The sequence below is a fragment of the Periophthalmus magnuspinnatus genome, chromosome 23 (genome assembly GCF_009829125.3).
Source record: "Periophthalmus magnuspinnatus isolate fPerMag1 chromosome 23, fPerMag1.2.pri, whole genome shotgun sequence".
NCBI lineage: Eukaryota > Metazoa > Chordata > Actinopteri > Gobiiformes > Gobiidae > Periophthalmus > Periophthalmus magnuspinnatus.
This window is the reverse complement of record NC_047148.1, coordinates 12,999,709-13,143,887: the sequence shown is the minus strand read 5'-3', so window position 1 is coordinate 13,143,887 and position 144,179 is coordinate 12,999,709. Positions and strand designations below refer to the sequence as shown.

General features: G+C 39.0%; 2 protein-coding genes across 6 annotated transcripts; both read right to left on the bottom strand.

Annotated features, from left to right (window-relative positions):
• Positions 1-74,154: 74,154 nt before the first annotated feature.
• On the bottom strand, positions 74,155-106,015 carry pawr (PRKC, apoptosis, WT1, regulator). The gene is made up of 7 exons (XM_033989963.2): positions 105,909-106,015; positions 104,983-105,655; positions 86,476-86,598; positions 81,126-81,160; positions 78,029-78,149; positions 76,705-76,809; positions 74,155-75,274 (listed from the first exon to the last, which is right to left on the bottom strand). The coding sequence occupies exons 2-7, from the start codon at positions 105,520-105,522 to the stop codon at positions 75,188-75,190; spliced, it is 1,011 nt and encodes a 336-aa protein (XP_033845854.1). The 5' UTR covers positions 105,523-105,655; positions 105,909-106,015; the 3' UTR covers positions 74,155-75,187.
• Positions 106,016-110,599: 4,584 nt separating this feature from the next.
• Positions 110,600-143,848, bottom strand: ppp1r12a (protein phosphatase 1, regulatory subunit 12A). 5 transcript variants are annotated; one of them, XM_033989964.2, is made up of 27 exons: positions 143,428-143,777; positions 126,507-126,637; positions 125,854-125,972; positions 123,867-124,026; positions 123,613-123,757; positions 123,465-123,539; positions 123,295-123,386; positions 122,711-122,868; positions 122,483-122,604; positions 119,979-120,203; positions 119,813-119,904; positions 119,474-119,590; positions 118,931-119,083; positions 118,035-118,199; positions 117,786-117,956; positions 117,092-117,182; positions 116,710-116,892; positions 116,473-116,623; positions 115,923-116,044; positions 115,735-115,800; positions 115,295-115,311; positions 115,112-115,217; positions 114,916-115,020; positions 114,772-114,819; positions 113,842-113,892; positions 113,193-113,425; positions 112,028-112,116 (listed from the first exon to the last, which is right to left on the bottom strand). In XM_033989964.2, exons 1-26 carry the CDS (start codon positions 143,662-143,664, stop codon positions 113,288-113,290), a joined length of 3,240 nt encoding a protein of 1,079 aa, XP_033845855.1. In that variant the 5' UTR covers positions 143,665-143,777; the 3' UTR covers positions 112,028-112,116; positions 113,193-113,287. The 5 variants fall into 5 exon arrangements, with proteins under 5 accessions (XP_055087841.1, XP_055087840.1, XP_055087842.1 ...); XM_055231866.1 differs by lacking the exon at positions 113,193-113,425 and having other exon boundaries at positions 110,600-112,116; positions 143,428-143,848; XM_055231865.1 differs by lacking the exon at positions 113,193-113,425 and having other exon boundaries at positions 110,600-112,116; positions 122,711-122,873; positions 123,303-123,386.
• Positions 143,849-144,179: the final 331 nt, after the last annotated feature.

Below are 144,179 nucleotides of genomic sequence, written 5' to 3'. Positions count from 1 at the left end.
TGAGAATATACCATTGCTGACTCCAATAAAATATCTGTTGATAATGTATGAATACTAGGTTCTGAGAGGGAGCTTTCTGACCTCCAGAACTTTGCCGGATTTCTGTGACTCTCAGCGCAGACATGAAGTAAGAAGGCTTTACCTTTCTAGCTGTTGATAAAGATCAATTTATTATTATTATTTTTTTTAAATGAAAACAATACCAGATCTGATGTAGTTGTGTGTACAGTTTTTGAGGCTTTTCTCTAGTTAAACTTGCAATTTCTGTGTTGAACCAAGGATTGTGTTTTTCATTAAAATGGATAGATGGGCATTAGTAAACATAAGTAAAGTAAAAATAAGTAAAAATAAGGCCATATCAAGGTCAGGGAATGCTGATATTAACTCAATATCACTCTAATTCAAGACAGAGATGACTTTACATACATATCTGTCTTTTTAACATTTGAAATACACCCAATCTGACAGTGGTTGCTAAAATCCAGTGGGAAAACACCTTTTGCCTTATGATTATGAGAATTTTTTTTTTTTTTTTCTTCAATTTCTAGGGTCAATTTTAGCCGATGTAGAAACTAGTTGTGTGAGATTTAGGTCATTGCATGGGTCTTTCAAAGTTTCAGATGTTTTCTCCAGCCAGTTAATATTTCACCCATTATTAGGACCTTGTAATTTTCCAGTTTAAAATGCATCATGAATAGATCATTAAGAGAATTTTTAGTGCTGAAGGTACATGATCAATACCAGCAAAAGTCAATATTTTACATAGGCAACAGGATATTTAAAACATTTAGGCTTTTAGCAGGAGAGCAGAAGGTCTACAGACATGTCATCTTTAACATAAATAGCAACACCACCTATTTTAGATTGCCTGTCACCATGAAAAACTTTTCCATATTGATTTCTTTATCACAGATTCAAATAATTGTCATGATGTCCTGTGTTTTTTCCGATATCTTGAGCCTGGAGCGAGCCAGGTCAAATAGATTTTTACTCTTCCAGAGTCCACAAAAATTATCCACAAAAGGAATTCCTAGAGCACTGCAATAACCCTTCAGCCAGACGTGAAGTTGGCAGACTAAATTTCATGTCACTGAAACCGGGAGATGGAACTGGACCAGACATTGTGCATTGTTTTCCCGACTTTAGCACCGTGTCTAGAAGCAATTTGAAGCCACTTTCCAGCACTTCAGACTGTTGTAGTTTAATGTCGTTGGAGCTGATGTGCACTATCACAGTGGATATGTCCACACAATTGTCTAGTGTGTCTGTGAGCCCAGTGTTTATGTGTGATACCTGAGCTCCAGGGTGGCACTTGTGGGATGGCTACATGGCGTATCTTAGACAAACCTATGAGGAGCCGGGGGCAGGTCTTATTCAGTGAAGGACTGACCGAGGCTGAGCTGATTGATTATTAATCACATGTTGTGGTGGAGACTTCTTGCTCTCTTTTCCACATTAGTATCTTTAAAGACATGGGAATAATTTTGTTGTTCTAATGCAGTGGGTGCTGCTGCAATGTCCCACTAGGATCTAAAAAGTGATGGTAACTCAAGGTCAAGAATGTATGGCAGCTCCAGTTTCTGTATCTGATTATGACTTGCATGATGATGTGAGCACTTTTGTTTGTCCCTTTTGTTTGCTATTTGTAATGAGGGACCAGTTGTGTGAAGAAGTAGACCCTTTGGTTTAGCTCATGCATGCCCAAACTGTGGCCCGGGGGCCAAATGCGGCCCTCAAACCAATTTTTTCTTGGTTCTCAAGCTTCTGGGTGAGTTGGCCCATACCTTAAACTAGGGGTGTCCAAACTCAGACCAATTTTTATTGGCCCTCGGGCCTTCAGTTGAACTGGCCCAATTGATCATTATCAGTACTTTTTATGCCAAATTTGAGTAATTCTACCAATATAACCTAAATCACATCACATTGCAGTGTCATACAGACCTAATATTAATCTTTCAAGCCTTATTTAAAGTATGAAGACAAAACTATATTAAATGCATCATCTGAATTATTGACTGTATTCACCACTTAAATACTTTTAGTTGAGTATCTTTTGGATTTTTAATTTTACTTCAGAATTCACCCAATATTCTTCATAATAGTGACAACATGTAAGTCAGGTTTGGACTGTAAAACAATAAAACACAAATAACAGATATTTAAAATAGTTTAAGTTTTATTTTGTTTTAATGCAGGGTTCAAAGGTCATGTTTGGAGCTGCCTTAGCGCTGGTAACGCCCGGGTCGCCTCCTCTGCTCCTCCACTCATCTTTTCAGTTGAGCGGGTTACTGTGCCCTTTGTTGAAGCACACCTCCTTCTTGGACGACTGCAGCTTTGAAAGTAGCGCCTTTCTGGAAATCTCATCCTTAGCAGTATCTCCGCTAGTCTTGATGCTTGTTTTGTTGTCCATCGTTGGCTTTGTTTTATCGTCCCTCTGCTTGTTCGCCCTGGTTTTGCCGCTGGTGCTCTGGACTGTCCCTTCACGGCTGCAGGCCTCTGGATCAGACCAGTCTTGGTGTTTCAGGGCAGCGATTGCAGTGTCCTGTTCTTTAAGTGTCCTGCTCATTGCTTCCATGTTCCTTTTGGCAAAGGTCCGTTCTTGTGTGAGCTGTATTTTGTCCCTCAGTGCACTGTGAAAATCCTGTCTGACATTGTTATGTACACTGGTGAAACTATCCAGCTCTTTCTCTTTCTTCTGGAGCTTGTCCTTGACGTTTTGCAACTCCAACTCCATTTTTGCAGTAACGTTGCGAAGCTCCTGTTTCAGCCACATGTTCTCATGTCCTACGCTGATGTACAGGTTTCTCAGCTGTTTATGGCCACTGATGTGGGACACCATCTCCTCCTCTTTCTCTTGGAGCAAAGCAGTGACTTTTTTGCAACTCCAAGTCTGCCACGTTTGTTTTTGCTGTGACCTTTTTGATCTTGTGAAGCTCCTTTTTCACCCCCATCATCTCCTGCAATGACTTGAGATGCAGGATTCTTCTCTGGCGATGGGCCTCAGTCTCATGTTGCAGTTGTTCGTCCTTCTTTTGGAGGGCATCAGTGAGATTTTGGATTTCAAAGTCTTTCTCTTGGTCAATCGTCTCCTGAGTTTTGAGCCTGAAGTCCAGTGATTGGCTCATTTGGACCTGATTTGCAAGTTCGGCCCTCGTTCGCTCCAACTCTTGGCTCTCTCCTGACCTGAGCACTCTCGTCCAGGGGTACCTCATCCCCAAAATCTTGCAATACATGGCCCCGGTCATTCTCTCCTTAATACACTGCAGTCGTCTTGTCCAGAAAAACACCCCCAAAGCAAGATGCTACCACCCCCATGCTTCACAGTAGGGATGGTGTTCTTTGGATGGTACTCATCATTCTTCTTCCTCCAAACACAGCAAGTGGAATTAAGACCAAAAAGTTCTATTTTGGTCTCATCTGACCACATGACTTCGTCCTATGACTCCTCTAGATCATCCAAATGGTCGTTGGCAAACTTAAGATGGGCCTGGACATGTGCTGGTTTAAGCAGGGGAACCTTCCGTGCCATGCATGATTTTAAACCATGACGTCTTAGTGTATTATTATTATTATTAATAGCAACCTTGGAAACGGTGGTCCCAGCTCTTTTCAGGTCATTGACCAGCTCCTCCCGTGTAGTTCTTGGTTGATTCCTCATCTTTCTTAGGATCATTGAGACCCCACGAGGTGAGATCTTGCATGGAGCCTCAGTCTGAGGGAGATTGAGAGTCATGTTTAGCTTCTTCCATTTTCTAATAATTGTTCCAACAGTGGATCTTTTTTCACCAAGCTGCTTGGCAATTGCCCCGTAGCCCTTTCCAGCCTTGTGGAGGTCTATAATTTTGTCTCTTGTGCATTTTGACAGTTCTTTGGTCTTGGCCATGTTAGTAGTTGGAGTCTTACTGATTGTATGGGGTGGACAGGCATCTTTATGCAGCTAACGACCTCAAACAGGTGCTTCTAATTTAGGATAATAAGTGGAGTGGAGATGGACTTTTTAAAGGTGGACTAACAGGTCTTTGAGGGCCATGATTCTAGCTGATAGACAGATGTTCAAATACTTATTTGCAGCAGTAACATACAAATAAATTATTAAACAAATATAAACATATATATATCCTGGCCCTGGCCCCTCTGTCAAATTTTTGAACCCATTGTGGCCTGTGTGTCAAAAAGTTTGCCCACCCCTGGTTTAGCTGGACACTGACAGCCTCATACTGAACATAAGCAGAAGCTGACAGTATCTTGAAGGACAGGAATTTACACTGGGAACAGCATCCAATTTATTCAACATGGACATGATGGACATGAACTTAGATTTTTCCACTGTCACCACGGAGGCAAGGAGCTGTTCATGAGACTGGCTCTAGGTTTGAGTCACTTCCAAGAGTAGACAGATGTCAAGCCAGCGAGTGATGCCATACTGTAAAGGAAGTTAAACTTCACTGGTAAAAAGATCAGATGTAAAGAACTATTTTATGAACTTTAAACAGATGTGATCACATCTATTTTAACTTTAACATCAAAACTTACACAGACAGAAACAGATCAACTGTCATGAGGCATGCATCTCTGTTCCTGTTGTGCCTCCCTGTGTGCTCTCCCCCCTCCCTCACCTGCCTGAACCTGGAGCTGGGCGGAACTCTCGGCTCCTCCCGCGCGCACCTGTGTCCCATCAGGGTAATCATCACCACCTGCCGTGGATAAGAGGAGCGGGGAGAAAACACTCGGTGCCAGATCGTCCACGTGTCAACGTGATGCTCCAGCTTAGTTTTTGCAATTTTGTTACCTGTCTGCCTGCTACTCATTCAATTTTTGCCACCTTCCAGATTCCTGCTCTCGCTAGTTCCTGCTCCTGCCTCGGCGCTCCAGCTCCGGTACAGTCCACGCCTCTGCCTTGCCTCCTGTCCCGTCTTGGTCTCCGGCTTGCTTCCCGTCTCCTGCCCTGTCTCCCGCTCTCTGGATTACTCCTACTGGGTCTTCCCTGGCCCTGTCCCTGGTCCCATCATGCTCCGGCCCTGGCTGTCTCTGTGCCCGCTCTGGACATCCCTGCTTGGCTTGCCCTGGTCTCGTCCTGATCCTGTCCTCGTTCCGGTCCTGGTTTCCCGTCCCTGCTCTGCACTACTGCCGCCTGGTCTGCCTCCCGCTACTTGCTCCCCGTGTGTGAAAAATGAACTATTAAAGACTGAATTTCACCATTTTGTAAATAAACACTGTAAATCTGCCCCGAAACTGCACGTCTTTGGTCCTCCCAACCCCACCCGTTACGACATCAACACACTGTTTGACACATAATGTGGAAATCCTCACTTAACATTGCAGTAGCATCAAAGTATAAGAATATTTATATCTATGCTATATTTCTCAACCTTGTAACTTTGATTTACTGTCAGGGATGAAGGGATTTTTGAGCAAAAATGCCTTATAGTGCTAAAAAATTTTTGTCAACATGCTTGGAACAGGAGAGTGGAAGTTTGTTGAAGAGTTAACTTAACATATATTTTCCCAAAAATACTGCACATATATTTTGAAGGAAATCCAGTAGGTGTGATGGCGCCTTTTTCAGAAATATAAATATGTATCTTTTCAAAGCAATAAACTAAGATGAATTCATATTGCATCTGTACTGTAGCATAGTGACGGTGCATTACCTTGCAATAGCATGTCCTATAGTCAGGGTATTGTCAAGGTCCAGTGAAAATCTAATGAAAAAGATGTATCCATAAAGAGCGCAATCGACGTTTGATTGCCTTGAGGTGCAGAGAATCTAAATGGCAAATCAAAAATACCTCATTTTTAGCTCATTGAACAAATAGCACTGGACTGTCCCTATAAGTGCTTCCGTCTCTTCTCCACAAAAGATGAGCAGATGGATAAGATGTATGAGAGGCCAAGGATTATTTAAGACCAAATGCTGTCTTTGAAGTATTATCTATGAATAAAGAGTTTGAACTGATATAAATTGATTCGATATGACAAAAGTGGATCCAGTTGGGCGGGGCCATGTGCAATCAGTAACCATTGTGGTAAGAGAGCTCGCCTCTTATGCCTGATCATTAGGGAAATGGAGTTGTAGCGTTAGACTGCATGCAGTGTTATTTACAGTGATTTCCTTTTGTTCCACACATCTTTGTGCAAGTGCCACACTGGCTTAACCATGCTCATGTATAATTGTTATGGCGTTGCTGTCACGACAGGATTTGCATCTAAAGAGACAGCTGCAACTGTCATGGAATGAACTCAAAAAGACTCTAAAGAATCAGGCAACAAGTGGGACACAATCCTATGTAAGTAGACATTGAAAAGTGTTTTTAATCAATCCACTGTTTAAACTGATGAGTGAAAAAAAGAGAAGAATAACAAGGTCTTCATGACACTTTTTGGAAGATATTTTATTTTATGGACTGTAATGACATGTACTACATGATTTATGAACATACTCAAATAAAATTCAAAATTCACTGCTGCGGTGAATGTATCTGTTTTAATTTACCTATTAATTTATTTACACAGCACCTCTTAACTGTGCTTTATAATGCACTATTCATTTAATCCATACTCGATGGTAAGCCACTACTGTAGCCACCACAGCTATCCTCAGGTAGACAGATGGAAGTGAGTCTGCCAGTCTAGCTAGAATCTCCACTGCTAACCAGGCCCCCTTTGACTACAGCAACCGAGATCGGACATTTTCAAGGTGGAATGACTTTATGTATGCATTCTATTCTCTGTGCTTTTATATTTATTACTTTATTTATTAGATTATGTTATATATAAAGTATATCACTTACTGACTCACAAAATGTGAAAGTTTTTTGAATGAAGCGGAAAGTTGTGCAGTAGTGTATAAGCTAAGATTGAGGTCAACCTCATGATTCTCAGAAATCGTCTGCAGAAGTTATTGAGGCCATTTGCGTGTAATGACTGCACTGAGGTAAACAAAATTAATCAAGATTACTGGATGGAATAGCTTGAAGGAGGTCCAGGCAGAGGCAGGAAATCAGTTGCGAATCAGCATTAGAAGTAAGCTTAGATAAATGGGTGATTTATAAAAGCCATTATATGGGGGACCACATAGAGCATTGCCATTTCATCACACACAGTTAGTAAAGTTGTTGTATGATCAAGTATATAATGTTTTGTCAGTAAATGCAAATGTACATGTCAAAAAGAAATAAAATAAAAAAAACATTATTTTTGATATGACAGAATTAATTGGGATTTTATTATTTGAGGTGCCGATTCTGGTTGTGGCTAGTTCCTCCTTAAAGGGCAGTTTAGTTTAGGAAGGACAGTAGTGTAGAAATTTGGGACTTAAACAGTGGTTCAAATAATACTGAAGTCCGCTAAAGGTTTGTGGCATGTCTTAGGTTAAAAATATGGCCTTAGAATGCCCTCCTCTATGTTTGATCATGTTTATTGTCTCCAACCATCTGCAGTCAATAACCTTTGACTCAACAAGCTGTTATTTATGCCACCAGAAAGTGACGACAAATATCTGTGTGTTCTCAAAAAAGAAAAGATTTATTCTGTTTCAATCACTGAGCAGCATAAGACAGAGAACACAATTGTCAATATGCAAGAGTAAGCCTATGTGAAAAGAATGAACTTGAACAGGAATAAATCATTGTCTGGCTCCATTTTTCTCAGACTTGCAAAGTAGAGGTTTCAATCCAAGACAACAAAGTAACACCATACTGAGCATTTGAAGCAGTGAGCGGAAGGTATGTATAACACAAAAAAGCCAGGGATCAGCAATGCGATCGATTTCTGAAAGGGAAAACCCCGGAGAGAGTCTCAGTACGAGGTTGACGAAAACACTTTTGTCAAGAACAAACTCCAGTGTTCCTGTGACATTTTGAAGAATTAGACCGTTAGGGGGGAAATGACAACCACTTTGTCAGCTTTAAACAGCTTAAGTGGAGACAGAAGCTGTTACACTTGCAACTTATTGTTAAAAAATGAAATTTGTTAACTCCATTTAATTAATATTTCTTAATTTTCAATACATTATCACAACTTCACAGCAAGAATTTCATTTATTAGATTATGAGGGCCATTTAGCTAAAACATAATTATGCTGTTTATATTTGTGTTTATATATGTTGTGCCAGAAAGATAAAACAAAATGAAATGACTTTGTTCTCAGTCTCACCCCACAGCCTCAGAGCACAACATCACACTTTAGACTTTTGGATAAACTGCACTGAATCTTCTTCTGTTTGGTTGATTGTTCGTTAGCCATAGCTGGCAATTTACCAATCACAAACCTATTATGCTGCTGTACCTGCCTGTCTGTCACCGCTACTTCTGTAACTGCTTCATTTTTGCAGAGCCTGAATTGGAGGTGCAACATCTAATCAAATAATTGCGCTCTAAAATACAAGCCGGTTCTAGATGATTGACAGTTATATAAGAGGTCTATTAGTCTATCAGTCTTGCTAGATTTCCCATTATAAATCAAAGTGAGTGTTTTCTGATTGGACAGTAATGCGCGTTGGCCTATTAATACGTCAGCTCTCAGCGCATCCCCAGATCTACAGCCTGTGACCTCCAGTGCAGCAAGGTCAATGTCCACTTTAATTACAAGTGAATGATCGTTACAGAGAGCATATTTACCAAGCACCTTTTAAAAGCACCAGCTGCAAACATAAATAATTAAATCCGTGAGTGCTACAAATATAATGTAGACAGACCCAGCTCCGTGGCTAAAGATGGAAAAATGTAATTCTCACCTGTAATTACATGAACATTTTCCCCAGAACATGATCCTCAGACCATCCCATTTCTTATTGTGTGTGTCCCAAATGGTTGAGGTGTCAAAATTAGCTTTAATGAAGGATTTTAAGGAACTATGTTATGACAGTGTGACACGAATGCATTGTTACTGATTAAAAAGGCGCTATTTCAATTGGTGGCTATTGATAACACAGTATATTGACAATTTGTAATTTTAACTTGGTAACCTGGCCCTGTTTCAATAAAATTTTACAGAACGTTGTGATTTCATCTGAAGCAATATTCCTTTGCCAATCTAGTATATTCACAATCTGATCCTGTTGTGGCTGTAGAAGCTCAGCAATGTGCAAAAACCCAACTAACCAGAACAATGAGCAATTTATTGTTCCAGTCCATATATAACAACATGGTATCTGTTTTGTCTCAGAGAAATTTTACTATGCCCGACTTGTTCCTTTTCTCTGGTAACAAGGTCATTTGTCTTGTGCATAGGAGACAGGATATAATTGTCAAAGTCAGATAAATGTGAAATAAAGTGGAAAAATATTCTGCCGAGATTTGTCTGCATCCTCTTTAGCCAGTCGAGATTCAAAATCCACTGGTGCACACTATTATTCCCACTTTTAACACGGACGGGTGGTTGCTAACAGTTCTCACTTGAAATACATGAGCAATCTTCCTTGTGACATTTACCGTACAAACAAACCATTACCAGATAACCACAAGACAGCAAACAGGAAGGACTTCGAAAGCAAACAGAACTATAAGACCCAAGATGCACTACCAACATGTTCAAATCTCCAGTGTGTAAATGAAGCCAGTCAATAACACAGCTGTACTCTTATGCTATTTCTTTTAAGGCGTAAGTGTAAAGAACAAGTGAAGTCTTAAGCCGTGTTAATAAATGTCTTTCCCTCCCCACTTCCCACTGCTGCCTACTATAGGTTTTATCTATGTAATGAATAGACTCACCAAATAGCGATCCTCAAGGCTGCCACAACACATTTGTTCACTGTGCCATTTGTTGTCACGCGCACAATCCTTCACTACAGTTTCATGTTGGATTTCTTTTCTGTCGTGGTTGTGGCAGGAATGAGTGTTTTCACAGCTATAGTAGGAATGTGATTATCATACAGGGATCACAGTCGTCATGGAAACTAAGGTTGGTGCGTGGTGCTAAGCCATTTCCTTACACATCCTAGAACATTTGAAATTAGTGTGAAAAATCAGCTCCCTTAAAATAAAGGTATGACAAATTGCATCTTTTAATTTTGTGACCATGTGCACTGCAATCAATGTGAAACATGAACATACTTGTATGGTCCGTTTGGTTGAATGGGGTCAACTTTTACACACTCACCTTATGCACTGCACTAAACCACACATACAAACATCCTCACTTCGCATATATTCTTTGTGTTAAACGTAAACCCTAATTTAACTTCAGTTCTATATAGATACTTATTTTTGAGCACATTAAGTCCACCTCATCTCTCATCTTTGTTGTGCTTCTGAGCCACTCATTGCAGCCAGAGTTACAACAACATGGATCGACTCCTAAAACATTTTCTAAACTGATTTTACTTTTAGTCTGTCGCACCAAACCGTAATTTACAATAACTGAGATCAGAATTCAACTTCAAACCACCAACTGGAGCGATTTAAGAAGACTTCGTGCCACAATATTTCGAGATACAATTACCCCAAGACTGCGCAAACATGAGGAAAAACATTTTGTGAGATTGGACAGAAAAGAGGGTTAATCGCTGGTGAGTTAGATCTCTTCAGTAGTTTCTTCGCCTGGCACATTTGAGATACTATCTTTCTGAGTTTTTTATACAGAGGGAGATCAGTCTGGTCCCTCCCTCCATCACGTCTCGAGTCTTAACATGACCATGCAATCAGATTTGTTTTTCAGTGATGCATGAAACTAAAGAGTTCATTGGTCACCTGTCATTTTGAATAAACTGACATTTCTCTCACCAGTTTTGGGTTTTGCTCTGAGATTTTTTTTTTCATTTTCTTTTCCTTTTCCTTTCTCTATTTTCCAGCCATATTTGTTTTGATATGGAAGGACAATATGTGTCTCTGATTGGCAAATCCATTTCACGTCAATCACGGCCATCTGAACTCATGGAGATTCAACAGTGAACAGATATAATTTATGTCAAAATATGGTCTTGTGGCTCATAGACCCAGGAATTCTGTCTCCCATCCTTTGTGGCTGCACCTCTCTTTTAAACAGTTAATCCTACCTATCATAGTACAAGTAACAAGTTAAAAGGAGCATTAGCCACTGCTCCACTGTTGTGATTGTCCATTCATAAGGAGCTGTCTGTATTTCACTGCTCACTTTTGTCAGTCCAGTAGAATTTATTACATTGGCATGAGCGTATGGAGACCTGGCCTACTTGACACAAGTATAAAAGAAGAGAGCGGAATCAATCGAGATGAAAGTTTGAAGGGACTTTCTCATTTTCCCTCAAGGAGCAGGAGAAAGTAGGCCTGCCCATTTTGGTGTAGACAAGAGAAGGTGGATGAGAGAGCTATCAAGAAAGACAGAAACAATGCAGTGAAGCCTCAGAGTCTAAGGCGCACTGGGATAGGAGAGCCATCTGTGGGCCTTCACAGTAAAAAAAACTTATCTTATTAGCACCTCTCTTGAGTGCAAAGTTTGTTTTCCCACCTCTGCTTTGTGCCAGGCCTGTCTCCTCTCACATCTGCCTGTCCTTCACTCACTTGCCTCCTGCACAGTCTTCACTAAACAGAGAAATATTCAAGTGAGATTTAATTAGAGCCTGTCACGCTCCTATGAATGAAGAAGAATTCCTGTTCATTATCCACTCAAGACATTCCCTGGACATAAACTGAAATTACCACAGATAAAAAAATGTACCTTAGACTTCAACAATACATTTCTCCAATATGACCTCAGGGAAAAAATGGAAGATGGATTGTTTGGATATATTTTGCATTGTTTTATATATGATCTAAATTGAGTTGTTACATTTTAGCTCTGCATAAATAAGATGATCATGATTTTTCATCACATTGATCAATGACAATTTCGATATTGCTTTATCCCATTACTGACCTAATCTTGAGCTTGATTAAAATTTGATTAATTGCACAACTTTATTGCTAGCATACACTACACAACCGTAAGTGACAAAATGTCGTAATAGGGCTGTGCAATAAATCAACCAGTGATCATCTTTGGTGTTTTTAATCCAGATATCTAAAGACAAAACTTTTGAGCAAGCACTTGTAATATTTTTTGCATTTAAACTTACTTGGGTCATTTTCTTAGTGTTGACTGGCGTAAATAGATTAAAACCTGAACCTCCGACCCCACCCATGGCCACAAACAGCTCCCAACTCACAGTGGTAAACAGTGACGCACAATATGCCAGAGTGCACAACAAAAGCCATGAGTCTGAGCCCTGTCACCACTCATCATGCTGACACAAAGCTGCACGCTGACACCACAGAGGATATTTCACTGTAGGCTGGTGCTGCAAAGACACACAGCCAGTTACATGGGATCAATGCCACGATCAATACTGAGGTGCCTGGTGAGCGTCCAATGCATAAAAGCAACACGCATTTTAAGAGTCGTACTGATGAGACATAAATGGCCATGAGAAAGAGGTGGAGTGCTTAAAATCGAAGGCATGATAATGTTCATCATGAAATATGAAAATCCCTATGGTGAAACAAAAACTATATCAGATCTGTGTCGGCCATCTTGTACGTTCCCGATGTGCTTGCGTTCAGATACTATACTCCCATACGGTGGGTCACAAACTCTACCTGAATTTACAAAATGTACTAAATTAAGATGATTGTGACAGGAAAGGCATCTGGCATAAAAGTGATGCCAAATCAATTGCTGCATTTCATATAAATAATAAAGTTAAAATGCAATTAAAAGAAATTAAGAGGTTTTATATCAATGAATTTACCTTTTAGATTAGATTTAGGTTTAAATAAAGTATAAGCATCATACAATAGAATATAATGGATGGTTACCAAAAACCTTCATGGGGTAACTTCCATAGAAAATGTATATATTTCTGAGAATATCATGTTATCAAAAGTGGCTCCTGCTCTCGATATGGGAGTATTAGCGTCATATTCTATCATCTGAAAACCATAAATACCAAAAGCAAACATACTGTAGTGATACCAGATAGAAAACGCTAAGACTTTTATAGATAAATCAACAGACTCAGCGAGGCAGTGTGGTTATTTTGTGCCAGTCAGACTTTACTGGAGCCTGGCACGATCAGCAGTTGATTGATGGAATAAAGGGATGATACAGCAAAGGAAGATGACGTGCACATCGGAGAGCTCAGGGTCACACACTGTTACAGATCTGACTGTGTATTCGGGAACATGGTGCCTGGGGTAAGTCAAAGAAAAAAAAAAAAGAAGAAAAACATGCTTCCGAGACAGGAACAACGGTGACAAGAACAAGAATGTGACTGACATCATATTCTGTTTTCAATTACAAGTACAGTGTAATGCTGACCTCTATCCCATGTTCTTGTCAACGGTATTGAATTTGAGCAATGTATGATTTGTACAATCTCAAATGCAAACATGCACTATTTAATGAATATACACTGGCCCAGCAAAGACGTGATTGTTTGCCACTACAACCAAAAAATCTAATAAATGGTAGAGACTGACCGATGTGGATTTTTTTAGAATACAATACAATCGGGTATTCTATTCTTGTGATGTGGTCTGAAAAGGTCACTGTTTGGGTCATCTAAGTATTAATTCATTGCTTGGTCTGTGTATAAACTGCCCGTCCATCTTTCTTTCTCTGGGGCCTTTTCCATAGCAGTCGTGCTCTTATTTAAACTGACACTGTAAGTGAGGGAAGTGGGATGTCCTGGGGAGAGTGCACATTTTCCCATCTAATAAGAACAGAAAAACCTTTATTGCAAATATGATTCCAGTTTTTTCTATTTGGGAATTGGTGAATATAATCTGAATTCTGTTTATTTGGCACCAAATTTTCCTCCCCCCAAATCTCAGTCACGACAGTGTGACATGGCATGAATATGGATGAGCTTGTTGTAGTGCCGTGGTAATCACTGTAATCTCACACATTGCTGCAACTACACACACCTCCTCTACTCTTCATCTGAGTACAAGGAATGTAAAGTCATCTAACCATGTGGGACAGCAGCATATGCAGCAATGATCACCGAATCAACTCTGATTTGGTTTGAGTCCTGAACTCTGAAAAATCCATCACTGCAGGGTTGTATTTTGGTGCTGTTTCTTCTGCAAAGGCACTGATTGCCTTTTAACAGGCTTTTCAAATATGACCTTTTTCCAACAAGAGAAATAATATTTTAAAGTCAATTGCCTTTCTCAAGAAGAAAATGGTGGAAAGCACTGTTGTGTAATCGGGGGATACAAACTACGCTTTTGTGAATGTGTTTTTTTGTGTGTGTTTTTTTTTTAAATCACTGACTGTGCTATAAGATGACATGACAAGCACCATGTCTATAGGCAGGTGATAATAATCTCCAGAGTAGGCATGTAAAATCAGAGATTACCTTCATTCTGCAGCTGCCTCTCCTTCAGACTATGTCAATGTACCACAGGACACAGCTGATTCTGAGATAACCTCTGTCTTTAAGCCTTTAAGAATGCACTGATGTAGATTGGAGTACAGGTCTTCAAAAACATAACAAACAACTGATGTCCATCATCAAGAAGTTTTAGCTGGAACTGAGCTTTTTTATGTAGAGCATTTATTTGTCCTTTTAATTTCTGTTAGAACAGTAACGCAGCTCTTGTTGGTCTTTATCTATTGATAAAGGTTGTTGCTATGCAACAGTTAAAACATTTGAGTACCTCTGAGTTTCCTTGTACCTTTCTGTGGGCTGCATCATGAACGGAGGCTACACAGCAGCAGTACCCTCTTAGCTCTCTGAAAGGTTTTCCTGGTGAATATGCAGCCTTGTGGAGATGTTCAGATAAAAAGAAGCATCTTTTTTTTCTCACAGCACTGTCTTAAACAGAGCTGTGACAAGGACAGTCAAAGAAGCGCAACAAGATAGAAAATGTATTCTTGGCCTACAATGACTATACTTTCTCCCAATTTGAAACAAAGACCAACCACAGCTCCACCTGCTGTTATCAATGTTTGAACAAGGCAATTACAGCAGTGCCAGAATAACATTTATTGATGGCAAGGCAGTTGAGGAACACTAGCTCTGTGGTCATAGGGTGATGGCACATGTGAACTCTCTCTCGCCTCTTCTGTTTGACACCACAAAATTAACTCCCCCGACCTGTGGTGTGGACGCTGTCTAACACACGTCAGGTCACCAGACTATTGCCTCTGCACAAGAGCTGGCCCTATTTCCTTAGTCTGGGGACAGTGCAAACAAGCCTGCAGGGGAGACAGTCAAGAGTAAATCAACTATTACACCGACCATCAAAAGCAACAGTAATTTATATTAATAGCACAAGTGAAAAGAGTCATACCTACTCCATTACGCATACATATCCAAATGAATATAGACCATAACTAGCTCTCTCCATTTATGAGAGTGTATGAGAGAAGCTGAGAACGGTGATAATGCAGGCCTTATGCTTTCACTGCTCCACACAGGATAGTAGAACAATAGGGAGCTGAGAATGTTACACTTGCAATACTGCATGTCTGTGATGGCGATGGAGTGTGTACATAACAAAAATCTTCTATATTTCAGTTGTTATTGTATGTAAATGCGTCATAAAAAAATATACCAAATAAGATAGCAGCCGTTTTATTGAAATAGATAAGGTCCATTAATGAGGGATTTTATACTATTACACTTAAAATATACTCCTGCGGTAACGAACGGGAGAAAGTGGAGCTTTACTAACCAGCTGTGTGATATTAACAGTAATCTGAACCACATAATGGAATAATTACTTTTGATTTAATTAATAAAAAGTAGCATTTTGCAATACTATATGTGAGGTTGTTATTGACTAATCATCAGTCAATTGAGTTTGGATGCTTTTGCGCTCCAATAAATGTACATCTCATTACTGATTAGAGAAATTAGTTTAAAAATCAATAAAATTATCAACAAATGACATATGCATAATTATTATTACTCAAAGAGATTAATTATTGCAGTTTAAGTGTGCAGTGAGGGGGTACTTGTATGCATAAAGAGGAGATATAAATGTTTATTAAAAGGCGCTGTCCATGGTGCTGGAACAGTGCTGCACAGCTGGAACACAGAACCCTTCATGACTTCATTGGTGAAAAAACGTGTTGAGTAATGGATCTGAACAGACTAAGTGCTTTAAAGGGGGAGCAGAACCACTCTGAGATTTAAAATGACTTGGGGGATACTTAAAGAGAGAAAAAAAAGTGTTTTTATTAAATGTGATTTGATCTTCTTTTCTAATCAAAAGCACTTCCTTCCTACTAGCTCCTCATGAAACATTTTGTATTCAGACCAGCACATGTCAATGAGCATCCAGTGGCCTGTTGTATGAAAGAAATGTCAGATCCCTGCTCTGAGGAGGCCAGCCCCTCTCTATCCTTGTTTCCCTGGAGTGGAAAAGCCAGCCAATCAGGATTGAGCAGTCACTGAGTCATGGAGTGAGCAGACTGAAGCCAGTGGACCGGAAGGAGCTCACGCTTTGGGCAGGAAATCTGCACCACCCTAATGTATGGTTCATTTTTACAAATATTAACAAAATAGCATACTTAGGAATAGATCATAACAAATAGAACATTTAGTTATCTGTAAAACTCAAAATAAGTTTTAAACGTACCTGTCCTGTACCTACACTTTTAATAGAGCACACGATTGATTCTCCTTGGTCATTAATTACACTGACATGTTGCAGTCCTCTAATAACTGAACAAATGGTCTTTGTATCACCACAAGGTTATGTGAAGGTCACCACTTCATCTTGTTCTAAATGTGTCAGAGCCTAGAGCAGTTTCAAACCTACTGCAGTTTAGTGGAGTCTGCGTCACTCAGGGCGAACAACAGTTAGACAAACAAACACACTGTGAATGGGGATGTGAGCCAGTGCCAGAGATGCTCATTAACTATTGATGCAATGGGAGATCTCACAGCTGGATACACTTCACACACCCTGGACACACATATGTATTAAGCAGTTTGTGAATCATATCAGCAGTGCCCATGCAGACAAAACCTAAGAAAGAACCTGGTTGTCCTCACTTTAAGTAGGTTTTATTAATTACATTTCACCCAATAATGTAACTGTGGCAACTACAGAGAAGAGACAAGTCTTTTTCAAGGAAGTGTAAAAGACAATGGCTGAATGATGATGTACGGACATAAAATATGATAAAACACAAGTTAAATCAGGTGAATAGATTTTAGATTTGAAAAGACTCGAGCGTTCTGGCTTTCAAGGCTTGTTCAGGCAAAGGACAATGGACTCACATAGACGGGTTTATTTGAAGCTCCACATTGTAACAACCTACACCTCTGTTATGTGACTAAATGAGAGGAGACAAAAAATGAAAGTCCAAATGTTAATAAGAAGGTGGGCTCTTTGTTCAGACCCTGGCTTTCCTACAGTGTTTTTTTAATTAATTTATTTTTTTCACTAAGAGAGGGAAACCTACTGTACATCAGCATGGATAAAGGGACAGGGACAAGCAAGAAAAAACATTGACTTGTTCATTTCAGTTGAATCAGGCATAATGAGGAAAGAAGGGGAGCGGAGAGATAAGGAACAGCAAAGGGGAAATGACAAACAGCAGGGAGGACAGAGCATTGATTCGATTACAGTACAACTTCTTAGAACAGAGTGAGGCTGAGCAAGCCAAAGAACAACAGCATAATACAAAGTGTTCTCAAATTTGAAATAGAACAAATGCTGCAGAGATTTTTATTGGACAATCCACATGTCTACTTTCTTCTATGTCCGCACATATCCAGGGATAGCAGATGGAAATTTGGTTTTAAAGCTAGAAACTGGTACCAGCATCATCATCAGGTAAACTGTACACTGTCCTGATACATAAATACACGAAATTTAATACAAATCAGAACATAACTTAAAATACAGTCATTCCCTGTACGTTAGTTTGTTTGTCCCATTAAAATCTATGCAAAAAGGTGATTACAGAAGTATAGTAAATGGAAGCATTGTAAAAGAGAAATAAAAATCAAATGTAGACATATTGAAAAAAAGGGTCTGTTGTCTTAATGCTTTGTGTCATGTGTGACATTGTGAATGTGACATCCCTTGACATCTGTCATCTTGCATGAGCTACTCCCCAAAAACACCCCCCTGTCCTCTCTTTGCTTAGAAACTGACTTTAAATCACAACTGCATTACTGTCTATAAAACAGTAGTCTCACACATTCATGTACATGAACTGGTATTATTTTTACCACAGCAGCAGAGGTACAACATCACATGCTGTCAGCGTAGATGCTCAGATGAGAATAGACAGGATTCTTACCTGGCAGCTCACAGTTCTCCCTGGGTCCTCCTTACAATCCCAGGAAGGGGTTAAGAGGCAACTTCTGCTTTGATGAAGGGACCTTGATGTGGCACTTGAAGAAGAAAAGAAAACACAAAACAACGTTTCAGAAAGCAGAAATGTTCCTTTTTTCACACAACAGCTCGAGGAGCGCTCCGGCGACCACACACTCAGTCAACAGCTCTGTAACAAGCAGCTCTCTTCCTCCTCCCCCTCCCTCTCTCCCTCTCTCCCTCTCTCTCTGTCCGTGACACTCTTTTCCCGCCCACCTACTCCAGCCCCTCCCCCCATCTCCATCGCTTTTGAGCTGACAGACAAAATGCACACGGATCCCCTGTATCCCTGCATCCACTTTTGTTCACGCAAATTTGCCCCCACCCACTAACACTTCACCAAAATAAATAAGAATCAAACAGGATATGTTGAATCACATATGTCACTGCAAATTGTGATTCCAGAAGTATTACGACAAATGAATATTGAAATCTTAAAAGACGCAGATGGGAGACATTAATAAGGCTAATTAAACAAGAATAGCTTTATATTTTCACTGATGTTTCAAAGCTTGCTTACACCACGGACATAATTTATCTGTTTTACGATAGTGCTCATTGTCCCATTTCTCTATCAAGTGCTGTTGGGGTGTTCAATTCGGCTCACGTCCCACACTTGAGACAGATAGTCAAGGGTATTCCCAGAGTAAGTGTATGCTAATGCCCGGCCTCAAGGAGCTGCCTGGTTGTCCCCTCTCTTTGTCACTCTGACCAGATGTGGCTCTCAGCTCTCTCAGGGAGGGGGCAGTACACACAAAGGCAACTGGAGAAAGTGCCTGAACAAGAACAGTTCATTTGGAGCTATTAGGTGGGATTTCCTTTCATGGATGTGCTGTGGAACTTACATCAGTTAAACAGATTATATCTTCATAGCGTCTGTCAGTGGTTGGGATATACTATAACATATTTTCTCAAAGTTGATGTGTCAGGAGCTGAAAAGTATGGTTGTGCAATTAATCGAGATTCAGTCACTTTTTCATTTGTGATATGCTTGGCTCTTTTTAATGGAGAGGTCTGCAGTCAATATGTGTCTACATCAGTATGTGACTTAAAGCAGGGTTCAGACTTTACCATTTTTTTCACACAGTATTGATTTTTTAAAAAGAATATTCAATGAATCTTTTTGTAGGTAATGGTATAAGATAAAAAAGCTAGGTACTAATGATACTTTTATAGAGTGTAACATAACCACCATTAAGAACACAGCATAGGCGCCCTGTACCTCAGATATAAATGTCTTGGGCACACGTCACTTCCTGTGCTGACAAAAGGTTCATGCCCTATTTTGGGTGAAAACAGAAGCCGCGTACATTTAAATAAATAGGGATGTGGTTTTCAACTTGAAATGATCATCCAAAAGAATACATTTAATCATTTCTATCATGTGGTCAATGACAGAAGGGACGCAAAGAACCAATGGCTTCAGACAGTTCACACAGAGGACAGTAAATGTTTTTTTAAATGACCAATCGAATCCCAATTCTAATTATATAGGATGCATGGATTTTCATATCAAACACCTGTTAATCCTCATGTTTTAGGATAAATTACCTAATAATCAAAATATAAATCAATAAAATATTAATCCACTGTGTGATTTGTGTGTTCTTAAGTGTACTATGTGCTGGGTTTCATTGGTATTTCTCATAGAATAAACAAGCAGCCTATTTCTACCGACAACATTTCGTTTGTATTTATTTGTTATTTTTGGATGTAACTTATGGTTAACTCCAGTATTTACTTTTGTTGGATTTCATACAGTACTTAGTGGTTTAAACAACATTGCATGTATTTCTGGGGGTTCTGGGGGTTCATTAAATAAGTTACAGTTAAGGTGGGCTAGATCCAATAATCAAACACACAGTCAAATATTGACATTATTTATTAGACATTAAGAAACTAGCGATTAAACGGATGAATGAGCTTGTTTTTCATAAGACGTCCATTGTGTGGAGCCGTTCACCCGGGGCACAGGGAAGCTAGCGCTAATCAGCTGTTATTTTCTCTGAAACAGCCCTTTATCATCTGTTGGCAGTGATTTCATACATCTGTGAGAAAGAGCGGCTGTTTTCCTGTGGTTCTGGTGGCTGGTTCTCAATATTTTATGCCAAAAAAGAGAGATAATCCGACAATTTGTATCTATCATTGAATGAAACGGGACGTATTCATCCAAAAATGGGTGGGGACTCTGCACAACAGCAACACTGCCTGTACATTTAAGACATCTATTCTTTAAAAGTACTGATACCAAAGAAAGCCCTACCTAACCCTTAAAACTGCACATTATGAGCTTCCCCTAATTAGCGAGGTCTATCTATTGTGGTAAGAGCAGTGGTGTATCCCCAACATATATGATTGAGAAAATGAGCTATTGTCATTTAAATTACTGACAAATCATAATTCAAAAGTGCCAGACTATACAGGGCATTCAAGCTCTAAATTGACCAGTGTAAATCAATAGTGGCAGGTGGTCACGTTGTTATGTTTAATCAGTGTGACACATACAGACAAATGAACTTGTATCTCCAGCCTCACTTATTATTCATCTGAGATGAAAGTAGATATTTGTCACATTGTTTGGGATCATACTGTCCATCTGTAAACTAATACAACTCCTACCACCCATTAAATCCAATCACAACAGAGTCACACCCACACTAATTGTAATGACATTTGGACAGTTGAACGTAATAATTTTAGTTGCTTATTGTATTTAACTAATTACATTGCTTTATGCCTCAGTGCAACTAATTACTTTTTTATATTTTAGTGTAGTCTGATGAATGGTACAAAGCCCAGTTGTTTATTCTATTTGTGATAATGTTTGGAAATTGGTTTGAATTTGGTGTGAGGAAGCAATTGGTTAAACAAGAGCGCCAAATGTCAGGCATGACTTAGGTAAATTTAGATTTTAGCTTGGCTCCGACTGGCTGTCAACACTGCTGCTCACCCCCTCATTCACTGTCACTGTGTGTTCTAATGAGAATACAGGCTCCTATAGCAGTCACCATGTTATCCCCGAACCCTCATCACCATGTGGGCTGTGAAAGATGACAGACAGAGGGTTTTTTTAATTTTTTGATTGGAAGAGAATTAATAATCACCTAAAAGAAAACAAGAATAATTTGAATACAAAATTAAAAAAAAACCCATATTGCTTAAAGTTTAAGCAAGTAAGCAAATAGTTAAGGTTGGTGTCACAACCAAATTTTATGTAATAAAATCTAATGTTCAATCAATTATTGTATATCATTATTTTAATATAAGTATTACAGTTACAAATGGTTTTATGTTCTAGTGGCACAGCATGAGTAAGACTATATGTCTGTAACAAGCCCTGACATGTAAATAAAGTGCAAAGGGCCATAAAGCGCACTGGGAGACGCGACACCATTGACAATCCAAACACATAAAAGCTAACCGACATGGGCAAGACCCCGGCAGAACAAACAGGAGCCAGTGTTAATGATTAGCAGCTAACTCCCTGCTGGACTCAGCATGGCTTGCTCCCTGTACATCAGCTCTGGTTCAGTGGTCTCAGTATGTCGGGCTGCTGCAGAGAAAGCATCACTTTATGAGGAAAAGGAAGAGTAGTCCTTAGTTCAACTCATAATGGGCAGGCTATGGGCATAAGAGTGATGAATGCAATCCTCTATGGACAGAGCAAAGTTGTAGTAACACCCACAGCTGAGGCTGGCTAGGATGAAAATTACACATATCCACCACTCCAAGCTTATTTCCATGGCGAATGTAAAAGGTCCCCCTGAAGATGATCATTTAGGACAAACAAGCATTACTGTGCACTACTCTGTACTACACTACACTTCAATCCTACACTTCATCTAGACTAGCCTTCTTCAACTGTGGAAGAATGACTTCAGATTTTGTCGTACTCGTTCTCATTCCAATTTTGTTACTGAGATACCTGAGACAATAAAGGAATGCAGATTAATTTAATAATAAACAGTATATTTCAGCAATCTCATTCCTACAATGCTGCAGTGGAAAAACTTGGAGACCTGTCATTTAGAAACATAAAATCAACCATGAATTTGAGAATGCAAGGTAACTTAAGAACATTCAAGTGCAAAAATATTTGCCATTGCTTGCAGCAGTTGTCAGCCAATAGCACGTTGAAGTAAAAAAAAGTGACAAATAGAGAGGAAAGGGCTTTCAAATCAAAAGCTGTCAGTCATGTCAGCCCAGATGGAACAAACAAGAAGGAAGAAAAAGGAATCAACAAGGCGAAAGAGAAATGAAAGGAGCAAAATGGCATTTAGAAGAAAGAGAAGTTGGAATAAAAAGAGGACAGACCAAAAGGACACTTTTCAAAATGTCAGACACATTTGAATAGTCACCTCTGGACGTAGCAAATCACTGGTCTGATTCATGCACTAAAAGAGAGGAAGAGCTTTCAAAAAGCAACTAAATTACATAGACATTAATGGCTTCTAAGTACTTGACCCCACTTACAGACAGTTTATGGGTATGTGTCTCAAGAAATAACCACACAGATAAATTTTAATAAATTTAACTTTCATTGTGTAAAACATTAAGACATTCTTATTAATATCTTTTTACACAGACAAAGTCTGTCTGGCTCTAAATCACAACATACATGAAAAGCCAAGGTGACACACACAAGCTACCATCAAGGCTCCTGCCCTTGGGCATTGATTTAGACTTTGTCTACATTTTGTCAAAGAAAACACACCATAATTTACATATAGTGTTGCTTTTAATGAGACAGCTCAGACCCTGCATATATTAAGCACATGACATGCACTAATACATAACTGGAGGCAGGTTTAGACATGGAGCGTTTACATACTACATACAGCCTAAAGAAAGAGGTCACATGACAAATATACATATATATATATATATATAACATAAATATATATATATATATATATATATATATCTGTATATATATATATATGTGTATATATATATGTGTATATATATATATATATATATATATATATATATATATATATATATATATATATATATATATATATATATATATATATATATATATATATATATATATATATATATATATATATATATATATATATATATATATATATATATATATATATATATATATATATATATATATATATATATATATATATATATATATATATATATATATATATATATATATATATATATATATACACCTTAGGTCTGTACTGTGTAATTTCCAGCATGTGTGAAAAATTACATCCACAATTTGCTCCCAGTGGTTAGTGAAATCCAGGTTCGTGTATATGTGCTTCATTTTTGGGAGCTTGACACATTCCAGTTTTATGAAGACAGACATGCTCTTCCACATGGAGGAAACTAGTTGTAGTTGCAGATGCTCTAATGTGTACACTTCTCTCTCTCTCTGGCCTCTCTCCCTGTTCACTGCACAGGAAACTGCCACCAATCACTTACAGCTTCATTGGTGGATAAGTGGATGTTCAAATATGAAGCTATTCATGGGAATTCTTTTGAGTACACACAGGTGCAGCTTTCAGCAGCCAACAGCCCCTGCTCATGGCCCAGTATCAGTGCACATCCTCCATACTTACTCCAATAATTATGGAAAATAATACGTTTCAATATAGTTATTATTTTACATATTTGCCTCAAGTCACTTCCTGGTTAATAATTATTCAGTATTTCACTTTGTAACAATTTGCCTGTAGTCTACCAGCGAGGGAACATTAAAGTGGACAATCTTCATCATAACTGTCTGGAGATTCTTAACCCCTTGGATATAGTAGCCTCGTGTTTGAATAACTCCAGTCCCATGGCGCTGCAGCACAGAGGTCACCTTCCCTCCTCCCCAGCACTGATAATTATGACACTTATATAGAGAGATGATAGGCCCTTTTGACCGGAGAGTCCTCTTGACACGTATGAGATTGAGATAGAGAGATGAATTCATTTGGATCAATGACAGAAGCATATATACGCAGGTATCACTATGTAGGGATGAGTCCTTCATTGAATAAAAAAAAATAAATCTAAATGCTTTTTGATTTTTGAGTGGGGAAAAGACGGAAGAGTCAGCACTACAGTGGACTGGCTCTGCTTGGAGCACTCAGAGGGGGGATTAGAGGGGATTTTGCGAGCAGTAATTACCCCTGGTCGAGGAGGGATGGTAATTAAATTACCTTAGCAACCCAGTAGATGCCCAAACACACAGAGGCTTCAAGGTCAGGCACTGTCACCTACAGAACACATACTTTCATGTCATTCATTGTAAACAAAGTGCAGGACAAAATATTGGCCAGTGTTGTAGCTTTAAGGCACACAACTGATTTTGATGTGCATTACATTGTTTAAGAAATTATAGACTATATAATCTTGACTACTTATTTATGCCAATGACACAATAACCCTAAAGCAGAATTATCCCAGTATATTCTCGTTATAACTTGAGCTTCAATAAATAGCAGAAATGAAACTACTAACTATTGCATCTATAACAAGACAAAGCTATTCATTCAACCCTCTACAGCTCAACTCTCATGATAGAACAGAAAAATAATGTTCCAGTTCTCATGTATTGAACAGCAAGTCAATATAGTAATTATTGTGACAGGTCTACTGCCAACCAATACCGTTAGAAAGAGAGGTTCATCTGATTGTTGTGAGAAGTTAATAAACGCTAGCTAAAGAGAAATGACATATCTCTGCCCCAAAGCATTTACTTTGACATTGACATTGTTTGCATGAGAAAAGTGTGGAGAATAAATACCAGTGTTTGTAGAGAAAAGAATAGTGTGACAGAGCTGAAGGATGCGGGGGCGTAACAGCAGCTCCCACACAAACAACAAAGTCACGATGGAGTAGCTCTCCTGCTCCGCTGTTGTGACTGTTTGAAACATGCACACAGGTCGCACTGACAAATAATGCACTGTAGCATTTCTCAATATCTGTACCATACGTATTAATGCACAACTTTGTTCTATGTTTCAGTAATATATTTTCATTGTAGTGTTTGAAACACTAAGGCAAGTTCCTTGGATCCAGGAGCTGCAGCAGACTGATAACACCATATTGATTTGGAAGCATTTCAGTAAATGTTAATACTTGAAATGAAGTCACTCTTAACTCTCATTTGGACCTAAGTTTATTATAAAATAATATAGAACATTACTGTAAGACTCTTTTTTACTTATTCGCTGATATATTTGCCAGATACATTTTTATTTCCAGACTTGTATTTATTTGTTTGTTTGATGATGGCAAAACCAATATACTCAAGAGTACATGTATGTTCATAAAACAAACCCTAACCCTAGTCCTATTCATTTAAATAGTCATTTTCAACACTATCACAATATGGAATGACTTCTTCAGAATTGATCAAATGAGTATCTAGTTTTTATACTAGTTTTAGTATTTATAGGTATTTAGGCATTGATTTGTTGACAACTCTAGAGGAAAATGGCAATGGCCCTGGAGGAATAAAGTTGTAAACTATATAAATCAGGTATTACACCCAACCCATTCACACTTTCTTCCTGTGTTGAGTAGCCACAAATGAAGAAGTGGTATTGGCAACTCTCCAGGATCCAGTCGATGGACTGACATGTATCACATAACAGTGTCATTGCCTTCCACTGCAGCTCACTGGAACACAGGACTGAGCAGCTGGTGCCACAAACCCTCTGGAGCACCTGGCGGGCTGATGCTATCGTCGTGGCAGAATCAGGCCGCCTCACTGAGCAGTAATTATAACAAGAGATCCTAATCTCAACCACCAAACCAAAAGCTGACGCAAACAGTTACAAATGAGGGATGAATGATCCCTACACAGGACCTCTCAGCCTCATGACCGTCTCATCTCACCAGTCACCTTCACAGTGCCCTTCAGCGCTTCAGTGTAACAGAGAACACACCCAGCCCTATGCCATAGCAGCTGTTTCACTCATTCTGAATGGAAATAGCAAATATCACAAATCTTGCTTAAATTACTACACACATCTGGTGTAAACAATTTTTGAATTGGACAAAATGTATTCACTTAATTACATGCATCAGGCCAGGTTCATACTGAACTGGCAGATGCTTACAATAAACATGACAAATGCCAGGAGATACTAGGTAGATAGATGGTTGTATCTTTAATGTCCGGTGCTTGATTTTTATTCCCAAAACTATTTGTTTCTTTTAACTGTCTAGACATTATGTATTTATTTATTTTTACTTCCCCCACATGGCATAGTCCAGAATACCCCTAAAAGTTATGGACATGGACAACTAAAAAAGTAAAGCAGATCGCTGGACAGAAGAGATTGGGCAGAGAGACCGAGACTATGAAGACATTGATTAAATAGACCCAAGCCAAGAATAGAATCTCAGGTCTAAAACAAATCTCATCCTGCTCATCCTCATGGCGGTGCTAAATTGTATTGTTTTAGCCAAGAAAATTAAAACATGGTCAGTACTTCATCCACTTCTTCTTCATAAAAGGAGTGAGTTGACGTAGAGTCCAGTTCAGCCAAGCAGCACGCCTCTCTATTTCTTCTCCCATCTCAGTGTAGACGCCTCTCTGCCACTTTGGATATGTCAGGGCCAATAAGGATGAAAAATTGGACTGCTCCCTGAATCCCCAGTCTGCACACTGACTCTGTCCTCTAGCTTCACATGCCTAGAGGTGGCCCGGCGCTTCGGACACAAACAAAATGGAATTTAACAAGGCCACAATCACTCACAATAGCATGGAAATAAGCCACTGAACTATGTCGGAAACAGCTAGAGCAACAGCTTGTACAGTATTAAAGGTGCACTATGTAACTTTTCTGGTGATACGTCCTTTGCTTGCTTGTCTCGATGTTGCTTTGCCAAGAATTTTTACCATTACGGCTTTAAACTTACCTATTTCCATGTAGACAAGCAGTTCAATTCAGTTCAATGTATTTTTATTTTTTTTACAATGGTCAACATTATATAAGGCACATACATACACACACATGTAACATACACACATGCACATTTACACCCTCAAGCTTCATACATATTACATACACAAGTGTATATTGTGCACATGCATTTCTGTTTACACATGTATGCCAGTGACACTGTGAAAACCATGGACACTCTAAGAAGTTATGTAAGCTCATAGAATGGACAACATCACCACCACCAGCAGGTGACACCAACAAGCAGAGTTACAGATCAGATCTGTTGAGCGGCAGCCCCGCTAATAGTAATAATGGATGGTTTTCAAAGTATTTTTGATCAATAGTAACACCCAAAATAAACCAGACGCTATCAGTTACATGCCTTACTTTGGGATATTCTAGGTAAAGCGGTCTCCCTGGAGATAAGCCGGTGGTAAACACATTATCAGAAAAGGTATGATGTGACTCTAAGGAATGTTTGGCCCATACATCATTATTAATTAGTGACAACATCGTCAATTTATCAAATGTATCAACATAAAAAGGAGTATTGCAAACAAACCAAATATGTTATTATTACAAAAAAAAAAAAAAAAATGGGTATCAGTGTTTTACACTTTGGGAAAAGTAATCCATTGGTTATTTTGCATAAACAACAGCTCACAGGGTTTGGGTAGAGCATTCAAACAGGATGTGCATATATAAATCAGTTTTTGGAGCAGGGAGTCAACACAAGGGTCAGGGATGAGTGCTACTTTCCTATTTATACATTCCCACCATGAGTCTGTGTTCTGTTTACTTTGTTGTTTAGTCTGGTATAATGCTGTAAATCAGTAAAACATGTATGTGCCGCTTTTTTGGTTCACAGAAACAAAATTGAAGCACAACACACACATAAATAGTTTGTCCAATATCTTTCATTTTCATAAACCTTTACTTATTTATGGTCACAAAAGTGTTAGACCTGGCAAATACAAACAAGGCTGTGCTCATTTAAACTCCAAAGTCAAAAACATGAAAGCTCACAACAGCCTCACAGGACTGTATCCAGGAGCAGGACATGGAGAGGTGAGTCCTTTAGCCCCATTATTGTTCTGGGGCTTGGTAAACAGTCCATGTCACTACTGCTGGGATGGCACATGTCCATTATCAATGCTCTGTTGTCTCACACAGTTAGCAGTATCCTGTGATGGGCTGACCCTGGAAGAGTTCTTCACACAGATGTTCCCAGTTTGAATGGTGTAGAAAACATACACTAAATTGCAAAAGCACATAAGTCATGATATATTACACAATAAATTCATCAGATAAGCCTATCTTAAATTTGGTAAATTTGGTTAAGTCCAGGGAAATCTGCAACTAAAGTATCAAGGTTTTTCATCTTTAGAGGAGTTTAAAATGATATACTGTAAAATTCCCACATCTCAATCTGTTCAGTATTTGAATCTTTTTGTTGCCCTCATCTTCATTTTAGACACTGAATATTTAAACATCAAAGAAGACATATTGTGCTTTTTGGGGGTATTTAATATTAAACTGTAAACTACATCATCATTATGTTTCAACGTGTATGAACCAATCTGAATACAGCCATAAGTAAGATGAGGGAATGAGGGAACACATGGTTAAAAGCTCATAAAATTTGATTTTACATAATATATCCCCTCCAAGAAATCTTAAAACACCATACATGTACACCTAATGCAAAATGTTAAATGTTAACATGGAGCTTGTTTTGTGTCCATAAAAAATATGGTTATAATCATGCAGGTTATCAGTTTCTAAAGACTGATAAAATATTAGAATTGGCCAAAAAAAAAAAAAAAAAAAAAAAAAAAAGCTGAAACCCCAACAATAGGGTAAAACATATTGGACTGTGACCAACAACACTGGCAGACTGTGGTGACTGCGTGTGATTTCACATCCACTCTCCTTTTATACTGTGAAAGCTGTATTTACTGACCAAATGATGCACAGATTACAAGCCTTTATCTCAACTTGGCAGGTGCATAAAATAGGTAGGCATCACATAAACTAACTAAACTGTACAAAAATATTTATCATGACTTTTTTTTACATTACAATTATCAAGCATCAAAACAAAATGTATTATGAAATATGAAAAACATCAATATTTCTTTCATTTACATTTTGTTTCATTAATTTACACTTTGATCTGATCTCACATAAAAATGTAAATGAAGTGCAGTCTGTGATGACAGAAAGTCACTGAGCGATTTTGTCACCATTTGAGATGCGGTGCTAAATATGCATGCATAACAAATAGTATGATCGGAACACAATGAGCATGTCACCGGAATATTAGTCGAGTATTTGCTTTTGTGGCTTTCAGTCACCATCTGCACTCTTTCTTTCTCAGGCTACATAGAGCACACTCACTGTTTCCTGCTGTGTTTTCACATTTTCTCCTCCAGTCCTTCTGTTCATGAGCTTCTACCAAGCATCAAACTACAGGGACTCACTACTGAGATGTTTCTTGAGCACAGTCACTGCAGAACCAATAAAGCCACACATGTTTCCTTAAACTGTTCTCAGTCTGCAATAGAGATGTCTTCTTTCCAAGGCCACCATCAGCATCCAAAGATTCAAAATATCATGACTTATTTCAGATGCCCTTCCTGACACATCCCTTTCACATTGTCTGGGTTGGGGACCTGCACACAGGGCTTGTAGCGCCCTGTTTTGAATGTTCAAACCTACATTGAATTATGTCTGGACAAAATGGCAAACAACTAATACAATAATACTGTTATTACTACTACTACTACTACTACTACTACTACTACTAATAATAATAATAATGATAATAATAATGATAATAATGCTGGTTATGCTTGTATTAAAAAAAAGACAATTAATGGATGCCAATGTGTGACAAGATGACATCTATAGCAGGTAACAAAGAATGGTAACAGAGCAGTTACTGTGATGGCAGTGTCTTACTTACACAATAAAACAGCAAAGCAAAGGGAGAGTAAATTTTCAAGGACAAAATACATATTTTCTTGCCTGGGATCCAGAATGCACACTTCTCCAATGCTTTAGAAGATGTGAGTCTGGTCACTGGTGAATCTCCCCATTTTCAGATAGGTGTAATTGACGGGTGGTTTGGCCAATCGGGGACACACATGGTCCATTCAAATAAAAAAAAGAATATCACAGAGGGTTGAATCAGTGTCCCCTCAGATTAGATGTTAAGGGACATCAATTTCACTTTATGTATAAATCATAAGTGGCCAATGAGCTCCTTCATTTCACATGTCCCCGAAAAAAACAAATCTGAATGCACAATCATGCTTAGCCAGGCTGGTATCAGATTGTATAAAACATACAGAGAGCTACCATGGATTTGCCAGACGATATATTTTCCAGAACATCTATCGTTTCTTTTTAAATGTCCATGCATTTTTCATTTCTGGAAAACAAGACAATTATTTCCCAGTTTTTCCAGGACAGGTGGGAACCCTGAGTGTGCCAGCTTTGGCCTGATAGAAGAAGACCAGAAAGACAACGAGTGAGCCATAACAAAGGCCAGGTGAGGGGAGACGGGGAACAGGTTTCACATCTGCAATCTACTAGTCAAAAAAATCTAATAAAGCTAAAGATGGTAGCTTTAAGTTGTCTCAATATTTTATTATACTTCCAAATGAAATGTGTCCTTTTGACTTGGAAGAGTTAAGGTTTATGAACATATAGTAGATAGATAACTGCCACAGTATTGGCTGATAGACAATGTTGATTAAAATGAATAGCTGATCATCACAAAAACACAAAACACATCTAAACACAGTTAGACATTGATTTGATTAATTGCACAACTCATTAATTTATTGAGTTCAAACAAGTTATGCATTTGCAATATGGCAGCCTCAGCCATCTTGCAACTGAAAAATGATTAATTTATCTTCAAGACTGAAATGCACGTTCCACAGAACAGTTATGAAGGTAGCAACCAGTTTTTCAGGCATGAAGGAGGCAATCTTTAGATCAGAGAGCAGATGAACTGAGAGGAGGAGAGACATGCAGGAGTAGAAGTATTAGCACAGTAATGGAACAGGCTGGTTGTAGAGGAGGAGACTGACCTTGAAGAGTTTAACCTGCCAATCAAGTGTGTCTTTTTTCTGACAAGCAGTCAGGCAGAAACCCAGATATGTCAGCTGATTTCAGATCCATAGATCATAAGCACACACATGAAGCAAATGCACAACATATATTTATCTCTGTCTCTAACAGTTTACATCAAAATCATGCCTAATAAAAAGTTGGAAGATTTTTAGCAACTATTAGGCTATGCATATGTGTGCATGAGTGCATACTGTAAGGCATATACATAAGGCAAAGCTCTATGTTCATGACTCCATGAGGCTTGCCATCTGCTCCAAGGAAGCTGCTCTCAATAGAACAGTACACCAATGGTCTTTTTTACTGCCAGTTTGCCGTACAAATTTTTAGTTTAAATATACCTTTAAAGGTTCAACATGGTTTTTCCTATGTATTTCATCAAAACCTGTATTTAAATGTTTACTGTTTTCCTAAATGTTGTCATTTAACAGTTGTAAAAGTCTACTAAAGTGTGTTTAATTTCAAAAGTACATTGTTCAGAACGTTGGAGGGACTATGTCTCTCAGCTGGCCTGGGAACACCTTGGGATTGGAGGAGCTGGAGGACGTGTCTGGGGTGAGGGAAGTTTGGGAGTCCCTGCTTAGACTGCTGCCCCCGTGACCCGGCCCCGGATAAGCAGAAGAAAATGGATGGATGGATGCATTGTTCAGAACTTTGCTAATGCCGTGTCAATGCACCGGTCCTCTCTCTGTCATAGAGCTGTTTGAAGCACTGCAGGAACGCTGGCCGTCCACCAGCTTCAACTGAGTATGTGTGTGAGAGAATTAGCCAATCAGATCAGTGGATATGCAAGAAGCTGATTAGATACATGCGAAGAAAAGAACGAAAAAAGAGCCCGCCCAGACGTCAAAGCTCCATGTAGTGTGTATGTGGCAGGGCGGGTCGGACACTCCCAGGACGGCTGCTGATTGGCATCGCTCATCGAAACTTTTGACTGACAGCTAAAGCAGCTCCAGCGCTGATTGGCTGTCTGTTATGAATGCTTTTTTTTTTTTTTTTGCTGCCGTCTGTGTGAAGCTGCAAGTGGAAGCCAGGGATAGACTTAATTATAGATCGGATAATTAGTTTTATAGGAGCGTTCATGAGATACTACCTTTGCATGTCTCTGGTGAGTGTTTATATACTATCAGTGCTGACTTAATATTGGCTTTAGATTTTGTCCCATTAGACTTGGTTCAGTTCTGATTTTGTACCAGTCTAAACCATGTTTAGTGTATTCTCATTGGGCCTGGTTCAATAGTTTTACATTTTTATTTTTGACCTTTTTCCTTTTATTTTTAAGGCATCAGAATGGGTCCTGTAATGGTTTCATCCTATATCAATCAATATTTCAATATCAATATGAATAAAAAATATTATGAGCTTCCCTTATTTGAACGACCACCAGCCGCCACTGAGCAGCACCTGGGTGAGGCATGGGCTAAGCAGCAGCTGGTATTGGTGTCTACCTCATTCTGTTGTGACACAATTGTTTCCTTGTGCTTTGGATGGCTGCTGACTGTGAGAGTAATTATAAATCCAGGAGATCAGTATGAATGCTAAATTCCCCACATGCTGAGAGCTCCTCCAACTACAAGCACAGGTGAGTATAGGACAGAAAATCATAAGGTAGATTATAATATTATGTATTAAAAAAAATACCAATGAAGGCAGGTGTAGAATTATTGTCAAAGGAACATTCACTTTGGACTCACATGCTTGTTATGAATCATAAGAAATGGACATGTAGTTAAGCAATTACCCCTGTGTGCTATCTTCCATTGTGATAATCCTGATGAAAAGGATTGGATTTAAACTACTCTACATATTCCTCTTGAGTAAGAGAATGTTCAACGGTGGGTTTTTAATTGCAGCGCTTATTGAGATCATACTTGATGTATTGCTGTTGTTTTCTGTTAAAGGTACATCATCCAGTTGTACACAGTGGAAAAAAATACAAAAATACAATATAAAAATTGTATTTGTCAAACCAGTGAACAAAGCAATGCTGTTTCACAAGTCAATGCCTGGTCAACCATAGTTTTCTGTACCGTTCATTTGATAAGAGCATTGTTCATAAAACAAAGCAGTTCTGGTCACACATGATCATGATGGATGTGGACATGTGTCGGCTCTGTGCAGTGGCAGCAATGGGAGACTCGTGCTCCTGGTTGGCAGACCGCCATTTGAGAGCGGAGTCTATCTTGAATAGGGATAGATAATCTCTCATTTAGAGACTTTCTCCAAGATGAATTTACATGCAGATTATAGTCATACAGCAGCCTTTGATGACATTATCATGTACAGCTTTTGCCTATAGCATTGGACAGGACTGAGCTGAGTTGGTATCGGTAAAGCTATATAACACACTGATTTGAACTCTGCTGTTTTTTCCGTCATGGATGTTTGAATAACCTTGGAACGTGTGTTGTTGGCAGTTATTATGCACAAGTGTTACCTGCTCCACTGTGGTGGTTAACCTCTTTAGATTTAGTGGAGCAGAGTACAGTGTAAATTATAATGTGTGCTGGTGTCCTTGTTCTCAGTCAAGTACAGTCCACACTGATATAATGTGTGCAGGCCAAACCAAACTAGGTCACAGTGAGGGGAAGGGATGTCATCTCCATAGTGACAGAATCAAAGCATCTGCGTAACAAATATTAAAAACTATTTTACTCACTAATTTTACTATGAATTGTGAAATGGGATGAGATTTGGGTACCTTTTGTCCCTTAAAAAGTCTGAGACATCAAAGGATCCATGAAATAAAAAACAACATTAAACATCAAATTTCTGCATAGCAATAATTTATCAGTGTTCCTTCCTTCTTTCATCTGCAAGCTGCAGATTTTCCAAGAAAATTACTGCATTTGACATACTACAAAAAATGTAATATATAAAACTGTAGAAATAATCCTGCCATTAAGTAAAATCTTCAAGATGATGAATATCACCTATAGAGCAAGACACCCAAAACTTCTCCAGTTGAGGTAGTCTTGACCAAGCCAAGATCTGGAGATGGGTCCCTGGGCGCCGTTGCATTTGTCAAGTCAGAGATGTCAGAGATGCTGAAGGATGGGTCAAATGCAGAGAGCAAATTTACGGGGACAATAGAGTGTACCTTAACCCCACCATGACCTTCTATCAGAAAAATAAAGGTCTAGTGGGAGAAAGCCTTTTGTTACACAGCGTCTCTTGTTTGACCACATTCATGACTCTTTACGATCCCGACGTCTAAGTGTCCACAATGAACGTAATGCATTTGCATCAAAAAATATTCTTCAAATGACTGACCACAGAGCAGATAATAGTCACTCTCCTCTTTGCTTTCTGCTGGTTCAGAGAACGGACAGGATGTGCCAGAAAAATGTTGGAACATGTAAAAAACACCATTTTGACTACCGGTAATTTAATTATGGCTTTTATGAGAGGGACTTAGTGATTGCACATCCTGTAACTCCAGTGGTGGAAAGAATACTTATATAATACCCAAGTAAAAGTACAGTTATATAGAATTATACTCAATTAGAAGTACAAGCATAAAAATACTACTCAAAAAAATAGTTAGTTACTTTTTATGCAATTTTAGCAGCATTTTAGATTAATCTTTAATAGAAAACATGATTAAATAAACATTTTAATCTGAAATAATTTGTTTTACACCTTTGTACAAAGCCCTGGAGCCAAAATGCCATTAAGTGAATGAGGCTGGAATTCCACTGGATCTGGTTAATTAGATTGGAGAAAGAATTCATTTAACTTTGATTTTGGCAAACATTTTCACACACAACTTGTGAGCTCAACATGTATTCTTGGAGGTGTGAAAACCTGACGTAGTTTTCAGAAATAATAGTTGGTTACTAAGCAACTTTGGTGCAAATCTTGGCGCACTGCGCTAATTGTGATGCCAACTAAACGTGTATCATAGACAAAGGTTAGAACAAAACAACCAAAATTAGATGTTTTTCTCCACTGTCTTTCAGGTTTGGACTTTAAAGTTAAAAACAAAGACTTTCACAGTTGGAGACTGAAGGTTAACTACTAAAAGCAGGCACTGTGAATTGTACTCTTGTGTTCATTTTATGTCCAGCCAACTGTGACACAGCACTGCATTAAACATCTGTCTATTGTGACTAAGTCTTTCTTTGGGGTTTCACTTTAAACCACACTGTCACTCAACTTCAGGTTATCTTTCCTAAACAACTCAATAATTTCCACAGCATTGCGTTGGGTAAAAAAATGACTTGCCCTAGTCTCATAAAGACACCAAAATACATAAGGATGCCTTTTACTATTATTAAAGCGAACTCATTATGATGCAATATGACAATATTAACTTTTAACTTTCGTTAGAGTCATTTGGAGTGATTTGTGCATGTTGGAGCAATCTTTAATTAGTTATTTTCAAGACACCATTTTGCAGATCAACCTGTTTTCACTGCTACTGGTATACCCACACTGCTCTGTACTTGTTCTCCAGTTTGTTCTCCAATTTTATTTTTTTAACCAGCGATACGCATAGGATTCAGAACTGTCACATTGCCATTTTGGGACAAATGAAAAAAAATCCACGGCTCTCTATCGTGATAAGCAGCTATCTATCAGAGGTGCCAACAACTCCCAGTGGGGACTGCCGTTTTCTAACACAGCCAGTGGAATTATTTCTTTTATTAATTCATTTTAGATGAATATTGCAATTTAAAATATCCATATTACAACATAATGATCCACAGTTGTCACAGATTGTAACTATATAGCAGACACAAGCACAATCTTCTTTAAATAAACATTATCTTGTCGTGTCATTCATAATTGTCTGTATAGCTCTTGTATGCAACTAATTCAAAATGCATCATCAGATTGATGACTTCACCTCTGTGGTCTATTTAAATATTTCTTTACCAAATGAAGTTTGCCAAACACACAATTAAGTGTCATTACATTAGCCTGCATGTGTTTCATTATGGAGCTCTGGAGGAAACATGACCACACAGACAGTAAGAAGCAGTGGAACTGCTCACGATTCGGCCTATCAACCCATTAGCCATCCAATGCAGAGCAGCCTGAGGCAGGTCAGGAAAGGCCAAATGCCTGCTTTAATTAAAATTTATCAGAAAAACACAGGGAGAAAAGAAAATCAATTCAAACTTATAGGACTACATTAACATTACTTTACATGTATATATTTGCTGGCCACTGACAGTAGAAATGTGTGAATATTTAACAAGCAACAACTTAATCCCTAAGATGAAGAATACCACCCACATACCATAAGGATAAGACACACAACACACTCCCCATATAGTGTGCTACATTTCCAACACTATGCTCAAATTGCATGATTCTACTGTATACAATTCAGAGTGTAACTGTTTTCACTTACCTTTGGAGATGCTTGATCTTAAGTTGTACATTATTTGGAAGTCCCTGCTTAGACGTAATGATGAATCAACACAAGCTGATCTAGAGCCTGACTGCCCCAGATATTTCAGAGTCTATGAAGGGATTAGAAAATAAGCTTTGATCCTGTTAATATGAAGCTTAACATCTTTTCAGCCCCCAATGAGACATGGACTGATTTTGTTGAATCGCTATAGTGGTGGGCTGAATCAGTTCAATATGTTTTTGACATTTTTTGTTGGAATGTTATCCCCAGCAAAACAAACACACAAACAAATAGTTAAGTATGAGTTGTCACAGTTACCCTGCCATGTCTTAAATTGTGATGTAATCTCATTTGAATAGGGTCGTGGGCTGCAAGTTGGAATTTGGGCTACTATTAGTTAATCATTCCTCACACAAAGATAATCAAATTATATTAGACTAAGCAAAATATATTAGAAAATAATGTGTAAACAGACAATGGTTTCAGAACAATATAGTTAGAAATAATTTCATGGATTCTGTACAAACCTCCTGAACATATATGTGTAATAACAAATACTGCTTGCTTGCACTTTGAAGTTGAAATGCATCTATGGTCAGGTTGAAAATGCTGCTAATACAATAATTAACTTAAAATATTTGTGAGTGATGTATGCTAATTTATGTAAACTTATAACTGGAGAAACCATTCAAAGACCTTGGCAGTTTTAAATCCACTTAAGACCAGAACCCCTTCTCTGTCTGTGTCATATCTCCTCCAGCCCATGGTGACCGCAATGTGTCTCGCACACTTTGTCTCACAAAGGACAGATCAACACCAACCACCCCACGGGACTGAGCACAGTGGAAATGGCTTCCCTGTGGCCATTTTGAGCATGCATCCTCTATGTGTGTGTTGTCTCCTCTTAAGCTTGTGCATGGGGAATACTATCTCTCTGTGCACGTATGGACTGGCTCTAAATAAAGCTTTATATCTCGTATTCTTTGAAACTGCAGCTGCAACACTTATGTTGTATTGCACATAAGACTGAAATAACAAATATATACTGTAGAGAATAATAAACTAAAATGATCTTTAAAGGTGATAGCATGAGTTACAGTGTACAATATTATTATATGAGAATAACTATATGCTAATGGGAATATAAATTTTGTATATAATCAGGTTTGGACAGCATCCAGAAAATGAAAGAGTAGAAAATGATAAATGGTGACACACAGCTCACTCTGTCCTTCCTGAACATTACTCACACAAGCCTCATCCACAGATGACAATGATTTAATTTTATGTTACCAATGATACAGTGTTAATGACTATTTTGGCCGCTATGAACAACTTTGCTTTTTAATCAATAAAGCAAGTAGTGAAAAATGGCCATGACACTATTTGCCTTTGATACCATTAAAGGCTTTTAATGCTCATGCTGCAGGCTCAGGTGGGGCCAGCTTATGCTATCATTATATAGCATTAAATGTAAAACAGGGACTTGCATCTGCACAAGGTCAACTCATAATGGTGGTAATAGATTTCATTTCCATACATTTTCTGCAGCTGATATTGTTGAGTGAGTAAAACCATGTCATAAGATAAAGGTATATACACGACTAGCAATATTTAAAGTAAAATGAGGTTTTAAACCAGCAAAATAAATTGTATGTAAAAAAGTGTCTCCAATCTTACCTAGCCATCTTTACTGATTCTCACAGCATCCCTAAATATCTCAGTCCTCTCACTTGCTGCATTTACTGTTGTCATCCTGGTATTTCACATTCAAATTGCCTCATCACCTTCATTGACCATTATAACATAGATAGTTTTAGTCAGCATTGAATGTGTTTTCTGATGGTCCTGTGGGGATTAGGATGAAAACTGAACTTCCTTATTCTCACAGGCCCCTATACACACAAAATCATTTGAAGTAAAGGTTTAAGCCAACCAACAGAACATGTGTGCACAGATGAGTACAGATTTCTAAGCCAAGCACACAGTATTAAGGGAGATTAATTTGCCTGCTAATTGGAGGAGGCTTGGACACCTCTGGATGTGAGGTCTGGTAGGAGATGTAAACACCACCTTCAGCTCTGGGAGTGAAGGTGGGAAGTGCACAGTGCATCAATCACACTGACAGCACAGCACAGATGTAAAGAGCTGCATCATCATGAGAGGAGTGGGTGACTGTTAAAACGATCCAGCGTTAATAAGGAAAATAAATCTCCCAAACTCTGCATAGGTTTCAAGGATTTATAAAACCTATATAACAAAAAGCTGAAATTGTCTCACTGTCACAGTTAACTTTCATGTTTCTTCTTTTTACATAACAACCATACAATAAATGTCAAACCTAAATAAATGTGCCATGGATCTAATTATCAAAACAATCCAGTTTCTTTATAATTGAAAATAATACATTTAAAATACTAGATGTGTTACATTCTACTTAGTGTAGACTTTTTTATTACTCAAAGACTAAAATAAGTAATGCATTATTAACTATACATTTTCATAGACCATTGAGAAAGAGGCTAAAGCTAGCACAAGATGCCCCACATCAAATATGTGACCACACCCCATGAACAATAGTCCATTGAATTTGACACATCTCTCAGGGCCATGAGGTTGGAGGCCATGTTGGAAGCTCAATGGTGAATATTAGATTGCACGCCTCCAGATCTCATTAAGGGAAGCAACAGGACAATGTCTGCATCTCAAATGAGACGAGGGGGCATCTCGAGCTCTGCTACACTGTTTTGATGCATTCTGTGTAGACATGACAGCCACATAGGAAAGAAAATGGTATGTTTGGTTAATTTGCCTAACTTATTAGACAAGTGTTCCTAAAATCCCACACACTGGCCAAGGCACATAGAGGGACTTAACACTTACATGGTGTGTGTCTTCACGTCAAGGTCTTGGCACCAAATGAGTTGACGGTTTGCTGAAAAAAGAAGGAAAAAATAAAGAAAGAAAAAAACCTCAGTCAATGGGAAAACAAATCATATATTTATCAACTTTTACCTTTTTCAATAAATATGTGTAGTCTTACCCAGGGATTCAAATATCCCCTCTCCCATTAAGAGGAAACAAAGCTGCAGATGCCATTTATTACATATTTTAGCATTTCATTTTAAGTTTCAAGTTGACAAACACGTATTTGTTCTTCTGACAGAGTGTGCAGATGGAGTTAGAACAGAGAAAGTTTTGTGTTGATTGGTAAGTGCACAGAGTTAGTGCAGAGCTCCAAAAGATGATGTGTGAAAGATATCAACAGCGTTAATTAGAGCCTGCTATTTACCAGCAAACAGTGGGAGGCCTTTGAAAACCAGCTCAGTGCTTTTACTGAAAAGGTGTTTCATGAATGTGTAACAGGCATGTGGGATTGAAAAACAAACACCTCACCGTCTGGCCATCAAAAATGACCATCCAAAAATAGTCTTTGAGAAGGACAGGACACCGGTCACACCTACAGAGACTAGAAAATCTAGCTATTAAAAGGTATTTTAAATATAAACACTGAAAACAAAATGTACTGCATCTATGAGACTATTGCCTATTCTCTCAGTTTTACTCCATAGCAGGTGTCTCTAACAGTCCCTAAGCTCACATCCAAGCCATGTCCTAAAATAAACACTCATGGCCACTCAGATAAAGCTATTTTTATCCCTTCTCCTTAAGCCTAGTCAAAGTTATACAGGTATTTAGAATCAAATGTCTATTGAATTACACCTATCCATATTAAAATTGCTATATAAAAGCCCTGTTGCCAATCTTATTTTTCATATATTTGTAATAAGATGGAGCCCGTGTTTAGGCCACAGTGGTGAATGCTGTTTGTGACATGAGACAAAGTCAATATCCGGCAGGAGGATATTGAACCTCGTTGTGCTGTAAATGTGATTGTGTCCTTGGAGTTCACATGCTGCTCTGAGCTGTTTCCCATTGTCTTCTTCTCACCACAGAGACCCACTTGAAGCTACACTCCCTCTGCCAAATACTTTGAGCCAACCAGTCAGCTAACAGCCAATGAGGAGTATGAATACCTTTGTCCTGCCAATACTTTGTCCACAGGGGCTGGTGTTTTTTGGGGGGGACCGAATGAGACTCCATCATGACACAGTCTGGTATGTGCTGTTTTTGCAGCTGTTTACCCGTTATTAATTACTCAAGGCTACAATGGCATCTGTACACAAGTGATCTACTGTGTACAAAGAAACTGGCAGATAGAGTAGCATAATAACATCCTCTGGTTATGTCATTTAATGAGCACTTGGAAATGCTTGTGTAAATTGTTTTGCATTTAAGAAAGAAGAAGAAGAATTTAATCTGTCCAAAAATACACTGTACCATAGCAATTTATCAATACAGGTTGTAAAAAAAAAACATGTTAAGTGCCCCAAATGAAAAGTACCGGTATACATTCTGTCAGTGTCTAAGTATCTAAATTGAGTAAAAAAGTATAAATACAAACAACGAAGTTAAATCTGTCAACTGGACACATTTTGAAGGAGTGAAGACGTTTCGCTGCTCATCCAAGCCGCTTCTTCAGTTCTGGTCAGAATGCTGCTGGCCACTACCACTGCCTCTGACCAGAACTGAAGAAGCGGCTTGGATGAGCAGCGAAACGTCTTCACTCCTACAAGATTTGTCCAGTTGACAGATTTAACTTCATTGTTTGCTATGGATCAGACCTGGACGACTGAGGGGCTACACAGACATAAATACAAACCACATTTCACTATTAAAACAATTTGACAAAACTGACAAAAGCATTGGTATCAGTAAAGCGTGTGTACCTAAATGCCCCCTATTATAAACATGAAGAGTCCGTAATTCATTTTTGAATCACATAAACTGCTGGTCCATATTTCAGCGCGTTTGCCTCTGCCTGTCTATTGAGGCTGAGAGAATAATTAAATGTTTTGTTTGCCTTGTTTTCTTGTGCAAAGGAGAAAAGATGGGTCTTTGCTGTCAGTTTCTCTATGATCCGTAGCTTCATTCTGACCAGGCCTGTCACTCAACAATTCTCTCGATTGGCATCAACACATTTGATAATCTTGTGGCTTTGTGCTGAAGCAGAGGAAAACAGACAAACCCTAGTATGTTTCACTTTCTAATTACACTGCAACTGTCATCTGAAGTCTTCTGTGACATTTGGAAACACTTTTTGCATGTTACTGAATTAAAAAGAAGTGCAATCAACACTAATGCATGCAAATGAAAATTGAAGTAGGTACAGGTGTAGAGCACAACTCTCTTGAATGGATGAAATGTGGATTTGATTACCAGGGCAGCCAAACTGTCTGTAATAAATTAATGTGACAGTATGATTATTCAAGAAGCAGACAACTACGGTAAATGGACTCTGGGAAGTACACCAAGCTGGTTAAATAAGTTACTGCAACAATCCCTGACACAAAATACAAATTAATGAATGAAAATAATCACTTTAATGGAGATGGTTGATGGTATAGAGTGAGAGAGTAGTCTGTTCTTGGTCAAAGTGCAGCACAGACAATAATTCAACAATTCTATCCTGATGAAAATGACTGTTCAGACTTAGTGTGTCTGAAGTTAACAATTGCATGGGGACCACAAAATCCACTTTGTTATAACCATTAGTTTGGCTGAACAGACTTTTTGTGAGCTTTCGGCATTAACCAAATGGAGAAGGCTAATTAGGAAGGACTAAAGGAAGTAAAATGTATTTTCTTGTTGAAGTGAAATGATTCGGTCTGCTTAAATCCAACAAAGGACCTCTATAACCATCAGTGTAGAGTGAATGCCCTTGAATCATGCTCTCAAATGAGTCGGACTAATAATCATTCAGATGGCCTCCCTGCACGACGATGATGACACAGCACTGGCCACTACTGAGCCCTTCCATAGAGACTTGGCATTTGAACATGTGAAGCATTTGACAGTATTAAAAAAGCATTCATTTAAAGTGTTTTATAAGGATGGAAGTATTTTATTGGATCTAAATATGTGCCAATTTCAGAAATGGCCAGATCCTCTTTGAACTGTGCATCCCCTGTGCTTTGATCACCCATTAATCCTCTGTATACACAATCAAGCTAAATGACAGCACTCACTCTCTGCTCTGGGGATAATCGTACAATCACACAGTATTCCGTTCCACAGGTAGAAAGAGAATGTGGAGCTTTTCCCAATGATTATAATATGAGACATATTTAGCTTAATTAACTTGTACATATTTCAGTGGAAATTCTTACCTTACAATAAGAGGCTGTTCTTCAGACTAAATGTTTGGTAATGGATGCTGCGGTATGTAAATTGACTGACAATTCACGTTCATGTTATTCTAGCACCTATTATTATTCATCTAAAAGCATGCAATAAATGCACACTTTATCCCATAATATTTCAGGGGCCAGTGTGATATAATATTGTCACACTCCAAATATGTGCATCAAGACACCCCCATGTCTCTACACCTACAGTGTAGAGACATGGGATATAGGGTGAACCTATTTCCAAGCCACATCGTATTGCTAGCAAGCCTAAGCCATCAAGATGGCGGCTAATTAACAGTGCAATATAATTACGTCTTGGCAGACAAGCAACTTTCCAATGTTAATGTGAAAATGGGCATTGTTAGTGGACACAGATGGCTCACAAGTCTAGAAGAAAGAGAAAAAAAACAAGTATTTAGATTTTTGGCAAACTTTGTGTTTGGCAAATACTGTTTTTGTGGTTGCTAGGTAACTCTTTTTTAAGTGTGCTTTTATCAGAGATTTGTGAGCCAAAAGTTTGGTTTCTCTGCTAGCTTTGTGTCAGAAACACATGTATTTTGTTTCTATGTATGCAGCATAAATTATATTTATTATAAAGACTCTCAACCAATGCTGTAAAACAATGTGTGTGTGTGGGTGTGTGTGTGTGTTATTGTGCATCCGATAGATTGATTGATCTTAAAGATGCACTCACATAAGGCCTTTTGAACCGTGCCATGTTCGAGCATGATTCTGGAGTGTTCTATGGCCCAAACTCACACCTGCACAGCTGAACTGAGCCACAACCCGGTGACATCATCACATAGCACTGTTTGTTTATATGTCGCACAGCTGTGATTCGGCATTTGTGTTTTGGAGCAGAGTTTATTCACTGTTTTTCTTGTATGAGTAACACCAGCACATGTATACTAAAGTCATAAGTATGCAGTACATGAGCAACCGTGTCGTGCTTTGGCCCACCTCCTCCAACCATGTCAAAGTCCAAAATGTGCCGCACTTGGGCACAGTTCATTTGCACTCACACTGGACAAATGTACCCCGCTTTAAGGGCTCTCCGTGCTTGGGGCTGGTTCAATTGGGCTAGTGTGAGCGTACACTTAGATTAGATTCAGTTGATTAGTTCTGAGCAGAGCTCTGACTGTTTTGAGAACAAAAAATTCAAACTTGCCAATTCATTCTTTGGAAAACTTTGAGATTTTTTACTAATGGGCTGCCATGAAATTTGATTTCTACATCAGATGTTGTTCTTCAATGTGCACATTTATTACTCCATTTCCTAAGCTTAGCCTGCTCGTGTATGCACAGTCACAAATGAGCCAATCTGAATTTCAAAGAGGAGCTGTGGAGGACTGGAAGATACACACATACCATTTATTGATGAGTCACTTCTAACGGTAGATATTTTTTAAACCACACTTAATAAATTGTAGTTTCCATTTGGACATAATGAACATGATCTAAACTATTACTACATTATCTGGATGCCCTCTGCAGGTCATCTGTCTGTATTAAAACCTTATGTGCGTCACGACACACACACATCTTCATCTGGGTGCCTCATAGATTAGCCATGTTTTAATCAGGTTTGTTTGATGAGCCAGGGTTGGACTGAACCATACAGCTGGTGATGCAGAATTAAATTAGTTGTGCTCTAGAGAAGACAGTGGACCCATGGACAGAGAGTAAAGCAAAAACACTAAGAACACTGGTTTAAAGAAGAAACACAAGAGATTTGCAAAAGAAAGTTAATTTGGCATTGTACACAATTAAAATGAGCTGGCCACCGATAATCTAAAAACATGTTTTAATACATACATCTTTGACTCAAGGTTATACATATTCTCAACAATACATCTCACAGCAGACTGCAGTGCGACTATAAAACTGAATACAAAAAAGGCTCATTTTCACAGCAGGAGTTGTGATTACAGCAAAAAGAAACCTGTATCTCCAGGATATGATCCATCTACGCTCTGTGACTAGTCCTAGCCTGGGTGCATTTACTTCTGACAGGCCTATTTGCACCTTTATTTTGAGAATGTGATGGAGCCAGCGGGTAGCTCTGTGGACCACAGTCAGTAATATGACTCAAGGCATTTGAACTTTTTCTGACCTTTTATGTTTCATTAAGAAGTCATAGGAATATACGACATGTCAAATTGTCATTGAAGTGGCCAAGATCGTGACAGCATGAACCACTATCTGTCAAAGGGTCCACTTTAGAAACAAGGAAAGATCTTAGAAATAATGAATCACAGGATACTGTTAGAGGTTAATTGGGTACAATCAAAGTTAAGAATATTCCAGTGACTGTGTTTGAAAAGGCCATTGTGTAGTGGCGTGGTGGAGCTGGACTGGATGAACTCAAATTGAAATGGATTATTACCATTCAGTGCAGGCTAAGTTATGGCAGAGGTGGAGTGAAAAGAGTATGTAGCGACTCAGGGGAGGTTGGGAGCAGATATCAGATCCACTGGAGTAATGATGCAGCACAGAAAAGTGCAGCCAGTCTGATTGATGACCTGACCATCATTGTGCCTTTGTGACGCAGATCTGCCTAATCACTTGTTTTTGTTCTGCTGGTGAGACTGTACCACCCTGTTTGTGTCCGTTATCCATAATTAAGAGAGGAGAAGACTGCAGACAAGGCAGAGGGCGCAGTGTGGGCTGGGCTACAGTCAGGCTACATAATACACAAAATATATTCAAAAAACACAGAACAAAAAGTGATGTTTACATTGATTCATTGGCCTTAAAAATGTTGACCTACAATAGAATTTGAAGAATGTGAATATTTTTAAATCAGGGCACCACAGTATGTGTTTGCATTTTGCATACCCCTCTATTATGGGTTATTTCAGGATGTTCAGTTTCTCATTTAATTTGAAATTAATACCTATAAGACACAATAAAATGGGTAGTATAATTCTCCAGCGCATTTGTTGGTTATCAAACCCTGATAAACGAAACTTCAGAGCTCATCCTATTGCATTTGCATTTCAGCACATTTGAGAGATGCAATTACCATAGCAATAACAGCACACTCTTCAGGAAAATCATATATTGATTGCTAATTAGTGTCTAATGAAAACGCAACCAGCCATTGCATGGCAAAGGAAATGACTCCTCTTCTCTGATGATGTTTTCCATATATGCACGAAGCACAAGGTGATGAGCTCTCTGGAAGAGGGTGGAGCCACGCCTGTGATTGGCTTGTGTGCTTTTCTGCTCCACTTCCAGCAGAGATGTGTGTTACATAAGGTGGCCTGGTGTGTCATGTGAACAGGGCTGTGCTGGACTGAGCGGCAGCTCCTTTCTCTAAATAAGGGACTTGACACACAAAAACCTTGCTCTACAAATAATAGGACACTTTGATTAGGGCAATCAAGTCTTTTTGAATTTGCAATTTCTCTGCAGACGTTTCCCTTTATAACATGCAAATGCAATTTACATTCCTTAGTGGATCTCATACCATTTGCCAAACAACCAAACTGGATTATAGTGGTATTGAATACAACTAAAACGTCTATCTTCATTATATTACAAAACAACACATATATCTTGCGGACTAGACAGTAAAGATCATGTAATTATTTTAACTGACCAATAAATCAGATCTTGATGAAAATATTCATTCAGTAAGAGTCAGTCTTTTATGGTTCTTTCTGAACCTGAACGCAATTCCAAATCACAAACGTGACGCCAAACAAGGAGAAAGTGGTGATGATGCAGAGCAGACCTCTGGATCCACACAATTGCACATAGCATCTGCCACTGTACCTACCATTACTCACACATCCAGGGCCTGCATCAGCAGATAAGATATGTACTTTTCATGATCCATAGAATATACAGGGTCAACACCAAACTTAATAAAGACATGCCATCATCTTGAGTCAGTGCATAAGCCACAGCTTGCTGTGAATCATGTGTATATTTAGATTTGGAGGAAGAGGAGCATCCAGGCAAATAATGCACATCACTTTCCCCAGAGGAAGCTTTTGGCTGCAGAAGAAACAAATATGTTTGCCTGTGTGTGTGGGTGTGTAAGCATGTGTGTGTGTGCCCATGTGATCAACTGTCTGACCTAGAAACGCGGTGCTCCAGTCGGGAGATGTGCAGCAGGTGGGCAACACTCTACAGTATAAATAACTTCATGTGTGCTAGTTGCATGCATAATTATAATGCACAGGAGCTGCAACATGAGCTCTCCTGACATGTACACTTGTGTACAGCAGGTGGGGCTACAGTATTTTAGTCTTTATTTAATAGTCCTAACACAATATTTCATCTATGTAAAATAAATGTGATGTAAAATAGTTTTTAATTTATTGTTCTATGTATCATAATGTATTTCATTTCCAGCATTTATTCAAAGTTAATCCATAAAGTTTGTGAATCCTTTTAAGTACAGTACTGAATCAATATTATCTGCTGTGAATAAATGCAAATTTAAAATCTCATAACATTTTAACATGTCTTGAGATATTGGAGAAATCTAAACCTCTATTCTATAAATGTGGCTGTATTTTACCAAACTAGTTTAGCACAGTTATAGACTCTGTCAGTACTTGACATTCAAAATTGTGGTAACAAAGATCTATAAGAGGACAATTGCTTTCAAACCTCAAAAAATAGCTTCAAAGGCACACTGGAGGCAGAGAAAATAGGGACGTGATTTGTGATGGTCAGTGGGAGATTCTGGCCATATAAAAAGCAGAGAAATCACCAGGCAGTAGAGGACACTCTGACCTTTTATTTGTGGATTTTGAGCCAAAAGAGGAGCAGGGGGCTGGGTGGAGGAGGCTTGTGCCTGTGGAGAAGTGGTAAGCATCTCAGCTTGCAATATGATGGACCACAGGATTATTCTAGCCCATGTCCTATTTGTAAATGTCATGGAAATATGGAAAGGTACAGTTAGGTCTATATCTCCTTCTGTTCATTACATTTCTAATACCAATAATATGATATCCACTTGACATGTAATCTACTACTAAGCCATTCTTTCCATTAAAAGTGCCCTTTTCTATTATTAACAGCAAGGCTGGTTGTCAACAACATAAAATATGATACATATTAAATTGCGGTATTAATGTGGTGTTCATGGGAAAAGGATGTTAAGACTTTGTTGGTAAGGAATCAGCTGGTTTGTGTCAAACATCAATTCTCATCACTTGCTAGTCAGACAAGGTGATGCTCTCTGGTTCTTAGTGAAAGAACACAATAAAAATATATGAAACGTGTACGCTTGAGAGCTCAGTGTAGCAAACAAATCAAATCTAGTACATTGTGCTGTTTATGAAAATTAAAAACATGTTTATTTTCTGTCTCTCAAAACAGGAAGCATTTTTGATTTTAGACAGGGTGTGCGGCTGATTTACAAGATTGTTTTGGTCTGAATGTTTTGCTTATACATTAAGAAAATTGGAAATTGCAAAAATCCACTTTGGCCTGTTTGGGTCTCCCCCAAATCCATAAGGAGACATGAGATCTGCAGACTGACTTTAATCTAGTCTGATTAGTCAGACAGTCTGAAATGTTCTGGATGCACCAGTTCACATTTTGGAAACAAGAGACTGCATTAGACATGGTTATTTTGTTCTGTTTGGAGTACCCCTGCTTGTTGTTCAATACAGGGTATTAGGTTTAAGTGAAGGAAATGAATGTTGACAAATTGCACACACAGACTCAAGATTTTCAAACAACACAGCTGCCCTGATAAACACAAAGCATAAGAAGCACTGAAACTCAGAAACTTCAGCCTCAAACTGAAACACAGAATTATTCTGTCTGTTTGTGCAATTAATGTAATCAATAGTTTCCTGTGATTTAACATAAAACTCAAAAGCTAAACCACTTTTCCGGCTTGAAAATGATAAACTACTTGCAGCAAATATATTTCACATGTAAAATGATTCCACACATCATCATATAATACCATAATAATGTATAATTTTATTCTATTTCTTATGACAGTTTGTGCTATTCTTAGGTGAGCACATACAGCCAGATCACTGTAATCAAGAACTGATATCAAGTAATGAGCAATAATGATATGGGGATTTGGGAAGTTATGGGATGCTTTTCCAGACAATCAGCATCACTTTTACTATTTCATGCATCATTCATTCACTTCCCACAGTCAGGGCAGGCAAGCTTTTCTGTACCCACAGGCAAGACGGTTAAAGTGTCTTGTCCAAGAACACAACAATGCTGACTAACCGGAAGTGGGACTGAACAATAGACATATGGGTTAGTGGGCAAAAGGTTTAAGAGGAAAATTCAGTGTTTTTAAATACATATCTCATCAGCTGTAAGAGGTTGAGCAGCTGTTGTTGCAAAGGTTTTGCCTTTGCTATGGAATTCACCTCTCTCACATCATTTTTTTTTTGTTCTGACCTATTAAACTATCCACATATGTAGGTGACCTTGGAATGAAGAAAATCTATGCAGTCGGAGCGCCCTCATACCGCACAGATAACATTTGTACACGCTGGAGTTTAATGCACCAAATCAATAATGCTCTGTCGTATTGATTTGGGGATTATTAATCACAAGTGTACTCTGGGAACATTCCTTGTATTTCTTACCAGCGAAATTAGTCAAGATGTGAAAAATGAGTGGAAACTGAGTGGAAAGGTGTCCAGGCTATGAAACTATCTTGTGGTTTGGGCAGCTCGTAATTTAAAGTCTAAAGTGGACAAGGACAAGGAGACTAAACGTGTCTAAAGAGGCTTGGGCTACGACTGCTACATCCTTCTAAGACAGACTAAACACCAGCCAAGTCCTCACCATCTAAATAAACAACACCATGTCAACCCTGTGCAGCCCATCAATCTCAGTTCAACCCCAAGAGTCCCGTAAGCAGATAAAAAAAAAAAGCTAATCAAAACCTCCGCCATGTAATTCATCACAGGCAGTGGCTCACGAGTACTCCATCTTTCTTTCCCCGCCTGCTCCTCTTTTGGCACAGCCCCCATTTCTCTAACAACTGAGGGAGCATAAATGACTAGCTAACAAATCAAATTATCACAATGGAATACAGTCAATAGCTTTTTACGTAGGTCATGGTGTCTTTATACTTTTAGATACAATGCTTAATGGATGATAACATGTTAAGAATCGTTCATTTGAGGTTTTTTTGATTCTTCGTTCCCATATGTTGCTGTACATCTGTCAGATTTACAAACACATCATTCACTTCTCACTAAACCACAGTTAAACCTTGCTCATCTTTTATCTCTTGTTTTTTATCATCTACCCAGTATCAAACTGCATCTGAACAAGATATGGGATGATATCGTTTATTGTGACAAAAAGGGTACACAATAATTGTTTGTTGGGCATGTAATATAATCGTGATAATTGCCATTGTATCAGCGGAATGTGCAGAAAAACGCTACTTAACCACAGGGGAGTCGACGGGGGGGACAAAGGGATCTGCTGTCCCAGGCCCTAAGGTTTTAGGGACCCAGAATTGTGAGGCTTCTTGACCAGGGCCCCCAAAATTTCTGTCGAGGGCCCTGCTTATCCGGAAGGTGGCTTCTCCGGAAGATTGTACTTTTTTTCCACTGATAACAACGTACACCTATATAAAAGTTGTTTAAACATGGAACTTATTCATAACGTTAAATTATAATTATTCATGTCCAGAAATGTTTTATTCATTGTACAGAATCCGTCTTTGTTCACAGTTGAATACACAGTGAGTCAAGAATGAGCAGATATGAAAAAGCAAAAGAGAAATCAAAAGGTTTAACCAGGGAACACAATCTGATTGATCAACTAAAACACAACTGCTGATGTAGTCGTGTTACTGTCATGTCACAAGCACACAGCTCAGTATCAGTAGCATTATTGGCTCCTGCAACAGACAGACGTTACAGTAAGTACATGTGCACAAATTTGCCATGAATTCAAATTGATAGAATAAATGGAGTATTACCAGAGAAGCTGTGATTTTGTATCTGGCTTAATGAATATTTGAAGAGTCATATAGCTAACCTCAGTGGAGGCAGCCTAAAGGGGAGTGGGAAATCATTTTATGGTGTATTAAGAGTAGACGGAGGAGTGTTTGCCCAATGTGATGGTATTTCATGGAGTGTTGTCTTTGCTCAATTTTAAAAAGCCTCTATAACCCGTAAAAGAATACGTCTGCAGACTCAAACCCACCTTCATGTTTTTGTGTGGGTGCTATTTAGTGTCTGCATGGCAATACTGTTATCTAATAAAAAGTAAATGGTCTTAGATGCATGTACAAAAATGTGTTAAGGTTAGGGAAATGATGCTGCCGATGTCGTTCAACTAAAACGATATATTGGGAATTATTGTTAACTCCTAATAATAATTCATTGTCCCTTAAAACCACGGTATTTTTAAAGCCAGTCTGGTGTGGATGTTTTGTATGGTGTTGATGGAAGCACCACATTGTGGAAGCAGAAAATGTGTGAATATCATCTCTCCAGGGACTTACTCTTCAAACACAGCTCAGAATTTTTGCCTCTCTCTTTGTGTCAACATGGAAATTTCGACATTTTGGTGTACTTAAATTCAAGGGACACAGTCTCATGAAAGCAATGGCCTGAATATGTATTTCATAGTAAAAGGGCACCTCCTTTTACCTTACATATTTAGGCCAGCATTTCTGTTTTAGCCTATAAATGTAATATCAAATGAGGCAAGGACTCTTGCGTATGCAAGAGTGGCAAAGAGGTCAAAATGTTTATGATCCCACACAATGTAAAGGCACATTAAAGGTGTGCTGATAAATTGTAATACATTTATATGTATAAAATAGCTACATTCACTTAAAATCAGTGTTTTATTAGTAAAAGCAAACATACTCCCTTACATCACAGTGTACAGAAGTTATCCTATGTTTCCCAAACAGCCTTGGCATCACAAACAGACCTTGCAACATTTACCAATTGAAAACCATTCTGCTCCGCCACTTAAATGATGCCACGTCTTTGATCTTGGTGCAATTTCCCTGCGGTCTAAAACTTCCTGGTCCTTTCATCTGAGCAAAGGCAGAACGGTACGCTGTCTGGAAACAGGTGTTCTGGCTGTTTGATGTTAGCCTGCGGACGTCCAGCAGCTTTGGAAACACGAAGCTATCGTGACCCCATTCTAGAGAAGCCCCTCCCCCTGTCCAATCAACACTAGGCGCGCAAAATACAGCAGTTGTTCCAGCTGTATTGATTAAAGCATATGACTCAATATCTTTGTGACTGACCCTAGGGATGGACATCTATGCACTCAGCTCATTATACACAAGTTAATGACCCTTTGTACAATGACGCGGGAGCTGTCCTGCAGCTAAGGTTCTGAATTTGCCTCTGCTCCCTTTCTTTAAGATGCCAATACAGACCACAAAAACATTCAATACATGGATTCAAGAAAAATTGTACCTCATGTATCTGTAACTGTAATGCACATTTAAACAACTTTTCTATCATTTGCATTACCAAATTTGGCAATTTAATATAAAAATATGTCTTATATTGAAAATGCAAACATTAGTGTCAAGTATGTTGTATGATCATTTTGATCATCATTGTTTGCTGAAGTCAAGCTTTGAGCACAAACAGAAATGAATGGTTCAAATGATTTTGTAGCTCGTCCTGTAATTTAGAAAAGAGCTGATCTATGGTGCATTTAACTTCATATTGACTGGGCATTTAAAAGACGATCAGCACTATCAGATAACATAAGCCACTGGCCTTTTAAGCCTGTGGCCAGCACTAAATCCTGCTTAAGTAACACTAAAGCAAAAGCAAAGAGATTCATTCAAGAAGACTGAGAAATAAATCAGAACAACTTGTCTGAGCATACTCATTTCATTAAGTAAAAAATTAAATTAAATTCAAATAGTATTAATGGTTTGATGGAACAAAAGAAATGTCACAGCAAAAAAGGGTCAACAACAGTGATATTCTCCCACCACATTTTTCCTCTAAACAATGAAAAACATTATACAAAGTGCCCCTCATATTCGCTTGTGGTCCTTTGCATTTCCAGAAATTTGCATCCATAAAAAGGATTATACAATAAGACATGGGATGAGCAGCAGAGGCAGAGGAGAGCAGTAACTCGAAGGGGCTCCACAGCCAAAGCATCAGATGGAGTCGTGACTCTGTGCCTCTGTGTACTATATACAGGACAAACAAGCAGGGCCGGCCCAGCCTATAAGCGAACTAAGCGGTCGCTTAGGGCCCCGAGGACTCAAGAGGGCCCCAAATCTGGCAACCCCCCACAATATACATTGCATTTAGTACGCGCGCAGTACGCACTACTGACACATCTCTGCTGTAGCGCAGTAAGTGCACTGTGTAGTGCACACATGATGTATTTGTATTGACAATGTGGCAACCAACTGAATGACGCTACACCTGATCTTGTGATGATTGGCCAACTTTATTGTAAGCGAGCATGAGAGTGGAATAAACAAATGCATAATATAACGGTATTGTGCCCGACTGTTCCGAGTTTTCATCGTCTTCATCATGTCCAAACGAAGCTACCCATCGGGTGCGGAGAAGCATAAAAAGAAGAGAAGAAACATCTAGAGGTAATGTTGAGTGAATCTTACAAAGAATTGTATGTATTCATAAGGTTAATATTTGGGCTTTTTGCCTCTTCCTGCACCTTTTTTTTTTGTTTTTGTTTTTTGTATAAACTGTGTCCTTTTTATTGTTATATGTTATATGAGTGCTAAAAATAAATAAATAACATAATAGTCACAAATAACAGCAAAGTGCCTGTGATAAAGCCTATAATTATTTCATTTCATCATTATTGTCATTATTCAGGAATTTGGATTTACATTTAGTCTGACTGTGTTTTATGTTTTTTCTGCAAAGGCTCTTTAGACAAGTTCTTTGCCATTGGAGATGAAGTGACATCCACATCTCAAGATGCTGCTGAAGATGCTGAAGCTGGTAATGCCTGGTGATGATAACTTAATATTTAATTAATTTATCAGAGTGTACACATTAGTGATTTATTAATATATATAAATAAAATATGGTAGTCCACACATAGCCTAATGTTTTTTGTGATATCAACACAGTTTGACTCAATGTTATAGCCAATATTGTATTAAATTATCTATACTAATCTATCAACAACTGACTGACTTCAGTCACTTACTCTTGGCAGTGTTTATCATATCAAACATAAATATATAAAACAAAAGTATATTTAGTGGGTCTTATGTTAAAACCGATTTAGTCTAAACAGCAGTTTTTTTTGTAAAGAATATCTATCATATAGCTTTTACAACTTGTACGTATATTCTCACTTTAGCCAACAGGGCCACATTATAATACACCACCTATTTTGATACCGGTACTGTGTCTGACGTAAGATTCTTGATGTCTATGGTGTGTTATTTATACAGCCTGTAATCTGTAGAGATCTGTGCAGTATCAAGATGCAATGAGGGATTTGTGTTGCTGATGTGGTGAGGGCCCCCAAGGCAAATTCTGCTTAGGGCCCCCTAAAGGCTAGGGCCGGCCCTGCAAACAAGGGTCACCAAAAAGCCAAAAGGTCCTACACACACACACAACATGAAATCTGCCAAAATCACATCTTAACATGCTATCAGTCCCATCATTCATTCATGGGCAATGTCTGTGTAAACCCTCAGCCGTCTTTGCTATTCACGGGCAGTGCTATTAAGAGGCAGTTGAATTAGGTCAGGAGTAACTAAATGATTTGACAGCCAATTTCTATACTTCAGAGCTCCCCCAAGTAAGTCTTAACATTTGCTTCTAATTAATTATTTTCTGGCTGACTGGTCAGAAGTCAATAGCTTTTCATAGTACAGTATTAGATTTACCATCTTAAATTATGCCAATGAATGTATGTCATTTTTCTGCAATGTATAAGAGAAATCAGTGGCCTCTTGTGTTTGTTTTTTATGCTTCATATGCAAGGTTTAGGTTTAGGAAACGCTTAGGAAAGATTTAACAAAAATATACCTTTTCCAAAGGCTAATTTTTGAAAAACTAGGAGAACAAGCTGAAAGCTTTGCAAAACAGATTTTATTGAGAATCTACAGGAGGTTAAAACTTCCGTATAACTAATATTAAAGAAATTATGAAACCTTTCATAACTGCAGTGCACACTCACACACCCCAGGGCAGAGGAAATCTTTTGCTAGTTGTAATTGCCTATGCAATCAGCAATATCTTCAAGAAAAGGACTTGATTGAAGGGACTAAAATGGTGTCTACTTAATTTGTGTATCTTAATGACTTTTCAGACAAAGGATAATCAAAAACATTTGTGTAGTTTTTCTGTACATAACTAAACTAGAAAACATTACGTATTTATTTGGTCACCACAAGGAGTTTGAATTCAAACCCAACAAAAAATGACAACATAATACATTTTGCCTAGTTGTCTAAATAGTTTTTGCCTCCTACTCTAGTGAGTAGGTCAGAAATCCCTGCATGGCAGTGCCAATGTCTGCCTGTGAGACTCTTACTGTGCATGTGGGATGTGAAGGGACGGCCATGTTTCATTATAAATTCAAGGCCAATCTGTTCCCAGGGAGGAAAAGCAGGATGTCAAGGTAATGAGTTAATTTAGGAGATAAGGAACAGCAAATGTAATCTCTGAAATTTCACCGGCAGACAAATAGCGTCTCAAGTCCATCCAATCAAACAGAGGAGAAAAAGTCACGCATTATCATGGCAGTCATACATAACAGTAAATAAGGCCAACCATTCTCTCAACATCTTGTATCCCACCCACTAGTTATATTGTAAAGGCCGATTAAACCTGCTGGAGGGCGTAATCATAGAGCTACTTCATAAAAATACCTAAATACCCAGCTTGGAGTCTGAAGTGAATAAGTCAAAACACTCCAGAGCACACAGTCTCTGCTGCTCCAGACTTTCTATATGCCAGTAATATATCAAATTTAAACAAAAGGGTAATTATTGTCTTTGGTGGGTTGGGCTGGCCTCACGGCACAGTGATAATGAATGTTTTTTTCTATCACTGGGTGGACATGTTTTGGGAATAGGCCTTTGTTGCCCCTCAAGAATCTTGGCTCAGAGAGGGGACTCTGCACAAACGCGACCTTGGTGGCCGCACATTTACATCATCCTTTCAAAAAGAGCCCTGAAGAAGTCAAACTGTTCAATTTTTCAAGGATTAGGGGTTTGGTGGAAAGGGGGAATAAACAACAGGAGAGAAAATTGAGGCCACTTGCTGTTCTGGGTTTGTGCTTTCTGATAAACCCCAACAGCAAACCTCAAGGCCTTTGTTGATGTCATTATTCCACCAATTGGCTCTGTGCTGGTTGGCGGAGAAGTCCAGTGAGAGCATTCCTGTAGATGAAGCCTCAAGTCGGGTTTTCTGCAGCTGCTGGTGGAGGGCTGCACATCAAGAGAAGCAGAGGCAGCGGGGTGACGTAATGAGGACAGCTTATGAAGATTACTAAGGAGCTCTTTGAATGGTGTGAAGCACGTGGTTCCTACAGTACTAACAGGCAGGATCATGGGGATGTGGCTGGCATGACAACCTACAGCAGACTGGAGACTTGGTTGCTATGGTGCCCAACAAGGATGTTTGCATCAGAAGCAAACCTCTGCAGGCAGGAGTCAGCGGCGCATACGCTCTGCTCACCCACTCAGTAACAGAGCGTGGTCAGGGGCAAAGCACAACAGGTGAGATGAGAGGTCTTTTTTTACATCATCTCTCCACAGAGAAGAGGCTGCCTTTATAATGAACAGAATTTGTCAGGGTTCAAACTAGGGCTGTAACTAATGATTATATTGGTAATAGAGTAATCTGGCAGTTATTCTTTTGATTAATCGATTAGTTGACAACTATTTAAATAACTGATTAATTGTGATTAATCGATTAAGTTGATTCAGCCCTGCTTCAAATTCACTTTATTTATGATCGTCAACAATCACTTTCAGTAGTCCACAGTCAAACCTTTGCCAATAAAAGGATGTGGTTCAGACTTTTGAGGAAGAAATGTTACTATGATTGTGTTAAATGGCACTGATTTTAAGTATTGATTGTCTATGGTCATGAAATTCATATAAAAACATAATTGATCAACAGTAAATGGGCTTTAGTAGAAAAAAAAAATCAGGATACATTTTTGGTCATATCCCCCAGCCCAATTTTAACTTGTTTTTGATGATGTATGTTAGAGTAAGAAGCAGTTCCTCTTTGATGGACTGAGGGATGTCGGGTGTTCTGGGGACTGAGGCGGAGCTCACAGATCAGCCTTCCCTTAGATGGTATTAATCTCTAATAACTTTCTCACCAGGTTCGACATCGACGGCAGAAATTGCTCCGGGTAGATAATGTGTTTTGTATGAATGAGGATATTAAAAAATTGTAGAGGCCAAAAGCAATTTCCTCTTAAAGGCAATTTTACAATTACAGTTCCCACAGTAAGTCTGCCATTCACAAGGAGAGCCAGATTTGTTGTATTGTTGTAATTTTATATTGTGAGGAGAACAAGAGTACGAGCCTCTTATAATGCACCATTGCACAAACACACAGGCAAACACACACTACTAATGTTGTTCGTACTAAAAGCTAACAGAGATGCTAAACATTTTATGTATTTAATCTAGCCCTAGATACATCAAGCTGAAATTGATGCGAGGACTTAAAATTTCACTGTGCAAAACATATATTGTGTTGACGGGTGGTTAATGTATTCTTTATTTGTATAAGAATAGTATCTATATTTCGATGTACAGTACTAACACTATCAAAGATTTTAGTTGTAATGTCTAAAATGAATGTGAATACTATGCACTATGCTTACTGTTCATTGTCCTGTGTTGTATGTTTTCAAGGTCAGTTTTAATATTGTCATCATGATTGGTTCTAAACCAAACTGGTATTTACACAACAGCAACATTATTGATTGAACCCCTAAGAATTAATAGCTTTAATTGATTTCTGCTGCTTAAAAGGTGTAGATGTAATATGCTTGCAGAAGTGTTCCGTGTATTATTCAGAATGATGATTCAAAAAGGACCGGAAATATACTTAAAAAAAAGACAAAACGATAAATTCAGAAGAGAAACATTCGTGTAGTAGTGTCACAGATCTGTGTCCGCTGCCAATGGCCACTCAAGGTCAAATCATGGGAGAGTTGCTATTTATATGTCCCATTTTGTATTACTATTCAGAGCAGACACCACAACCTTCTCCTTTCTCTAATTTACTCACAATATACCTCCTCTTTCACCAACTAACTCCTGTTTTTTTCATAATCAATGGACAAGTCCTAAAACTAGAAAAAGCATTTCTAATTCATATAATGCCAAAGATTATATTGTTTAAAATGTTTTGACAAATACATAAATGGGATGATTCATTTGTTAACTCAGTTTCAACAGTCCAGTTCCAGGCTATACTGCTTCAGCCTGATAGAGCTGTCCTCTTTGCAAGGTGAAAAATACCCTGAAGGTGTTTCAAAAAGCCATTTCAGGTAGTAGCCACAATATCCATCAGTGCAGATATAACCTGAGCATGCCTGATTCAGTTAGTGCTTATGAAATGGAGCATCTGCAGAAGCTCCCAGAGAGTATGTAAACATAAGCTCTGCCCTGGGAAATGAGCTGAGAGGTCATTTAGACTGAGGGCGGGGAGAAGCATGGCACGCTACTTCTGTCACCTGGATACTGTTTGACACACATGGGGATAAATGTATTCACTGAACAGGGCTAAGCACCACACACCTGAGCAGCCTCTACCTCTCCACTCCCCTTTCTCCTCTTACAACGACTGATCACGCCTCAGAGGATTTTAGGTAATCCTCACGCAGCGCTAAAGGTGATAGGCTGGCCAGTCTTTTCAGCTATGCCTCATTTGTATGTAACAGCGCTCCACAATCACCAAGGATATGCTGACATGTTTGCAGAACGCTAGGAGCCATCCATTCCATGTGCAGCGTGCAGTAACCAAGTGGCAGCCTATCAGTGGAGCAGTAGGGAGTGATAAGCCTGTTGTACAGTGAGGGAGTTCCCACCAATCACAACATCTGAAAACACACGGCTAATATTGCTGGATATTGGAAGTGGATTTTTTACTACACTCTCTGCGAGACTCGTGCTGATCACGGCAAGTGTTAAATAGTTTACAATCTCATGTATCAAAGAAAACACATTTGCAGGCACTTCCTCATGTCTGCATGGAAGCAAGTTTAATAGGAATTACATATGCTGTCAAGATCAACAGTATGTCTTTTACAAGCTTAAGATAAACCATCACAACTGGAGAGTGGAAAACAAAAAGAAGACAGGGGATCCATGCTGTTGCCACTACATTTTATCTCATGGCAACAAGGTGAACGAACGAAGGGATTAGCTTTAGTGGGATAAAAGCAGTGCTGCTCTTCCGTCTCTAACCTCCTCCTCTCTTCATCTCAACATCCGCCCACACACCCACACTGTGGTCTCCCCTCGCAACTAGAGACATGCTATACATGGTGCAGCCATTCCACTACCACCATCACACTTCACCCTTATTCTACAACCAGCACACAAACTTAAAGTCTAAGAGGAACAAGAGCCAAAACATGTCATGAGAGCAAGAGTTACAGCAGTGCACTTCTCCTGTTCCAAATCACAGCACACACCCATGTACAACATGTCACCTACATAACATCCTCATTCACATGAAAAAATATTCAGCTCAGACAAAGCATAAATGTGCGATGAACTTGGGAGCCGCGGAGACATGCGCTCTTACCTTCCAACAACAGCACAACTTGAGCTGCCTCTGACGAGATGCTGCACTCATACAAAGTAGATGGGAGTCAGAGAGTGTGTGTTGTACCTAAGTGTGATGCTTGGAGACGGACAGCGAAAGAGAGAGAGAGGGAGAGAGGTGGAGCCTGCTTTTGGAAGAGAAAGGGAGGAGGAGTGAAGCAGGCAGAATGATAACTCTTTCGGCTGCCTGTGTAGCCAGTCTTGTGGGAGCAGATTGGATGGCGCTAGATCATCTCCCGTTTAAACCGGTGTAGAAAATAGACTGCATATGAGGCTGAGTGAATGGTAGCCCGAGGGTAGATACAGGGAGGAAGGAGGAGGAGGAGAGAGAGGAGAACACAAGAGATTCTGAGCTGTTCAACCCAGCATCGTCACGCGGCACTTCCTAGGAATCCCTCCAGTAAGAGGGGCACTGCATCACCAAGTCCTTGGCCGTGATTGGCTGAGCAGCAGGGAGACGCCAAGGATGAAGGGCAAAGCAGTGTAACCTAAAATGACTCTTTCAAAAAAATATAACCATGAACTAATTTAGTGTCTAAGGGGTCCACTATGTTCAAGGACAAAACAAGTAAACACGCAGAGGGTACAATGTTTTTGATTAAAATAATGACATACCCTTGCACAAATAAACAGAGCACATCCTGCTGCAAACTGAATAATAGGGAATAGGATATTTAACTTGAACAAACCTTTGCAAAATGATTTACAACATCCCTTCCTGATTTTTGTGTATTATTATTATTATTATTATTATTATTATTATTATTATTATTGTTGTTGTTGTTGTTGTTGTTGTTGTTATTGATATTATTATTAATTAGCAGTAGTAGTGGTAGTAGTAGTTTTAGTATTTAGTAGTAGTTTTATTTTAGTAATACGATAGTAGTATTATTATTATTATTATTATTATTATTATTATTATTATTATTATTAATTAATTAAAATACAAATCAAAATACAAATACAGAAGTCAAACATAACAGGAAAGCAAATAATACTACAGCAACAAAGTCAGGCAAACAGGAAGTCAGCCATATTGGATTAACATCTCAAACCCCATCTGGATGATTCCTGGACCTGCTCACAACTTGTTTGGTCACAAGATTAGCTCCATGCAACCCACACCTACCAAAATGTCAGACTTTGAGTGGCTCCTAAAAGTGCCCTGAACAATCACCAACGCTCCTAAACAGGTGGCTAGTCACTCGCTAAACTGCTTGTATAAATCAAGGTTGCCATTCAAATTGAAACACTTGAAACAAAAATGAACATCAATCCATTAATTCGATTGGCCTCACACTGCCCCCTGAGCTCAAAGTAATTCCCTCATTACAAAAGACCGCTCATGGTTTTGACACAGTCGGGCACATATTCTTGGGCTACATTAGTCACGCACACCTGGCTGTGCAGATCAAAAGCCTGTTTTGGTCAAAGCCTGTCTCTGGCCTGACTGTCTGCGCTCATGAGGAAGTGACTGTGTGTCCCTTGTTTACAGATCGACACATCTCTGGAGGGGCCGGCGACAGCCTGTGACAGCCTGATGGATGATGTGACACTCATGTGCCACTGTGCATCTCCACATCCACCTCCTCATCTTCTGCTGCATAGTTCCTCTGCCCTCTGGGGCAGCCACAAAACAATACCAACCTTGGCATGCAATGAATGTCACTTGGATCCACAATTTAATTATTCTGACGAATCCTAGACTCAAGTGCTGCATTGGCACATGTCAGATGAACTTGCCATTGAAGATCACCAGGAACGAGATACACAAAGAATAATCAAATACAAAAACTAGAATCAGATGCAAAACTTAAAACTAGGACTGGGAGATATGGACGAAAAACATCAAGATTTTTTCCTCATATTGATCAATCTCAATTTTTGATTTAATTTAGTCTTTTCAAAGACAAATTTAAATTGTAAGATTGACTGGACCTCTCGATTTAAAAAAGTGGATCACCCTCTCTCAATCTTTCAATTAATTGCCCAGCTCTACTTAAAACTATATTTACTTTACACAAAAGTGTTAGAAAATGAACCAAACACAATAAATCCATGTAATAAAACTTAAACTGTCACATTCAATGTGCAGCAACACCATAATTGAAAGTTATACCTTAAAGCTTGTATAAATGATTCCCTGATGGGTAAAGTGAGTAAACAACTCTAAGAAATGTTTTGTATGCTGTTGGGTGAACTAATCTTCTAATATTGATTGGATCAATGCTGCCATCACTTACACCCTCAGACAGACTCTTTATGGAAAATAAGGCAATTAGAAGCTACTGGACTTAAGCTCAATACCAACGCACAAGGACTTCTAATGTCACATTTTAAAGCATGGATGTGCAATTCACTAAAACTGACAGATCAATAACGTTTCATTCATGACTCTGATGAGAAACATGCCACTATTCTCAATGCCTTAATAATACCTTTTAAGGATCATGTTTTGTTTAACTTTTAGACTAATGCATTTCCTCTTATTTGAGTTTGACAATCGTGACCTCACTGTCCTTTTCACTAATCACTTTCCTGTTCGTTAACCAGTGCTATCCAAGGACATCAGCTGCTTTTTTCTAGAAGATAGGCTTTGCTTTAAAAGCAAACAGAGGTGTCCCATCTTGATTTTTATTTATCTGATCCTTGTTCAAAGGGATTTTTCCAGTGTTATAGGTTGGAGAAAGAAAACCACAATTGTATTCTGAAACAACAGAGAATTACATCCCTTAAATAAATATCTCGTGGTCAAAGGTATATTTTGTACAATCAAACATGTGTATACAAATAAGAAAATATATTTAGACATACATTACTAATTCAATTTGATATATTGGATAAGCATGATCAGACGGTCATAGGAGGGAAAGGTGAATCACTTGCTCTTATCAGTCGATGCAGACCTCCATGTGGCCTTATCGTTCAGCTTGCCTTGAAGGAGTCTGGGTTAAGATCCACAGCCACATATAAGAAAACCACTGTTTGTATGATCATACATCGACCATGTGTCAGTCGGCACAGCCTGTATAACTGGGCTGGACTTGTCTGCCTAAGAGCATGTCTTGTAAAAGCAGTCAGCTCTATGCCTGGCGGTGACACAGAAGTCAGCTCTAAAAACACATTTTTCATGCACAACCGATGAACTCTGAAGAACAGATTACTCTATAAATTGGGAATTTGCAAAAATGGATTAAGATTGCATTGTACTGGACAAATAAGATATCTTCTATTCCAGCTCCACAGAAACAATATAAAAACTGTACTCTTTTGTTTTATTTAGTAGATGCAGTGACACAACTCTTGATATTATGTTTTTAAGACTGTGATGATTTACAGTCATTTTCCTCCAGTAGCCTATTCTTAGCTCGGGCATCATCCTCATCGTGTGAGTTATTTTTAGTGAGTCTGTCACATGATGTAAGTGTGGGCACAGTCTCATAGCTAAGCTGCCACTGGCCCTATACATCACATTTTCTAAATGCTTCAAACTCAAAGAATGAAATAAACACAAACATTATCTTATACCTTTATCCTGTGGTTGTATATTACAAATGGGAATTGACCAGTGATGCTCAAAAGTGACCAAGCAGCCACTGCTGTCAACAGCTTTGGAGGTCTTGTTTTGTTTTTTCTTTCATGTTAACTGCAAATAATCTTATTAAATGGCATTTCAAAACAAAAAGGTCAATGTAATTACATATGAATTCCATTAATGCACAAAAAATTTAAAGGGCATAAAACAAATTCAATTTTAAAGGGAATAATTCCAAACCATGCTGCTAAAGGTCACAGTTGTGTAATGTGCTAACATGCTCCCCAAACTAACCATTAGTTTATAGGAAAATGGAGGGCTGTACATATTTTTCCCTTTTTGAAGTATATTACAATTGTTATTAAATATGCAATTTATGTTGTCAAATTATACAGTAACTTTGATCATCTGGGTAAGCACTACATACTGTAAGATGTAGTTATGCATGATGCATTATTATTGTTTTATTGCAGCCTTTTCAATGTGATCATTGAAAATGTGATTTTGTGCGGCTCTCTAATTTACTTAGTAAGATTTTAACTTTTTATCAATATCGTATTGACTCTCATATTTCTCAGTCATTAGTGATGAGAGTTTGGAGAAGCCTAAAATTGTGTTCAGCCTTTGTTGTATTAATCATGCCTATATTCTAAAAAAGGATTCAATAATAAGTATTCACCAAAAGTTAAGAAAAAGAATGCTTCACACCTGACGATGAGTGTTGATCTGATAAACATAACAATTAACCCCTGCATGGTTAAGTGGAGATGACAGGAGCAGATGGCACCTAGTAATTTTAAAAATGTTATATATAATGGATCTCATTACATAGAAAAGAGCCCAAAGACTACTTGGTAGAGCTCTATTTAAAAGGAGGTTTTCCTTTCATTGTAAAAAGGTTTTGAGCTGTAATTTTCATCTCAGATCTTCTAAGTTATCGGTCATGGTCAATGCACAAAGTTGTTACTATAGTAGTCCAAAATACTTGTCTCACTAGTCTCTGAATGGTGAAAGAAGGAGGAGGGGCTGCTAACCGGAGTGCAAAGAGAAGCCGTCATTCTGCTGAAAGGCTGTAATCCAAAACTTTCTTTTCTCAAACTTTACGTGACCGGAGCAGAAAAAACCCACCAGCAGGCTATCATTTAACATTTCACCCATGTTAATTCCAGACTCAAATGCACTGACAGTTTCACTTTATGAAAAGGAATTATTTCTTATCATTTGAAATGCTAAACAAACAGTATATAGTGTATTTAAAACACTGGCACAACTTAAGGTGTTATAACAGAGGACTACTAGGGCATGACCATTTTGACTTATACATTTATACAACAATTATATCCCCGTTCAATTCATCTGTATTGGTATCAGTATCTAAAACTTCCCCCAAAAATATGTATATTATTCACTCTATAAGTGCCCATCACACATGTTACTCACTGTGTAAAGTTTGTATCTATTTGGGAAAATATGTGTTTCATCAAACAAAATGCTTCTTTATTTGGGGTATTACACGTGGACACGTTTCATTTGGATATTATTGCTATTATGCTTTTAGAAAAAACAGGTTTAGTCCCAGCAGTCATTTATTACTGGAATATCAGGGCTCATTTCATCCCATTTACCAACAGATAGGCTCTCCATTACTTCAAAATAAATCACCGTTGTAAATGGAGGAAATAGGACTGGAGAAAATACCCTCATTTAACTTTTCTTGTTTTTTTTTTGTTTTTTTTTGTGGAGAGGAAAGATACTGCAGTGTCACAATACTAAGACTACAGGCAAATTGGCATTAAATCCAATCCAATCCAACTTTATATCTAATGCACTTTAAAAACAACAGAGTAGACCAGAGTGCAGTACACAACAGACATTTTAAAAACACAGATAAATGACACATACAAATAAATAACTTCAAACTGTACACTATAAAAGTCAACAAATCAATGAAAAGCTAAAGAGAAAAAGTGCGTTTTAAGAGCTGATTTAAAAGTAGAAAGTGACTCAGCCTGTCTAAGGTGCAGGGGCAATGCGTTCCACAGTTTGGGACCAGCCACAGAGAAGGCACGGTCCCCTTGAAGTTTCCTGCTAGTTTTTGGGACCACTAAGAGAGAATGATCTGCAGACCTGAGTGAGCAGGAGCATAAGGTTGAAGCAGGTCGGACAGATATTGTGGAGTGAGGCCATGGAGGCATTTAAAGACAAACAAAAGGATTTTAAAATCAATTCGATAAGAGACAGGGAGCCAATGTAGGGACATCAAAACAGGTGTAATGTGTTCTCGTTTTTTTTTTGTACCAGTTAAAAGGAGAGCAGCTGCGTTTTGAACAAGTTGAAGCCATGCAAGAGAAGTTTGGTTCAGACCAATATAAAGAGCATTACAGTAATCCAAACGATCAGTGATAAAAGCATGAATTAAAATCTCAAAATGACGCTGTGAAAGGACAGGTTTGACTTTCGTGAGTTGACAAATTTGAAAAAAGCTAGTTTTGACAATAGCGCTAATCTGGACATCAAGTTTTAAATTATTATCCAGCCTCACATCAAGATTTGTCACCACAGGTTTCACAGATTGAGCAAGAGCTCCAAGATCAGTACCTAAGGTGTTTGCCTCACTAGGCCCAAACACTACAATTTCAGTTTTTTTGTCATTTAAGAACAACAATTTTAAAGACATCCAATTTTTGATTTCGTCAGCACAGTGTCTGAGTATTTTGGCACTGTAGGAATTTTCCTGCTTAAAGACATAAAGACATTTATGAACTAAGTAGTATTCGTAGTAATACAGTCAAAACAGAATATTTAGACTGCATATAGAGCAACGATGACAATTGCTTCTCTCAGTGCATAACTAACTGATCATTACCACAACGTGGACGGGTAGGGTTGGGAGGGCTGATTGTGGCTCATCACGCAGACAGCTGGAGGTGTGTCCTGGATGTCCAAGGTCGAGTGTCTCTTTCCAACTGCCTCATCTCTTTACTTCACTCACTGCAAATCAAGAGACTGTTGTTTCAGTGTCACCAGACATAAATAAAAATGTTAGCTGCACTGATCATCTATGGGCTACAATAATATAGTATGGTCAGTCATCCAATGTATCTATGGTTTTCAGTGATGAAAAATTTGTAGGCCTAGATATTTAGAAAGTAGAAAATCTTTTGAGTGGTCCAAAATTCTCATAAAAGCTAAACTGAACTAAAACCTAGTATGAATACCATGGACCCAATACAATTCTAACCCATGGAGGGATCCAAATAGTGTTGTGACTAATTCAAATTTCTATTTAAGTTTCAGTATATGCTAAATGACTTTAAATATCTCTGTACTCAACTTTGTCCAACTGAAAAACCAGCTCTAGTCCTTTGTTTATGGAGTGGGAGACTGAAATATATCCTGCAACATTCACCAATGTGTAGGGTCTTTAGTTAGACGATTGGTTTGGTTAAGTCGAACAACTGTTCAACAGCCTAGCCACAAGCACAATACTAATCCCGGAGTCAGAACATGACAACAGAACACTCCAAATAGTGCCTGTGCCAACTGTGTCTCACTTACAGCTGTTTTAATTAGGAACATTTTGAGAAAACGCTTCAGATTGACACACACTGCCAAATTCTAACTATGTTTTATCATTAACAGTGTTGCAAACCCGACCATTAAAGTCAAGTGTAAATGACCTCGGGCACTGGACCACGTAGACCATAGTTAGCAATAGCGAACCATGAAAAAAGAATATTTGTGATGAATGCTTATTTTTTGCTTGGTTGTTGTTTTTTTTTCCTTACCTGAGATGGGATCCAGAGTGTCTCTCTTTGATATTCTGCAGAAGATCTCATGTCTTTGTTAAGTACTGGATGTACTCTAGGTTGGCCGGGCCCATGTCTTTTCCCACCCGCGCTGTTCCCTGTTCCCAGTTCTGCCTCAATCTTCTCTCCCACCAGAGTAAAAAGAATTCCTCTAATGACGGGTTCACATCTCCATCCTCTTTTCTGGCATTTGTCCATATTGGCCTAAGTGGCGCAATGGCAAATCTGTATAGAACAGCACGCAGACTATTTCTTTCGACGCTAGAGGACTTTCCTGGACTGAGCTCTGCACCTTCAGGACTTGGAACCATGCAAAAAGAACATAGACATAGACAGATTTATTTCTCATTGTAACTTTAACCATAAATTGCAATGCCATATGTAGACCAAATATTTACAACCGTGCATTTTATTGTTTTAGCGATCTTAATATCAATAGTACTGTGTTGGCCTCATTAACCTGTAAGTAGTCATATTGTAAGATCTAATAAAATGCAATCTGAGGTCTGCAGATTCCATGAATGGTTCTTGAGTGTCAAAGAGAGATGCCTGAGCTAGGTGTACATCATTTTCACATTGTAGCTTAAATTATCTTGCACTGTGAGCGGTGATGAAAGGAGACACGCTGGTAGCATGTGCTGGAGCCTGGAGTGGAATCAGCTATAGTGTGCAGGGAGAATAAAAGATTGTCCACACAACAAAAGGCCATGTGGAGCTGTGAGCATCTTTCATCTTAGTGAGGCAAGAGATAAACAGGAAAAGCGAGGCTGAATGTACAAGAGGGTATCATTACAAGTCCATCTACACTCTTTATCTAACCACTAATGGCTTTGGAGGGGAGATTCAAAATCATCAACACTTCTGTTTCCCAATGTTTCTGGCAGTACCATGTCTGATAAAGCCTGTCATTATGTAAACTAGAGTACAAAATATGCTGTTCCCATCCATTCTTAGCACCTCTCTACTAACTTTTTTACAGCATATACGCCTCGGTCATGATGACATTCTCAGGAGCGGGATGCCAACGTTATATTGATGCCAGCAATTTAAGCATCAGATATGACAGCCCGTTTGAAGATCATTCACAAAGAGACTGTCAAGGTGACCCTTCATATTAATAGAAAACAATATTAATGTGCCAGCTGTCACACAGTATGACAAGATATAAAGAAGTAATGACATTTGGTATAAGTAGGAGGCTGTCTGCTTTTTCTTTCTCTAAAATGTCACTATTTCCCATGTCTTTGTGTGAACACTCTATTCTAGTTACTCTCCTGGATCTATATCATGAAGCACCCAGTGGATAGTGCGGGATCATGGGCAGCACCACGTGGAGAATGACCTTTTCAGGCATGTGTCACCTGCCCGCGATGCTCAGGGTGGCCCTCACAGCATAGCAAGCGTGAATGTCAGTATATAATGCTCCAGTGAAGCAAATAAGACTCAGGAGGAAAAGCAACAGAGGAGGACCCCAGCAAACAGCATAATGGTAAGACGTGTGCATCAACTATACGCACGCAAAAAGGCTACTATTGAGAAGTTTTTATTCAATCCATGAACTACTGCCGCTACTGTTAGTTTCCTGGTCTCAATATTGGAATGATGATGTGCATATTTTGGGAATTGAGTCTATAATGCCTCTACGACAATAAGTATTTTTTATTGATTTAACACACAAGTGAAATAAGTACTTTTATGCTGTGTGACATGTACAATAACTAACTTTTTCTACATTTGTACTTTCTCCAAGTTTGAAGTGAGCTTGACGGTGCGTTTTAAAGCACCATTCTGCAATCAAGTCTGAGAGTAGTAATCAGCATGTGATGGGAGTTCCTGTGAAGTCAGCTCCCCAGTGCAGCGCCATGGCTCAGCATTATGCATACACGCACACACATTTTGCACCGCTCCATCTCGTCTCGTAACCACCTTTATGCCATCTGCCACCCGACGTGTATTACTCTGAAGCTCGATACGTCGTCTGCTGTCGAATGAATGGAAGTATAAGAAAAATGTCAGGCATATAGTGTTTGACAGCGATTTTTCAGAATAAGTGGAGAGGACAGATGGATGATTAGTGTACGAGTATGTGCTGTCAAATCGCACTTACTTTACGTATTGCACCACTTCAGAGAGAGGTGAAACTCTACACATTTTTTATTCCACAATTACTTTTTTATTTTTTTATTTAGGCTTTTCTCTACAAGCTACTGCACTACACTGTTCCTTGTGTTTTAGTGCAAGCTTCTGTGTAAAACATTACAGCTATACAGTACAAGTTGTAGTAATATTTAATCATATCATACCTTTTGTCCTCATTGTGATTCAGTTCATATGGAAATATACAGAGGAATTGATCAATACCAAATCATTATTAAAAGGTCCTATACAGCTATTATTTAGTAAAGCACAGTTTAAGGTGACCTATGTAACCTTTATGGTCAGACAGTCCCTCACCATGGAGACGTTCCCTGGGATATTGAACTACAGCAATAGCAATAACATTTCTGTGGCGGACTTTCCATTTCTCGATAGACTGCAATTGTTCGGACTTGCAAATATGTGGTATTGGGATCTCATTCTCTACAACAAGCTGCTTGATGATGTATCTTGTGTTTCAGTGCATTCTTCCCTAGGGGGTACCACGAATGAGACAGTGCTGCGGGCTGAACACGCACCTCTGCCTGTCCCCTGCTGACTCCAACGTGCCCACAACGAGGAAGGGAGGAAGAGGAGAGCAGATGTCAGCTCAAGTGTATCCAAGTAAGGTACACTGTTTATCATCTGTGACCACAATATCAGCCATGTATAATAGCACGCACATAATAGTACACCAAAGTCTTGTGTGAAGCCATAGAGCTTTTTATTCTATTTAGAAGAGTGTTCTGGGGAAAAAAAAAGGTTATTTAGGTTCATGCATATTTATTTTATATATTTGTTTTGCCTCAGAACTAAAAAACACATCAACAACACATCTTAAATGTACAAATGTATATGCAAAATCTCCATTTATATAAAAAGATAAGCTGTAATTAATTTTGTCTGGCACCAAGACTGTTTTTAATGATAATTCTGGAAAAATATAAGTCTTGTAAAACTGATAGCAACCACTTCATAAATTATTCAATGTCAGTGGTGGGTGGATGTCATTTTGCCATCACAGGAAAAGGAAGTTTTTTCTATTTTATTATTATTTAGTACAATTTGTCTCAATGCTCAGTTTTCAATAGTCATAGTACATACTTAGATGTAAAACTTTTAACAATCGGCCCTTAACTCAGCGGAGGGAGGTCCTCGCTGTCATGGTAACAACGTAGAGTGACCTTCAGATGCTGCAGACTCTTCCTCTTATTCCTATTGCTATGGACTTTGTGAGTCATCAGCAACGTTCAAATTCACATTATCTCTCTCTCTCTTTACCACGTCCCTATCTATTTATGTATCTTTTTTATCTCTAAATGAAGGGCTTAAAATGGAAGTGGAGGAGAGGGGTATAAATGGCAACAACTTGACTAAAGGCATCTGTACGATCTGATTAGCGTTAATATTTCATCTAGACCTATAATGAGAAAACTACAGTGGATAAGGCTTGTTACGAAATACATCCATTCACATGTGCCCTTTCATGTAAGTGAACGCAGTGTTTTACACAAGATCTATTTCAGAAAACTACATCCAATAAATCATATTACTGGCCCACTTTATTCCCATAGCTAACCTCTGACAATATATTTTCACTATGGTCTGTAATAATCAAGGCTCAAACAACACAATTCCAATAAAGAACTACCATGAATGGTGAGAACACTGCCTCCCACAGGAGAAGACGAGGAAGTGAGGTGTAGAGAACCTTTTTCGTCAGCGGGTAATGCTCGTTTATATAGAGTCGAAATAATCACACTTTTGCTTTAAAAAATATTATTTTTACAGTAATGTTTTCAGTCGCCATTAGAAGGCAGCGGGTGGCAAATACAACAACACAAGTCAATACATTGACATTTTGTGCTCAGTGTGAAATCAGTATATCCATTCAGATGGAGAACCCTCGCTCATGCAACACCACATTAGATGGCTTGAGGTTGGGTGTAATTGAATGAGCAGACCTTTTTTTAAAGATTGATTGTGATACAGCACATATCTTGTATCCATAGCAACGATGGGATAAGGGGAACAGAGAAGATCTTTGGAAACAGATGACTTAAATCCCAGCAGAGACGAGCCAAGTCAGTCAGGTCTGTGATTTTGTGATTGTGCTTGCTCCCTGCATGGGGGCTTTCCACTGTCTGTGTGGAAACAAGGGTGTAAAACAAAACAAATCTGACACAAAGGCAAACAAGTAACCATGTAGATGTGCATGTGGATTTACGACACTATACTCAGGGGAAAGGACAGTTAAAACAGTGGGAGGTACGGAGCAACATAGCAGAGAAGTAAATGGGCAACAGTGAAGTGTAGATTGGTGTTGATTCATGGCAATATGTCTGAAAAACAGGGAAACATTATAGTAAAAGTCTATATGTCCATTAAGAACGTAACATTTGTAACCACAGGTGGCCTTGGGCAGCAAAATAGAAACATGTCTGTCAATCTATTGCCGACATTTACACAATAAAGCTCAAATATTAAAATTAAAGTTCACCAATCCTACAGCAACAATTAAGTTAAATAATGTGATTTGGCAAATGTCAAGCCTTTGGACTGCCATTAGCTGCTCTCTCCCTGTTTGTAAAGTGTGGTAGTATTTAGATGACATTTACATGGCGTTTTAGCAAAGGCCAGAGCTGTATGTGGTCGAGGGCTTGAGAAAAGTGCATTTGAAGAGTGTGGAGTCTTGTTATCCTTTAATGTGTGTTAGATGTCTGCCAAAAGCGAAAAAAAACATGCCCCAATTGATCAGAAAATCAGATGCAAAGTATGTTATGTAAAGTTGGACACAATACATCAATCAGACAAGGCATTATGATTAGTGTGTGCAGTAAATAACACATTCTAGTTTATAATGGCGCCTGTTAGTGGGTGTTAAATATAAGAATCTCAGAAGCAAACAAACATTTTCCCTCAAATTATTTTAAGTAAAGCAATGCAAACAAGTAACCACGGTGAACTAGTGAACGTTACGAGATGAGAAAGTTGTATATTATCATTATCATCGCAATTAAATGCATGTAGGTACAGCCGGTCATTGGGATATAAAATGTAGAAAGTGCAAAAATATTCATTACAGTATTTTTTAGTAAAAATGGTGTGTCATGATGAAATAACTCACAAGGACTGTGCCGAGGTCAGTTCACAAAATATTCTTGGTATCACTTCTCACCTATTTTACTGGTTGTAGCATGACCTGTGCAGCCCTGTGGGGACGAGTGTTTCCTTGAGCTGTAGACCCGAGGGACTGAGGAGATAGACCTAGAACCAAGCGTATAAAGCCAACTGATAATGAAATATTGCCAGGTTTCTTCTAGAACAAGATAAGGCAAGAGCTATCAGTCTCACAGAATCTCACTTATTGAACTAGATCGAGACACAGTGGTGCATTGAAGTACATCAGAAAAAAAAAAAAAAACGTATAAAAGAAAGTCTAAACTCCACGTATAGTTTACTTATTTATAGTAGCTAATATTATAATTTGGAGCTATATCTTGCAATGGTACCATGGAAATTCAAGCACAGAAACCTAATACTAATAATATAATTAACAATGGATTGGATAAAATGCCTTTACTTTGCATTATTTGTTCTCTCCATACTCAGTGGTGGTAAACGACTATTCTCGCCACAGCTGCCCTGGGGTAGACTGACAGAAGAGAGGCTGCCAATCTGCGACATTGGCCCCCATGACCACCACGCGCACACCATAGTCATTCACACTGACATTGCTAGATAATTTTTTTCCTCAGATAAGCAGATATGGCTTAATATTACAGGTTATTAGGTCATACATTATTATCCTGATAAAAAAAGAAAATAATAATAATAATAATAATAATAATAATAATAATAATAATAATAATAATAATAATAATAATAAAGATTAAATTAAGTTAACTCCTCTAGATAGACAGAATGACTTGGAAATCTCTAAATCTAAAATTATGGTTCAAGACAGTAAGGGAATAGTCAGAGAAAAGTAGTCTGCTAAAAGTATTGTATCTATAAAAAAGTAGCAAGTTGATGACAGAGTCTACCAGCAGCAGGTCTCTTTGTGTCGTAAAGTGTTTATTTCTAAAACAAGTGAAATTGTACAATTCACGTAAATGGCAGTATATGACTAACAATTTGTAAGAGCTTTTTTTGGAAGCTTTGGAAAATTGAGGTCAGCTTTATGTTCCCACAGCTATATTTTCCAAGATTTTGTTGGCTTGTAAGATTACTACATGGTTAACCAACAATGGTTAAGATTATGGCCTGGTTCTGAGATTATGGTTAAGGATAAACCCAGGGTGAGAGTTGGGGTTGTGGATTTAATTTTAAAATATCTTTAAAGAGTGACAAAACAAATGGGAACAAATGTTTATATGCTATTGAGGTCCATGAGCTGTGAAATAAGACATAATTAACGGCCACAAATAATACTGAAATGTGATGCTTGTAGTACACTGCCTGCAGTTAAATATTGCTTCAACTTCAGTATATACCTATCGGGTAAAATCTGGAGATTAATTTCCTGCTCTCTATGTGACTACTTCAAATGACAAACTCTACAACTTTCCATAAAAATGCTAATGGTGATAATGAGAAAAACCTCCAGCCCTTCAATCAGTTGAAAGAGGCCATTATCAGAAAATTTAGTTGACACAACTCCTGATCTGGATTGTAGATAGAGCAGTGGTCTCTCAGGTCTGCCAATAGGTGAGGAGAATTAATGCATTTAGGAAGCATAATTGAGGAGGGTGGAGGCTGTTCCAGGATGGTGGCTTACACACCCACGTAGAGCTGTGATTGGCATTTTGAATCATCGTTCTGTGTGTATGAAAAAGTATGTGTGTTAAAAGCTAGGCCTCAGTCATATCACATTACTGACTCAGTGGCATGGTATCATCACATCAAATTAGCCTTAATGAACACAGCGAGTCGGCAGAGGAGAGAGATAATCAAACTTTTATTAAATGACTTAATCTCCTGTACATGCATAATGCAATGGGGAAAGAGATGGGGGATATCTGTCAGCCAGAGGAAAGGCCTTTAGCCCTCCAAAGTCGAATCCAAACCAGGAGTGTCTTAACAGTGCTGTACTTCACAATGGAATAACAAGATTCTTTCTTAATTAGTGTTCCTTCAGATAATTTGGTTATAATACATAAATGCAGCCCTCTCTCAAAGCATGTACACCCACTTCACAGAAAATTCTTACAATACTTTGCATTAGCGAGACCACCAACACATTATTACACTGAAATGAAAAACATTTAGAAGTGCTAAAAGGTTTGTCCACACCAAAAGGCTTAAATGTACTCATAAGTGTGCTTACAGATTTACAGAATATGGATCCAAGGAGCACTTGTCAAATTAGCACTTGTGTTAGAGAATGAAGCTGACTTGTGTTCTGAGAATCACATATCAAGAAACAGCAGATTACTGGTGAGGTGATGGTTGAAATTCATATTGTGCAAAATGCAGGTTTTCTGCATTTAGTCTCAAATTTGGTTCATAAAACAAATCCTGAAACTGAATTCAGTTAAAATTATGGTTCAACCATTTCAATCTGAATGCAGCAAACATGTTTTTTTTCTTTTCTTTGAAGTTAACAACAAATACATACAATGACTAATATTAAAATTTAAATGTGTTTATGTAGCACTTGTTGCATGAAATAAAAGATAATGTTTTCTAAATTGGGTACACCATATACATTCAGTTTTGTTTGAAAATGCTGCATTAAAAGTCAACTATATACAATAGGCACATTAAATATTTGTGACAGGAATTTCCTTGAGGCCATTTTTATCTGGTTTACAAAACAAAAGACTTTCCATTTTCTTTAAAGGCCAAACATAAGCCAGAGTAAACAGGTGAATGCATTTAACCCCTCTGTGCGGTTAGCTCCCAGGGCAAACAGAGATGTTCTTCACAGGAATGTACTTTAGGAGGCGGCGGTTTATGCTCCGGGCTTCTACCTGGTCAGCTGACCTACCACTTTGAGCAACGTCTTGTTTTCTTGTTTGAGTTGGTCATTCTCATCTTCAATGTCATCAAGATCCTACAAAAGAGTGAATGGTTTTACATTATCATTTAGAAAAGTGATTTCAAGAGCTTGAAAGCAGTGGGAATTCAAACACTGATTGATTTTTGTCAAATTACACAGGTAGGTATTGTGTTCAGAAGCGGCAGCCAGCTGTGATTTACAATAATCTTTGAAAATGTGCTCCTTTTTCACCACAAGCTTTCTCTTCAAGTGTCTAAAGTGGTTGATAGTGCTTCAGCGGTTGTTTTGATGTCTTTCTCTCCCAACTAAACTTACAGTCACACAGGCTTCAACCTTCTTGTGCAAAGATGTCAGACTGGATCAGCCCTTATCTCACACTTTCCCATCAGGCCTTGCTGTAAATTCACTGTGAGACGTTTCTGATGGCTATCAACATGTTACCGTCCTTACAAAAAGACTCCTCTTATGACCGGCTTCCTGTGCATGCGATGTTATCAACAAGATGTCTCCTGCAGTATTGCACTTCTAGTACATATTAGCACAGCAGACCAGTGTACGGTAATGGAGGTTTCAATGGACTGAACAAACTGCTAAGAATTGACTTGTTAACATGTCTTATCTTAAAGGAAATATATTAAAAAAAGTTTGCTTTAAAAGGTTTTTGTGAAGGTATTCTTTAACAAATCCACATTGTGTCTTTTTTTCAAATATCTTTATGTAAATTATTTGGCCTGTATGACTGAGATCCTTTAGAACTGGGTTCTTACTTTGACAGAGATTTGGGCAGATATTTCAATATTTATCTATTGCTGGTCTACCACTGTTCATTCTTTGGATGACTCCTGATAAACAAAGTACTGCAGACCAAAACAAATCGTAAGAGCTACAGTTTGGGGGATGTGTAGAGGACCTACTTCATGTCTGCCAATATTTGTTTTCAAATTTGAGGACAGAATGACTGTTTAATGTTTCTTTTGACATCTTTCCACATTTTCTCTTTTTTTGATATTCTGTGAGTCTCCACAAGACAGTGTATTGATTGTTTCTTTTCTTCATTGTTCAACAAACAAGCCCTGTCTAAGCCTGCGGAGACGTTCCTGGAGTGTATCTCTAATAGAAGTAGGAACACATGTGATTCACATTTAGAATAATGACAGTTCTATTAAGGACGGACATAAAAAGACATAATTATAAATATTGAACTTCTTACAGATGGGTACATCTTTAATAAAAAAAAAAAAAAAAAAAGATTAAATGGTGAAGTGCCATTACCAAAGCAAAAAAAAAAAAAAAAAATGAATGAACGTTTTATTTTGCTGTGCTGTGAAAAATATTGCCGTCCAAACAGTGCAGGAAAAACAGTTATTACACATAACTGCACTGAAAAGCCAGAGGATAATTTTAGCCTCACAAATCATCTGGGGATGGAAACACAAAATTTGCTGAAAATACTCAACATCAAACCACAACATGGCAACACTCACTCTGTTCAATAGGTCGATTTCTTCTTTAAGTTTAACAATGAGGTCGTCCTTTTCTTCGTGGGCCTTTAGCAACTGAGCGTTCTCCTGCCGTTGTCTGATCAGTTCCTAAGACACAAAAAAGTGTACATGTTTTTCCACCGCTATGCCACTAATGAAATATGACATGCTATTAAATGTACTTTCAACTACAATTGTTCTGTAGTCCTGACCTGATACTTTGAGAAAAGCACGACACTCTATCATAAAGATTGGACTATAAATTCAAACTTTGATTCTTCTTGCTTAGCATGATGAAACTCAGCAGGAGCGTGTTTCCATAGAAACCGATGGAGCAGGTAGCAAAAAGCTCTACGAATAAATATGCTATAAATGTACTTGCAAATGAAGGGTCTATTCTTACTCACAAGTTAGAGGTCAATATGTCAAACTTTCTAACACCAACTTTCTTTTTACAATCTAATCAACTGACTGAAAACTACAAAATCATATGTCAGATAAAGCTACACCAGAGGTCTATCGAGCTCTGGAATCAAATGTAAGACTTCTCGTTGCCATTTCATCTTTTATAGCTTGTTTATTTCAGCCAATATGTCGTCTGTAATGCATGTGGTTATGTTCCACTGTGCACTTTAAGTCTGCAATATTTTCCAGTGCGTTTTTCTTTCTTACAGCAGAGTTAAATACGATGCTGTAGTTAGTGGCAGAAGTACAGGGTAGTATGTGCATGTGTGGGTGTGTGGGAGGGACACGTATCAGCCGTCTAAAAGGTCATCTCTAGTGACAACAATGGGGCTCAAGAAATTCAGTTCAGGCTTTACAGAAAATCGACTGTAAGGCAGCTGAGCTTTAAAGACTCAAAGTGGAAATTCTTCTTAACAAGGGGCACTGAGGGCAGACTTCAAGGTTCGCTTGAATAGTGGTAGTTTGCTTTGAATCAAAATGTGCCCAGAGTTATCTCAAGGAAGTTTTAATACATTTGAGTAGACATTAAAAAGCATTTTCTCATCTAATAGTATTAGTACATTCTAATAAGGCAGCAACTAATGATTATTTTAGTAGTAAACTTTTCAGAGAGATTGAGAATATATTTTAATTGGATTATGGTAAAGAAAAAAACTGCTGTGTAAAGGCTTCTAGATAGAAAATATACAAATAAAGTGTCTTTTTTGTGATAAAAAGCCTTTTGGAGTTTCTATAGTCTAGATAACTGTTACATATGACTAGAATAGTCAGCAATTGTTTTAGTAGTCAATTAGCCACGATTAGTCACGATTATTCCAATTATTCGTTGCAACTCTAATTCTAATAGTTATATTTTCCTTACCCTCTCCAGCTCGTCCAGCCTCTTCTCCAGACCGGCCACAGCAGAGGCTCCATCTCTAGGGTGACGGCTTTGTCTTCTATTGTTTCCATTGGTCTCGTCCTCAACACCTGGCCCTGCAGAGCTGTACAAACAGCAAAAAAGTATATTAAATGCAATGTGTCCCCCTATGCCCCAAATAAAAGACTGCTGCAGGTCTTTAAGTGCTTTGAGTGCCGTGTTTGAAGGTGTGACTCACAGGCACATTATTAAACTTCAATGGGGCTGACACATGCATCATCAAAAGAACAGGTGGGATTACTGTCCTTTCAATTAGATATGCATAATAACCACTCTTTACTTCCTTTTTCATTCACCAGGAAATGGAATTGTGGGAATGTTTATTTAGTGTAAAGGGATTTTGATTTAGAAACAATTTATATTTCTCAACTTCAAAATTGCTAGGAGATTGTCCGTGGAAATGTGTCTGGCACTGGTTTAAGCTGATGGAAAAGTAAGAAATGGCTTATGTGCAGATTAAGCACAAAACCATCTATTTCACTTCCTCATTTCTGCAAGACAGATTTTGGGAGAGCTATGAGGGAATGTTTATGCAGTTTATTTTTCAATAATTATTGATGTGGAAACTTGGAATGAGTTATTGCAGTCAGACTGGACAGACTGTCAAGGAAATAAGCACAAAGCAGAACAGCTATTATACTGTACATCCATTACTACCTTCTGTGTGTTTCCTTTCACCACAGCAGATGGATTGTCTACCTATAAACAACATAGGTGGAATCCAACGAAGATTTAATGCCATTTCAATTCTCCCAGGTTTGGGACTGGGACACCTTGTGGCTGAATTGGGAGTACTACAACTATGGCATTAAGCATACAGAAACAGGAGGTGTGCAGTTCTGACCTTGGCATTTGCTGGAATAATAGTCATTTTTACTCAGACTTTAAGCGAAGAAAACAGTGGCACGGTCATCACTTTTGATCAAAAGGAAGTCCTTGAAATGCTCCCTGTGTGCTTGCCCTGTCCAGATAACGGATGTTTCATTTGTCTTCCTTATTGTGGTTCTTGTGCGCTCCTCCATTTATCTATCGAGGCACAAAGCCAGCTGGCAATGGATTCACAGTACATGGATGTAGATAATTGTAAATGAGACAATTTTCCACATCACAATAAGATTCAAAAGAATGTCAATTAGTGTGTTTTCTATGCGAGACATTTCCCTGCTCATACTTGGACATAGACACAGACCAGTTCACAGCAGGTGCTTTAGCAGACTCTAAACATCCATGGCCTCCATTCTAAATATCACACCGAGGCCCATTAGCATCCAGCAGAGAGAGGTCTGAGGGAGAGAGAGGCTGAGCCAATCAAGAACCCATGGGAGCCTCAGCAGGCGGTTAGCAGAAAGCACACACCGGAGAACCAAGAGTCGCAGCCAACACAGGCACAACAAAAATCAAGTGTCACTGCAAAGGTAGTCAAATGTATACTTAAAGTGGCAACACGCCATGGATTCTGATTAGCACTCCAGCTAGAATAGATACATTTACAGCCTGTTACAAGTCAACAACAATGTGATGGACAGTAACAGTTTCATCTAGGGCTGCACCAATACCAATACCAGTATCGGGTCGATACCAGGTGCCAGTACTCATACTCATCAATGGGCTGTCGATAACAAGAGCCGACATAACTGTGCAGTGTCTTATTTGACACTCACAGCTCGCCTCTGAGCAGTGTCTCTGAGCAGTGTCTCTGAGCAGTGTCTCTGAGCAGTGTCTCTGAGCAGAGGTGACCGTAAAGAAGCAAATTAACTGTTGTGCACATTAAGCTCAGCTTTAATATATGACTGTCACATGAACTATAAAAATATTTAGGACTCCTAAAGGTGCTTGTGTTTGCAATAGAGATGCTAACATTGGTAAGTGCAATTATTTGTGCACACATTGTAACTTATTGTAATTTTAAAAAAGGTGTAGCATGTCCACATTGCTGAAAGTGTGGCTGTGGTCAAAGTAAGACAAGACTCACCGTTATGCTGAAACTGGCTCATTAGCAGTTAGTGCAGAGTGCAGTCGGCAAAGATAAAGTGGTAAATACTAAAGCCAGGTGTTTATTTAAATTAATTATATTGGATAGTGTTATATTATACCAAACTACAGTGATTTCAGTAGAAATTTCAAAAGTCTCTCAAATAAGTATTTTAAGATGAAAAAGTAGGTAAGTAAGTAAAAAGTATATTACAAATATCCTATGAAATGAATTAGATTTACCACTATAACCAAACCCCTGTAAAAATAATGTCTGGTATTGGCAAGCACTCAAAATATTTGTATTTGTGCTTGTTTTGGAAAAAGTGGTGTTGGTGCAACCCTAGTTTCATACAAGATTAGACAGTTGGTCAAATTTTTGGGGAGGTTTGAACTTAAATTACACTGGTTCTTTGATGGATGCTTGGGAGAGACTAGATTTTTACCATTTCTGTAGAAACCTAAAGATTTTTTACTCTCAACATGCCTACAATTTCAACTGATTCATATCATGAAAGGAACAAACTAACTAATGAAACTCAAATAGATCACATAAACAAACAGACATAACAAGTGTTCATGATCTTAGGTGTAAAAGGTCTCCTCTGTGTGTGCGCCCGGTCCACCTGGCAGGCTGACCAGAGCAGACCCATGAAGCACCAGAGTGTGTCCAGACCATCTGATGAGCAGCCGCTTAATGACATGGACAGACCCAGAGTCCGATCGGCTGTTTGGGTCAGAGGCATCTCCATAACGTAACCCCAAAGCAAACCAGACACAGGAGCAGTCATGACACCAGGACATTTGTAACACTGGTGGGGTTTTGTTCGTCAAAAGTAATCTCTTGTAAGCACAGTAAAATAATGAGTCCCCCAGCAGAAGAAAATAAATCAAAAACAATTTAGAATTTCTTTGGTTAATTTAATTGCAATGCTCTGTAATATTACCCATTTGGACAATATTAGTGTATTGTAACTAATGAAAAGTCATCTAACAACAATCTGAAACATTGTTATTTTTGTTCAAAATTGTCATGCCTTTAATAACTTTTTTTTATTTTTTTATTTACCTTTTGTGGCGGCCAGTTCCAGCTCTTGGGGTATCCTGAAAAATATGCAAGTAAAACATTAGAATATGATCCAAACAATGTTAATAAACCACTACATATGTATAGGGTTTAACAGCTACACAGCATTTCTATGTTTGTGTGTTGTAATGCTGTCGATGAACTTTTGTATTTTGCTAAATGACACAGCAATTTATCTGACCTAGCCTTTGCAGAAAGCCTCCAGCTGCTAAACTGATATATAGGCGATATTTGTTGCATTTAATAGTTTAGCTGGACACCTACCGCCTCAAGTTAAATGAGGCAATCTTGTTTTGATACACGTAAAGATGCATGTTCATCTTCTTTCCCATTACGCTATAATCTGAAGGTTGGTTAGATCCATACTGCCCCAAGGAAAAACACCAGAAAATAAGTGTTTGTTATGGCCATTCTAGAGATGAATACACTGCCCGTCTTTCCTAAGGTCTAAAGAGAGCAGACTTGACAGAGGAGTTGTGGCTTTGTACAATCTGTCAGAGGAGCTAGCTGCAGAGGATGAAGGGAAATCTCGTGGACACTCTTAGCATGCATCAGCCTCTCCCTCTCCCTGACACACCATCCATTAGATCTGGATGAAAACACGGTGCCCATCTTTTACCTGCAGTGGACAGAAAGAGATACTAAGATGAAGAAAGCTATAGCAAACCAATATACTTATACTAGTTATTATACATGAGCTGCAGCCTCATACGAGCAGCTCTCAATGTTATGCCTGACCAGTATTCACCACTCTATTAGATTTAAGAAGTAAAAAAATACTGTGTCCATGTTTATATTATCAGAGCAAATATCCCATGTGTGTTCACTGTTCTTACTTCCAATATGTTACATTGACAAGGCATTTTACTACAGCATATACAAGCACACAATATTATTCTGTATCAAGCGGTAGCAGTCATTGTTCTGTTTACAGAATAAACTGTCATATTATATTATGCCTGCAGAATAGAATGGGATATAGCGATTGGCTACTAAGAATTTTTATATTTATGACTTGCAAACCTGCTGTGCTGGTATCTAAATAGAAACACATAACAAAAGCATTGCATTTTCCTGGGATATTAATGGAGGTCTTGCCAGAATGCAGATTAGTGTTCAGAGGCTGGCGGAGGAGACTCAGCAGACTGGATTGAATTTTTTTTTTTTTCTGAGGTAAAAAGAACGAGATATGAGTCGTAGCACTACGGACGAAGGTCAGAGCAGAGAAATGTATGCAGTTAATTTGCATAATGTGATGTACTTAGACAGAATATTAGCAACTATGATTTCTTTAGGCCTAGCATTCAGAATATAAGTATATGATACTTACAGAAACAAATTACATCCACTGCCACCTACAATAGTGTGCATTAGAATCAAAAGAAACTAGCACTGTCAGAAATATTCTACTGATAATTAGTTTAGGTTTCTTTTGCTCATGTTCATGTTCATGTTATTTTTTTCAAAGATTGGATTTTTTGCTGTTGCATTGTGGCTCAGGAAGAATCCAATCTGCAGCCTCCCTGAATCCTAAAATGAACTCATTCTTGCTTACTGAAATCAGTCCAGACTTCATTTGCTGTATTACTCAGGTGGAGTTTCCCGGTGTACACCACCTGTCGGGATATGAATCTCCAAAGACAAGGTCAAACCATTTCAGGCAGAACTACTTCAAAACACCAGGCACAAAGCACACACAAGCCTGTGTAAGTTTATCATGCTTGAGCTGAGCCGACAGCTCCCACAAGCACAGTGGCCGACATCTGAGCCTCTTTCAACAGTCCCAAATATCAATAGAAAAAGTGCTATCACTGTCAAATTTGAACATTTGGTTTGTGCCCGAACTCCTCAACAAGTTGATAAAACAAATTCAAATGTTGTGTTGCTCTGACATTTAAGAGGGCTTTTATCTCTGAAGTACCTTTTTCAGCTCATTTAATTTCAGAATCTCCTAATAAATGCCATCTTTGCCACACAATTTGAGGTGCAAAAATTTGACAGCAAAAAAACAAAACAAACAAACAGAAAAACAAAAACAAAAAAATCATGGAGCATTCAATAAAGCAATGAACCTGCAATGCATTATCGACATTTACAGGAAATAGAAAAATCTAATCCATTAACAGGCAAAACAAGACGTCAGAGTGAAAAGAAAAAAACATGCCAAAACTACAAGCTATACATAGTTAGCTGTAACACACTACACTATAAGTTTATGACATAAAGCAATGTCCCTTTTTAACCCAGGTGTAGTATAAAAAAAAAAAACCACACATGTTTTATGCCAATATAGAAATACTAATATATTTGACATGTTTGATATCCAAACCCTCTGTTCAACATACAGAACAAACTTGTGTACCAGTGTTACGGCCACCGGCCTTATACTTTTTGCATTTTATTGTATTGGTCCTATGTTTTTTTTTGTGTGTGTGTTTGAATCTCTCTCCTTTCCCCATGCAATCTTGACTGTGTAAGCCCTCACTACAGAGGATCATTTTCCCACCTGGCCAATCCTGTGGCTCACCTGCAGTCGCGTCTCCCATTTAAGGAGATTCAGCTCATGGCTGCTGCCCTGTGTGTGGCCAGTATGCCATTCTGTATGTGTCTCACTTTGTTTCATTAGTCACTTGTTTGTCCTTGTGTCCAACTTTGTGTGTGAGACTTTAGTTTAGTTTAGCTTTAGTGTCTTTTATTTTGTCACTGGATTCTGGTTATAGGCTGTGACTTATGTTTTATTTTGGGACACTTGTGGTTTATTTTTTGTGTTATGTGTTATTTGTCAGTCATGTTATTTTTGGTTTCTTAGTTTAGTTTTAGTTTTCTTTACACATTAACATAAATGTTTTAGTCCACATTTGTTATTTTGCCCTTTTACAACCCTGTACACTAAATTACTTTATTTCATCTTTTTTCCATCTTGGTTTTTGTTACTTCCCTGACCCTAGACGGGCTGGGGCGTAACAACCAGCATCACATCACTTAGTTACGTCCCCCTGCATCACACTTACTTATACTTATTTACACTACTTACTACACTACATACTTATTTACACTACTTATACTTATTGAACCATGTACAAATAAGAAGTTGATTTTGTAGTTCAAAAACTTGCTGCCTTCCTCTGTTGTGGACCTGGCGCCACTTGAAAAGCAGATGATCCTGAGGAATGTTCCGTTTTCCTCGGACCGCTGGATCACTCCGACAGGTTTCCTTGGAGGAGCCGCATAGCTGAAGGAGGCAAGGCATTATAACAAGGACCACATGGTACTCAGGGTCTCAGACTGGCCATTGCTAAGCCTGCAAATATATGTATCCAAAGGGAAAATTTCATGCTTGAAAGACCTCACACACATCCTGACCAAATTAATCAAAACGCAGACCGGCTTTTCAGACGCTATTCCAGACAGCGTTACAAATGTAATAACATCTGATAAACGGTTTTATATTGCCACTGCATCTCTGTCAGTCAGCTAACACTGATGAGCTACAGCCTGCTTCAGTTGGGTAACGCTCAGAAAAAGTAACAGTACAAGTTGGAGTGAGCTTCTCTTGAAACTTTTGGTACCGGTGCCTTGATAGCAGCTGAGGGGCCTGGCTGCCTGCTGTAGATCATAATAGGTTTGACATGGCAATAGCTTGTCTTCCTGTGATGTATTGGGCCCACGAGGAAAGCTGCGTGTTCAGTATGCTCCGCTTTTACAGATGCTGCACCAACAGCCCACTGGTAAATCTCAGATGACGGATTTTATTTGCAGTTGTGGTCTGAATAATATGAATGCCACTATCCTACGCTGGACTGGGGGGCATGTAGTGGTGTTTGAGCCATGGTTAGATGTTGAGGAGCAAAAATGCACGTTCTGCACTAGTGATGAAAATTAAATCATTCTTGAAGTGCTGCTCCCGTGGCTGCACTGCTACAGCCTTCATCCCAAATGTAAAAATGGAGCATCATCATGTAGCACACCTCTCCATGCTCCTGCTGGTGGGGTGTTTGTGTACGTACTTCACACACAAGTCATCAGCCTGCATAAACAGCCCCAGCCCGTTCCCAGCCTGCTCCATCCCCAAACAGAAAACCCACTGATGCATAACAGCCCATCCATCTGGAGGAAACTAAGTGCCCTCAACAAGAGCTGTCACTCAGCAGCACAGCAATTCAGTTTATATACATGTTTTTCAAAAGTCTTTTATATGCCAATCATAGAAAAATACAAAAATGTGGAAGACCGTGTACCGTGTAAAACAAAGTTATATAATACCAGTCTTAAAAAATATTAGTTTTTACATTTGGTCCTGATGTAGAATGTTACATGCCATTCCAGCTAAACACTATATATGAAACCTGAACCTTTTTTGTGTTAAATGACAGTGATTCAAAGTGTGCATTGTCTGTGGTCAGAATAAGGCTGTTTTATTCATTTATAACTTAGACAAAATCATTAAATAATCAAATATGAGAGGGGAAAAAAATCTTGATACATTTTTGTCCTATCACTCAGCCCTCCACCCATCACTTCTTGGTACACACTTGTCCCTTTCAAATGTGTCTAATTTTTTTGGGTCTGTACAAAGAAATGAACAAACAGCCTGCTGAATATCAGCTCCTGCGCCTGTCAAAAACATGACTCGCATTATGAGTGTGTCATTGCTGATTTGGTTTCATTTTGATAATTCATTTATATGCCTATTCTGCAGAAACAGACAAGTTTGGGGAGAAAAAAACAGACCCAGTGCCTCTGCATGATTTCATGATTTCCTTCTTATTAAATAAACATAACATTACCTGCCAGTATTAAAGGCTCATTTCATGAGCATCATATTTACTTTGAAACAAGGAACATTTCACAAAACACATTTTGACATTTCCTTCACTGTGAATTCTGATGAACACAGCTGTTTTCATTGAGGCACTGAGCCAGACAAGAAGCACCCTGTTGTCATGGATAATACTGCCTTATTTCAGCTTCTAACTGCCTTACTGAGCTATTGTCTAAAGATGCATTGTCTCAAATACAATAGATATCTAATTGATACTATAAAGCTGGTGATTGAGGAAATCTTTTGAACAATAACTGGATTTAATAGACGAAAGAATATAGACTCTTATTTCACACTGTTTCAGAGCTGTGGAGATTTAATTTGAGAGAACAGATTAATGGACATTTTATGTACTTTGCAGCAGTGACGAAACCCTCAGATGTTTGCAGAGAGACTCTCAGAGCAACAGTGCCTCTGTTTGGCAGAAATGATGTATGTGTCTATACCACAGGCTGAAGAGGCTTATAAATACATGGTTAGAGTACATTAAATAAGAACCTATTTTGTTACCATTAAGTGTCCCATGGTTGGATCCGCTGTCATTTCATTTTGGAAGGTGTTGGCTTGTACCAGCTCCTTTTCCTCTCTCCTGCCCTTCCCTCCAACATCGTCATCATCCAATTCATCGAGGCTCTAAAAACAAACAATTAGTGTGAGCGATCCAATAGAATAAAGAACATGATCAAAATGGTAAAAACAAGCAGTTTTCATTAGAGGTCAGACGTATTTTAATGTATATGTGGTCAGTATCACCTCATACATTCTGTACCATTGTGACATACTATTTTAATAAGAGACAAGACAATGACAATAAATTGTTGAGTCATTGTATTTTGTAAAATATACTTTTTTTACTTGCAATTTACAAACAGTGTAATGAGTTCAATGCTCCCTGTGATCTTCCAAGTTTTGGTATTTAATTTCTGTGTATGAAATGACTCAAATTGTATATTGGAGAGATTTTAGACAAATTTAAGGAGAGCCTTTGCACAGACAACAACACCAGTCTCTGGGACAGGCATGTGGAAAATGGGCATTCACATCCGGGAAACCATGGAAGCAACGGGAATGTTGTCAGTAAAAGCACAAAAATATAATTTAAAATATTAAAAACTTTCACAAGATCCTCTTCTGTATGCAAGTTCGCTCATGCGTAAAAGACTAAACAGGCAGAATCCAACTATTGGGGGGAAAAAGGAAAACTAGTCTTTTCTACTTGGTGCTGGACAATAGGTGCCCGCTCAGCAGCCCTCTGTGGTAAAAATAGCCATGCAAGGTTAACAAGGAATGCAGTCATGTCCCAAGCTTTTCCGGTCAAACGCTTTATCAGTTGTCCCTGGGGGAAACTACCAGGGCTTTTTTGTCTCACAAATGCTTTGGTTCTGATGGATGGGACTGCACTGTGGTGTTCCCTGCTCAGACATGAGTAAAGAGCTGAACTAAACTAGTGTAAACACCTGACATAATAACACATGCTAAACTACTTTACCTGGGATCTCAGAACAGTCATTACCACCAGTACATATGAAGCTAAAAATAAAGTCAGTGTAGGGGTGAAAATTCAGCAGAAGCCAATCTGACATATGGGCTGACTCACTAGTCTGCTATGTACAATTATGAGCTTACTACGTGAAGTTGGGAATCTTTGAGTTTACTTTGGACAAGGACACAGACCATTTTCCTCATGTACTACGATTTCTGTGGCTTCCAAATAAAGGGAACAGCAATCTTTTCATAACCGTATAAGGCTCGGTTTGGCTCCCGATTACTTTCAAATGTGGCTCTGTGCATGTTTCTGTGGATTTGTCTGGCCTTTTTCAGAGCAGAGTGGATTAAAGTAAGAAGAGAAGGTGTAGAAGAGTGGACAGGTCATGCCTGCAAGTAAATCTTAGAAGATAAAATTTTCTTTAAAAAGAAAAATCTTTAAAAAGATTTGTTTTATGCTCTCATTATTCTGTAACTTAATGATAAAAATCTGCAAGAAACCAGTTTGTAGTCAGTCTACAGAGAGTAAAATCCTGCAAATTCATGTTTCCCATTTAGTTTATGCAGCCACTGATGTGCAATGATGAGAAACAGTTGGATTTCCAGGATCCATTCGGCTTCCTGTTTACAACAAGACCCCCCGAGACTGTTTATGCAAGAACAACAAGTAACGCATGAAACCCCCAGCTTTCATTTCAGGACACAAATCATTGCAAAGTGACACCAGTTTGAATCTGCTGTGAATGAAACATTTGGAACAGTAATAAAAGTCAATACAAAGCCTAAGTTCACTGCTAAAGGTGTAGCTTAGTTTAGTTTAGCTCTCGCAAACTGAGCTTCAGTCATCTATGCAGGTAATAGAGGGATTTACAGCAGACCATTCAGTAATGCAGGGTGTTAAATCAAGTCGCCCTCATGCAAACAGCACAGCACTACCTGTGTTGCTGTCACACAGCCAGTGTCCTGTCCACTTAGCCCTCAGATTGATTTCTAAACAGGCCAAGGGCACTGCAGCCCTAATGACTGCTGTGTATTAATCAGCTCAGTTGCAGTGCAGTGACTTGATGGATAATTAAGATGATGCATTAAAACAGCACTACACTGGAACACTACGGGCCATCGTCTTTTAATCAACTGTGCAGGTCAGCTGAGGCCACATTACATGAAGCAGAGTGCAGGTACAGGCATGCTCAGGGCGGATTATTCAACAGAGGCAACAGCAGCAAGCACTTAAAGACTAAGAGAGGCTGGAGACAAGAGTTTACACAATTTACTTCTAATCTGGGAATGTTTGATTTCACGTTATAATTTCTGCAAAGAATGTTTCTAGATGATACATTAGTTGATATCAAAGCTTGTACTGGTCTGTGCGCCTCAGGACTTTCTTTATCAAATACAAGTGTAGGCAAGACATTTGCTTTAAACTTTGGACTCAGTCTTAATCTGAGAAAACATTTTAATCAGCAGAGAAACAGACATGAAAATGAGTTACAGTTCAGTGAGGGTTGTAATGAAACAAACAAATCTTGAGCACACAGTAGGAGCCTGGCTGTGTGCTGACCCACAGATAGCCTCGTCTACACTTGGACCCTGCCTCCGGACGGCCCGCTCAGACTGCGCAGCTCTGGCCACTGATCTTTGTCTATAACAGCTTTGAGCATCTGAGGGAAACAGCCTTTGGTTTTAACACTTAAGATTTGTTCCCTCTGCAGTGTAAATTGCACCAGGAATGTTACAGAAAACTTTTAGACAAATTAATTTACTAACACTGTGTTATTTCGACATTTTCAGGTGCTTGGATTAAAAAAAAAAAAAGTGATACTGAAATGCATTCACATATACGAGTGACTAATGTTTATGAAAGAGTTTTTCAGTCTTGATGGTTTGAATTGTCTGACATCTTCAGTGAAAAATTCTTATCATAAGTTCAAAATAACTGTATAATTATAGAGGTGCTAATGTAAAAAAAATAAATAAAAATGAAAATTAGATTTGGAAAGCTGTTGCATTGACTTCAGTAGTAGATAAAGTTACTATTTTGCATTTTAAAGCCAAGTTGATATATTCTACATGGTGGTTGAATTGTCTACATTTTATAGGACTTACATTTCAGAACACACATAAAAATGCCATGTGATTTCCTATACATCAGCTCTGTCACATACCTTAACTGACACTCATCCTCTTAGCCCAGGACACTGAGTAATAGCTGTTTTAGTTCACTAGGTACAAGAGCGATCGTTTTCCCATCTGTGTCCTGACCACAACTGCCTCCGCTGTAACTCCAGCCTGAGAGGAGAATCCACGACCCATTGACTATAGAGTACTTTACTCTGTCTTCTTACTGTACTTTAAGAGGAATGAAGATGTGTTCCTGCAGAGGTCCAGTAATGTAGCTTTTTCTGTTCTTTCCCTCCCTCTATCAAGTCATTAAGGGGAGTGTGTGCTACTTAAGGTTGTCACTATATCACTATATCAAAAGTTGAATTTTATGCTTAAAAAAGGCCAAATATTCTTATTCATGTTTTGATTTGTTGTATTGTGATGTTAATGTCTTTCTTATTCTGTAAAGCACATTGAATTACTTTGTGTACGAATTGTGTTATACAAATAAACTTGCCTCACCATTGTTAACAGCACAAATGATGGAATTTTATGCACAAAATACTAGATATTTTTTAATATTACCATATGATCATATATCTATGATATAGATCAAGAACATACAAAAAACATTCAGGAAATCACAGTTTTGGTATTAGGTAGTACGGGTATTGATTTCTTTGACAAACCTAGTCCTACTTTCATAGTAAATTTTCAAAAAGCTTGGGGTTCAAATTTAGGCAATAGAAGCTGGACTTGAGGGCAGTAAGGTACAAGTTCATATCCTTCGTCTTCACTTGTGTATTTTATCCAGTTCCTCATCCTCCATTTGTTGTTCACTCTGTCGTCTTAAGTGTTCCAGGGGCCATTTTCATGTCAGTCCTGCACCTTTTGAGTGTTGACCCTGTTCTTTCTGGTCACCTGCCCTGTGCTTATCCAAGTGGTATAGAAAAACAGACCTAAAACCAAACCAAATGTGCAGTATTGTAGATCAAGCCTCCTTTGGGAAAACAGGAACCATCTTGGGGTAAACTGAAAGCACAAACCTCCCCTGTCCTGGCTGATTATGTTTATCTAATGAGAGTGGAGTGTGCGCAAAGCCAAGTACCATTGACTTTTCACTTGACTATGGTGTTTTTGGCGACACACCTTGGGTTGTCTTGGCAGTGGGATTATGCCATTTTTACACAACTCTGGGGCTGCTCAGGTTTCACAGACACGCTGGCCAGGAGCTAAGCCAGCTCTACATCCAGGAACCAATGGGAGCAAGCATCACGTAAATGGCTTTCACGCGTAATTGATGATCGCACTGTCCAGAATCCCCCAAAACACTGTGTGGCATAACTAGGAGCAAAATGAGCCTCCAAAGTGGCACTAATCTGGTAGAAAGGTCGATTGCAAATGGAGAAATGATTATTACACGCTGTTCTCATAATTAAACATTTGTACAAAGCTGCTTCAATGGTCAGTCTACAAAAAGGTCAAGAGTCTGAAGTATGTAATCATGTAAAAAAGTTGTAAAATAAAGCAAGGTTTTAAGCAGCAATTGATTTAAAATCAATATACTAGACATAGACAGATATATAGTTTGGCCAGTATATTGGGCCGGTATTTGCACTTTTTAGTGCATCACCCGTTGGCCTTAAATCTGCAGCAGAGACAGATGTTTTGTTTGGGTCAACCAGTTGTCTAAAGACTATACATAAATCTTTATTTGAACACTACTACAAAGAGGATACTGCACAATGTGACTACACTGCGCGCTTATCCCGTATGTAGTAAAACAGGGCTGTGGGTGAGTTTCTGGTAAATGTTAAGTATATAAAATTATCAAAATCTGTCTTCCTTATCTGCCCAAAAATATTGTCAGAGCTTACTGGACATCAGTTTATCAGGATTATAAACAACTTGCTTTTTTTCCATGGCCAGTGCCCATACCAAAAAAACAAAAACACCATAAATTACAGAGTACTTCAGAATGCACTTTTCCTGCTGCTGTTGCAGTAACGGCCTCGGGGCACCTGAGGGCAGTGTCCTGACCTACACCTGCACTGCACAGGCTCCCTCTCAAATGAAAACAGGTTGTGGTGTGCATTCACTTCATTTGTCTTATAATGCTGTCATGGCATGTTATTATAACAGCACATTGTGAGAAGCTGTAGGCAAAGTGTCTGATGTAATTGCAAATCAAACAAAACCTTTGAATAATGAACAAATTTGATCAGCCCAGTGGCAATTTAAGGCTAATTGACAATGCCCCAGTACATCAGCCAAAAGCAGGAGCCAAAAGGGGATGTGTCGCTCCAAATAAAGAGGCTGCTGGAGTTGTGCATTAATTCAGACACATCCCACAAATAGAGGGTCTGCTCTGGCTGCCAGAGAATGAGCCCAGACCCAGTCATTAGAAAAGAATAGCTTGTGAAGCCAAGATTTCCTCCCGAGATTGTTCTCCTCTTGTCGTTTAAAGAGTCTGCCATTTTGGAGAGGAATTTCCAAGCCCAAATCACAGCCTAATTAAGTAGATAATGTCTTGAAGAAGCAAAACAAAAATGCCTTTGGCAGAGAGCACACCACACAGCTCCAGAACAGGTCAGTGTCCTCAACTGGTAAGCTCTGAGATAACACTTCATTATTCAAATAAATTGTCTTCTTTTGACCAACCAGTTACTACAGGGATTAAAACTGTTCATTTGTGTTTAAGTATCCTCTTCCTGATTGTGACAGTTACTTACAATGACTACGGAAGTGACCCAAGTTCAAGCCACAGCAAAATGTTTAATTAATCCTGCGTTAGTCTGTAGCACTACATACTGCATCAGTTATTTTTACATGTTTGAAACCAACATTTAATAAACATTTAGTGGGATTAAGGCTACAATACTTTTTTTCAGCCCTGCTTCCCCAGCGCCTTCTGAAAAGAGAATCCAACACATAAAAGAGAGGAAACACACGCCACACCCATAAGTCAATATTAAAGATGTCAGCTACTAATGATGTCAGCTACTGTGGGGAAGGAAAGTTGAACCATATTTGGGTCTTTTAAAATGCATGTCTTCCCTAAATTACATTTTTTTATTAAATCTAATTTGTTTTTGAATGTTTTTCATTGTAATAAGTTAAAAGGTCAACAGGTGCAACAAGTATAAGCTCTAAACCATAAAAATAAACCTTGGGATGCAATGAGAAGTCAATTATTTCAACCCCAAACAACACTAGTTATAACAAAAGCACAGGTACACAGCCGTGAACTGAGTCAATCAGTTTAAGATGTACAATTAAGAATTTTATTTTACTTTCAAGTATTTGTGGATTATAGAAATACTGTTTTTTTACATTTGAAGTAATAGACTGAAAACACAATATAAAACATTGATTTTGGTGATAGAGGTGTAATGGTACTGCAGGATCTAAAATACTTTAGTGATTAAAAAAGGATGATCACGTGGCCATTACATATTATAAGAGTCTGTCACAAGCCCTGAAGAAGGCAGCTTCAAGATAATTATTAGGGAAATGAAAGAGCCACAGAGTAAACAGGAGTGCAAACACACTCCTGGTCGGGCTGGTGAACACCGGGCATATTTCCAATAGAGGAATTTGAATGAAGTGCGACTTGATCCCCTGAGCGTTGGCAGCAGGTCGCTCATCAGGTTTCTGTGGGTTTTCTTTGGCTGATTAGGCCACTTTCTGCCAGCTCGGATCCCTGCGCCAACAAAGAGAAGGAGCAGACGCTTGGGAAAATAAGTCTTCTCCCTGATGCAGCTGCTGAACATGAAAATGACATCTGCTGGATGGATTACATCTGTGTGGTCACTGTCCGCTGGGGCCAAAGCACAATGTGCTCAACTGCTACTGCGCTGTGACAGGTCTGGAGGAGACATCCTGAGCTACTGTGTTTGCACATAAGGGACCACATGAAGTGGGATTAATATGACAAGACAAGCAGCTGCTTTGTGAACACTGTTCAATAAATGAAGAGATATTATCAAAGGCTTCACAATAAACAGACTTGGACAGCAGACTCATTTCACTGCAGGTACAGCCTTATCTTCAGCTGCAGACACGTATCCCAACGTTAAACCACACACACATCACACACTGAACACACACTGAACCCACAGTGAAGAGACTTCCTGGTGTGTGGTGCACCATAGGCCTGCTCTGCTGCTATACCCCAAAACTATCAACAAACAAGTTTAGTCATGATTGTGATTCCATCAAAACTTGGTAAAATGCCAAACACAAACATGTCTCTCTGACTTCTTGTCTGTTTCTCACAGTGTTTGGGTTCACTGTTTGTTAAGATGATGCAGTAGATTAAGAAAAGGAAAAAATCTGAAGTAGGGCACGGGGACAGATTGCTGTATGAAATGAACATAAAACAAGGTGGAGCATCAACAATAGCCCCATATCATAAAGGAGAGTAGAACCTGCTATGATGTCATAACCCAGAGTATGTTGCTCCTACTCTATACACTCACATACCCCTGGTGCTAATGGGGTCTCAGCAGCCCTTATCTGTTTGGGACAGGGATCTGCAACAGGCCCTCCCATGTTTCTCATGGCAAAGTCAATGAGACAGTCCATGCTGAATTTCCAACCATAAAACAGTGGTTAAATAGATTTCCCTCTGGATATAACCAAATTGAGATGGAGGGGCTAAAAAAGCAATAGGATTTAAAGCACTTAGCCAAAAGTAACTTAATTTCACAGCAAGCACTCAGTGTCTCATAAAAACAACCAATCATGAAAAGTTTCAACTCTGTGCCATTCCTGTAATGATAACTTCACATTTATTGTTCAATAAATGACAGATAAACAGTCATTTTAGTGGTTAATATTCATCCTGCTTTAGGGTTATGATTTATCACAATATTTTCTACAAAAATAAAACACTAAATGTGTCATCGTAGCGGACATGTTAAGACATTCAATAAAGTATTTCACTAAAAAGTGCTTTCCTTCAAAAAAAAAAAGTAAAATAAAAGTAAAATATTTTTTCTACACCAAATTATACATAAAGTTGAAACAGTGCCCAGAGCATTGTGTTACTGCTCAAGTTAGGTTGTTTACTTTCTGTTGTCAATCATTCCCTCTATATGAAAAATAATCTGAGAATGACTGGAGGCATAGTGACATAAGCCTAATGAAAAACACATTGTGCTCTGAGCTCAACTGTGTGGAAGCTAAGATTTATTTGGGAGGCGGAAAAAGTGATACACCAGAACTATTGTATAATATTTACGGCAGGAAATAATAATTTTGAGTGCCACAACTTTTCTTTGTTAAGCTTACTACAGCTTTTGGATACATTTACTGTCGTACATTTGATATTCTTTTATCAAATGTCTGGTCTCTTTGTTTGGCAGAAAATACATTTAATACCTACACCAATAGATCATTGCAGACAAGGAGTTTTTGAGCTAAAAAAAAAAAAAAAAAAAGTACAGATGACCCACAAACAATTGGGGCTGAGGTGGGATATATCAAAAGGGGATATATTGCGATTGTTATATATTGGGTATATAGTTTATCTATAAAACTACTTAAAATGACAGCAAAAAGAGCCAAATGAAAAATGAAATGGGCAGAAACATCTAGTGTAATCTTCCAATTTTTCCATATGTACAATACTCATAATGTTGTCTGCATATTGTTGTGATAATGCCAAAAAATAAATCAAGATCATTTCTGTCCATATCGCCTAGCTCTATCTTTAATAACTGCTTTTAAACTGGTGTTCTTCAGTAACCCCAGTAGGATTTACAATGTGGGGGATTAAAGTTTTCTTGAAAAGGGATAAAGTTAATGTGCAGGTAATAGGAGTTGTTGGAGGTTAATGTTTTGTCTTCCAAGGGTGGATAAAAAGGGCATCATTAGTGCATTCCTTACCACTCTACTCCGCCCAATACATTACAACTACTGTCACCGCATTCTGGGACACACAAAAAACCACACAACACAAGCACAACTGGTCCCATTACAGTTTACATGATGTAGTTGAATCAGATTGTGGCCTACTTATCCCACTGCCTGAGTCTTCCCCACAGAGAGGATCAGTCCAGAAATGTGTAATAAAGTCGGCGCGCCTTTGAGAAGCAGCCTGCAGGTCTGAGGTGAGAAAGGCGAGCCCGAGCGCCTCCCCTGAGCAGAGCTGTTTGTTATTCATGAGAACACAGGCTCCACTCACGGGACTTGGGAGAAAATTACACCGCCGCTCTGGACAAATCAACTGCTTCTCCACCGGCAAGTGGACAAAAATGGCTGCTGTCAATCCTGCCGTCTTGCGCGACCCCGGCACCCTCGCTCGGGCTTATCTGGCTCAGCAGAGGAAGAAAGAGAATGGCGAGGAGGATTTGGTGGGTGTGCAAGAAGATGAGACCGAGTGGGAATTAGTTGAGTATTTGATAATAGACATCGCAGGTAGAAGCCCAACCAGTGTGGCTCACATTAAGGCAGGGGTTTTGAAAAAGGTACAAGACAAAGCCTGTGCATTCAAGCATGGCCAACAGCAAAGCCTGGATTCACACTGTATAATTTATGCATATCACCATCTGTTTAATTATTGCATTTATAACACTACACTACCATTGCAGAAGGTTTCCAATAAATTATTCTAGAGCCTTAGGTAAATTGCTGGTCACCCCATGTAAAGCTGTGAGCTGTGTGAATTAGCAGGCTCTTAATTTTTCAAGACTAAAGCCCTTTATCTGTTCTCTGAAGCGTGAGACCCGAATGGCTGTCCTAAGCTTTAAGTGAGAGGTGTAGAGCTTTGAATGCAAATGAGGACGTAGACTCAAATATGTGGAGATTAATAGACAACATCTTACTGCATTTTCAATTTGTAAAAGTTGACTACACAGACGTTTTATAATTTACCTGTTAATACAAACTTTCGGAAGTATGATGATCTGCATTGCAAAGATAGGCTCGGTTGAATAACTCGGCATATGCCCGACATTATGTAAGATCCTGGGGTCAAACGAGTCGCTTTCTAAATTCCTCTCATGTGGTGGTGATTTGTTTGAGTTTCATGGCAGATGTTGGTGCCCGGAGAGCTCAGCACCACTAATGCAAGGCGCCTATCCATGTGCATGCAAAACAGGCAGAAGTATCCCCAATTAAATCGTTGTGAAAAGGAAGAGGGAATTAAGGAGAGCACACACCCCACAGGGCCCACATTAACCGAGAGAGGAGTGAACTACAGATTAAGAGTGGATTGTGTATCATTATCTATATTGTCAAATCATTTAAATCATCAGACTTTTTGGTGAAAAACAGACAAAAAAACAAAACTAGTAGGTATAGCAATGGCATTTCAAGGGTTAGAAGTTTTTGTACGCAGAGGTCAGGGCTATTTTGAGCACTTGTCTTGCTGCGTAACACAATACAGAGATATTGGTATCGGAAACCGTTAATGCATGTTTTGCATTCCAGCGGGAGCGAGGCTCAACTATTGTGTACAGAGCCATTGTGTTTGAGCGCTGACCGACACACATCCAGACCATGACTCATGCTACACTGTCTGAATCTGCAGCACAAACTAGTCACGACAGCCTCACCTCTGCACCTGTCTAGCTCCAGAAAATAAAACACAAGAAAAAAAATCACACAATACATGAACCTGTGGAGGAAAATTGGGTTCACAAAAGCAAAGAACGCAAAAAGTAAATGGGCTTGTGTGTCCAAGGATTTTCTTCAAAAGAAAATACTTCAAAGGAAAAATTCTATTTCACTTGTTCCCGGTTTGTCAATAGAAAAACTTGTTTACTTTTTTGTGGTTTTCTGTCTTTTCAATTGATATTTTACTTTTAGCAAAGATTAATATAATTTCTTTTTAAATGATAAGGTGGTTTCAGAGTCAAAGAAAAGCTGATGCATGCTGACAGCCAGTGGGCTTGTTGTGCACATTTGGTAATGTGTCATGTAACAAGTTGCGGGGGAACACTGTGACTCTGTCCTCCGGATAATGGTGGGAGCACTAGTGTTTGCAGAAGATCGTGTGACCTTTTGGGTTGACACGAGGAAGATAAATCCAGCCATGATGACGATCAGACTGCTGACATGGGCCCATTTATTGCAGCCCGGACAGCGCTCATGTTTGCCTACTGGACCAACGATAAAACGCAGAGCACTAGTAGAAAGTGAAGAGGAGGAAAGGCCACCCAGGCCACACACGCTGCTATAGCTCATGTTTACTGATGAGCTTCCAGTGTGAAATATTCAACAGCAAACAAATGAGTATGGATGCATGCAGGCCTCAGGACAGATTCACTAATGAGCCATTTGAAGAGATCGCCAAAGACACCGCGAGAGGTAAAAGAAAATAAACATGCACTTACTGACAAAAAGCAAAGAAAATGTATAAAGAGTGCAAAAATGGTTAGTAAAAATGAGCTGTTCCAGACACGTGATAAAGCAAAAGTCAGGTCTACAATCAGCCATAGCGGCTTGTGATGAAAATCCAATCTGTCACACTGAACAGAGGAGTTTCATTGGCTATGAATGTTTTAGCAGGACGTTAGAGCCACAGGCAAAGGTTAATACCCATGAAAGGCAGGAGAATTACCACCCCGCACATGGGCTTTGTTCAGCTTTCACTTGTACCTTTGGACACACTTTTGTGGTCAAACAGGAAGAACAAGCAACCATCAATAATGCGATGATGAACTGTTCACAAAATGTAAGCCCGGAGGGAAGGATTGGGGAAAAAAGCCCATTTGTTCCTTCCCAATGTAAGCTCGGGAGACTTTAATTATTAAGTGAAATAATAAGCATAACAGACTGTGCGGGGGTGTGACTGGCCGGTGTATGAAGGCCACAAATTAAAGTGAGCACAAATCAACCCATTTAGGCTGCTGTTAGTTCAGCCTTTTGTCAGATTATGGCAGACATCTTAAATGAATTTAGTGAAGTCTGTATGAGGGAGGGGGCATAACAGAAGCACATAACAGCATTTTGAGCTTCAATAAAAACATGAAAAAGACCATGAACATACAATATCCTCTTCTTTTCTCTCTGCAACACTGTCTGCATGCATTTGTCAGTAACCAGTTCAATGTCAGATTATGTAGTTTATGTACTGATAAAGCTTTTGACCTGGTGCTGTCTCAAGGTCCTTTTTAGCTTTTGATTATATACACCAAGTATTCAAGATATAATCATAAAGCTGTCGTCATTGAAGGGACGTGAAGGTTGAAGCATCTCATGTTTGCTTGAGCAGCTCAAACAACAGCTGATCTGAAAGCAGGAAGTTCACCATCATTATGGTCCTAAAAGTCCAAAGTTCAATGACAATTAGTTTAGTGTTGTATAAAACAAGCAAAAGAAAAGTCTGCCTGGCTTTAAGTGTTGTGGTTGAGTAAGAGGATGGAGGAAGTACAAAATATAAAGGCCATATCAGGGGAAATATTTTCAAGACAGACAAACACAATCATATTTATGAACTGGTACATTTCTTAGAGCAGTTTACCATAGTCTTTCAGCAGTAACTAGCCATTATATACAGTACAGTACATCTTGTGGCCACACTATTAAAGCCAATAGAAATGCTCAGCTGGGCTCAGTAACTGTAGGGCCTCCTCGGCTGGAGATACTGAAGCTGCTTTGGTAGAAGAAAGGCTTAAGATCAAGGCTCTTTGCTTCAAGCCACTTAAGGACACACATTTATTCAATTTCATGGGTTCAAGTGCATTCCTGAGCTTCCTCATGGAGCTGTGTTTTCAATACTGTACCTTTTGATGTGCATCATTCCATGGTTTGTGAGACACTTTTTCCAACAGCTACAGGGGAACAATCCTCAATACTTATCTAATACAGAGTCTTAAGCTAATAAGCTACAAAATGCCAGTGTTGGAAATATTTTCCAAACAACCACTATGGCCCAAATTGAAATATAAATTCAAACATCTCTTGATTTAATAAACTCAATTTATTTAGACTCGTTTTTGTGCCAAGAACACCGGGGAAGTTCAGATTCCATGTGGGTTGTTTGCTGTACAGCTAAGAGTCTGGCTCTCTGGTCAAAAATCTGTAGAGAGACCTCCAAACAAAACAGTAACAGGACTTAAAATATAATCCAATAGCCAACATTTTTATGTCTGGGACCTTTAGCGTGGCATAGTGAAAGGGAGCAACATTTGTTCTCCATTCCTCATGTTGAGGTTAGGCAGTACATGCTGAGGAGTGTATACTTTTAATCTGATCCACGGTGACATAAAACCCAAGCACATGGTCTGTGGCTTCATTCCAAACAGAGAAGTACCTGCCAGACTGGTTAAGATTCATAAATTGTACTATGGGCTTAATTAACTTAAATTAATTATATTTTTTGTCAAACATTATCAGGTCAAAATAAAAACAATAAAAAAAAAACCTAACATTAAACATAAAATGAACTATCAGCAATAAAGACAAATTGGCACTTCTTTGTAACATTTTACATTTTCTGTAACTTTATTTTGATTATTTCAAAATATTAATTGAAATGAAGCTGTGACAAATATTGCATTGTTCACACTTAACACTGAGACCAAGCTAGCGGAACAGTTATTGCCCTAAAAAATGTAGAGTGGCATGTACCAATTTTTCATCTGTAAACAAAAATCTTGCCAAAAATGCACCCAAATCCCAACTAGAGAATGAATGGGGAAAGGGAGACTGAGGTCTTAGAGTAATTGAGCTTTAATGAATACAAACAGTCAGGCTCCCAAATGCCTAATCATGCAGAGTGGCCTGATTAGAGCTGAGTCATAAATTCCCCACAGTTATCTGCAAACAGCCAGGAATGTCCAACAAATACTGTTAGACAGGGCTGGGTGATAAAAATCATAATGCAGGCTCATCTGTGTGACCTGTTATTTTGGTGATATTGTTGTAATACGGTGTTTCTTTGCTTAATGCCTCTCTATGATGAAACACGGACACTTTTTGTTACCCACTCTCTGCTCTTGTTGGTCAGCCTTTCATCGCAGTAAAGTATGAACTCTCAGAATAAGAATTTAGTGTCTTTAATTTATATTGGCTGTGTTTACATGAATTGGGATGAAATCTAAATTGTGATCTGGTTCCAAGAATATTGTGATAAATGTTTTTTGGCATACCATCCACCCCTATTGCTACAAATTGCACACTTTCCCTGCTGTGTGTACATAGTTTCCTTCAACAATCACTGTCCAAAAATAGTTTAAGAGCTTTAGATGTAATCTTGGTTGTGTGCTATTCCACAAAAGGTGCAGTCCAGTTCAGTTCCTGCCCCGTCACAACATTATGTTCAGTTGTGCTATTTACAGAAAATAGAAAAACTACAGAGATGTTCTGTGTGTTGTCTCTAGTGAAATGGTGAACACGATTAAGACCACATAGACTATTATATGCCCATGGAACACTATGGACCATTATTTCACTATTTTCAAAAATTGAGGCAGACACTAGTAATTTATTCGGTCAACCTAGAGAAAAGGAGGACATGCATAACACACTGCACCAAAACAATGTATCACTAATGGCTGTTCAACAATGGTCTTCCCTTGAACCTCACAGGAGTAGGCCTGTCATGATAACTTTTGAAGCACGATATATTGTTATAGAGACATATGGCGATAAACAATAATATTGAAATTACTTTATGCCACTGATACAATAGCAATAATGCAAGATAATCTCAGTAAACCATTTTCAAATAGACAGAATCATTACATGGCATAAACTGCAACAAATGAATAGCAGAATGAAGCAATAATTAGCCAGGGAAATTACTTTTTCAACCCTCTACAGCTCTCTAAAATACCCAAAATCTCCTCGCTTGAAATTGTACACATGATAAATGTATAGACCCAAAATATATTGTTACAGTTTTCATATATTGAACAATAAGTCGTTATAGTCATTATTGTGACAGGCCTACACAAGAGAGATACCACCCACTGCAGACAGGTCCAGGTCCAAAAATAACACAGGTGTGCTTTTGGAGATGCTTTGATTATTTGGCTGGACTTCGGTGTTTATTAAACTTGCTCAAGTCTCCCTTACAATCCTTTTTTCAACAGATATGTTATTTGCTTTATTCTTCTGTGGTCAAATTGTAATGCTTGACTGCTGCAGACTTCGGTAATGGTTATGAACACAGCAGTGTGTCAGCTCATGTGAAGACTGCATAAGAATATTCTCCTGAGGATATCTTTACAACAGCTGAGCTCAGTGTTTGTGTTACAGCTCACATATTAACCACAGTTGACCAGAGTTTAAGGATACAGCATGCTCCCCCTGCTGTCTCAGAGGTCAGAGATGTTACAAAGAGAAGTCTCAAAGAGGAGTCTCATGATGCCCTCTTCTCCATTAGCTCTCAGGGCCTGGGAAGTTGTCCAGGATCATGCTCTTTAGACGCAGACGTGAGTTTTGTTCAACACCAATCATTTACAAACCCACTATATCTTTAATGGTGCAGAGCAGTGGCACCATAATGAAGAGGACTTTGAACATGGCACATATAAAGCCACACAGTAACAGGGAAGAATCAAACTCTAATGAAAAACGTGATAATCATTTGCAAAGATTATGTTTTGGTAATGCCATTCTTTTACAGCTAGTTTATCACATTGCTTTGATGGCATTATTGAATGTAAAACGCTGTGGAGCAAACCAGGTAGGACTAATGTTATAGGACATAAAATTTCCTTGAAGCACGTGCCAAGCCGGCTCCGAATATGCTGTGAGTTTTACGAGGTGCAGAGACCTCTGGTGCCTGAGTGGAGAGAGGTAACACCACTTCCTCCTTTTCTCTCCTCTCAGTTTTACAGCATGGCTCTGGGAGACTTTTCCCCATTAGGCTCTTCTGAAACGCATCCAATGACGGTGGCCTTTGTAAACAAACCAGAGTTCATTCCAATAAGTCAACCAAACCAAATGTTCTTGTTGGGAAGCGACGCTTGGGAAACTTTGAAGCACATTTCACAGAAAGAGCAACATTCCTGTTGTTGAGCCAACAGCCCTTTCTTACCTGCAGCAAGTCCATGATAAAATCCCTGTGGCATTCACTCTGACGAAGACACATTGTTTGGAAAAGCTTCTACAGTAAGTGAAACATGCCCCACCCAAAACGAATTAACATTCCTGCATTCTTCCTGGACATCTGTGAACACAAAGCCAGTGTACCTCAACAACAAAGAGCAGGTAAAGGTGGCACAATCCATTTAAATTAAATGGCCAATACCTGGAATTGTACACCTAGTATCATAACATTGTGTTGTTCCCTGCTGTTAGAGTTTTCACATTATGTTTTTACTTTTAATTGATTAGGAGATTAGAGACATGAACATTATTAAGCATAAGGTCAAACAGACACTACGGCTTGTGCTGCCTCCTATTTCTGCAGTGTGAAGTGCCTCATGCTCTGAACAACATGGCACTTTGAACCTGCTGACCCCTGCGCCACCAGAGACTGGTGCCACCACATGAACCCAAACTCACACTCCTTGAGCACCCGAACATGTTGTCATTATCATAAAAGCCACTGACAACAACATAGATCACCTGGGGCCTGGCCATAAACAAAACCGGCTTACATCACAACACATTAACTGAGAGGATGCCCAAGCTCCGTCCAATCACAGTTAGGGGGCTGGCATTTCTATGTTGCATAAGCAAATCACAGGTCAAAGGTTACCGACAACATCACCATCAGACCAGAATGGGTGTTCAGGGCTAGAGAAAGGGGACACCTCACTCTAAGCACAGGGGTGATAGTGATGGCCCAATGCAGAGGTGCTGTTTCACATAGAGAAGGGAGCCTTTATCGAGCCATTAAAGCCTCAAAAGGCAGAAGATTGGGTTCCCCAGATGCTTAGTGGCTATTATCCCGCACAGAGAGAGAGGGCCTATCCCAGGCATCTCTATTCACACCTGTCCACTCATATTCACATCACAAAGGCAGCTGCACCAGGAGGAAGAATCATTTGCACGGTTCAAATCTCTGTGCAGCAAGCGATACAGTTGGGCTGTTTACACTGGTGAGTGGTTTGTATCATCTTGAGTACTGATTGAATCCAGAATGTTTTGTTCATTCTTTTCTTGTTGGCAACTTCTTTCCTATTAGTTGTTCCCCTCCAGAGTTGCCACATACAGAAGAAAAACATCAACAGAGTTATTTGCAGATGGATTTAGCATTTCAAACTAAATAAGTGTCCCTCCTTGTGCACTTCAGTCCATCTATCAGAGGTTGTGACAAAATTATTATTTTGAGCATACTGCTGCTGACAAGAAAATTGAAAATCTACATGAAAAGGGGAGATAAATGAAATATGCTAAGAGTAATGGTAGCTGTAGTAAAATTCCATAATGTTTTCAGATCAAGTCACATCCTAAATAATAGTCTTAGTTACACATCCAATTACTCAGTGAGTTGCCTATGGGCATAATCTAACATATCTATCTGGTACAAGCCATTAAGCCTGAACCCTGCATTAGAGCCTGGATTGTGCCAGAAAAACAGCTCACTGTGGCCAACTGAAAAACTGCTTAGGCCAAGTGGTAATGGCCCGTGGACCAGGGGCAGATATGAAAACACAGGATTTACAGATTGTAGAATGGGATGATTCTAAAGCGGTCAGAAAATGTTCATTAAAATACTTTCACGACATTACAATATGTGTGATACTATACAGTTGTTATGTACTCACAAAGGCTAATGGCTGTTTGGGTGGCAGCACTTTATAGCCTATCAGTTCCTGCATGTGACTAAACCACAGGAATTAGGTAAGAGACTTCCAAACAATAACAATGAAACCCGAAGCAACTCCCAGGCTCCACAGAGTGTAACTGCAAAAAACAGTGTCCTCAGACCACATCCCCAGGACCCCTCTCCCCCTCATGTCACACGAGGGCAATTAAAGCAGACACATGAATGAGAGGAATTTCAAGACTTTAAGCAAAACACTGTGTGCTCCTTTTTTTTTATTCAAACTATTTGTTGGATCTGAGACAACAATTAAGCTAATGGGGATCCAGTGGTAAAGTGAAAACAAATTTCAGACATTCTTTCATGTTGTTTAACAGCAAGAAACCTTAAACCATTACACGGAACATAAATATATGATCTAAACTTGGTTGACTATAAAAATGCCAGAAGAGACATGGGCTCTGGGAAACAACAGCAGCATTATAGCTTGTAATGAATGTAATTAGTGGTAAATGCTCCATACATGAGTCACAACAATACATCATCAAAGTAAAATAATAATAACCAACTTGTTTTTTATTTTTATTTTAGTTCATTATGTTCTAAAAAGACTTGCAATCTGATTAAGATTCTCAGTCAAAGTGTATTGTGTCCAGTGGTTATATTGAGTTTAATATAACAGGTAGCAGCAGATTGTCCTTATACTCTGACCTTATTAAAGCTATGGTGGTGCTATTAGGGCAGAGCTGACTCACCTCGTTGGACGGTATGCTGACAACACCGGTTGATCTCCTTTTCTCTCGCAGTTTCCTCTTCTCAATCTGCCCTTTCCCCTTCCTGGCACTGGGACCTGAGCTCTTCTTCTCCCGGCTTCCTTTATGGCTGGGAGATGGACTGTCCCTCCCATCAATCTCAGGACAAGCCATAGAGCTGGTGCCCGGAGAGACACTTTGGACCTCTGTCTGCATGGGGCCCTTCTTGAGATTGCCTCCCTGCTGAGAGGCTGTAGGTGCAGTCGTGGGTGCAGACGTAGGTGTAGACGTGGGTGCAGGAGGAGTTGATGCAATTGGTGCTGCAGGGTGACTCGTTTCTTGGCAGTTCCCAGTGGGAGAGCTCTTGTCCGGGTTGCCATTGCTGTTGTTATTCATTGTGTTGTTTGTGTTCTTAGCTGCCAAGGGAGTACCAGTGGCAGCAGCAATGTCCCCTAGCATTTTGGCTCTCATTTTCTCCCGTTTAGCCTTCCATTCCTCCAAAAAGTCCGTGGCTGCACTGGACTTGAAGCCTCCCGTAGCCATTATCCCTTTTTATTGAGTTCCTCTGCGCACGCCGAGTGTGAAATTTAACTTGGCTAATGCTTTGGCTGATGTGAACTCTCTCCTTGTCTCTTGTCCTAATCGCACCACATTCCTCAAGTGATTAGCCTGGCTGCTGTTGACAGGTACAAGGAAAAGAAAGTCATTCTCACAGCAAACTGAACTTTTAATGTTCACGCAAACTTATAATTACTTAACACATTATGTAACAGCGTGACACGCACAGCACCGCGTTTCCCAAAGTTGAACTTTTCCAAAGTTGCCGTTTCCTCGTAAGTCTGATTTACGTTCAATTAAACCATAAAATCTACAAAGTGTAATAAGAAGTGGTTGACGGACAAACGAAAGATTTAAAGGCCAAACCCTACCTGTTCGGTACCACTGCTCACAGCCAGGTGTGCCCACGGCTCGCTCACGTATGGCGTTTGCTGGAGCGCGTCCGCGCGGTGCTCGCTCTGCCCTCTGCCACCGGGCTGCTCCGGAAACTCCCGAAGAGTTCCGAGGAATGCCGAAAGCCTGGCGGAGGCAGTCTGTCCTAGTACTTCTGGGAGTTTCCAAGTAGCCTACTTTACAGAGGTAACATGCATAGAATAATACAAAGGTTCATTCACATTCACATATCTACCATATGTTTGTCTATCAGGGGTGTCTTGAGATGTTCCTTTAGTCAGGAGGTTGGCCTATACATATAACCAATGCAGGAGTTGGATTTTGTGGGACATCTTTTTGGACAGATTTCCCACATAGTAGTACACGTCTTTTATATTGATATTTTAAAAATGCATGTGTGATACTTTCAAGTAGGTCTATGTAAATTAAAAGGAATAGGTGACTGAAATTATTTCAAAACTTTATGCAGACATTTTGCACCAATTTAAAAAATCATTTATTCACTAAGATTGTTCTAACAGATTCCCCGCACATATAGATCAGCAGTGCTGTTATTTGCACAGGAGCTGATCTTTGTGCACACAAGCATTGGTCAGCTGAGGTCTCCCACGCAGATCCCATAGACTCCTTAGGCCTAGGATGACTCATTCAATCTACTGCTGTAGTGATCAAAGGAAGCAAGCCTCCTCTCATTTGTAAGAACCTGTTGAAGTGTGGGCTTATTTGTTTTCCCTGATACTTCCCAACAAGTAGGCCTAATGAACAGGAAGGATATTTTCAAATAGTGGAATTCATTATCACACATTAATGGTACTCCCATCTGGAGATACTGATCCATGTTAGCATGAAATATATTGCAAATGCTGTTGTAAATTACCACCTCTGCATACCTCTCTTGTAAAATGTCAACAGTATCCCACACATATGTGATCTCTCATGTGCTGTTACCCATAATGCATGGGGTTCCTTCTTCTTCTCATAATAATTTAAACATGGTTGAGGTGCTTGCTGCTGTAAACCTATTTCATGCCACAGTAATAGCACTATAACTTATCTGCACTGAAAGGTGCTGTTAGATTTGTATGCATCATTCCCGGTCTCAAAGGTGCAATGAATTTTGGGTGAGTTTATTATCAACATGGACCTGAATTTTAATAGGTGCAAAAATGCTGTGTGCTAGTGAGCTCCATGGTTTGTTTACCCAAAATTCCAAGACCAAAACCAAGGCTCAGACATTCACTTGTTATCTCTCTGTATGCCAGTGCTGTTACTGATATTGGAAAATTAAGCGGGGTACAGGGAGTGTGGTGCCTCCTCTAAAAATAAACCCTGAACTATATGAGCCCGGGTCAAATTGCTGCATATTTAGCATATTTGTGCCGATATGGCTGTTATAAAAGAGGGAAAAGAAAGTAGAAAGATAGTCAGGACTGTTACTGAGCACTACTGGTTCTCAAACCGAATGCTGAGAATGAAAAAATATTTGGCTCCACAAGTGCCATTTTTAACAGATGAAAACTACTAAACTTAACTACTAAAAAAGATCAAATCAAGACTAAAGCCACATCTCAACAAAAAACAGACTAATAAATCTTAACCACATCTTAATCAGGATTAATCCAGAACTAAAATACAAAAAACAAACAAATACATCCACAGCTAAGCACTTTTAGAAACTAAAATTCAAAACCCACAAACTGTTTGCGCTGACAGAGCAGCATAATATATTATATTATATTATATTATATTATATTATATTATATTATATTATATTATATTATATTATATTATATTATAATATAGAGATATTGTAGAGATATTATAGAGATATCATATTATAGAGATATTAGTGATTAACCAGGAGATCAAAGTGATGTCACATGGACTTAAAGATACAGTGTGTAATTTTCTGGAGGTGGCATGTGAACTTTTTATGCCATACTGTGGAATATTATAGCCAAAGGAACAACATTTCCATGGAAACAAGCAGGAGGAAGCTCACTTCCAAGCCTGGTGAGAGTCAGTTTTGAGGAGGTGGAAGCCCACTCAGAGTTGTTCAGTGCAATAAACATAACCAAAGTGAAAAAGACTGCTTTTATTTTAGTCTGTTTTGTTTTGTTTTTTTGCTAAAAGCTACATACTTTGAAAAGGACTGAGTCATGAGTAACAGTGCCAAAATCCAGACTAATTCAGACTTTGTACAACAATAAATTGTTAAATCAATTCAATAAAACTGGAATCTCTAATAAAACTGATGGTCCCTGGCATTTTAAAATGATTGCCCTTATGCTCTGTACAGCTCATAACAGTGCTGCTAAGCCAAAATTACTAGGTACTCAAATTTAACTTATCTCACCAAGCACTTTATTTTGATTAACTCAGTATCTACATCGTTACTGTCAAAAAATAACACATTTGAGGTTTAAAGGGGAAAATAATAATTGCCAGTTTTCAAATGCAAGGGGCCTGAAGTTTATATAAATAATGATAGTGCTGGTGCATAATGGCCACTCATGCATCCACACATTTTCATTTATTTCGCAGTAATATTCAAAAGTCTATTATGGAAGTAATTGTATACCCCCAAAAACCATGCCTCCATGAAATTGTTTACAGAAGAACCCAAGTAGCCTAATGTTTTTTGGCCTTGTGTGCAGAGGGAGAGAAACAGTGTGCTGATGAAGTAATTGAGACATAGCACATTTGTACTGAGCCACATGCCCTTCTCCCTTTGTGATGCCAGCCTGGTAGGGTCCCATCTGCAGGGTCCCATCTGCACACACTGATGTATGGGGACCGGGACGTCCTGGGTCAGCACGCAACCACCTTTCTCTCCACACAAAGTCAAACAATGTCAATGTACAACTGAAACAAGTGAGTGTAAGTGATGTGTATAGGGAAATTAACATGAGTAGGCAGTCAAAGTTCAAGCTACACCATGTAACCATTAGTTAACCATTCTAAGTAAGCTGTGATAGTTAATGAATTCAGTCAGGTGAGATTTTGTGTGTAATGCATAATTTATTAAACACACAATGGCACACACATCCTGGCATCATGAATTTTCCTCCCAGCCATAACCATTTACCGATTGTCTCTACCCCCTCTGGGCTAAATATGTCACGCATTACAATTTGGTTTGAAAAAATAAAAATAAATAAAAACACTAATAACCCCCCCCCCCCTCATAACTAATGCTTCTGATAGGATCCCCATTGTGTTGAAAGGTGGGTCAAATGCAGAGGACTCTTGCAGACATATTAAATAGGCTATACCTTGCAGTTGAATTTTACTGTGCACTGAATTTGGACATCAGGTTCCTTTTCATCTTCATCCACAACAAACATGGATGTCATTGGACAACAGGGAGAAGAGAGAGAGCATAGGCCTTACGACTTGACAAGCCCAGGAATCCACAGCTCCATCTCTGTATCTTCCTCTTGAAATGCACTCACACTTTAAATCAGCCTTTTCTTTTTCAAGTGTGTTTGTCTTCGTTTCAGTGACTAGAGCTGTCACTTTATCACAACTCCTCCATTTGTCATTGTTTGTCATGGGAGAGGATCGCCGCTGCCGTCTGCCCCCCGCTCCTCAAGGGTTTTGCTCATCCACTGTGTCTAAGTCCTAGGTTTAAAATTGCTACTAGGGAGAGGAAAGTTCGTTTGGGAATGCTTGCACTTTATGGTGGAAAAAAGCAGGAAAGATTAAGCCAAAGCAGGGATCAAAATGCTGACAATAAAAGTATGTGTGTGACAGCAGTTGTCAAGGATCTTGAATCTTTCTTATGGACAATTTCCAACCTCAAAAACCACATCATCACAAACTACAGTCAGTTTGAAATCATTCAGTGCTCAGCCTCTGTTCCATAATATGGCATTAAACTTCTGACTCCAGGCCAATTTACATTCTAATTTAACCAAAGCAATATTATCTTCATGGTATGGATGACCCTCTGCCAGAAAAGTGACATAGTATACCTTTAAGTTGTATGGGGTGGAATAATCCTTGAATTTGAAAAAATATATATATTTTCCCTGAATTGTATACATTGCATTGAACCTCAATGTCTTATTGGAGAGACCTGATAAAGCAGTATTTTAAAACACAAAACCAAGCTACAGAGACCAATCAGTTTTTGAACAAATGTGTCTGTTCACGTGACTCTGGGCAATTATGGTAACGTGAGGCTTCCTGACTTTATCCAGGTGTAAGAGCTTCATCTTACTGAGGGTAATGCAGAACTCAGAACCAGTTCAAAACCAGTATGAACAATAAACATTTTTGAAAATTTATTTTCGTTACAAATATAAAATATACTGAACGTTTACTTTTTTAAAATGTTTCTTCCCTTGTCCTTTCTTCTCCATGCCTGATTATAACTATTAACGCTGTTCATATACATCTTTTAAGTTCTACATACACATCTTCAAAATTATAACATGGTAGTTTGTAAAAGTGACGCCATCTGCTGATGTGTTGCAGTACTACAGAATGAACACTGGAGAAAACCTGAGGCTCTCATTCGCCTAGTTTGTGACAAATGACCATCTAAATAAGACATTATGGGATATGTCACTTACACAGACTCAACAAATCAATAAAGTTAACTTTCCCATTTGTAAAAATAAAAAAAAAACAGATAACCAGAATAATTGTAATGAGGACAAAATTAAATTTTTACAATGTACAACTTTATTTTAATGAACTCTTCAGTGGTTGGTAGTCACAGCACAGCTTGCATGTTATAAGCCACACACCTATTTTACAAGATGATGAAAAAACAAAAACAAGTCTAAACCAAAGTAGATGGTCATCCATCCCCAGTGACTTTTCTCTTCTTTTACTAAAATATCCTTAAAAAGGCCACTGAAATGCATACAATGATTTACATGTGTGGAATATTGGTGGCATCAGCTCAATCCTGACATCAGGACTCCTCACATGGCATTGACAGTGCATGAAGACATTGTAAAAAGACTGGGTTAGCAACATCTTGGCTATAATACTACAGCTTTAAAATGGAACGAAAACAAAAAGCCTTCTTCCAAGACAGAAAGTGAAATGTAGAAAAGCGCTTATCTCACTATTTTGTGTACAGTTGCCTAAACCGGAAAGCACTAAACATTACTGCCTTCTCTTAAAGAGAGGCTCATCTGTTTGTCTCTAAATAAAATAATTAAAACACACCTCTTGATCTCTGGAATTTGTATACGTTTAATAGTAACAGACGGGAAAGCTAAATGCATGCCATGTGCTGATCTCAAACAAACACATACAGGTATATACAGCATCACTCAGTACCTGCTAAAACAAGTGAAAAGAGTATAACTGACTACACTACAAACTTAAAAAGAGGGGAGCAGAGTGGGCCATGAGTGTGGTGGAAGAGTGAAAATCTACCTGTGACGGAGTCATTAAAGCATTAAAAAAAATGCATATTGCACATACAATGAAAGCTTAAATTCCACCAGTTTTGCCTCAAATTGCTAAAGCAAGAATGACAGTTGTCCCTCTTGGAGGAAGACAAAAGCAGGACAGGGTGCGTTTGCGTGAGACAGGGGCTTCCTGTACTGGCCACAGGAGCGGACAAAAGGCCGGAGGTGGCACTTAGAGGGCAAACAGGGAGACACGGGGGAAACTGCACAGCAAACAAGGCTTACAAAAAAAGGAAACAAAAACATACAAATAAGAGATTGTGGCACAAATAAAATCAGGTGTCGAATAATATCTGTTCTTCAGTGAGAGCCGAGAGGTCGATGCAAGTGTTTCTTTTTAAATCTACAAATAAGGCTTATTGGTTAAATAGTTTTTCGGCTTCCCCGCCCACAATGCTTTGACATGCTCATCATACAACCATTTTCCTTTGTAAACTCAGTGGTTGGTTTGGGACCGTGGGTATTATGTAGCCAGATTTGGAGCAGAGGATGAACGAAGAATGGGCACTGCAGCTTTGAGCAAAGGGAGCTAAAGAGTAGTGAAGAGTATATGAAAAAAGGAGTCTTGTCTCTGATGTCTGTTGCAATTAATTTCTAAATGTGCAATTCCATTAGTCACTGCCAGGGGGACTAGGGGTGCAGAAATTGGGGTGGGGGTCCTGCTCTACTTGGAAAGCTTGCTAATGACTCGAATGAGTGCTCCGTTTTCGTCCTTTAGTCTCTGGTTGTCTGCTTTCAAGTCTGGGAGCATCTGAAATGGAAAGCAAAAGGAATGAGGGAGGGGGAGAGAGATAGAAACTTAGCTTAGACAGGTCTGAACAGACAGTAGTGTTTAACCAGTCAGGCTGGCTGTGCAAACTGTTAATTGCAGTCTATTTTCGTTACATCATGTTTTAATTGGCCTCCTTTGTAAAATCACATCCTTGTGCCATGTCAAAAGAGAGCAGAGAGAGAGGACACATTAGAGGCCAAAGTTCCTCAGAAAGCCATGCACACTCAGACTGACTGCTCATTAGGCACTCAGAAACCACAAACACTTTGACATTTTAAAACATTTTCTTCATTGTCAACTTTTTGCTACAGTTATTATTTTGTTACATACAATGGTCTGGCTTTGTGACAATTCTTATCAGTTATAATACTGAATATCAGTGCAAGCCAACAAAGCCGGAAAATGCTAATTATTTGTTTTATGATAAAAGGTTTGCAATTCTTAGTATGCATTTGTAAGGATTTTATTTTTACGGTCTGATGAAAACGAAATCCCATGACAGCAAGTTACTCCTGATTTATATCACATAAATCAAAAAGGGTTAAGGTTTACAAGCGATCTATAAGAAATACTACTGTTGATGCAATTGGCTTTTGATTCTTCTCAAAAGCAAAGTGCAAACACAGCAACTCAGTGAACCTGTCTGTGCATGCACTTGGCTCAAGGATGTGCTGATGTCAAATTAAATTATGGAAAACTCTTTGGAAAACTCAACCGGAGCAATAACACAAGTTCTGTCTGAGAATCTGGGCCAAGAGTTCATGAAGCCACTTCATGCAAAGGAGCCAGAACAAAGCAAACTTTAAAACTGTGCTCTCCTGTTGGAGCAACACAAGAAGGACACTTTCTTTTACAGCCCCTTCCTTGCATCATATGACTCTTCAGAAAGAATCACCATTATTGATATTTGAAAGGACGTATGGATAGATCACAGATAGGAACAGTAAAACAAAAGTGTCCTGTCTGAAAAAAAACACCCTCCCCACTTTGAAAACCAAAAGCTCTGGGGAGGTCAAGCATCAAAGTGCGGGAAACCTGTGACGGGGGACACCTGCCTGTGTGTGCGGGGCAGTGCAAGTATGATGCATGAGAAGAAGTAGAATGGGGTTGGGGAGGGGAGGAAAGAAGGCCAAGAGGAGATGGCAGTAGTTTAGAGGTCGACGCTGGGGAGCTGGCTGCAGGCGGACTGCGAGAGCTTGGCCACCACACGAGACAGGGCCCTGTTCTCAGCCTGCAGTCGCTCTTTGACCTGCCGCAGAGCCTGAACCTGCTTTACCTGCGGGAGGTTCTGCAGGGAAGGGCAGTAACCACAATACAGTGGCAATAGAATGACAACAGAGGGAAACAGAATGGAAATAAGAGAAGGAATTAATGAAGGACAAGAGAGAAACAAATATGAAAACAGAAAAGAGGGACGAGAGGAGGAAAAGAACAGAGAATGAAGACTGTTAGACAATGGGGGTAAACTGGCAAAGTGCAGTTTGGCTGTGCATGAAACTTGTACAAAGAGACGTATGACCCTATCATGACCAACACATAGAAAACAGTTCATTATTGACATCAAATCTGAAGCCATTTTTTAACGTAATCAAGTTCAAATATAAATATATCTAATGGATTAGGTAGCACTTTACCAGTCTTACAAAAATTCAACATGATTCCTTTGATAAGACTTTGTGCCCTTATGTGTGTGAGTGGTAATACCTTAAGTTCCTCCTCCATTTCAGATATCTTCCTTTCTAGAGCTCTTCTTTCCTGTGTGTTTGAGAAAAAAAACAACACTGTTAATTATTGAAAAAAAAACACAAGTAAAAAATGTGTTGGCTTCTGGGAGGTGAAAGTGTGGGAGCACACAGTTGAACACACACACTCGTGAGGTGTGAGCAGGCAACAGCCAGTCCAGGCCAAAGGGAGGTGCGATACAGAATTATTATTATCAAGTTGAGAAGTTAGAAGTGTGCAAATGCATGTTTGTTCAATGAGATGAGATGACGAAATTGGTTAGCTTACAATGGAAATATCAAGGACTACAATTAAAACAGGTGAAATAAAATGGGAATGTAAATTTAAATGAATTAATTTGGTCAAGTAATTATTTTTGTAGGTATTTTAACAGAAAAAAAAAAAATGAGTCGCTTGCAATGATAATATGAGTTAAGATGCTAAATTAATGTTATGGATAATGATTGAGTAAAGTAAAAGCAAAGATACATACCCATATACATACAATAACAACAACAACGACGACTGAACAACAAAAGCAAGTGAACACACGCACACACACACACAGGAATACATGTCGGCTCTATTTGTGTGACTACACTGCCACAGAGGTATAACACCAGCGTAGAAGAAGGTGGCAGTGTCCTGAGCAGAGAGGAGCACTATACGCCCAGTGACAAGGGCGTGTGTAACATGGCAGCCAACAGCAGAGATAGTCTGATACAAAACTCAAACTAAGTCATACCCAGATGATATTGGGGCCTGCTTGTGACCTTCAGACATAAATTCATGGGGAATGTTATACTAATGACTGTGCATCTTATAAAACAACTTCACTTTTTTCTTGACAGAATATAAAAGTACTGTTTAAAAGGAGTTATTGCAGTATAACAAATACATGTGACTCATTACCCTTTTCTCAATCTCCAGCTGCGACCGGTCAGCATATCGTTCTTGCCTCTGTAATAACAGAATGAGGTTGTTAATGCCAGTTTGTTAATTGACAAGGAGAATTCTGCCCTAGTTTTTCACTTGTAATAAGAATAAATAATGTACCTGTGTGGCCTTCTCAAGTTGTAGTTTCAAATCTGTCAACTCCAAGTCTGTGTCCCGTAACTGGGCTTTTAACTTTTCGTTCTCAGCTAAGATCTGCTCATAGAGCTGCGCGATACATCAAACAGAATGGATCAGAACACAGACATCTTAATAATATAGGCATCTGATTTGGTATGGTGTGAGTAAGCTCTATTACCTTTTTATAGTCCGTGGTGTCATCTTTATCATGCCGGCTAGAGTATGGTCTTCTACTCTCATAGCTACGGCTAAAAAGAGCATCATTACGGTCTAAAGATGAAGAGCTAAAAAGGTAAAGTAAAGGATTTTAAAAATAAATACATTTAAGTTCAGATAATTACATTAGAAACTGAAAGCTTACCTCGATAACCTTTCACTCTGTAGGAAAACAAAAAAGTCAAGTCAAAAAGGTAACAGAAAATTGCTTCAGTAAAATAAAGATACATTTTGCTCTTGATAGTTTTATGCGCTGCAGAATAAATGTTCAAAATTTCTGCCATACTATGGATTCAGCTAGAGTTAGCCTGATGCACTGCCAAAATGTTTCTTCATCATGCTCTCAGCATAAGACCAAATGATTTTAACTTTGTAAAACAGGTCTCGTAGGTATCAAAAACTAGATTCCTTTATCATATAGACTAAAATACCAAGCCTCAGTACACTGATTGTAAGATGCCACACAAAAATTTGAAAGTGCAAATATCAGAAATAAAATCAAATTGAATATGGAATGACACTAGCTTGATTGAGCTGTCTGACTTGGGGGGAGTTATCTTTGCTGGGGCGTGTGGGGGGCGTTACCTGCGAGTCCCCTTTGGTGCTGCCCTCCTCTGAATCGGACTGCTGCTCTGGCTCGTTTTCATCACCCTACGATAGAGACCACAGACAAATGGGTTAGATCAGGCCTTTCATTTTTAAAAGAGGACATTTACCACGGTGGAGAACTTTGAGAACAATGTTATAATTAAGGACAAAAACAACTCCCTTACATCTTGGGTCCAAAATGAGACACCAGTGGATCGTCGCTTCTCACGGGGCCGCCTGCGATCCCGTATGGAGCGTGGTTGAGACTTGTCCTCTCCGTCTTTTTCCTCCTCCTTCTTCTCAATTTCTATATTACAAATCAATGGTTTGATCAAAAACCTATATGAAAAATGCCAGATCTTTTACTGAAAGCAAAAACCAATGAGCTTTTAAGAGCAGTGGTTTGTTATTAATTCTTATGGAATCAAAACAAAAGGAACTAGACAATTTGAGACATATCTGAGAATAGGGCTGCAGTTGATAAAATTATAATCGAGATTCAATCATTTTTAATTGTCAATGATCAGCTTTGGTTTAGTTTTTTCTTTTTTTCCCCCCCAAAATCTAGCACATCTAGCATCAGAGCAAATCCTTTGCCAGGAAAGCTGTGGTTTGGAGCACAGTTCAGACTTTGTGTTAAATTGCAATGATTCAAAGTCTGAATTATTTATGTTCATGATGGATCAATGGGAAAACATTTTGTTATATCACTCAGCCGTGTTTGAGAATCATTACCTTTCTCTGCGTCTCTGTAGGAGCGGCTGTAGGAGGAGGTGATCCCCGTCAGACTGTTGGGTCTGTTGAGAGAGCTGGAGTAGGACGATGAGGAGGTGGTGCTGACTGTAGAGAGGCTGGAGGTCGAAGTTGAGGAGGGAGTTCGGTATCGCTAGTGCAGACAAAATTAAAAACATTACAATTATGATAGGTTTACACGGCTTCTAATGTAATTCTAATTATAGCCCAAAAACATACTTCGTCAAAGCTGCGATACTTGGACCTGTAGTCCTCCTCCTTGGTCTCAGTCTCCTTCTTCTCCTCCTGCTTTTCTTTGTCCTGTTTTTCCTTTTCCTCCTTCTCCTCTTCCCGAGTTTTTGTTGAGGGACGATTTCTGCCTATTGTTTTTTCAGCTTCTTGTAGATCAGTCAAAGTTACACCCTGAAAAGTGAAAAATATTTGTCAGTTCATAGTAATTTGTGGATATGACATTTAATATAATCAAATGTGTTTGAATATGCTGAATACATCATTTGATATTGCAGTCATTATCATACAAATGTGATCGATGCTAGAAATGTAAAAAATTTTACAGCACAGTCAAAATTTATGGAGAGTAATAAAAACTGTAGTGTCTTACCTGTGTAGACCTTCTGGACTGTCGGGCTTGCCTGGAGCGAGCTTTTCTCTGGGATTCTGATTCTTCATCTCGCACTGGTGTTAGATAAGACCTATAAGACATGAATAATTGTTTTGAAACCGTGCAGTGGACAAACTGAAGTAAAATGAAAAAGGTTTGTCTCCCATAGAGTACATTCTGACAGCAGCACCTTGTGACAAAATTAAATTTCTGAATGTAGTCTACATCTACCCTGCTTTTTCATCTGAAAAATCTGTGCGTGTTCACAATTTTGAAAAAAAGGGAAAAGTCAGGTACAATGAAGGAAATGATTGGGTTGACTAAATGCACGTTAACTTGTATGACACATAGATTATAATACCATATTCTCAAACCCATAGATGCTATCGCTTTTTGAAAGGAGTCACAAGTTTTTCATACGCTTTCAGCTTCAGCTTTCAGCATCTCCCTTATAAGGAAAACTCAGTGGAGCAGTCCAGACTCAGACAGTTCATCTATAACAGGTGGCTTATTTCAGCACTATCACAGGAAGATGTGTACTCGACCCCACTCAAACACACAAATGCTTTCTGTGACAAACATTTTTCTCTTCATTAGACTCACTGGTAGGTCTCCATATGTGCCCATAGATAACTGTCTAGTGGACATTTACTGAAATAATGATATAAAACTTATTAGCTTGATTGTCCTTCACCTTCGTCGCTCTGGCCCAGTCCCGGTGCCAGTGGTATTGGTGGTAGTGGTAGGTATGTTGCTTGTGGTAGTGGTCGACGTGACTGTTGTAGTAGAGCCAGTGTTTATAGTTGGAATAACCGCAGCAGACTCCTTCTCCTTTTCCCTCTCTGCACTGTCCTCTGACCAGTACCTTCAAAAAAACACACAAAAAGGTCAAATTTCACACATGATAAAAAGAAAGAAGTCAGACAGTTAAAATAAATTGTACCTGCTGGTGAGACTGGTGGAGCCAGTGCGGGTTGAGGACGAGCCCAGACTAGAGAGCAGGCCTCGGTGGCCTGTGGGTGAGGTAACAGATGAGGTGGTGGTGGTTGTAGTGGACGACGAAGTGGTCGTGGAGCTCAAGTCCTCCTGTCTCCTTCCAAAAGAGCCACTGTAAGAACAATAGACTTACATCATTACATTTTATTGGTAACACACTTTCAACAATGTCCACACATATGCTGGAGATAGTTGTATCACTGTATTTCATTTAAGAAGAGAAGACACAATATTTGTTTTAACTAGGGCTGGAGAAATAAAGTGATTTGATTAATTTGTGTTTTTAATAGAGATTTTGAAAAATTGTCAAATCATAAAAATGAACATTAGTATGAAAAAAATGTACCCCTGACTTTTTTACTTGAAAAGCAGGGTTAGAGCGCATTTAAAAGTCTAATTCAAAAGTAAATTATTCAAATTGGATTTATTTTGTAATTGAGGGTAGTTTGCCATTTCTTCAATAATAAGATACAATAATAAAAATGATGAAAATGCTTCCCTTTTTTCAAAGACTACCAGTTCTTATTCTAACTTCAATTAAAATTGTAATTGTGAATGCAGGAAAAAAAATCCATATCACCCAGCCCTAGTTTCAGCTGTTAAAATATATAGATTTAATTAACTTACAATAGAAATCAATGCATCACCACAGCAATTAAAATACAGTCTATTTTAACCCTCAATATCACGTACCACATACCGTAGTTGGTCGCTGAGAAAAACATGATGCTGTTGGTGTATTAGTTTAAAATTTGGTTCAATTAAACATAAACGGTCTAACATGAAATGCAACAAAATGAACAGCAGTGGGGGCAGAGTAGAAAAGCCGTGTGAGGCCTGTACCTGCGGTAAATGCTGTAAGACTGGTAGTAAGAGGAGGGAGGCTGCCAGGGTTTAGTGCTACAGGTGTTAGGGTCCAAGCTGGAGGTGGACGAAGACTTGGCCGGCACGTCCCGCGTGCTGCCGCTGCGCCCTAGCGCTAGCGTATGAGACGTGCTGTGGTGTTTGCAGGTGGGTGGCAAGACAGGTTTGTTAGCGTGGTGCACACATACATACACACACAAATAACACAAAAAAACACACAAATGTGCACACTACTATCTACAAGGACTGCAGCTTTAAAACATCAATATTAGTGCAATTGTGACTACACAATCAATGGGCAGAAACATTTTCAGTAGTGAAAAGCTTTTTGTTCAACTAGGTTCAAATCAGACATGTTCTATTATTAAAATGACTGGTTAATGCATTACAAGGAGACTGGTTTGTACAGTCATGGTGCAACACATGATAACAAAAGAAAGCTTTTGATCTCAGAATCTACTATGCAGTATTAGAGCCATTTTTCATAATGATAAAATGAGGAAGTTGTCCCCTAGAGCTAACCTGCGCTGGTAGCTGGAGGTTCGGTTGGTGGAGGTGCTTCCTTCATTGTTCTTCAGGTCATCATCCCAGCGTCTCCGAGTGTAGGAGCCACTGCGTATTAGGTTTGTACTAGAGTCCCTATGGAACCACAAGCTACAATAGTATCCCAGGTGTTCATCACAATAATACTAAATGTGACATTTAGGTATACATTTCCATTATCCAATATTCCTAGAGCCACTCCCCAATCTAAAACATCTAAAGATGTAGCTTGTCATGTGCCATGCAGAGCCATGTGAACTTTTCCTTGCAACACGGCAGTGAGTAGGAGCTGTTCGTGCCATTGCACGTGTGCCTTACCTGTTTTCCTTCTCATCTATATCTGAAGTACTGGCCAGTCTCCTGGGAATAGTGGGAGCCACATATGCAAGTCGTGCTCCTTTATCTTTCTCCTTAATAAGAGATACACAATCACTCTCTATTCTACAAAGCACAAATCTCTTTTAGTGCTATTAGAGGAGCAGACCTTCTCTTTATCTTTATTGTCAAGAGAAGAGGACAGACGAGGACTTGAGGCAGAGCGCATCACCCCTGTAGTGTCCTTCTCTCTTTGGGCTTCTTTCGTAGCTGTGATCTCCGCCAAGGCCCCGTAGCTGCCGGTCTTCCTCAAACCCAGGCGCCATGATGCAGGAGATTCGTCTTTCCTCTCCTCCTCCACTTTAGGAGAGACTTTTCCAGCAGGCTGAACAACCTGTCAAAAGTGTGCCAACAATTAGAACACGCTTCTACAGAGCCAACAAGGAGAGTAAGTGACTGTGGTGAGTAACACAAATCATACATATCGAAATCAAGCAAGGTTTAATTTCCAGGAGCTGCAACTTTTAGTTTAGCCATGAAATACATGCCTTAACAGTCAGACACACCTGTAATATGACAACACGTGGTTAGGAGAAGATGCAGTTCTCCAAAAGGTTTTTAAAAGGAACTGTTGGATTTGGTGGTAAAATTAGGGTGCACGGACCAGTCAATAATAATACTTTTGTCAAATGATAATTGTTAAATGATCATGAAAAGACAACACATTTAGTACAGTGCATGTACCTTGTAAAGTAGGGCTGGGCGATATGGTGATTATCTGACAATAGCTAAAAAATTACATGTTGTTTTGGGATTAAGATTCAGTATTTCTCTTGTTTAATGCTGCTCTATGATTAAACACAGACAGTTTCCCCACCCATCCCAAAAAAAAAAAATCAACATTCCTAAGTCTCTGAGCGAGCGACAGGTGGAATTAAGAATCAGTGAAGTGAACTCATGAAAAAGTAAAGAACATTTATCAAGGCAGTAGAAAGATATTATAAGCATACATGAGTCGTGATAAAATACACTGCCTGGCCAAAATAAAAGTCGCCACCAAAAAAAAGGTTACACACCGCCTTTTTGGACCGCCTTTAGCTTTGATTACGGCACACATTCGCTGTGGCCTTGTTTCAATAAGCTTCTGCAGTGTCACAAGATTTATTTCCATCCAGTGTTGCATTAATTTTTCACCAAGATGTTGCATTGATGATGATAGAGTCTGACCGCCTTCTCCAGCAGATCCCAAAGATTCTCAATGGGGTTAAGGTCTGGACTCATTGACCATGCCATCAGGGAAGAAAAAAATCCATTGATGGAATAACCTGGTCATTCTCTGACCACATTCTTTGAGCACATACTGTTGCTGAACCTAGACCTGACCAACTGGAGGAGGCTCATACCTATTTGCTTAGTTAAATCCAGGTGGTGACTTTTTTTTGGCCAGGAAGTCTTTACTCAAGATAAAGAAAGTCATATTTTTGGCATATCGCCCACCCCTATGATAAAGTGAAAACAACACTAGGGTAGATGAGTAATTTTGCAGACAGGAGGTTCACCATCATCGCCTGGATCAGACCGCAGTGGTAAATGAGTGTTAGGACTCAGTGCTCATTGCATGGACAAGGACAAAACAACGCTAGTGCACACCAAAGCCTCACCATAGGTTTTTTTGGACCAAGAGAAATGCCAGTTTTGCGCAAGCCTTGGCGCCACAATGCAGGACAGCCGGGCTCCGCCACAGGCAGGGGGGGAGTGTTACATTCAAACTACAGCCAATCAAGGCAAGAGCCCGGGATGAGAGAGAATGCAGTGAGAGTGAGGGACAGAGGAAACAGAAAAGGCCACAATAAACAAAGAAGCAGTAGCAAAAGAAAGACATTTATAGCAAAGTTGGAAACAATGCTTGTAGCAAAAGAGCAAATGCATTTTGTGGGTTTTAATCTAACTTCTTTGAACTGATTGGATCTTTGTCTTCAGTACTACAAAATATCGACAGAAACTACTGATGCTTAAACTACACCAGGTATTTTGTAGCAATTGATCACAATTGAAATGAGCACCCCCACAACCTCAAGAGGTATTCCAAATTTGTATAATACAAAAATAAGTTTTACCATATTTGCTTAGCTTAAAAATATCTGATCTGAAAACGTATTATCTAAATCCAAGCACCTGCAGCCATAATTAATTAACATTAGTGCAGGTATCAATAGTATAAATGATATATAATATTCAGTTTAAGGCACTGGTAACTCAGGTTCAGTTGAGATTGTACTGTAGCCCCTTTTAAAGCCAGTTTTTAAACCAGTAAGAGAAGGGCAAGAGGGAAAATTTTTATTTGACGTCACTCAGGCAGCAGAGGGCAGCAGACTCAAGAAGGGAGAACATGATGATTGCGTTGTCACCACACACTGATGCATTCCTCATATGCAAGATACATCTAGTATTTTTAACCATGTCAGTAAGTGCAGCCAAAAGCCCATAGTGTCAGCTGAGCTCAAAAATACTTATAATAAAGACTGATATTTCTCAATAAAAAAGCCAAATTACTGTAGTTTTTAAGCAAGACAATGAATGCTGATGAGCGTTTAAATGATGGGCTAGCACAAAGATGACATCACACAATATTTTCAAGTTGTTACCAAGTATGACTTATGTGGATGTACATACCTTTTTAACGGGTGAAGTGGGCGTGGTCACCTGGTTGGTTGGACTTGTAGGAGATGAAACTGTAACTGTGGATTGGGTAGTGGCTGTGGTGTTGCTAACCACGGCTGAAGGTTTGCCCTTTTCTGGTGATGACAAAAGTAAATTGTGTGAATAGCATTTAAATAACTCAAAATATCTCAAATAATAACTAAATAAATGTTTGCGTTGACTCCAGTATGCACACTGCACCTGCTTCTGCTTCGGACTCAGAATCTTCCTCGTCCTCTTCTTCACTGGAGCAGCTGGACTCATCCTTCTTCCCCTCGTCCTCTTCATCCACCTTCTCTGGTTCTAAGGTGTCGATTCGTGGGGGAGTCTTCTCGGGCTCAAGCAGCAGGGTTTCTTTGCTGGTGTGTGTGCACAAGGGTGTATAAAAAGAAGACAATAGTTTAGAACACAGAGAGACTAATTCAATACAACTCTTTACACGGACAAGTTTGCTGAAAATTATAAAGGCTATATTCCAAATCAGTGCATTCATCATGTCCAATGTATCAATTATGTGCTTGTTTGCCAGCAGCAAATCTATAGGCATAAATTGATAGAGGAACTTTTTTATAGTATTGCTTAAAAATGTAATATGTTTTTTATGGTTGTCAAGGAGACACTAACTAAAAAAAAAAAATATGAAGAGACATATATGGTGATATCTAACATACTCCATGTTTTAGAGAACTACTAGTGATGTGCCTTTTACCGTCTTACTGCCACTAGTAAAACATTGTGTGTGAGTGGTAAAACTATAGTTTGATATGAGTCAGTCTTGTCTTTACCTCTTCAGTGGTTGTAGTGATTGGTTGTTGTCTCCAGTGGTACTCGTTTCAATCAAAGGAGACTTTTTAGCATCTTTCTTCTCATTCATCAACTGTAATAAATAAAAATGCATCACAGTTAAAACATAACAACATTAACAACAGCTTCTGAACCAGCAGTGCGGCCTCACTAGGTTTTGTTTCTTTTGTAGTTCTTCTAAGTATCCCAGGACATCCTCATCTGCTACATCAAAAGCTGTTTGACCCTGGGAAAAGATCACAGAGATGTTAATTTAGACAAGGTGAAGAGAAGTGATACACACATGACTAGGAGCTCACCATTTTGTTAATGAGGTCCATGTCACACAAGTTTTCCACCAGTATCCGACAGGCCTCCTCTTTACCCCAGTGAGCTGCTGCATGTAGAGGAGACCAGCCGTCATAGTCCTTTATATTTACATCATAACCTGCTTGAATTAAAAGTCTGCACAAAAGCAATGTGGGAGAAGAAATGTTTTGAAATGGTACTGATGGAAAATAATTTTAAAACATGAACATGGTTAAATGAGCACATAGAACAAAACTATGCTTACTTTAAAACCTCTACATATCCTTTAGCAGCTGCGACATGAAGAGCCGTTCCTCCGGACTTTGCATGTCGGACATCTTGGATCTGGCCACTGTTGAGCCACTGTCGGGCGTCTCGCAGCATGACCCGCTCCTCTTCTTTTCGAGCAGCTTCAATGTCCACTCCTACTCAGACACACAAGAAATTCACATGCAAAAGATTAAATCAATCACTTGAGTACAACATTAGGGTGTTATGGTATTACTTTTTTCTGAAATAAATTAGATGAGAAAAAAGAAAATTATTAATATTAACATCAACACTAGATTTCCAAGACATGTAAAATAAGTTGAACCAGGAATATGCCCTGATCAAGAAAGGCCTGAGAGCGTTGCATCTCATGATCTCCTTGGCAGCGCCATAAACAGTCTCTATAAAAAGCAGAGAGCCTCAGACTTTAAGTAGAACTACTGAACTGGAGATCAGTGGATGGACTCAGAGCTGGCTGTTCATCATTTTGCAGGAGAACAGCACCACACTACAGATAAAACAGGCACTGCTTATTGCTCTATTTTTTTTACCAAACTAACAATGACAAAAAGACAATGTGTTGATATCCATATTAAACTGGCACAGTAATTGAGTGGGGCTTTAATAGACGAAAGATAATCTGGATCGACTAAAGACATTACACATCGATTCATTCAATGGCAAAACTTCTTTGTAGTAGTTCTTGCGCAAGATCTTAATTTTTAGAAGTACTAGTAATCAGCATCTTCATGGAAAGGCAAATTAAACAGGGTAACTTATCTGAATTGTGGTGATTACACTAATAATTTTATTAGGATTTATAATGACTGAAAGGAGAATTTATAGAAAAAAAATGAACATGATCACCTAAGACACCATCAACTGTTTAATCGGATAAACAGTTCTAATGAGTACTATAGAAGTAGTTACAGAACAGAATAATCAATACATGACATTTTGGCCCTGCTGGCAGGGTCAGTGCTGTTGTCAGTGTTTGTTAGGGTTTTAACCATGTGTGCGAGCACAACAGCTAGCTTTCATTAGCAAACAGTCAGAGCAGTGTGGTTGGCCGGATGGTCACTTGACCCAAAATGGGTCAAGGAGAGCATCCCAGTGTTGTCGCTGTTGCTGGCTGATGATGGGAAACCATGGCCACTGCTTAACAAGTTTAACCTCATGACTGTGTCTGTGAGAGGGAAAATAACACATAGAGCACTGTTACACAACGCCTTGTTGCATAATGCTGCCTTCTACCTCTAGCACAGAGCACAGGATTGTCTGCATCTGTCCTGGCCCCAGTATAATCACATATACTCTTGAATTCATTCTATTTAGTCTGGGCAAGTTAGCTGAAGGCTAAGCCTCACATACAATAGAACTGAATGCAAAAGTCTTTTGCTCTTATGGAGGTATTGTTTAGATAAGGTGAAAACTTGGCAACATTTATGTTAAGTCAATCTAGAGACCCTGATATAAGCAATCTGAACATTTTTCATTAGTGTTTTTGTGGAATAGCTGCAGGACTAATAGTGAAGGGCTGACTTTGGTGGCCTTCTTTAGAGCACAGGGCTTAGTCTGTGCACTGAAGTGACACTGTACAATGCACTGGGAGACGTCCACTAACGTATGGACCCAAAACTGAGCAGCAGCTCTTTGGACCTGAGCCAGTAAGCACATCTATGAGCCGCCCCTAACTAAGAGGAGGGGCTTTAATCATTTCAAGAATGCCCAGGCCAAAAATAGACCGACTGAGCTTTACAGGTTTAGATCAGGCACATGAGAGGTCACACACAGCTGGATCACTGTCTGTTACATAAGGGAAATGAAACCAGAAGCCCAGTCTAAGGCAAGGGCTGCCTCCATTAACACACTTCTCACACTTTGGTCTACTCTGTGGCTTGACAGTGCTTTTAGGGACACCATTTGTCAGTTTATAGACAAATATTTTGCAGAACACTGGTCACTCAGGTGCTCAGCTTCACCTTGTCGGTTGATCTCGTTCTGAAGGAGCTCCTCCATTGCTTCTTCTTCAGCGATATCAAGAGGCGTCTCTCCTTCACTGTTCACAACTCCTACATTGGCACCTTGGCTGATTAAATATCTAAAAAATATAATAACAAAAATGTGAGGGAGAGTAAATACTAAACACTTTTTCAGATCAAAGTAAAAAGCATTTTTTACAGTATTGAGGGAAATAACGTATACTTACATTTGAAAATTAAGACAAGAAAAAGTGGTAATTGTCACAATAGTATTTCTTGTTTAAAATATAAAACATTGGATAAAATACATTGACCATTGTATCAGTGTATCATTGATTACATTTTATAAAATGCATAATTGATTACTACATTAATAAATACATTTCAGGTGAATATATGTAAATGTGGAGCTTTTGAAATAATATTTAGGTTATTTTTTTAGGTTATGAAAAAGGTAATTTTTTTTTTATTGTATTGTGCAAACATCCAGAGGTGTTCCTCAAGTGCACTGTGCTGTCAGCACTAGGCCAGAGCACCCTCTGACACAGGATGTGTAAACAGAGGTGTGTCTCGTGGTTGTTTTAGTGGTTTGACATGAGGAAGTCCGGACGAGAATCAAACCCTGATCACCTTACACAACTTTGAATACTTACTCTGCGATGTCCATGTACCCGCAGGAGGCCGCAGCATGGAGAGGGATCCAGCCCTCGTTGTCAGGCTGGTTGATATTGGCTCCATGCTCCACCAGGAAGGTCACCATGTCCACATTGTCGTCTATACAAGCCTGTGGACGCAGGGGACATTAGATCTAGATTAGGTTTAGGTTTCTGTGTGGACAGTACAGTCCCATGTTACAGAAAGCACCAAGCGTTACACGTTGTGACTGCGAGCTCAGTGCTCACAGAACTACAGCGGAATGTTGGCAGCTGTGGAGCTCCCCAAATGCTTGCACATAGTGGAGGTGCTTGAAATACCACATAGCATAGTACTAATGATGGAGGGGGTAGAGGTACTATCCTGTCAGTCTGATGTTTCTTACAGCAGTTATTTAGCAGTAGATGCTATGGGTCACATTGACACTTAGGTTATGGTTAACCTGCTACCAGACTGTAATACTGGGCACTACTTGATTTTCTATAACATTAACTTTGAAAGGCAATAGTTCAATTGTTCAAACATGACAACCCACATCACTCTACAGTGCCTTTTGGTTCTAGTTACCATGACAACACCAGCGTTGACATGGGAAACAGCTTGACACGCGGCAGCCTCACGTTTGGGGCACACGACTATCTGGCTTGGAATGCCTGTCCAAATTTGGTCGGTGTGCGCTCCCGTACATGGCCAGGGTTGAGGAGCTCCACAAAGGGCTTATCTTCAGCGCTGTGTTTGTGTATGAGCCACTGCATTTGGTGCACTCACTGCAGCTCCAGGTGCAGCCAATGTGTGGCCAAAACGGGTTTATCGCAATTTTATGATGGTAAAAAGCAACACAAGAGTAGTATCATAATGTTAATGTTAATGAGAATGAGAAGACAAGATTTTGACAGAATATATAGTAAATGAATTAAGTTAGGTTCACAGTTTTGGCCATTTTATTTGATATTTCTGCTGTCACTGTAGGACTGCTTCCATAAAGTGAGCCCAAGGCAAATGTAAACATCTCACAAGATCATTTTCAGCACATGTGCATAATCTTGTGGCAGTTTTATCTCACTGGCTCTCGTACATCCCTCGTAATCAATACTAAAATAGCTGTGTTTGCTGGGCCTTAAAAAAAAAAAAAGACAAAGTAACAATGCCCTTTTTGCCCATTTTAACATGTACAGTTTTTATGATGTAGTTTGGACCTCTACAAACACAGTCTCAATTACATGATTCTTATTTTAGGTTTATATTTCTGTCCATCAACAGTTAATGCTCCTGGACAAGTTTAAAATGTGCCCCCTCAGCCATATACTGATTTAAGAAAAACGCTCATTACAGATTACGTAAGTAGTATGACTAGAAGGCATCCTGTAAATAAGCAGTAATAGACCTTGTTCCTTCTCTTGTCTGCATTAAACCCCTGTAGGAGCCGGCACATTTATTATTATCTCATCTACATTGTCTTCGCTAAAAATGGAAGTGTACCCCTTAAGGCAAACTCGGAGCTGACCCATTTCTGTGTGTCACCACCAGCCTCCATCAGCATCCCCACAGCCCAACAAAGGTAATCCCATAATGGCAGCCATGTCTTAGCTGTACAGGTGCCAGAAAAGAGGTAAGGTTTGAGCAGAAAGGGGCTACACCAGCTAGCAGCAAGTGGAGTCATGAGAGAGACAGATATGAAGAAGAGGTAACTAGCCCCCAAGCCAAATGCAAATGATGCCATAGTGAGTCACACATTTATGCTGACTATGTGTAAAAGAGGGGTGGAATCTGCTCTGGAAAGTTCATGCAAGAGGAAAAACACAAGTCCTCCTCCGACCTAATCAATGAACACAGGAAGGATGTTCCATTTGCTTTGTCAATAGACAAATGGACACAGATTGCAGACAGCCACACAAGACTTTATCCAGTGCATTTGGAGGAAAGCACGTGCAAGGAGTGGCAGTATTTTAATAGCGTCAATGCATGTGGTTAATACAATATATAATTAAAAAAAAATTTTTGTTTTGTTTTATCATAAAAAGTTAAATATATTTCACATTTTGTTTTCTTAGTTTGTGTATTTAGATGTACATTTAATTTTTTTCAGATGCACTCTCTCTGACAGCCATCATCCATGTGAGGGTTGGGAAAGTGTCTTACCTAAAGATACAAGAGCTGGGATTGATCTGAGAACTAATTGGGTTATTGGGTTACTGCAGCTCAGGTATGTGCTCAAGGTTAAGTATGAATAAACACGTGGCCCAGTGGAAGTTGCAATAAGTACTGTATGTGAGTGTATGTATGATGTTTGATCTAGGGACAGAAAGATTATCGACAATCTTGATTATTCAGGTCACAATATAAATCATAAGAACTAAAAATGAATAATCCAAAACAAAATAAATGTCTAAACTAAAGCACTGTGGGGGAAAAAAAAACAAAACAACAACATTGGCACACAATATTGATTCAAATGGCGAGTTTGTCACGATACAAAAATTTCAAACTCGATTTCAATACTAAGGAATAGACTATACTCGATTCTGATTCCGATACCAAGATGATAATAAAAACAACAGAACATTAATCTAGAGAATAGAAATTACTACAATGATATTTTGAAAATGACTCTTTTATATTACCATGTATTCTTGTGCCCATGTCATCCAGGTAGGTTCCAGGTGGCCGATTGGCACAGCTGACTTTTTTAGTATTGACATTTTAGTTAGTATTAGTTTTAGTGTTGATTAGCATCAGAGTTTTGATACTTCTGACAACCTACTAGGTGGTAGAGGCTTACAAGTTTAAGTTTCACTGCTCCACCTGACTCTGGGTCACCAATAGACTCGTGAAGAAGAATCCTCCTTGCCTCAGAGCACACAAAGGAACCATTCATGACGTATGTATTAGCAGCCACACTAGAGTTGACATGTCACAATGTCTAGTACTGCAAATAATGCCCTTGTCCTATACACATTAAAATGTAATAGACACTTGGTCAATACAAAAATAATCAAACAAATACAAAATGTGAGTAGCAGAGAACTATAGGCACAATATCACAACCACATATTATAGATGTGCAACAATGTGTTCACTGTTGTGTCTGTTCACCATTGTTCTCCTCTAAATCTACAGAATCAGCACAGTTGTAATACTACATTGTAATCAGAAGTCGAACGTAGTAGTGTTGTCACAATACAAACATTTGAAACTATTGAGCATCAAGCCTCTTCCTTAATATCAAAATACAGATTTTAATATCACAATGTATGATCTTTTAAAGACAATAGACAATGCAACATGATAGTACTTATGCTATCATGTGGTCTGTTCTGAAAACGCTCAAGACTAATCTAAAAATGTTCATGAAAGGTCAAATTTATATGTGTGTTTTTAGTATTTACATACAGACACACATTTTTTTGTAAGATTAGAATGCAGCTATAACAGCCTGTAGAGTAAAAAGTATATTTTTCTACCCACCTAAAACCAAAACAGAAGACCAGCAGCACACTAAACTAGAACATTAACAATATCACTTTATTCAAACAATGATAATCAGGCAAATATAATGTAAGCAGTAGCGTTAATATTTGGACAGACTTTGAGTGTGTATTGTCCAACTGAGGGGCGTCTCTCAGTGGATTTTCCCCAAAGGAGTGCATATACAATACTTTCAATCGTCAACCATAAACGAACAAAAAAAAGAAGTTTTTCTATTAGAATTCTGCCTCAACATGTTGCACCTTTGTATGGCTGTTGAGATGTTATTTGGGGGATTTAGAGATTAGTAATCATTTTTTTTATTCTTCAATACTATTCAACAAACAACTACCAGAGACAACACAAGAGTCACCTTAACAGTGGGACAAGTGAACATCCGATTGGAAGATCAGAATATAGCAGTGTACCAACAACTTTAATGTGGAAGGGTCAACCAAATGCTGTTGAGTAAATATAACTGTAAATATAAGAGACTTTTATATTATTGTTACATATAGGAGTGATTAGGGGTATTAATTATTTAAGGCTAATGAAAGCACACAGATTATTATAAATTAAAATTCAACTTAATGTTACACATAGCACCAAAACTATCCAACTATGTGCCGTGTCACTTCTCCTAGACTTTTGGCAGCTACTTGAGTTCATGTGCAGAGGCCAGAGAAGAAATGCTGACAAAACTGAGCCAGGTCATAGGTGGTGCATCATGCTACACTCTTTAGTGTTGCTGCTGTTAAAGGTGTATTCAAGTCATAGGCATAGACACTGAGATATAAACTTGCTCTACATTTGCCATTTAGCTCCTGTCCATTGTCTGATTTACAATAGGTTAAACATGGGTAAATATAGTGGAGAGAGATGGGATATGGGGAGAAGCTCGTAGAAGACTAGGAGACACTCTGCTTTGCTAGCATGAGCCTGTGCATGTCTAAAACGCTCTTTATTTTGTATACTTTTTGCCTGAATTTATACGTTTCATCCCTTTAATAGCAGGACTGTACTGTAGCTATCAAGTCGGACCTGGGCTAGCATACCAGTGCAGAAATTCCCAGATAAGTAATACTCTTAGCCTTGGGGCTTCAGGCATCAGCGCTCTGGCCACTCCTCAAACTACGTCACAGGCTCAGAGCGCGCAGCCACTTCCACAAAAGGAATTCCTTTTCACTGCCTGCATTGAAGTATGAGAGCACTGTGAGAGAGGAGCTGGGATGTAACAAACTTAAACTAAAGATGAGTGACAAAGACATGAAGGTGCAGGAATGGATGACAGCAGTGTATTGTGGTGACACCAAAGGATTTGTCAGTAGAGCTGAGCGATTTAGCAAATTTTAATTGAATTATTGTGACTAAGTAATTTACAGATGACAATCATCAGTTTGGGCCTTTTTACATCAACAATGTCCATCAGTCAATCCTGTGGCAGAAAAAAGTCATATTGTTTGCTCTACATTTCAGACTGAGAAATACATATGAGAAATATATGTATTTTTTCTTGTGTTAAATGTAACTGGGGAAAAAGCATTAACTTGCTATTTAAGCTGAGGTACATTTTTTAAATAAGTTTTCAAACCTTATCATGACAAGCCATATGTATTTGTTATAAAGAATAAAAAAGAAATAATTAATTCATGATATATATATATTTTTTAACCCATATGACTCAGCCCATTTTTCCATACCTCAACAGTATACAAGAGAATAGTATACACACACTTGGGGGGGGGGGGGGGGGCTTGTTCTCTATTCAACCACATTCTCTGGTGGTTTTCCTCAAACAAACAAGATAACAGGAAGTACTCCTGAACAGGTCTCAGCCTTAAGATCTGGAGAAATCGCCAGGCACGGCACTGTTATCAGTTTCTGTTCTTGAAATTTTGCCTAAGCACCAATCAAGCATAGGTCAAATCACGAACAAACCTTACTTCAAGCAGTACAATACGACCCTCATAATATGTACAAGTGACAATATGCATAGATCACTAATCCAACATGTAAATCGTACTTTTAATCTTTGCGTATCACAGCTTCATAAGGGCCCATTTCTATTTTTTGTTCTATTTTAATCTATTTGAACAGAAAACAGAAATTGTAATTGAATAAAATGTTTGTTGATCATTATCATAATATCATTTGTTTCTGTTCTTCTGAGGCCAATGTACTGTAATATTTATTGGATCGGGAGAAAACTGTACTTTTGTCCCAACCTACTGTAACTATTATATTGCTGCCTGTATGACAGTATTCCATCAGAGACTGATATCACATTCACATATACAGCACTGGTACACATTATCACGAATGTGGGGTGACTCCAGACTATGGCACCATGTTCAGTGGCTGCAGTGTGTTTATGTCTGGGACAAAGAGCAGCAGCTCCTGTGCATTTGGCAGAGTTCAGGAGGCCACAGGGTAACACAGGGCGAGGGGAGGGGCAGAGTGCGACCAGCTGGGTCCCCTTCTCCTCACACACACATACATATACACATACACACACATTACGCTGTAGCTGCTGCTGCCTCTACTACCGAGCACAGCCATATATGGCCCTGGGATTCCCAAGTAAAGAGGGGAAAAATGTTGGACTCATCCTGACCATGTATATGACATGGGCTTCTGCATTACAACCAAAACCAAATACTCTATACTATATGAAACCTTTGTATGTGCAGAACCCAAAGGGCGAGGGGTGTTTTGAATGAGAGGTGAGCCTAAACAAAGGCCAGGTACGGGGAGGCAACCAGGTATCACTTTTACCACTTATGGATAGAAAAAAAAATAAAAGAAACTTTACATCCACTTTTGTGCAAAAGAGATATTGTAAGTTCTCATTGAGCAAATCACTGATTCAGATAGATTTCAGTTCCATTATCTGTCGGAGCAACACAAAGATTTTTGGGGACATTACAGCATTTTGAAAATTTTTGCCAAATAATTTACAGCACAATATGTACATGTTTCTGCATGTGGATTACACAACTACAGAGCATTCTTTAAATACCAGTAATATTGACTGTGGTTTAATGATCTAAAGGAAATGGTGTGTTTTATTAGCTGCAGTAGAGTACACAGATGTTTGCATATAAAGCCCTGAGAACAGGGACTTGCTGCAGGGACAACAGCCAAGCCAATGGAAACGCAGGCTCACGAATGGAGCCTCAAAGAGGAAATGAGAAAAATAAACAGTCACTTCCTGTTCCTCTCTGGACCCTGATCCCTCCTACCATCAGTAAACGACACACCACCACTGAAGCTGCCTCAAACACGTGTGACAGGGTCATCTTGTAAAAGTGTGTTTCAAAATATTAGCACATGCATACAGTGATAAGGTAGCATCTTATTTAACATTTAATGCAGTCCAATTAATCCAATTAAAAGGGCCGTTATCCACTAAAGAAATTCTTGTTTGATTGAAGACATGTCCTGCCAATCGATTAGTGTACTAAAAAGGGACTTGACAAAGCTCTCGAAACTTATTATTCAATAGATATCTCTATAATCTGGCCATGTATCTGACCCAAACTACAATCACAAGACCACAGCTGCACACCGTTTGTGCAGAAAAAGTACTGGGAAACAATGCATTTAAATAAAGTCAAATTAAATTTGTGATTCATGAGTTTAATTTGCCTTTTTACATACAGAACAAACATACAATGGCAAATCTACTGCCAATTCATTCACTCAACTTATTCTTTCTGCTGTTGTCTCGTTCAAATCCTTACAATCCAAATAAAATGATTAGTCAAAGTTTTGGTCGACCACAGATTAATCCACTTCACGACAAATGCCCTACAGCCCTACAAATGAACTGTAGTTATTATGGCCAATGATTACAAAAATCACATCATTGAGACTAAATGTCATGTGCAGTAACTTAAAGTGAGCTCTATGTGCACACACATTTCTGTGAAGGAGTTGCATGGGAGCTTTTTATATGTGTACGTTTATAACAGACCATTTTGTGCTAGATACATCTCCTCCTTATAATCCATCTGTTAATTTTAAGTGTGCTGAGACCTCTCTCTGAATCAATTGAATAATCGTAATTTCAATTATGATCTATACTTTTTTTTTCATTATGGTACCCTTTCTTAGATCTACTGAACAAACACCCGATGAAGACCAAGAACTGAGGATGAACTATCAATAAACAGACTATTTCACTTGCCAGGGACCTGGTTAGAGTTAATGGAATTAGACAATTTTTTACAATTTGAACTATTCATATTTTCTATATCACTTTGCTCAAGTTTTGAAACATAGTCTTATCTGTTGTGCCACTGGACACCTCGTTCCCTTTCAGGTTCCTAGAAAGGCGGAATGTGCTGAATGTTTTGTCAAAGTTGCAGGTTCTTTTTAAGTCAAACAATCATAACACTGGGTTACAAAAAAAATACTTTTGAAAGTTGTCTGTGTTTTTTCAACTGAATTAAGACCATTTTGCACCGCTGAATCCAAAAATGATATCCATTTTTCCTCAATCAGGTCAGGTTTTTATGCTAATTTGATTTAGAAAAATCCAATCTTCTGACTAAATTGATTACAATTTTGTGACATTATCAGTTGATTTTCTTTAATATTTCTCATCCAAAAAATGCTTTAGGAGATAAAAAATAGTTTTCTAACAGAATATATGAATTCAATGTTACGTTGTGTTAATTGATAAAAGGTAAGTACATGTAAATTGGAACGTTACGTTATCATTGCGCAAAATTCAGGACATGAACTTCCGTTTCTTTGAACCCCTTGAATGCTCAGCAGCAGGGATGTCTCTCTTCAGAGTCCAACAGTAATCAACCATCATGACTGCATCCCAGTGTCCCTGATAGCTGGTCTCCATCTCTTTTATGTCCTGATGGAATCTCTCCCCCTGCTCATCACTCAGTGATCCCAGATTCTCAGGAAACCGATCCATATGTGAGAATAAGTAATGCATTTTGATACTCATGTTGCATCCAAGGTTTCTGAAAGCAGACAGCATATTGGTGACAAGTTCTGCATAGTTCCTGGCCTTGTTGTTGCCAAGAAAGTTCTTCACGACCAGAACAAAATCCTTCCATGCTTGCAGTTCCACTTCGTTCATTGAGTTTTCAAACTCAGGATCTCTGATGAGCTGACGGATTTGAAGACCATCAAAGATGCCAGCTTTCAACTTCTTTATGGTTAATCCTGGAAAAGCATGGCACAAGTAAGTGAAGCAGCCACCATCCTTGTCTAGAGTTTTGGTGAACTGTTTAATCAAGCCGAGCTTGATGTGCAGTGGTGGGAAGAGTATCTTGTTTCTGTCTACCAGAGGATTGTTGATGATGTTCCTTGCTCTGCAAGGCACCAATTCCACCCGCACTGGCCAGTCCTTCTTTGTATAATTCTGAGCAGTGTCTTTACTATCCCACATGCAAAGAAAGCATGGGTACTTGGTGAAGCCAGACTGTTGTCCCAACAAAAAATTCACCAGGTCAACACAAATAAGCCACTCATGCTGATCATAACAAATTTTCTCCAACACATACTTCACCACTTCATACTTCTCCTTCATTGTAGTCGAGTGAGCAAGGGGTACAGAGGCAAACTGGTTGCCATTGTGAAGCAGAACACATTTCAGCGATCGCTTGCTGCTGTCAATGAACAGTCTCCAATCTTTGGGTTCATACTGTGGCACTCCAAGCCTATGCAGAAGCTGAGCAATATATTTACAGTACACCAAGTCCTTCTCTTCAAAGAAAAAAGGAGGAACTCTTGATGTCTATTGTGGTAAAAAGGTTATGCGAACACTGTCAGAGAGGAGGTTCTCTTCCTTCAATCTGGATGCCAATAGCTCAGCAGAGGACTTTGATAAGCTGAGATCGCAAACTAGATCATTTAGCTCCTTTTGGGAAAAAGGATGTGGAGCATCATCATTAAAAAACACTTCATCTTCTGGAACACTGGAGGAATCTTTATCACTGATGTCAGGAACTTCTCCAAAGACAGGTACTGGAATTTCATCACAGTGAGCTACAGGACGACGTGCTGATTCAAGATCAGGATACTTGAGGCTGCTTCAGTTCTTTCTGTTGATCCCAGTCACATCAATAGCCCAGAAGTAGCAGTCAGTGACATGGTTTGTTGGCTCCCTCCAAACCATGGGAACTCCAAACTTCAGACAACTCTTCTTGCCTTTAGTCCACTGCCGCAGATACTCGGTGCATGACTTGCATACCATGTGTGGTGCCCAAGCTTTATCTTGGTCACCAAGTTTAATACCAAAATAAGCATGGTAAGCACGCTTTATGAAACTTGTGACTGATTCCTGTTAGGAACATTGGTGTATTCACCGCAGATGTAGCAGAATATGTCAGGCTTATTTTTGCAAGATCTTCTAGTCGAAGCCATTTCTTTCACTTGTAATATAAAATAAAAATAAAAAAATTATAAGTTGGCACATGCAAAATCTTATTCTTCTTATCTTAAATTTTATAGCGAGAAATAACAGAATTTTGCATCATATGACATGAAAATACTCATACGTGTAAACAAAATCGTCAAAAAACAAAGATGTAGCTTAGTTCAGAAAGTTGACCTGATTGAGCAAAACCAATGTGATTTTTGGATTCAGCACATCAAAATGATCCTAAGTCAGCTAAAAAAAAATCTTAGACAATAAATTTAGTGTTGACCAGTGTAATACACTCACCTAAAGGATTATTAGGAACACCTGTTCAATTTCTCCTTAATGCAATTATCTAATCAACCAATCACATGGCAGTTGCTTCAATGCATTTAGGGGTGTGGTCCTGGTCAAGACAATCTCCTGAACTCCAAACTGAATGTCAGAATGGGAAAGAAAGGTGATTTAAGCAATTTTGAGCATGGCATGGTTGTTGGTGCCAGACGGGCCGGTCTGAGTATTTCACAATCTGCTCAGTTACTGGGATTTTCACGCACAACCATTTCTAGGGTTTACAAAGAATGGTGTGAAAAGGGAAAAACATCCAGTACGCGGCAGTCCTGTGGGTGAAAATGCCTTGTTGGTGCTAGAGGTCAGAGGAGAATGGGCCGAGTGATTCAAGCTGATAGAAGAGCAACGTTGACTGAAATAACCACTCGTTACAACCGAGGAATGCAGCAAAGCATTTGTGAAGCTACAACACGCAAAACCTTGAGGCGGACGGGCTACAACAGCAGAAGACCCCACCGGGTACCACTCATCTCCACTACAAATAGGAAAAAGAGGCTACAATTTGCACGAGCTCACCAAAATTGGACAGTTGAAGACTGGAAAACTGATGCCTGGTCTGATGAGTCTCGATTTCTGTTGAGACATTCAAATGGTAGAGTCAGAATTTAGCGTAAACAGAATGAGAACACGGATCCATCATGCCTTGTTACCACTGTGCAGGCTGGTGGTGGAGGTGTAATGGTGTGGGGGATGTTTTCTTGGCACACTTTAGGTCCGTTAGTGCCAATTCGGCATCGTTTAAATGCCACGGGCTACCTGAACATTGTTTCTGACCATGTCCATCCCTTCATGACCACCATGTACCTGTCCTCTGATGGCTACTTCCAGCAGGATATTGCACCATGTCATAAAGCTAGAATCATTTCAAATTGGTTTCTTGAACATGACAATGAGTTCACTGTACTACAATGGCCCCCACAGTCACCCGATCTCAACCCGATAGAGCATCTTTGGGATGTGGTGGAACGGGAGCTTCGTGCCCTGGATGTGCATCCCACAAATCTCCATCAACTGCAAGATGCTATCCTATCAATGGGCCAACATTTCTAAAGAATGCCTTCAGCACCTTGTTGAATCAATGCCACGTAGAATTAAGGCAGTTCTGAAGGCGAAAGGGGGTCAAACACCGTATTAGTATGGTGTTTCTAATAATCCTTCAGGTGAGTGTATAACTACTCCAAACACACAATCTGCATCATTAACACTAAAAATATGTCTGATTCTGCACACAAACCTCAGCAGTTGAGTTAGCAGCAGTTGAATATTAAAGATACACAGTCTATACAGTCTCAAGATGGACAAGAGTCAAGTGGTATCAACCAATTAAAACAAAAAGATAGATTTAAGGCATTTTTGAAGTAGAAATCCTTTATGTTGTGAGGTTCATACCATACCACCACATTTCGACCTTTATGCGGTCTTCTTCAGGGCACGCAATAAAGAGCACCAGGTAGCAAGTGGTAGTCACATGATGCAGTCAAATGATGCAGTCTACTTCTACATAGGGCTGGACAATATGGCTAAAAAAAATCCCATTCTTTTTGCACACTGGACGATTACAATTTAGATTTTTTTTAAACCAAGTCAGAGCAGTGACTGCTCTTTTAAACAATTAACTCATTTTTATTCTTATCAGGTTATATTATGCAAGAAATTGTAAACTACCTTAATTTAGATGTGTAAAGATATCTAATTGTAATTGCACAATAACTCTAATTTTCAAGTAATCATCAATTCATAATCCTCAATTTGATGATTTTGCTTTTTTTTTTTTTTTTTAATCTTGATGAAAATGAATTAATCAAATTGATTTGGTTAGTTACTCAGCCCCCCCCACACACACATATATATATATATATATATATATACACACACACACACACACACACACATATATATACACACATATATATATACAAAAAAAACAATAGTTTGCATTATAAAAACATTACCCATGTAGAAAACAACAAATGCTCAAAACTTTTGTCATTTTAAAGATCATAGATAAGACCAAAGGACCCAAAGAACTAAAAAAATACATGCCTTTAGAATTTTAATATTTTTTTTGTAATGGCACCATTACACTTTAAATTATATTTAAAATATGTATTCAAATTCAAAACTTCTAAATGAACTGGTACAGTTTTGTATTGAGCTTTCCTAAATATACTGGTGTGTGACTGTGTTCGCGTTGGTATGTCCCTCACAAAATGAAGAATTTTTACTTTAAAATCAGACTGCCTTGGATCATTTCTGTTTTAATGTCTTCCTTTCCCATGTATCTTCGATGAGCACCTGATCAAAGCACCTGAAATTTGGGCTTTGAGTAGGGCAGGGCTATTGACCAAACATGAATCAAGATTGAGATTCAGTCATTCCTAATTGTCAATGATCAGCTCGGGTCTATGGCCAATTGTCTATCAGTAAAAGCATTTGGCTTGGAGTTGAGTTCAGATATTAGTGTTAAATTGCAACTAATAAAAATTTGTAAAGTTTATGTTCAGGAAATAAATTGATAAACAAACTATTTAGTTATCACTTTATTAGTATTAAACTCATTTTCATCTAATAATCACAATAATTCACAAATCACAATCAACAGTTTTCTATTTTTCTATTTAAACCACACAGAAATATGATGCATGACTTGGTGGTGGAGAGTGACAATAAACACTTGTTTGTGGCTGTTCCAGGTGTTGAGGTGTTCCAGTTTAAAAAAGGCTTATAAAAAATCCCTGCAGGAGGCTTGAGACTGCTGCCAACAAACAGTGAGGCGGCATTAAGCAAGCTGCCTTAAGTGGAAGACAGACACTGGGCCACAGGGCGGGAAATAACAAGCTGAGGTCATCCCACAAGCATCTGCAGCACCTACACTCAACACTACACTGCACAGGGCCAGAGCTGCCCCAGATCTGGTGGGCACCTGGAGACATCCTACCCTCTTTTATGAGGCAAAGACAGAACAACATTTAGGCAAACATCACAACAGCACTGCACCCTCCTCTATAGGCTAGTGCAATGACTGACACAATATTGAGCCAAATGCCTTTAGGGCAGGGTCAAGTGCACATCGGTGTAGTTAGCTTAGCTCTACGTGGCAGCCAGTTCCAGACTGAGGAATTCTCCAGCGACCCTGGGTGAACCAGTTCCAACCTGCACTAAAGCTCTTTTAACTCTCAAACTCAGGTTAATATGAGTGTCAGGCTTTTTATGTCATCATTGTTTTGTTGCAACTAAAACAAACAATACCAAAGTACTATTACTTAAAATGAGTGCAGGCAACCTGTCTTCAAAATAACATTAGCTTAGGATTGTAAAAGGAGAAGTGCTTTTGTCTGAAAGGCAGCATGTCACACAAGTAATGAGAAACTTGACATATTGCACAGCTTTGGCGCGCAAATGCCATCGCAACTTCCTCCTGATGATTATAGGGTTGGAAGAGACAACAGCGAGGAAAAGGCAAAGACACAAGTGCCCATTACACACAGGTATAATATGAACACTCATCTCACATTATTCACAGAACAATTGTCTTTCAGCTGTTATATATTGCAGTTGTGTTTTTTTAATTACGATAAAAAAGTCTCTTGTAAATCATGTAGTACAGCCACAGCTCAGACAAAGGGCAAAATAATCCAGATTCAACATCATTATGAATAATTGAGTTGGACTCTGCTGTGTGCTTCAATATACAAGCCAGACACAAAAGACCAGCAGAGAGTCTTTGCATGTAAAAGCACAATAGTCCAAATGTCAACTGCCTCTAAGAACACGAAAACATTAGCTTTCAATATTATTGTGTGTCACTGCCATTTGTACAGATTTACTTGAAATAGAGTGAAACAGATTGTTGGTATAAATAACAACATATCGACATGTCATCAGATAGACCGATAACAGATATAAAGATTAAAAAAGAAAACCTGTGTCTATGGAAGACTGTGCACAATACATTTGTTTTTCCTCCATCACAATGGCCAACTGCACCCAGCACCACAGCTGAGAATCCTGGAGTCACCACAATAGAGCATGCAATTGCACTTTAGACTGGGGTTAAATCTGAAGAAAAAGAACAAGTAGATCCTATCATCCAACTCTTGATCTGCAGCCGTTCATTACAACATTCAAAATGTTGATTTGATTCTCAGCTGCAAAGCAGTGCCAGTGACTGTTTCACTTTTCTGTTATGCAACTCCCACTCAACACGGCAGATGCGAATCCACCAACACAAGAGCAACAACCTTCTCTTAGTTGTCATGGAGACCATGTTCATCGAGTCAGGGTAATAATGAGGGGGTGAAACGTCAACAGAGACTTTGTAACACCCCGAGAGTGGTGGCAGTGGTCAGCACACTCTGATCGCTGCAAGAACAGGTTCAGGAGCAGGTCAGTCAGGGGACAGCTCCCTCCACTTTAATGGCCTCTGTGGAGCTCAGTGGGCATCAGTCAGCTGGGGCTGGGCACAGTACGGTACAAGCCAGCTCCTGAGGGAGGGGCTTAGGTGACAGCTGAGGAATGTCTGCTGTCTCTCTCTTTGCCATGGTTTCCAGCGACTGTCATGTGAGGAATGCACAGACTACGACAACAGGATCTGGAATGTTACCCTCCGAGACAAGTTTAGCCACCAGGATCTCCACTTGTCTACTACTGAGACTATGGGACTTTGTACACCTTCACACTGTTCACCAGAATCCAGACACTTTTGTCAAGATTTCAGGAAACACAAAGTAATGCTTGTTTAAAAAAAAAAATATCTCTGTAATGGGCTTGGCCAGTTGTGTAGGAATAAGAAAATAATAAGTAGTTTGCAATGTTTCTGAAATTATGGAACACAGTTCATCAGCAATAACTTATTTTTGATGTGACAGAAGGTTGGTGACTCACAAAAGAGAGGCACTAGCCTAAATGTGAGATTATGACAAGCTAGCACTACAAAGTCCAGACTCTGACTCATACCCAAACATAGCATCATCCTCTTGAAACACAGTTTGGATTAACTTCTGGCAGTGGAATGAATAGTTGTGCACTGGTCATGCACAGATTTGACAATAATTCCATGGATCAATCAACTGGCAAGGATCAAACCTGCAATCTATAAGAAGTTTGAAGCTTCATGCAGCTAGATAAGGAGAATTGTGAAGTGTTGCTCAAGTTAATTACTACATTTCAAAATAAGTCCATATTTCCATGTATAGAGGTACATTTACTTGTTATTTGACTTTATACATGTGCAGCTGGGCATCTTAATAGTTTAACCCTGCGATGACAATAAATAATGTTAATGTGAAACTTGAAGCTGCACCTGTACAGCAGTGGGCTTGAAATGATTAATATGCAGCTAGTTTACAAGACCAGACACGTTGCCATGAGTAAAGGGGTGACATAATTGAAGCTATTTTCTAGCATGGTTTCTTTTCTAATCAATGTCATAATGTTGCGATTTATTAACGTTTATTATCAACTTGAAGTGCCGGTTATAAGACTAAATGTATACGCAGGTCTCCGTAGTTGCTGTCACAAAAAAAACCGCTGAAATATCTAAAATGAAACAGCACAATTGGTAGAGGCTTTAAAATGTTATCTCTGCAACAAGATCAATAGCCAAAATTATTAGTTTAAGGTGAATATCTAAGAAATAATTCACACACGAGTCTTGATAATGCCGCTTAGAATACAGACTCTGGTTTTAGTTTGTATTGGCCGCATACTATGGTATTTAACTGAGGGTAGTATATTTAATATAATACAAGAACATAGTTTGGTGTGATTAACAATTTCTGTTGTTTGTATGCTGCTGGGACACAAATAAGGGGCCGACACAGCTAGCTAGCATTTGACTAAAGCCGATATTTCAACCGAAGTAGAAAATCTATTGTACCAGTTTGTTAAAACAACGAATACAACAGATACACAGATGGTGTGGTTAAACATATTGGCTGACAAATATCTCAATAGAAAAAACGACGCACTACTCAAATATGTTAGCTTCTCTTAGCTTAGCTTGTTCGCTACATTAGCTTACTATTTATGTAGCAAACACGAAAGAACTCTGATTCAGGATCTTTTTGTTGTCGACAGCCCCTCTCATGAACTATCAATAGGTTCAAATACAATAGACCTACATGCTGTGGGTAAGTGAAAAGGTATGAAAAGCATTACAAGCAACTGGGTGACGGTAGAATTTACTAACACAACTTCCAACTCGATAGCCCGATTGTAGCCATGGTTGTGGAAAATATTTGGGTCTCGAGAATTACCTAACTAAAAGAAATATATTGTTGGCATTTCCAGTCAAATATATGAAAGCAGAGCTGATCAAAAAACTGTCTTCTATGTACTTGAAATCTTGATCTAACAATAATTTACAACAGAACAGGACAACAAACTGTTCCTAGCTGTGGCTATGGGACAGGCTAGCTAGTTTGTACTGAGCCATGAAATGCACAGGGAGGCAATCATTTTGGTTTGTTGCTTTGTCCCCTTTTTACCAATAACGACACACAGGTGACCACTGAACTCACTTCAGGTAAAGTTTCCCATAATGAGGTGGGGAGTGTTGGGGATCGTCTTGAAATGGACGACTTTACTCAGTAGGTAAACAACAGGAGGAGAATGGCTTCCATTTGACAGGTGTTCCAGGACAAGCAGACATTTATGCTGTGTAGCGCTGTCGTTGCAACGAGTGTTTTGTACATCCAATGAAGTTAACCACAAACCTGGTGGAGAGCTGTGAGGCCGTCTACATTGGCGTAGTTGATGTCAGCGCCCCGGTCCAGCAGACGGAGCACCTCCTCGGTATCGCCGCTTGAGCAGGCGGCCAGAAACACGGCGCCATCATCGAACTTCACCTTCGTCTTCTTCTTTTTCAGAACAGGAGGCTCCAAATCCGTCTCCGAGCCTAACCATCGCTTTAACTGCTCATTCCTCTTCTGCTTGGCGTCCGCCATCTTCATCCCCCTCCTGTCTCGGGGTTCTTATCTTTCTCCGAGAGAGGATATACTTTATAGTGCCACTATCCCACAGCGCACTGGGGCGTGGGAAGGGAGGGCAGGCGAGGAGGAGGAGGTATCTCTGCGAGCGAAAGGCAGAGGGCGTCTGGATACTTGTTTCAAAGTCTCGCGAGAACTGCATCTCAGCAGCTGCAGTATAACGTCATCATCAACAGATTATGAGGGGAGAGTGAGCAGGGTAATCCTTACACACCATGAGCACCAAATAAGACATGGGCACTTGAAAATATTACATAACAGCTAACTTACGGGTAGTTTACACAAAGAGGTGGCATAACAAGTCCACATCTCAGCCTGGCTTCTTCAGCTACTGATTTAGGCCTTTAGGCCTATACATTTCACCCTATTGACAACTCGCATTAATTACAAAATACATTATTTGAAAGTTACAATTTAATACAAAATAACAGTACTATATGAGTAGCCGTGCAAGATTATATTCCCCACTTTTAGTTTCC

What these genes read in the sequence shown, in the direction of transcription:
- pawr (XM_033989963.2), bottom strand. Translation starts at nt 105,522, where the DNA reads ATGGCTACGGGAGGCTTCAAGTCCAGTGCAGCCACGGACTTTTTGGAG. An exon ending in TCAGCATACCGTCCAACGAG is followed by an intron (nt 86,599 to 104,982) that starts GTGAGTCAGCTC and finishes GTTTGTTTTTAG; the next exon opens with AGCCTCGATGAATTGGATGA. An exon ending in GGCTGGACGAGCTGGAGAGG is followed by an intron (nt 76,810 to 78,028) that starts GTAAGGAAAATA and finishes TTTGTGTCTTAG; the next exon opens with GAACTGATCAGACAACGGCA.
- ppp1r12a (XM_033989964.2), bottom strand. Translation starts at nt 143,664, where the DNA reads ATGAAGATGGCGGACGCCAAGCAGAAGAGGAATGAGCAGTTAAAGCGA. An exon ending in ATAGATGAGAAGGAAAACAG is followed by an intron (nt 119,591 to 119,812) that starts GTAAGGCACACG and finishes GTGGTTCCATAG; the next exon opens with GGACTCTAGTACAAACCTAA. An exon ending in AACTTGAGAAGGCCACACAG is followed by an intron (nt 114,820 to 114,915) that starts GTACATTATTTA and finishes CTGTTATTACAG; the next exon opens with AGGCAAGAACGATATGCTGA.